Here is a 144179-nt window from a genome sequence, read left to right as displayed (position 1 = left end):
GAAGATATTGGAGAATTACAAAGGAACAAAAGTGATTGTCCAATAACCATATATTCTGTAAGATTACTTTTTGAACTCTATTTATACATTGATAAATATAAATTTTTATAAGTTTGCAACACATTATTATTCCCTTTTTTACATTTATAGGAAGTTCAGGTGAAGCGTTTTGCACTGAGGATGTGCTATCAGATTATTACATGTGGTAAGAACGTATTAAGAGATAGAGTGAAAAAAGATGCACTAGAATGGAGTCGTGTACCGCTGTAAGAACCTTCTTCTTTTAATATTATCATATTTTTCTTGCAGAACCTTTAGTACTTTAGTTGATTAAATAATATTTATATGCTCGTATTGTGGCAGTGGCTCTCGACCACTTCCTTACAGTGACCAGCAATTATTGGATTATGTATGCAGATCAAAATCGGCACAAACTAAATTGTAATGATTTTGCTTTGATTTTACAATATAAAAGTTATATGATTTTGATTTGATTTTACAATATAAAAGTTATATTGTGAGAGATATTGACTAATTGCATTTCCTCATTATTTAAGTGACGCTATGGTGTGCACTCCATGGATGGAAGTCACAAGACAGACTTTACAGACCCTTGGACCACGTGGCTTTGTTATAGATCAGGTAAGTATCATTTTCCTTTCCTTTTTCTTTTCATGTTTCATTTTACTTTTTTTTGTGAATCCTAGAACTTGTTTTGTGAATCCTAGAACTTATTTTGTGAATCCTGAAACTTGTTTTGTGAATCTTGGAACTTATTTTGTGAATCCTGGAACTTGTTTTGTGAATCTTGGACCTTATTTTGTGAATCCTGGACCTTATTTTGTGAATGCTGGAACTTATATTGTGAATCCTTTGCCTATGTTTTGTTAAATTTGATTTTGTAGGTGATTGATATGTTTGGAGTGAAGTCCACACTCGGTAGATCAGATCTCCTCTACTTGCCAACCACAGTATATGTGAGCTTCAAATCCTTTAGATGTTGATATTCAAGTATTTTCTTTCTTAATGTTGTTCCTCTCTGGTTTATTAAAATGGTCCTACTTTTGTCACATGCAGACTGTTCATGAAGAACGCAACCCAGCTATTTGGGGTCAATACATGAACCCTAATTACATTCCATTTGATGGGAGCAATATCCAAAAGGTGAAAGATCCCTCTTCTACTATTTATTTTCTTTTTTATTTATTTTCGTTCATGTGTATTGTTAATTGGTTTGTCTATTGCAGGTTTTTATCCCTATGTTTAACGATAAGTGTCGTCATTGGTGGGCTTGCGTTTGCGATTTAAAGAAAAAAAAAATTTCATCCTCGACTCGAGCACTGATATACATGCGGATCCTGATAACCACACAGCCCACGAGATTGTATGATTTTTCCCAAAATATTTTGGAGTATTTATCTTTAGTTTCTTAAAAATATATCCCTGTCACATTTTTATGTTCTATTGACTTTTTCATGTTCCAGTTGTACCAAGTTTCATCTGTTCTTTGTGGTGGTCATCTACATTTGAACCTTTGCGGTTGATGTACATGAACCCAATTGAAAACCTTCAAGTCCCTCAACAAAAAACATGGTATGTAACCATGTATCTTCGTTTTTTAGGCTATATTATGAGATATATCGTACAAGTTTGAATGGTCCCTCTCTGACCAAAATCATGTACCCAATCCCATATTTGCTGAAATGAATGGTTGAATAGTTGATGTTCACTTGAGATGTTTCTTTTACTCATAAATGTTTATTTATTTGTAGTTTTGATTGTGGAGTGTTTGTGCTGAAATGGTTGGATGCGTTGGACAATCAAAGTTTATGAACCAACAGTGAATATTTTGAAGTATAGATTTACGGGTTTTGCCTCCTACCTTGCCATTGCTACATATTAGATATATACTATACTGTATGAAAATCTCTTTTGCAGAAATTGCCTGACTATCGAAAGAAGATAATGTTGGAACTTCTTAAATGGGATAAAAATACAAAAACGGTACACTTGCTTGACTTAAAATTAATGCAAACTTCATTTCGTCATAACTTTGGTGAACATCTGTTAATTGTTACTTGTTTTTCATGGTATAGGTGTTTCATTGATGGTTATCAGTCTTTTGCAAGCAAATGATCTTTTTTTCGAAGGATATGTGTTCACTGGCGAACATCCCGTGCTTCTGCAGGCCTGCTATATCTATCTTGTGTTGATGTACTCAGTATTCAAAATGGTGAAATTCGGCCATATGACCTTGTTTGTTTGTAATGGTACCATGAATTGATTAGTCTGTAGTCTTGTATTTGAGTAGTCGAGAATGTATTTAGTAGTCGAGAATGTAATGCTACAAGAAATTGTAAAACTTGGATTTGACCATAAGATGAGACGGGTGTACTTCGTATGACGGTCTTTTATTGAGAGACAACGATGTTTAATGCAAGCCACCTTCTCATTTTTTTCGCATCTTTTTCTGTATTATGTACAATTACATCTTTAATGTTATCAACTAAAGGCTTTATTTCATTGGGGAACGATGCTGGATTCAGGCTAAATTGGGGAACGATGACATCGACTAAATTTTGATCAAAATTAAAATCACAAAAATACTTAATACATCGACTAAATTCACTAAGTTTTGTTCATTTCATATTTTGGTTTCATAATTTTATGTTCCAGTTTCACAAGATAAGTTCTAGGATTCACAACATTGAGTGAAACAAACATCTTAAGTGAAGATCAACTATTCAAGACTTAGTTTCACAATTTTCATGCTCCAGTTTCACAATTTCATGCTCTAGTTTCATGTATTCTTAAGTAAAGATCCACGAGGTCTCAATTTCGCAATTTCACAATTTCGCAATTCCGCAATTTCAAATTTCACTAACTGCTCTCTCTTCCATATTCACTAACTGCTCTCTCTTCAAATTCCATATTCACTATTCAGTAACTGCTCTCTCTTCAACTTCCATATTCACTAACTGCTCGTCTTCGCCATTATCCGCCATTATCATTGAGCTTTTCGTCTGCAATTAGCTTTTCTTCGCTATCATCCGCAAATTAGGTAATTTTATATCTACTTTCTCAAGTTTTGATTCATCCTCCTTTTTGTGTATTTTTCACCATAATTTTCAATCAACTTCTTTAATTCGTCAAATTATTGTTTTTATTATGCAGGTTTTTGTTATTGAGGGTTTAGGGTTTTTGCCAGTTTTTGTTAGTGAGGGTTTAGGTTTTTTTAGTATATTTCGATTCTTTTGCGTATGGTTTTGTGATTAATTTATCGTTCTTTGGATGCATGTTCTTTGCCAGTTTTAAAATGTTTTTGTTACTGAGGGTTTAGGGTTTAGTGTTTTTGCCAGTTTTTGTTAGGTACATCTCATTTGCATTTTGTGAATCTAGGATCTAGTTCTGTGAATCTAGGACCTAATTGTGTAAATCTCAGACCCTGTTTTGTGAAATTGGAAGATAATATTGTTATACTTGTTAATAAGTGCATGAAATCACCTTATCTGTTTTCATTATCTTCTACCTTATTTATTGCCAGTTTTTAAATGTATTGTTGGTTAAGTTTGTCACTAGCAACATCTCATTTGCATTTCGTGAATCTAGGACCTAGTTGTGTGAATCTAGGACCTAATTGTGTGAATCTCAGACCCTGTTTTGTGAAACTGGATGATAATATTGTTATACTTTGTTAATAAGTGCATGAAATCACCTTCTCTGTTGTCAAACTTACTTAAAATGTTTGCATTTCGGATTTTAGTTCTGATGTTATTTTGCCTTACTTGGTGCATAATAGGAAGCCATCTAAAATGAAGCGACCTGTTCAACCAGCTGCTGATTCTACTGAAGCAGCTACTGAAGCTAGTGAACCACTCTCTGAGCCACCTACAAAAAAGACAAGAATTTACAAAGACAAACTGCGTGTGTTGAGGACTCGGATGTCTCCTGCTGGGATTTACCACTTTCTAAACAATAAAGAGAATCCACCATCAGATAAGCAGATTGAAGCTATACAAGAAATAGGATTTGGTTCTCTATTTCATCTTAAAAAAAATGTTGTTCCGGGTGACTTGGCGTACTGGCTAGTTTCAAATTATGACCCCTGTACAGGATCGTTGTGTGATGGGAAACTCCTTGTTTTAGAGGAAGATATCCAACAGTGCATAGGATTGCCAATGGGTCCAAACATTGTCGAAGAAGCAAAAATTGGAGATAAGTGCCCTTCTTATGTGTCTCTTTTGGAGGAGTTCAGAAGTCAATACAAAGGTAGTTCCATTGAGCTCAAACACATTATGGAAAAGCTCTCTACACAAAGAGATGGTGGAGATGATTTCAACGTACTTTCATCATTTATATCTTCAATGCTCTTTTAGGCGGTGTTGTAGGCAATAGGGCAAGTTTGAGACTTCTTAAAAGTTTGGTAAACACTGAGTTGATCTCCGAATTCAACTGGTGCAATTTTATCAAACGTAAATTGGCTGACCAAGTTGAGTCTTGGCAAACGGAGGAGTGGAAGACCAAAAAGCTGAAAGAAAATTGGTTTGGTGGACCTATTATGGTCTTGGTTTTTATTTATCTAGACAGATGTGTCTTCAAAGCACGCCTTATTACCCGGCAGTTTCCAACGCTCTCAACTTGGACTAAAGAAGCTATATCCGAGAGAATTAAGCTGGAAGTGAATGACAAAAAATCGGACAATAAAACTTTCGGCAAGGGTTCTATTGAGCCTCCACTGGTCATCACTCAGCATAAGGCACATGCACTTTTGCCTACTATTGAGTTTAGGGAGTCTTCAAAGCCACCGAGCGCACCTTTGCCTACTATTGAGTTTAGGCAGTCTTCAAAGCGAACAAGTGAACAACAACATTCTGAAGATGAAGAACCTTCTGATCCTCCTACTGAGTTTATTAATAAACTTGCGCTTTCCGCTAATGTTGATCCTCTTCTACCTAATAATTCAGGCAGTACTACCGAGTTTGTTGATAAACTTGCAGTTTCCGCAAAGGTCATGGCTCAAGCTTTCATGGAGTATAAATCCCTTGCTAGCCACACTCTGAGCAAACTACCTTCCTCAGCAATAGTTTCTAAACTAGTTACAGCTGTAGATGGTATTGCAGATGGTTTTAGGTTATCTCAAGAAGACAATAATGAGGAGGGTAATGTACAGGAGAGTGTGGAGGGTAATATCCAGGAGAGTGTGGAGGGTAATAGTGGGGATAATCTAGCTGAATCGTTGGAGGCATTGGACGTGATGGGTGAAGCTTTGCAACTAATACAGTCACGCGTTCACCACCAAAACCAGAATGCCAAATCATACCACTTGGTGAACCTTCAACATCTTGTATTCAAGCTGATGAACAACCTGGTCATCTTTTATCTCCCTCTCATAATACTGCTACTGATGATTTCCCTCCCGTCAGTGATGATGCCTCTCCCGTCAATGATGAACAACCTGACCATTCTGAGACCACAGTGGTAGCGGATGATCATCATAATCAAGAACGGTGGGTTGAGTACAATAGGAGGAGAACAAGTGAAAGAGATATGCAAACAAGTTCCAGTGCTATTGATGATGTCCCTTCCGTCAATGAACTCACTCACGCCACTGTGACTGTTCTAGCTACTCCTTCTACTCCTAATCCTCCTCCTCATGTGGTAGGGAACAGTGATCCTCCTTCTTCACCATCTGCCAGTAAGGAGTTGAGGGCGTGCGATCAAATTATTACATGTTCTGAGAACAGTGAGCCCACTCACCTCACCGTTACTGTTCTAGCTACTCCTGCAACTTCTACTCATCCTCTTGTGGTAGGGAACAATGATCCTCCTTCTACACCAATTATTTTCGGGCTCGATAAACCATCTGCCAGTAAGGAGTTGAGGGAGTACAATCAAGAGAACCTATCCAGAGAAATAGTACAAAATGATGCACTAGAATGGCCTCGATACACTGACAATGAATTGCTGAATTTTGTTCGAAAGAAATCAAAGAAAGCTAAACAGTAATGTCATATTTTTGCTTTGATTTTTTGATTTTTTTTATTGTAATAAATATATCTACTAATTGAATTTTATCAATAATGAAGTGATGTTATGGTGTCCACTCCGTGGATGGATGTTACAAGAGAAGCTCTGCATAGCCTTGGACCGACAGGCCTTATTATGGATGAGGTAAGTAATCCCTGAGTATTATTTTCCTTTTCCTCCCCATGTTTTCGATGTGTATGTGATCCTAACAAATTTAATTTTGTAGGTCATTGATATATTTGGCATTAAGTGCACATTCAGTAGAAGAAATTTACTCTACTTGCCAACAACAATATTTGTCAGTCTCAAATCCTTTATATGTTGTTATTCAAGTATTTTGCGTTGTTAAAGTTGGTTTGTTTCTAAAATTGCCTTCTTGTGACTTGTAGAGTCTTCATCGAGAAAACAACCCTGAAATTTGGGGTGCGCACATAAAGGACAGTTACACTCCAAGTGGTGGTAGCCATATCGACAAGGTCAGATATTTGTGACTCCTGGACCTTATTTGTGAATCCTGGACCTTATTTCGTGAATCCTGGAACTTGTTTTGTGAATCCTGGACCTTATTATGTGAATTTATTTTGTGAATCCTTGACCTTATTTTGTGAATCCTGGTCCTTATTTTGTGAACTTATTTTGTGAATCCTGGACCTTATTTTGTGAATCCTTGACCTTATTTTGTGAATCCTGGTCCTTATTTTGTGAACTTATTATGTGAATCCTGGACCTTATTTTGTGAATCCTGGCCTTATTTTGTGAATCTTGGAGCTTATTTTTTGAACTTGTATTGTGAATCTTGGAGCTTATTTTGTGAATCCTGGACCTTATTTCGTGAATCCTGGAACTTGTTTTGTGAATCCTGGACCTTATTTCGTTAATACTGGACCTTATTTTGTGAATCTTGGAGATTATTTTTGTGAACTTATTTGTGAATCCTGGAACTTAATTCGTGAATCCTAGACCTTGTTTTGTGAAACCTGGACCTTGTTTTGTGAACTCCTTGACCTTAGTTTGTGAACCTGTTTTGTGAGTCCTTGACCTTGTTTTGTGAATCCTTGACCTTGTTTTGTAAATCCTTGACCTTATTTTGTGAATCCTTCACCTTATTTTGTGAATCCTGGACATTTACTATCTCAGGTTTTTATCCCTTTGCATAGTAACACGAAGCCGATGCATTGGTGGGCTTGTGTCTGTGATATAAAGCATGCAAAAAATTTCATCCTTGACTCATGCGTGGCTGTTAATGTGGATCCTGACAACAAGCATGCCAAAGAGATTGTATGATTTTTTTTTTTCCAAAATATTATTATTGCCTTTTCTTTTAAAAGTATACTCCAAAATATATTTTGATCTTGTTATTGCCTTTTCTTTTTCAGGTACATCATGTTTCAGCTATTTTGAGAGGGTCATATAATTCTTTGGAGTTCATACACACAAACAAATTTGTCAATCTCAAAGTCCCTCAACAAACAACAAGGTACGTAAGCATGTATCTTTTTCCTTTTGTTAACAGATCAATAGTTATTATTTTGAGCTTGTTGATTTTAAACCATTTACTGTTTTTTTTTGTCTAGTTATGATTGTGGAGTTTTTCTGTTGAAGTGGTTGAGTGCCTTGGACGATCATAGTTTATGGACCAAAAGTGAATATTTTGAGGTAAATTCATTAGTATACGAAAATAAAGTTTTATCTTCTGAATCTCAGACATTGTTCAGTGAATCTTCAGAGCTTTTTTTTTGTGGAACTTGGTCATTATAAGTGGTTTAAAATCATCAAGGTCTGGGATTCGCTGAACAAGCTCTGAGATTCACTGAACAAGGTTTGAGAATCACAAAACAAGGTTTGATATTCACCAAATAAAGATGGGTTCGTTGTCTATATACTTCATTAATATATGTCGCTCTTGGCAGAAATTGGCACAATATCGAAAATCGATCATCTTTGAACTACTTAGATGGGATAAAAATACTATAAAGGTACACTTCATTGTCTTAAAAATGATGTGAAGTTCATTTCTTCATAACTTTCGCGAATATTTCGTAAATAAGTCCATTGTACTTGTTTTTGGTTGTATAGGTGATTAATTAAAGAAGACAATTGTCCGTAAAGTCATAATATGCAAGATAAGGTCGAGGCTCCTGTAAAGATTGTTGCCTTCATCAACTCTTGTAAAGATATCTGATAGTTGTAAAGTCGTAATAATTTTTCAGGGTCACTTATGTGACTTATGTAGCTAATTTGAGCTAATTTGTAAAGATATTTCAACTCTTGTAAAGATATTTGATAGTTGTAAAGATTGTTGCCTTCATCAACTCTTGTAAAGATATTTGAGTTGTAAATTAGATGATTTTAAACGACGACCAAGTTTGACATTGACATTGTCACTGAGTTGAGCAAAAGGTCTAACATTCACAAGATAAGGTCTGAGATTCACAAAGTTAAGAGCAAAATAGATTATTTTAAACCACGACCAAGTTTCACAGAACAAGCCGTAAGATTCACAATATAAGGTCTGACATTCACAAGATAAGGTCTGTGATTCACAAAGTTAAGAGCAAAATAGATTATTTTAAACCACGACCAAGTTTCACAGAACAAGCCGTAAGATTCACTGAACAAGGTCTGAGATTCACAAGATAAGGTCTGAGATTCACAAAATTAAGAGGAAAATAGATGATTTTAAACCACGGCCAAGTTTCACAGAACAAGCCTTAAGATTCACTAAACAAGGTCTGAGATTCACAAGATAAGGTCTGACATTCACAATATAAGGTCTGACATTCACAAGATAAGGTTTGAGATTCACAAAGTTAAGAGTAAAATAGATTATTTGAAACCACGACCAAGTTTCACAGAACAAGCCGTAATATTCACTGAACAAGGTCTGAGATTCACAAGATAAGGTTTGAGATTCACAAAATTAAGAGGAAAATAGATGATTTTAAACCACGACCAAGTTTCACAGAACAAGCCCTAAGATTCACTGAACAAGGTCTGAGATTCACAAGATAAGGTCTGACATTCACAAGATAAGGTCTGAGATTCACAAAGTTAAGAGCAAAATAGATTATTTTAAACCACGCCCAAGTTTCACAAAACAAGACGTAAGATTCACAATATAAGGTCTGACATTCACAAGATAAGGTCTGAGATTCACAAAGTTAAGAGCAAAATAGATTATTTTAAACCACGACCAAGTTTCACAGAACAAGCCGTAAGATTCACTGAACAAGGTCTGAGATTCACAAGATAAGGTCTGAGATTCACAAAATTAAGAAAAAAATAGATGATTTTAAACCACGACCAAGTTTCACAAAACAAGCCCTAAGATTCACTGAACAAGGTCTGAGATTCACAAAATTAAGAGCAAAATAGATGATTTTAAACACGACCAAGTTTCACAGAACAAGCCCTAAAACTCACAGAACAAGGTCTGAGATTCACAAGATTTAGTGAACAAGGTCTTCCTCTTCTTCCTCTTCCTCCTCTTCCTCTTCTTCCTATTCACAAGATAAAAACGCTTGATTACATCATTCTTCATTCTCGACCTCTTCCTCTTCTTCCTCTTCTTCCGATGTGTCTCCCTATGTGAAGAATCAAACATTTATTAGATACTTTTTTTTTAGAAAAAAAAAAGAATTAGTAGACAATATCTTGTGAATTATACATACTTGATTCTCAGGAGGATGCTCTGCAAACTCATTTGGACAATTTCTTTTATCGTGGTGTGACATGCGTTTACACTTAGCACACAACCTTTTTGGTTTTTTTACCTTCATAATTGCCTTATTTTTGCTGCTCACCATCCTTTTACCACTACCTTTGTTTCTAGAGACTTTAGGTGGTAAGATCTTGATTTCTTTTGGAGCCTTGCAGTTGAGAAGGGCCTCCAATTCTTGTTCTTTTGTCAAAGGCTTTGGCTTTGGCTCCAACTTCTCTCGGAATTCTTTTATTAGCTTGGCAAACTCTCTCATATGTGACCCTTCTTCTTTTCTTTTGAGCATACCAACAGTTGCGTAAATCTCGGACCACACCCGAGACATTCCAAACTTACTATTACCAGTAAGATCATTGTTTTCCAGTAGATTTCCATTCAAATCATAAACCGGGTTTCTGAGTGCATTCTTACTCCACCTACGCAAAATGTATTTCTCAGGAATTTCCTTAAACTTCCCCGAGCAAATCCAAATGATGTGGTTGCATAAGATACCTTTCCTTTCAAACAATTTACATGCACAACGGACATCCATTGTTCTCCGATTGTACTCAACTGCATATCTCTTTCGCTTGTTCGCGTCCTCAACAATTGAAACTTCAAAGTTAGTTACTGGATCTGGTGGGGTGTATCCACAAACACTACACGCATTTACCGAAAATTTAACCTCCTCTTGAAAATCAAAAAACACTTCATGTGTATAGACCTTCACTGCATGGGCCTCCCAGTTTGACCCGAATAGGGTTTCAGGCATTAAGTTGTGGCTATGTGCTTCAAGAAGCTTTAGATTGTGCCTTTGTTGGTCCATGGCACTCTCAAATCTCATCCAAAATTCTACAAGAGTCCCATATTTATTTTCAAATCTCTTGAAGAAGCTATTCGAACTCTCTGATCTTTGTGTGGTTTTTAAAATGTTGCCCATTGGCACATTCCTGAAATAAGCGGGTATCCACTGATCTCGTTCCGCAAACTTGTCAGTCAACCATTTATTCTCTTCTAACGAAAAGTCGCTCATGACTTTAGCCCAATTCTCTTCAAATTCCTCAGGCTCCAAGTCCTCGCTCCAGACAACATTGTTCAGACGACTTAAGAAATCAGTCTCTTTGCAAACTGTGCTCCCAACCTTGTCTGTTACTTTCTTCATAATGTGCCACATGCAAAAGCGATGTCTTGCTTTTTTGAACACGGCTGCAAGTCACAAAATCCACATTATCTATTGTCAGAGATCTTTTGTCACAAATCAAGCTCTAACATTCACAAAACAAGGTCTCAGATTCACAAGATAAGAGAAATAACAATATAGGCAATTTCAACAACTTATGACCAAGTTTAAGAATATTAGCTTTGTGTGTCACATAACAAGCCCAAAGATTCACTGAACAAAGTCTGAGATTCACAAGATAAGGTCTGAGATTCACAAAATTAAGAGCAAAATAGATGATTTTAAACCACGGCCAAGTTTCACATAACAAGCCCTAAGATTCACTGAACAAGGTCTGAGATTCACAACATAACGTCTGAGATTCACAAAATTAAGAGGAAAATAGATGATTTTAAACCACAACCAAGTTTCACATAACAAGCCCTAAGATTCACTGAACAAGGTCTGACATTCACAAGATAAGGTATGAGATTCACAAAATTAAGAGACTGATAGATGATTTTAAACCACGACCAAGTTTCACATAACAAGCCCAAAGATTCACTGAACAAGGTCTGAGATTCACAAGATAAGGTTTGAGATTCACAAAATTAAGAGTAAAATAGATGATTTTAAACCACGACCAAGTTTCACATAACAAGGTCTGAGATTCACAAGATAAGGTCTGAGATTGACAAGAGAAGGTCTGAGATTCTCAAGATAAGGTCTGAGATTCACAAAAAAAGGTCTCAGATTCACAAGATAAGAGAAATAACAAAATAGGCAATTTCAACAACTTATGACCAAGTTTAATAATATTAGCTTTGTGTTTTACAAATCAAGGTCTCGGATTCACAAGATAAGAGAAATAACAAAATAGCTCAAAGATTCACTGAACAACGTCTGAGATCCACAAGATAAGAGAAATAACAAAATAGCCCAAAGATTCACTGAACAAGGTCTGAGATTCACAAGATAAGGTTTGAGAATATTAGCTTTGTGTTTTACAAATCAAGATCTAACTTTCACAAAACACGCTCTATGATTCACAAAATAAACTTCAAGATTCACCAAATAAATAACCAGTTTCACAAAAGTAAGATATTCCAAACACACCTGGAACTGCATTTATTATTCCGGCATCTTGGTCACTGATGATGTAATTGGGTTCTTTACCACCCATTGCCTTCAGGAACTGCTGAAATGCCCAAATAAACGAGTCATCGTCTTCATGATCTAAAAGCACGCATCCAAATGTTATTGACTTTTTGTGATTGTCAATGGCAGGGAAAGGTGCAAATTTCATGTTATATTTGTTCGTTCCATAGGTTGGATCGAATGAAATAGCATCACCAAACAATGCGTAACATCTGATGGAATCCGTATTTGTCCAAAAAATTCTTGTCAAGGCACTGTCAGCATCTGTTTCATATGAAAATACCAACCCTTTTGTTTCTCGGAGGGTTTCTAAACGAGAGATGAACATGTGTCCATCCTTGCCACTAAGTAGACACTTTACTTCCTTTTGGAAATTCTTGAACTGCGTAAGGGTAGCTCCAACATTTTCGAAACTCTCTGCTTGTTCCTTGCATAATTTGTATGTTAAACTAGCCCCGACATTCAATCTCGAATTTTGTATAATCAATTGCTTATGATATTTGTTCAGTTGATTTATATTAAGAGCAAGTTTCTAAAATTCCTTATTTTTGACAGGCGTCACTGGGTGATTGTGACCTTCACGGAATTGTTCAATCTTGTACATCTTTTCATGGTACATGAATTTTATCATTGCTTCACAACCCTACCTTTTAATTTTAGTTATTCTTGTACCACTTTGTTTATTGGAACTCTCAGCTTCACCTGCACCTGCAACTCCACCCTTTTTCGTACTGGTTTTAGCAGTTTTTGTTTTTCTATTTGCACTTATTGCACCAGCTTTTGTTTTGTCACCAGTTTCAACAGTTGTTTTTGCATCAGCTTTGGGAGGACGATTTTTCCTGTTATTAAAACCTTGACGATGACAAACCATGCATTTTGTTCGAATAGTACCATCTTTAAACCTCTTAGTTGAAGACTTCTTTGCTTCAAACCCACAAGCAATAGCATAAATTTTATAGAACAACATTGCTGAATCTAAGTCCACAAATGTTTTGCCAAGCACGGGTGTAAACTTCTCTTCAATCCTAGTTATCCATTGCTCAGTGCCACCCGGTGTGTAAGTTACCAAAGTAGTAGGTGTGGAAATAGTTGGCATTGTAGGGGTTGTTAAGACAGCAGTAGAACCCTCACCATCCTGACGAGAACCAACATTAGAGCAAGGAACCTCACCACAACCGACACGAGGCGTCACACTACACTGTGAGTTGTTGTTGACATTTGAATCAATACCTAAGAAGATAAAAGGTTCACAAAGTCACATCTCACATTCACAAAACAAGGCTTAAGATTCACTAAATAAGGTCTGTGATTCACAAATAAAGTCTGAGGATATTATCTGAGCAAGGAAGATAGCAGAATAGGTCATTCCTCTAAAGGGTTCACAAAAAGAGCTCTAGGATTCACAAATACAATGACTGAGATTCACAAGTTCACTTTTTGGTTCAGATTATTAGTTCAATTTTTAATCTTACCCAGGTTGTATATATTAGTTATTAAGTTTCACAAAATAACCTTCTAGTTTCACAAACTAGGATCTCTGATTCACACAATAAGAAATAAATAAATTGCATTAGTAACGTTTAACAACAGAGATTCACAAAATAAGGCCCAAGATTCACTAAATAAAGGCTGAGATTCACCAAATAAAGTCCGAGATTCACTAAATAAAGTATCAGATTATTAGTTTAAATAATTTAAAATTTTTTAGTGAAGATTATAAATTCACTTTTAAGAAAAGGTCAGGTTGTATGTATGAGGATATTTTGTTGATTTGTTAATAACACTTCCATTCCCAAGAAAAGAAAATTGAACAATCAAAAAATTTAATATATGGGTAATGTGAACAGGCACTGTTGACAGTTGTGCCAAATACCAGGCCTATAAATCTCTAATTTCTGAAACATAATAGTATATACCAATAACCTCTCTTCTCTCTTCTGTAAAACATTTCAAAAATCCTTATTGCACACAATGTCTCATTTATTTGTATTTCCATATACTTGTGTTTTGGCGAATGTTCCAAGTTATATGGATAAAAAAGGGAAGTATGTTTGTCCTGACCTCTCTAAATTGGCAGATTGTTTAATGAGCCAAGGTTATGAGATAGAGTCTTTGGTGCCTGTTATGTGCTGGCAGACTTGTCATTTTATGGGATTAGTACTAATTCAATTTGGCATAAATGACACTAGCTGCAAACAGGCTTTTAAGGCTTGATTCAAAATATTTTAACTACACTCCAGTATGTAGAAGAGTCCCATATTCATCTAAACATACAAGAAGATCACTCGCTGATGCAGATGAATGCTGCACCTATAGCTATATCAATATTGCTCTATGTGCATTGCCTTGAACAAATAGGGGTGATTGATAAACTAAACAAATATCATATCTTGCTTAATTTTTCAGCTTTTCATTTTATTTTATTTTTGAATGTTGTTGTTTAGTTAATTCGAAAGCCATGAACCTGCGAAATTTTATGTGATGAAAAATTACAAGATTTTTAAGTTTTCTGAAAATTATGTTTTAATTAATTATCACACTATCATCATTTGCTAAGATTCACTGAGTAAGGTCTGAGATTCACAAAATAAGGTCTAAGATTCACAAAATAAGTAAAAGAGTAGAAAAGGTGATTCTAACCACTTATGATGACCAAGTTTCACAAAACAAGCTCTAAGATTCACTAAACTAGGTCTGAGATTCACAAAATAAGGTCTGAGATTCACCAAACAACAAAATCCACTCAATTGATAACTCTTACAAGAATAATTCAACCAACTCTTACAAATACACAATTAGGTTCTAAGATTCCCAAAATCAACTCAATTCATAAACTAAACCTTGCAAAAAAACTGAGATACAATATCGATCCATATATTGCATAATAATCGAGCAGAAATTTTGACAAATGCAAATTGAATCATAAAACATGAGATTTTACAAAAATTACATAAAAAACGATATACCTGATTCAATAACACTATTATCATCAGTCATTGTGATATCTACAATCTCCATAGCAATTAGAGCTGCAAAATCGTCAAAAACAATTTAGTAAGTAATACGAAATCCACGAACAATCTCCATAGCATAGCAATTAAGAAAAAGGAAATCGCTCAAAATATTGGTCAAATTCGAACGTTTTATTTACAAAATCGTTCAATTTGATCAAATTTGAACCTGATATCATCAATTTATGAGTGAATTGACAGAATTGTATGAATATACTCAATTTTGATGAAAATTATGAAATTACCTGAAAATTATTCGATTTTTCTTCTGAAATTACTTGAATCAACGTTGTTGAATGTTGTTTTGATGAAATCCACGAACAATCGATGAACAAATTGATGAGCTCGCTTGCTGAAGAATTTCCGTTGAACGACGAGTTTGCTTGATGAAGAATTTTCAGAAAACGATTTTGTTTGTTATATTTTAGAGAGATATTGTGTGATTGGGCTATTATATGATATAATATTTTAGTGAGAGAAAGTATTTTGAGCTAAATGAAAAGATTTGGAGTGACCCCTAAATTTTCAGCCCAATGAATAATAGGAAGTTAGTCCATATAATGAAGGATTAATAAAAGAATTTGGTGAGGCCGGCCGCCTCGCCATAATTAACGGCCTCACCGGATTCGGCCTCTATATATATATATAGAGATTGAATCATGTGAGGCACCCTTCTTAGGGTGAGGTAGCTGTACCCATTCTAAATCGTTGGATCTAAAATTACAGACGCACCAGATGTTGACACGTGTCCCCTTATATACCTCCTAACTAACTAGCACATTTCCCCTCATAGAATCATTTACTCCTCTCACTTTCTCCCTCTTCAGATCGTCTTCATCCGAACTGCGTCTTCGCCATTCATTCAGATTTCAACACCATTTTTATCGCTGAGCTTCATCCGCCATTATCACTAAGCTTTTCGACATCCATTTATCATCCGCAAATTAGGTAATTTCGATCACCTAATTTTTATTTCAATTCGTTAAGCTTTTCAACCTCCATTATCATTCCCTATTTTTCACCCTAATTTTCAATCGACTTATATAATTCGTTAAAGTATCGTTGTTCTTATGCAGGTTTTGATCGTTTTCTGAGCATAATCGAGCACAGTAGGAACGCATACAATCTATTGACGTCAATTTCTCCGCTTCTTAGTATGTTCTTTTCCGTTTCTTTACTAGATTTTGATTTTGTTGCTTATTTAGTTAAATTTTTAGCACATTATCTTATAACTTATTTGAGATTTTCTTAGCTTAAGACGACCTCTTCCTGTGCAATGTGGTTTATTTAGTACTATCTAAAATAACTATTGTGTAAGTTTAAGACGATCTTACGAAGTCTAAATTTGTTGGTAGAACTGAGCTAAGGTCTGTTTATGCTGCTTTTCTTTGTTTACGAAGTCTAAATTTGTTGGTAGAACTGAATTAATCCAAATTTACCACTCAAAATCAGTAGAAATGATGTATACCAATAGCAACCATAGATTTGGAATCTTTATTGTGAGAAGTTCGTGATATTGTGAGATGTATACCAAGTACTTGTTGAATTACGGAGTGTCGGAATCGCTCCTTGTTTGAGTGTTTTAGGTGTTGGTAACTTCTTAAGCAGCATTAAGTTACTTGAATGCATAAAGTATATAAAGATTTTTGTGCATAGCCCATTTCTCACCCTCATATGCAACAAGCCCTCTCACAAGTATTTTGGTCAGAGGATTTGTATGGGGCTTCTGAAACTCTTCATACTTCATTAGTACTTCCTTAATCATTTGAGGATCCATGATATTGATGCACGGTACCGGCCCAAACCACACAAAAGACGCCTTACCTGCATTCCATATGAAAGTACAAAATTAAACAGTGGCGGTTCACAAAATTTGGACTATAGGTGATTATAAAGAAAAAAAAAAACATCAAATTTATTTTTCTTGAGCAAAATATATACCATGTGTGTTTATAATTTGTCGAGTGAAAGGCTGAACACGAATTGCAAAGTCACCGGAGAGTGTGATGGGAGTAGACATAGCCTCCTTGGACATCTTAGAATACTCCTTCATGTCTCCGAACAAGAGGCGATAAGGGTTGCCGGAGAATCCTTGGCTCCTCAAGTACTTCTCGAGTTGCCTCGGCCTCAACCACATCCAGTTCAGTATCCGCCATGACAATGTAACAAGTAGCAAAGCTACACAAGTTAAAATTATGATCATTATACTTCCCATTTCCTGTATTTGTTAGTATTTAAGAGTTGTTTTTGTACAATTTCAAAATGTAGAATCCAGTTTTATACCATTGAGTTAGTACTTGAAAAATTCCTAACTCAAGATTTCATGTCAGCGTATCTAAGAATGTGAAAATGTGAAAATGGGATTTTTGTGCTAGTTTGGTGTGAGCTTGAGTTATCTTCCTATAGTCTCTGAGTTCTTAGGACAAGTTGTTGCACCAACTGCTATTACTCGTAAAAGACAAAGGTAGCTAACAATAGGTCAAAAACGAGTTTGATGAGGATGATTCCATTAATGAGAATGAGGATGATAATAGTGTTGAAGAGGATTCTGATGTTGTTGACACAGATGAGGTATATGTTGGTAGATGAGGTATATGTTGGTAGAATCTCAGTTTAATATCTTATATTTTACATGGTGTAGTCAAAGTTAAAGTTCGATTTATACATGAGAAGGCTTGAGGCTCTACTGTGATTTGTAATATGAAGTTACAAATGGTAAACTAGAATAGTAGAACACCTCCACCTAATTTGATTCATGTACTTATCTTGAGAGATTCATTGTATACACATGGTGTTATTATCCTTATTAGTTATAGTGTCGAAGGTTCACAAGAAACATGGTCAGATTCACAAAAATCAGATCCAAGTTTCACAAAATCTAGGTTCAAAAAATCAGGTCTAATGTTCACAAAATCAGGTTGAGGTTTCACAAAAATAAGGTGCAGATTCACAGAATCAGGTCTCGTATATCTTAACGGCTATTAGCTCAAATGGGAGAGCAATGTGCAAATCTTGCACAAAGGTATGAGTTCGAATCTCATATAGCCTAGTTAATTTAAGAATCTAGTGTATTAAACTTAAATACAATAACATTGAGGACGAGTTAGCCAAATCCGTAATCAGATGTGCAAAATTGAGGATGAGTAGAAGAAGCTCAAACTTAGATGTGCACAAACGGCGTGCATAAGCCAAAACGTTGTGCAGAGCCACTAAAGGAGCAAAGGATTACAATTTTGAGTCCTTTGTAAAGTCAATGTTAGAAATTATCTAAATTGGGTGCAATTGGACATGACAGAAAAGGCCAAAACCCAAAAGTCCACTAGAGAAATACCAATTAGGCTTTGAAGTAATAGTAGCAGTCAATAACCAACATGGGAGTCGAACCCACACCTTGTGCATTGCACAACGCTCTGCCCTTTGAGCTAATTGGTTTTAAAATAATTAAATCATTCCACTAGTTTTCATCATGTGAGTTGTTCCCTTATCTCAGCTCCCCCTGCCATTAGAGGAACGACTGAAGAAATTGATTCTCGAGGTGTGCTCTAGTCCTTACCTTGGAACTTTCCATTTTTTGGTTAACTGCTACGCTGAAAAGAAATAGTTGTCACTTTGGTATTTTGCTCTGTACTAGTATAGTTGTGTATATAGCTTCTGATATTTTTCCACGTTCATGTTGAGGAACAAAATAAATTGCGGTTTTTTTGAATATGTGCTGCTTTAGTTCATTCCATCTTGAAAGAATGTGAAAGAAAATCATACCCCCATTTATTTTAACCACTTATGATGACCAAGTTTCACAAAATAAGGTTTGAGATTCACCAAATAAGGAAAAGAGCAAAAAACGTGATTTTAACCACTTATGATGACCGAGTTTCACAAAACAAGCTCTAAGATTCACTGAACAAGGTCTGAGATTCACAAAACAAAATCTGAGATTCACCTAATAAAGAAAAGAGCAAAATAGGTGATTTTAACCACTTATGACGATCAAGTTTCACAAAACAAGCCTTAAGATTCACTGAATAAGGTATGAGATACACAAAATAAGGTTTGAGATTCACCAAATAAGGAAAAGAGCAAAAAACGTGATTTTAACCACTTATGATGACCAAGTTTCACAAAACAAACTCTAAGATTCACTGAACAAGGTCTGAGATTCACAAAACAAAGTCTGAGATTCACCTAATAAAGAAAAGAGCAAAATAGGTGATTTTAACCACTTATGATGATCAAGTTTCACAAAACAAGCCTTAAGATTCACTGAATAAGGTATGAGATTCACAAAATAAGGTTTGATATTCACCAAATAAGGAAAAGAGCAAAAAACGTGATTTTAACCACTTATGATGACCAAGTTTCACAAAACAAGCTCTAAGATTCACTGAACAAGGTCTGAGATTCACAAAACAAAGTCTGAGATTCACCTAATAAAGAAAAGAGCAAAATAGGTGATTTTAACCACTTATGATGATCAAGTTTCACAAAACAAGCCTTAAGATTCACTGAATAAGATATGAGATTCACAAAATAAGGTTTGAGATTCACCAAATAAGGAAAAGAGCAAAAAACGTGATTTTATCCACTTATGATGACCAAGTTTCAAAACAAGTTTTAAGATTCACTGAACAAGGTCTGAGATTCACAAAACAAAGTCTGAGATTCACCTAATAAAGAAAAGAGCAAAATAGGTGATTTTAACCACTTATGATGATCAAGTTTTACAAAACAAGTCTTAAGATTCACTGAATAAGGTATGAGATTCACAAAATAAGGTCTGAGATTCACCAAATAAGGAAAAGAGCAAAAAAGGCGATTTTAACCACTTATGATGAACAAGTTTCACAAAACAAGCTCTCAGATTCACTGAACAAGGTCTGAGATTCACAAAATAAGGTCTGAGATTCACCAAATAAGGAAAAAAGCTAAAAAGTAACAGCAAAAAATTCTACTATAAAGTTCCTGAAATAGAAACTAAGCTGTAAAACATCAAACATAGAATGCCCTCATTCGCATCTATGCATTTCTCAGTTTCGTATTCGTAAACAATTCATCAATAACGAATCCATACTCATTTTCTGTCTACGAAGTTCTGCTTGAATAGGTACACCTTATTTTTTTTCCCTTTTGAATGGGTTTTATGCCTAACTTCAACTATTGTAATGCTCTTAGTTTATTGATTTTGCTTTCGATGGATTCTGACTAAGTTGATTTCTTTTGACTGTTATTGTACATATTGGGTACAAAAAAGAATAATCTGTCAAATTGTTCGGTTGATTAATATGAGTATTATGTTCAGCTACCATGAAATTTATGCTTTTAGGAATTTTATTATGATTACTATTGATGCTTCATAGGATAAATATTGTGGTTACTGGCAATTCGGAGGCTACAATTTACCAAATCAGGATCTCGGTATCTACTCTTAGAATTATCCAAGCCATATGTATTGTTATTTGAAATCAATGTTTAATAATTTGTGACTTTTTTGTAGCCGCTACTTACCAATTAGGCATCTTAAGATAGCATAATTTGATGAAATCTTTTGTAAATCTTTTGCTGAAATTGCTCGAAATCTTATAAAATTACCTCAAAATTGCTCGAAATCGTTTGCTGAAATTGCTTAATTTGATGAAATCTTCTTCTAAAATTGCTTAATTTGATGAAATCTTCTTCTGAAATTGCTTAATTCGATGTTGTTTTGATGAAAATCACTGCTTTGATTCTCCGAAAACGAAAAATTTGGGGAACTTTGCGCGAAATTGTTTTGTTGTTTTTGTAGTGAGAGAATTTGTAATTTGTGTAAACTAAAGAAGATGGTAAAGAATTTGGGCCTGTGTGTGTTTTAGTTTAGAGAGAGGAAGTATTTTGGCCTAAATGAAAAGATTATGAAAGACCCCAAATTTCCAAACAATGAAACAATTGGAAATCGGTCAATGTAACAATTTGGTGAGGCCGGCCGCCTCGCCATAATGAGGTGCCTCACCGGATCCGGCCTCTATATATATATATATATATATATATATATATATATATATATATATATATATATATATATATATGAGTCGGGATCCTATGAGAACTACTAAATATTTGAGGATTGAGTAAAGGATGGAATATCACACCATAAACAAAACAATATCGGAGAAAATTTGACAAACAAAACCCCTAAAACCCCAAAATCGGCGTGATTTTCTCTCTCTAAAAACATTACCAAAATCAGTTGAAAACAATTCAAACAAACAAACTCACAAATCCTCTCTAAAATCTCGCTAAAAATCCGCAAAAACCTAAAAATTCAAAGACGATTTCAACTGCGTTTCAACATTCTACATTTATTCGTTCACTAGATTCAATAATCTTACTAGAATTCTCTCAAAAATCGTTGAGGTACATTCGTTACTCGTTTTCTTTCATTTTTGCGATTTTATTTCAACTTATGTAGTATTAAATTGATTATACTTGTTGATTTTGTTCGAAATTCCTGTATGTATGTTGAATTAGATGAATTTAATAGAATTAAATCAAAATGTCGAAGAATTATTATTTGTATCATCTAGAAATTTAATCAATTTCGAGCTTCATCACTCTCAAATTGTTAATCGAATCGCTTATTTACATTCTCATTTTTCCGATTTGCCTTTAATTTTGCGATTTTTCGACGCATTTTTCAGTGCAAAGCTTACAACAATTGCGATGAAGTACATCGTCGGAGCACTCACCAGATCTTTTGTAATTTCTTATGTCTGTGGTAATCTAATGTCTGCGATAATCTAATGTCTGATCAGAAGAATTTTGGAGGTAAACCATAATTTTATGCAATAGTTTTGACGATTAAATGGAAATGTATGTAGTTGTGATATTTTTATATACTGGTTGTGAAGGTTGTTAGGGAGGTGGTCTTGTTTATGCTTCCACCTGGTGCCCCCTACTCAGGTTTATCCCTCTCTTCTTAATTTTGTGATGTGGAGCCAAGATGTTGGTGTTAGCATTTCATAAATCTGGACAATGCAAAGTTATATTGTCTTTGTGATGCACAAATCATTTGTTGGAACATTCCATCACTTAAAACTGTCTATGAACACAGCTAACGTTGCCTATAATCCACTGAAATTGAGCAATTAATTTCCATTAAATATTGGTACATTCTGAGGGAATTCTGGTTTCGTATCTACAGTTCAGAAAATTATTTCCTTCAACAAATTGGGCTGATGAGTTCAAAAACTTAAGTCTATTAGTTCACTGATAGAGCAATGTGTGATCTTGTACATAGATGTGGGTTCAAGTCCCACATGGCCTCATTTTCGTTGAATCTTTGCAATGAAAATGAAGTAAAATGGGCCGAATAGACGATGTCTGATTCGGTGAATTGTGATTGTGAAGATATGTTAGCTCATGTGAGATGCAAGAGGTATCCATATTAAACATAACGGAAAAGAATTACAATGTGGTGTATGAACTTTACGATGACCCATGGTCTAATTTTAGTTGCTTAGCTCTGATTCTCATACTTGTATTTGTATGTCTGAAGTTGAGGTCATCTGTCTGCCACTCAGAGAGTCAGCAAAGTCAACAGACAGATCCTGGAAGAAGGCATGCCCATAAGTTTTTGAATCTGCGGAATTCTAGTATTTGTTGTGCTTCTTGAAGATTTTGCGATAGGTCCGATGATTGGCAGCAAACTAGTGTTCATAGTATCCTTTCATACAGCCAAAACAAATTTGACTGGTTAAAGCTCCCTTGCTTACTTTGTATTTGTTTGTGATTGTGAAATAAAGATTTCTGCCTTTGGGAAGCAGTGATAATACTCTTGCAGATCCTTTTGTTTTCCGTGGAATGGGAAGCTACGCTTGCTGGAAATAGCCAAATAATTAGCATAGAGGTATGGGTTCAAGTTGTTCGTAAGCGCACATAGCGTAACAAAAATAATTGTTTTAGCCTCATCTCTGTTTTTTTTCTCTAGGTTAACTTATTTTTGGAGTAATATGCAATCTTTACTAAAATGGTTCTTTAAAGGCTATTAGCTCAACGGTAGAGCAATGTGCAATATTGTACATAGATGTAGGTTCAAATCCTACATAGCCTAAGTCATTCTTGGTGATGATTTTGACTTTATTTTCTTCCTCAGATTGTGTTGACAGGAAACTTTAATTGAATATGCATTTGTTGATGTAATTTCGGAAGGATAGTAATCTAATGTAGTTGTCATAAATTAATATTGTTGCTGGTATTTGTGATATTGTTTAGAATCAGCAATGATATTTTATCTTATATGCTGTGATATTGTTTCTCAATATATAGCAAAAAGTTGGAGGGTTTCAAGATTCCTTGTGCATGTGATATTGTTTCTACTGAAGTGTGATACTGTTGTGTGTGAAGTTTGATAGTCTGACGTTGTTGTGTATTTATATTATTTCTTATAACTGTTTGGAAAATGACAAATAAATATAAATCTATGATATTGTTAATAGGAGAGTGTGATATTATTAACACAATAAGTTGATATTGTTTACCAAATTATTTGATATTATTAACACAATAGGTATGATATTGTTTACCATGTGTTGTGATATTATTAAGCCATTAATGTGATATTGTTTACCAAACCATTTGATATTGTTTCTTATAAAGTGTGCAGTGATATTGTTTATCACATCTTGTGATATTGTTAAACTAATAGTGTGATATTATTTTCAAAGTCATTTATTTGATATTGTGCTATGAAAGGTGATATTGTTAGTAATTAAGTGTGGTATTGTTTACTACAACTTGTGAAATTGTTAAAACAATCGTGTGATATTATCTACCGAAAAATGAAATACTTTAGGAAACATATATTGTTTATTTAATAATATAAAAAAAATGGAATCAATACACTATTCGCAAACTCCCAAAAAAAAATCAGCCTTCATAACAACATATACATGTAACATATGCAAACTATTGGTCTTGATCTCGATGTCTTTACGACAATGGGGACTTCACTGGCTCTGTATTTGTGAAGCATTAAACTTTGTTTTCCACAAATGTAACTAGCAACAGTACTTAAAAAGGCCGCTAAGTTGACGCTTCAAAGTCGTCCTTGCTTTCACTGCTTTCAAACTGCAAGTAATTTTTGATGTCTTTAGCATCTGAGCTGATATTTCTCAGAGAAAACCACCTTTTGTGTGGTTGAGGAGGTATGTCGCTGATGGCTATTGAAACGTCGCTAAGGAACAGGTTTCGGGATACAAATGCCTGGAGCAAAGTTGTTACAAGAAGTGAAGTTACAGTGAGTGTAGATATAGCAGATAGAATGATTGCCATGGCTTGAGTGACCTTGCTTGTCACTTCATTTGAGCATCAGGTTTTCGCTATGGCTGCTCCTGTCATAGGTAATGTGTATGACCACCATGCTGATGAGAATCTGCAATTTCATCACAAAAATTAACCTAAGATTTTAAATGTGTACTGTCAGGTTTAACAGAAGATGGAAAACTAAAAAAAAAAAATTGAACTGAGCAACTTAAATAAGAATAGAAGTCAGCACTATTAAAGCATGAATATCATAAATTCAAAGAGGCCAAACTATAAATACACACTCCAATCACCTTACATCTAGCTATAACACCGCCATCTAGTTCAATATTTGGCACAGAATAAAACTTGTAAAAAGTCATTCAATCCTCATCACAAACCAAATTAAACAATATCACATATTATACTAAACAATATCACGGGTTATACTATACAATATCACACCAGTAAACCATTTCGCCCGCTATTATTAACTTCTTTTTCTCATACTTATATTCACACTAATCGATTTTAGTACCGGAGTTCCGACAATCACCACAATCTAATTCCAGATTGAGTGCTCAGAAAAGCATTCAAAGACGGATTGGAAACGTGAGATTGTAATCAGGAAATAATGAAGTTGTTGATTGAAAGTTGGAGGAGATTAAGAGGAGAACAAGAAGACAAAAAATTTCAAGTTGTGCACACATAATTCAGGGAAATGAGAAATAGGAACTGATTGAAGAAAAAATGCAATCAATTAACAACAGGACAATAAGAAACATTCTAATCGAAAATATGAATCGAAAACAAAAAAATCATAGAAACAGGTGCAATTGAACATAAATCAGGCAAAAAATAGTAAAGTTATAACAAATTCGTAACAGATTAGAATTAAACCTAGATTTATAAGCGAGGCGATCAATAAATCACATGAGAACCTAATTAAACCTAGATTTAAGGTAGACAACAGTTAAAACATGAATATCACAATTAGTTGCTATAAAATTGAGAATGACAACAAAATTGCACAAAAAATTCTTACGAGAAAATATTATCATCCTAAACAATCAGTTGTTAACAAAATCAAAAGAGGAAGTAAATTGAAACAAACCTAAGATAATTGCGATTGCAAGACAATAATAAATTTTGTTGATGGAAAATAGAATGAGACGAAGAAGAGAACGGGGAGACGAACATCGATCATGTCAAGTGTGCTTGATTCAGAGAAATCAGAGAGTTTTGGTATGAGAGAAGTTAGAGAGAGAAATGGATGAGAAAAAATGAAGGAGAAAGCTTATGTCGTGTATTATATAATTAGACAAAATTACTAACTTGCTCTTAAAAACACGCGTGAGTCTCTAGCCATTGGATCTCTCTGATCGGACGGCCTACACTAATCCTCAATCCTCAAATATATGAGGTATACTCACATGATCCCATTCCTATATATATATATATATATATATATAGAGAGAGAGAGAGAGAGAGAGAGAGTTGGGATCCGGTGAGAACTCCAAAATATTTGAGGATTGAGGATTTGAATACAATATCACAACTTCTTCAATACAATATCACGAAAAATATGACCTGTCCAAAAAAAAATCTTTTTATAAAAAAAAAGAATTTATAAAACCTTTTTTTTTGCGCATCTATTTTTTTGTGTGATATTTTTTCGGATAACCTGTGATATTGTAACGAAATTCTTAATACTCAAAAAGATAATGTATTCTCACATGATCTCATCCCTATATATATATATATATATATATATATATATATATATATATATAGAGAGAGAGAGAGAGAGAGAGAGAAGGGTTCTCATAAGTCTCTTACATCTTATGAGACCCTAAGTCCTTATAAGGACCATAGGATGGAGGGGATGGAAGGTTGAGATTAGATCTCAATGGATGGTCAGAAATTCATCTCCTTTAATTAGCTCCTCAATCTAATTAAGGTCCTCACTAATCTATTCTTCACTCATTATCAATAACTCCTCCCTCACTAAACATTCATCCCTCATTATTACAAACTTTTCATATCACTCTACATTCTCTCCTCTAATTTTTCTCTCAAAACAAATCCAACCTAATCAAAATAAAAACAAATCAAACAAAAAAAAATCTGAAAAAAAACCTCCCTTCTTCCTTCCTCCCTCCGTCCTACCTGTCGCCCTCCTGCCGCCACCGCCAGCACCCCCCACCACCACCACTCACCCACCCGACACACCACAACCGCCCTAGCCTTACCCCACTAACAACCACCACAACCGTCGCCTTGCTTTCCCCATTTTCCAGATCTCGGCTTCCCACTACCGTCACAGATCTCGCCTTCCCACCATTTTCCAGATACCGCCGGCAACAACAACTACTTGTTTTGTTTTGTTTCTCTGTTTTCAACTTTTTAAAAAAAAAAATTTGTTTCTTGCGTTGTTCTTGTTTTCAATTTTTTTTTAATCAAATGATATTAGGGTACTTATATATAATCACTCAAGTTCCTCCACTCATTATTAGAATATTAGTGTGTTAATTAAATGTAGAGAGTGACGACACGCAGAAAGCAAGCATCAGATGTTAAAAGCATTTTTTTCTTTTTTAATTTCCCCTCTTCCTATCCCTTTCTCCTTGTTTTGTGTTTTATTGTTTAAATTTTTTTTTTTTTTTTTTTTTTTTTTAGATTTTAGATTTGCTTTAAAAATTTTGTATGTTGTTTATTTACTTAGTATGTTTTTATTTACTTATTTATTGTGTGTTGTTATTTTTTTAGATTTGTTTTAATTTTTTCATATCTATTGGTTTTTGATTTGTTGATTTTAAATTTTCAGATTTATTTGGTTTTGTAAAAGTTACTTTATTTACGACTAAAGTTATACCCTTAAAACATTAAAGTTATACTCCCTCCCAGTCACTATAATGTTCCCTCTTTCCCGAAACGGATTATTCAACTAATGTTTCCCTTTCTATTTTTAGAAACTTGTACTCTTATTTTATTCATTCCTCTCTCCTATCACCAAACCCCACACAACTCTTTTACTCCTATTTTATTACTTTCCTTTATGTTTTGGCCCCACAATTTTTTATTTAATTACAAATAATATCCCTCTCTCATATCACCAACCCCACACAACTCTTTTACTCCTATTTTAATACTTTTCCTTAAGTATTGTGCCCATATCAAATGGAAACAATATAGTGACTGGGAGGGAGTACTATTTACGACTAAAGTTATACCCTTGAAACATTAAAGTTACATTATTTACGACTAAAGTTATACCCTTAAAACATTAAAATTATACAATTTACGACTAAAGTTATACCCTTCAAACATTAAAGTTACATAGACTTTGTATTAAAAGTACATAAATTCAACATAATAAATAAAATGGAGTCTATTTTTGTTATTGTTGTTAATTTTTTTCAAATTTGTTATTTTTTTGTTATTTTTAGTTATTCAATGAGATGATTTTATTTGTTAACTTAATCTTAGATCCATAATATGAAGTATATAAAAAATGGACTATATGACTAAAGTTACACTTTTTATGACTGAAGTTATACTATCTACGACTAAAGTTATACCATTGTATAAGTATTTTTTTTTTCAGATCTAGTATTGTTGGTTTAAAGTTAGTATTGGTAGTTTTTAGGATTTCGGTTATATATTGGACTAAAGTTATACGATTTTGGACTAAAGTTATGCGATTTTGTACTAAAGTTACACAATTTTGGACTAAAGTTATACAAATATGGACTAAAGTTATACAAATATGGACTAAAGTTATACAAAAATGGACTAAAGTTATACAAAAATGGAATAAAGTTGTACAAATATTGACTAAAGTTATACAAAAATGGACTAAAGTTATACAAAAATTGACTAGAATTATACAAATATGGACTAAAGTTATACAAATATGGACTAAATTTATAGTGTTGGTTTTTATTTGTTATTTTTTGTTGTTATACTTGTATTTTTTTTCATTTGTCAACAAAGAGAAATGAGAAAACAAAAGTTATACTTTCATTGAAGTTACACACATTTTTACTTAAGTTATACATTCGTTGAGTAGAAGTTATTTATATCGTTACTAGATTATACATTCATTGAGTAGAAGTTCAACACATTCCTAATGTAGATATTTGTAAAACTTTAGTCCATATTTGTATAACTTTAGTCAATTTTTGTATAACTTTAGTCCTTATTTGTATAACTTTAGTCCATATTTGTATAACTTTAGGCAATTTCTGTATAACTTTAGTCCATTTTTGTATAACTTTAGTCCATATTTGTATAACTTTAGTCAATTTTTGTATAACTTTAGTCCTTATTTGTATAACTTTAGTCCATATTTGTATAACTTTAGGCAATTTTTGTATAACTTTAATCCATTTTTGTATAACTTTAGTCCATAACAGTATAACTTTTGCCCATAACTGTGTAACTTTAGTCATTTTATGTCATTTTTATATAAAAATGTGAAATATAAGATTAAAATCAACAAATTATAAGAATTTTTATATAGCTAAGATTAAAACAACAAATTTTATGAAAATGTTTTAGTAGATCTTAGATGAAAAAAAGTATCTCACAAAAAAAAAACGAGATTTAAAACCCGAAATCTTAAAAAAAACGTATAACAAGAAGAGATTTGAAAAGAGTAAATAACAACAAAAATTAAAAAATAAAATAAACCGACCCCAAACAACAAATTTAACACAAAATCTGGAAAAAAAAAGTGACGGAAATAATGAGACGCAAAATCTGAAGGAAAAAAAACCGAATTTATAAAAGTTACCGGTGGCGGCGGGGTGTCGGGTGGGGTAGTGGTGGGTGGTGGTGAATGAAGAAGAAATGAATGAATGATTTATTTGGGTTTTGTATTTTTTTGGGTTTTGATTTTTTTGGGTTTTTAGAGAGGATGAAGAAAGTGAGATGTAGAGAGAGGAGAAAGAGTTGTGATAATGAGATGATGAATGACTAGTGCGGTAGGTTAATTGAATTGATGAGTTAATTAGAGAAAAGGTGGGGGGGATTAATCTGTAGCCACAAATTGACATCAAATCCTAGCCTTTCATTGCCTTTATACAATGGCCCTTAGAAGGACTTATGTACTCAAATATATATGGTTGACTTAGTTGATCCTCTCTCTCTCTCTCTCTCTCTCTCTCTCTCTCTCTCTCTCTCTCTCTCTCTCTCTATATATATATATATATATATATATATATATATATATATATATATATATATATAATTGTTAAACCACCAAAATCAACAGTATACTTCAAATAAATTTCACTATTATAGAGGTAATAATACAAACTCTTATAAGAGCTATCTAAGACAATACTTATGAAGAAACCCAATTTGATTAAGATTGTGTTGATGATGCCTTAAGACAAATTAATCTCATTTGTTATTTAATTGTGTGCCTCTTAAGTTTAACCATGTAGCATGAAGCTCCAATTGTCAATTCAAGGTTATCAAGAATGTCATCATGAAGATCAAAGATGAAGATAGTCATTAGTGCTAATGTCATGTGTTGTAAGGTGATCATTTAACACGAATTTATGTTTAGGTGCAAAAACAACAGTTGAGTCAACAGTTAATTAAGGCTCGTCTTTGAAAGAAATATTTCGAAAATATTTGAATCTTTGTTAAAGTGCTTTTAACTTTCACAAGTGTTTTCTGGAAATACTTTGAAGTCTTTTAAAAAATATAGAGCTTTCAATGACTTGCTAAGGAATTTGCTTGCACAATAAGACACTTACTATAAATGGGTTGTTTGCTTTTGCATTTATGGAAATGTTTATGGTTGTAACACCCCCATTTATTCAGGAACCTTTCGCTAGACATTCCCAAATAAATAGGACTGTTACCATCTCGGTTTCCCGAGGTAGTGAATAACAAAGTACAACAAACCAAAGTACTTTAAATTAAAACTTTAGTGAATACATGTTTATTACAACTTTAACCAAGTAAAACTTAATATAAATTACAATACATCTCGCAGCGGAAATAAATAAAGTGATGTAATTATTCTATGTGATCTAGACTTCAGCTATGGTCCAAGTCAAGCTCTCATCCCAATGCTCACAAGTCAGCTAATCTTTGGTACCTGTCAAATCTGCTCCCCATAAAACGGTTCACCGCAGGTGTTCACGAATACACTGTCAACCGAGTAGGAATAACCAACAACAAGTCAAGGTGAAATGATATGATATATAATGCCAAAACAACTGAGCTCATCACCCGAAACACCCATTCATCCCGCCAATCCCTGGCCCGGGGTATTCATCATTCCAACCGAAGTTGAAGTATTCACCATCCCAACCGAAGTTGAGGTATTCACCATCCCAACTGAAGTTGAGGTATTCAATTATACGTCATGCCAATTATCAAAATCATCTCAGACACGAGCTGAGGTATTCAATCTAAACGAAATTCCAATATAAATAATTAAACGATAAACAATCCAACAACCTATAATCCACATCCATTAATTCACCCAATTTCACAACACTTTTATAATTTCCACAAACCAACAAAAATAAGACGAGTTGAGTAGTTATCCTACCTGATCAGCAATCCAATAAAAGCAATCAATTGAAATTATTACTCTTCAATAAATCCGTTCAACCAATTCCGTCACCTATACAAAATATTATAATTTCCAAGTATTAATTATTATCTTCCATTATTATTATTAAATTATATTCTTTATTCAAATTAATTAATTATTATTATTAGAGGTCTACGATATTAAAACTCGATTCAAATTCAATCCCGAGTCATTCAAGTAAAACCCGTCTTAAAACAAATAAGTCAACCTAAACCCAACCACCAAAGAACACGTGATAAGTGATAACAATACAAACCACCCATGATTAAAACACGTTAAACAACCCATATACACACGGCAAAACCCGTGTCCAACACCTTCTCCAACCACCTATTTAAACTCACCCAACCACCGCCACCAAGACCGCCACCCTCGCTCACCAGGTGCCTCCACTGCCAGCCACCAACCCACGCCGTAAACACCAGCTATAACCGACTCCAACCACCATAAACCCACGCCCTAGCACCTATGGCCACGAACTCCATTAAAACCGAAAACCCGACACCATCCTCTCACTCAACGTTTAAACAATTACCTAAGACTACCACCAATCCCACCGCTGCTCTTTGGTGGTTCCAGGGGTGGTCGTCCCTTAACCTTGACCCAACGACACCTCCATAGCAACTCCCAAACCCGACAGCAACAACAACAAGCAATCACCCCCTGTTTTCGCGTTTTTTCCGGCCAAACACCACACGAACCGCCACCTAGATCCACCACGACACCTCCCCCATGGACGACCCAACCCCCAGGTCACAAAACCACCATGCCCAGATTAAGTTGAGTCCAAATAAGGGTCGAATATGGGTCGAAGTCCCCTGTTTTAAACCCGCATAACCCTCCCCGTCTAGCTTCGAAAATCCGGCCCTAACCACCACCACGATGGTCAATAACGGTCAAAGAAAGGTCATAGTCACTCCCTGGTGGTCCATGGTCACAACGATGGTCACGGCTTGTCCTACGGTGGTCTAGTTTACGAGTTATAGCATGGCAAAGAGTATACATGAGACGGTCTTACCTTGAGTTAATTAGCGATGTAGATTACGTCTTAATTCCTTCTACGTATCTCCTCTTCTTCTCTCAAATTTTCAGTTTGCATATATAAACTAGGTCAAGGTATTTATCTCTATTTATAGGGTAAGTTTAGATCTATAAGGGAACAATTAGGAAACTACGTAATTACCTTATTACTATTATTATTATGAAATACGATTACTATTATTATTAGTATTACTAGTATTATTATTATAACATAATTATCAAGTATTATTATTATTTTATGAATTATCGTATATTCTTATTACCCAATTTTCCATCTCGACTCATTATTATTTTATTAGTTATTTCCGTCTAACCACTTAACCGCGATTATTATAATTAATAAATATAACTAATCACTATTAATTTTAAAGTATGATTTATGAAATATAATTAAAATACGGGGTATTACAGTCTTCCCCTCTTAAAATGAACTTCGTCCCGAAGTTCACCCAAAAATGCTACAAAAAGCTTATGAAACTATAATACATTTAAATTCCATTTCAACTAATTATTATTGCAACATGATCAACTTACTTAATCATTATCAAACCATTTCATACTTATCAAAATATATCCCAAAATTAACTCAAAACACGAAAATGTGTCACAAAATAAACTTAAAACATGAGTTGTCACATTCTACCTCCCTAAAAATAAACTTCGTCCCGAAGTTTCGGAACTACTATTACTTTATTAAAACTACTAACAACTTAATACTTATATAAATAACAAGAGTCTAATCCTCTCAAATAAATACTAGTTACCCTTCTCCCCATTCCCTTGCACCGTACTAGCTGTTCCAAATGTTTTTCCCCCATTACTCTGATCACCTCCATTGCCTTGTCTATTGTTAAAACTTCTTTGGTTACTCCACTGTCCCGAATTCCTATTACTTCCAAAACTTGGCATTGGGGTTTGATAAAGCCTTTGGTTTCCCACTCCATAACCTCTATTTTCGTTTCCATAACTGTTATTTTGATTACCCTTAAATACCCTACAAGACACGGCCTTATGACCCATCTTTCCACACCTGAAACATTCACCTCCACTCAGCCCACTGAAATAAGATTGGTCTCCTCTACCACTGAAATTTCCCCCAAACGACGCTCCTCCTGATACATAGGACCGAAACTGGTTTGTATTCTGCTTCTTACTTTCTCCTACACTCCCACCCGTAGTCTCTGTCTTTCTTTTCTCACCCTTCTCTTTCTTCTCCTTCTTGTCTTCCTGTAACATATCTGCAATCCTCTCCGCATGCCCACTCGATAAACATCATCCATGGTACTTGGTGACCACCAAGCCTCTTCTTAATAGTGGTTGTTAATCCTTTTTCAAATCTGAGTGCCAACATCTCATCACTAAAATTCAAATCAGCTACATATTCTGACAATTCCATAAACCTGTTATAATAAGTTTTTACTGTCATCTCATCAGTCATCTTGAAAGAATCAAATTCAACTCTCATCTTACTCCTAATATGTTCTGGCACAAATACAGCTCTCATAGTCTCCTTAAAACCCTTCCAAGTGATAAAAGGTTCATCACTCTCCCTCCAAGCTTCCCTTAAGACCTCCTTACTACGATTCCACCACAAACCCGCTTTTCCCCTCAAATAGTAAGCATCTTGGTCTACTTGCAGCTCTGCAGGACATCCTAACAACTCAAAAAGGTTATCAAACTCCCTATGCCAATCTCCTAGTAAGGATGGTTCACCTAATCCATCGTACTTCGTCGGGTTATGTCTTGCAATATTAGCACTCATCTTTGCTGGATCCTGAACTGACCCCTTAGCCTTCAGTGCCGCAGTCAAAGCCTCATTCATAGCTATCAAACGGTCAATCTCCTCTTGGGACATGGTAGAGGGTGTAGGTGTAGATCTCTTTGGAGGCATGGTTCTATAAAAGCAAAACAAGACGACATAAGTTTCTACCCGAGGAAAGATGACTTAACATTTTAAAAATTCTATAGTTACAAAGATAAGGTGTGATCAATTCTATCCTTTATTACCCCTCCTTAGGTCCTCCTATAATCACTCGTACCTCCCAAACATCATAGATTAAAAATTGATAAAACATTTATATTATACTTTTGGTAAAACTTGTGCTTTCAGAAATCAAAGTCAAACTGTAACTTTCAAAAATCACCATTAAACAACCATTACATTCCACGTTGAGTCTTTATATTTTCCAGAGAATATAAAGAGTTTTTAAAGCATGAGAAAAAGAATCAAGTCCAAATCTCGAATAATCAATTTATAAAGATTTTTACAATTCAGTGGATCGAAACAAAACCGATCAGCAAAAAGTTAAAAATTTTAGGTCAACTTGTAAAAACCACTATTAATTGTCAAAAATTCACCTTACAACGTGGCTTATCAATTTGAAAACATATTTCAATCATTTAAACAGTGGAGTTGGAATTAGGCAAAAATCTTAAGTACAAAGTAAATGAGAGATTTTACAAAATCGTTTGTCGAAGACTTAACTGTACACGAATATTCCGACCACTGTCCACTAAAATATTTATTCCTCCCAACGCATAAAACTTTTAAACATGAGACCAACGGCATTGGTAAGATAACTCACTGGGTTATCACTCATAAAAATATCAACCTTGTATGATAAACGGAGGTGAAATGGAAACTAAATCAAATATGGGTAAAATTTGACGAAATAAAGTTCAGCTCTAGGTTCCTTTTTACTAGGTCACAAGCCCTTATTAACACCCTCCTACTTCTATATCAACACAATTTGGTCAATAAACTTTCACACACAACTATTATCTATTCTAAAGCATTCATATCACAAATTAAATCATTCAATAATATTGTAAATAGCATGGTTTCGGGCTTCACATAACCGCATATCGCTAGACATGATACTACTATAATCATCCAATCAAATAATCAATACAAATTCGACAATTACTTTTATGCTCATGATCAAAACAATTCAATATCAAATCCTTATTTCATCAATCCCACTCTCCTTTTAAAGTAAGGTTACGTCCCGTAACCTCTGTCATCAACGAAAACAATACCCATCCAAGGCAACAATAACTCCTAATACAATAAATAACATTCATTTTAAATTTACCCCACTCTTCAATATCTCTCAAGGTAACCGGTTCAAAACTGGAAGGGCCGGGGTTCGGAGTGAGGGTACCTTCTCATCCTAAACCAAAAGGGGCAACTAACAGTTTCTACCCGGGTTCATTTTATTAGACACATCCTAAATTCATTATTAGGTTCATTGGTTAGGCCTGAGGATCGTTTTGCTCTGATACCACTTTGTAACACCCCCATTTATTCAGAAGCCTTTCGCTAGACATTCCCAAATAAATAGGACTGTTACCATCTCGGTTTCCCGAGGTAGTGAATAACAAAGTACAACAAACCAAAGTACTTTAAATTAAAACTTTAGTGAATACATGTTTATTACAACTTTAACCAAGTAAAACTTAATATAAATTACAATACATCTCGCAGCGGAAATAAATAAAGTGATGTAATTATTCTATGTGATCTAGACTTCAGCTATGGTCCAAGTCAAGCTCTAATCCCAATGCTCCCAAGTCAGCTAATCTTTGGTACTTGTCAAATCTGCTCCCCATAAAACGGTTCACCGCAGGTGTTCACGAATACACTGTCAACCACGAGGTTGAGTAGGAATAACCAACAACAAGTCAAGGTGAAATGATATGATATATAATGCCAAAACAACTGAGCTCATCACCCGAAACACCCATTCATCCCGCCAATCCCTGGCCCGGGGTATTCATCATTCCACCCGAAGTTGAAGTATTCACCATCCCAACCGAAGTTAAGGTATTCACCATCCCAACAGAAGTTGAGGTATTCAATTATACGCCATGCCAATTATCAAAATCATCTCAGACACGAGTTGAGGTATTCAATCCAAACGAAATTCCAATATAAATAATTAAACGATAAACAATCCAACAACCTATAATCCACATCCATTAATTCACCCAATTTCACAACACTTTTATAATTTCCACAAACCAACAAAAATAAGACGAGTTGAGTAGTTATCCTACCTGATCAGCAATCCAATAAAAGCAATCAATTGAAATTATTACTCTTCAATAAATCCGTTCAACCAATTCCGTCACCTATACAAAATATTATAATTTCCAAGTATTAATTATTATCTTCCATTATTATTATTAAATTATATTCTTTATTCAAATTAATTAATTATTATTATTAGAGGTCTACGATATTAAAACTCGATTCAAATTCAATCCCGAGTCATTCAAGTAAAACCCGTCTTAAAACAAATAAGTCAACCTAAACCCAACCACCAAAGAACACGTGATAAGTGATAACAATACAAACCACCCATGATTAAAACACGTTAAACAACCCATATACACACGGCAAAACCCGTGTCCAACACCTTCTCCAACCACCTATTTAAACTCACCCAACCACCGCCACCAAGACCGCCACCCTCGCTCACCAGGTGCCTCCACTGCCAGCCACCAACCCACGCCGTAAACACCAGCTATAACCGACTCCAACCACCATAAACCCACGCCCTAGCACCTATGGCCACGAACTCCATTAAAACCGAAAACCCGACACCATCCTCTCACTCAACGTTTAAACAATTACCTAAGACTACCACCAATCCCACCGCTGCTCTTTGGTGGTTCCAGGGGTGGTCGTCCCTTAACCTTGACCCAACGAAACCTCCATAGCAACTCCCAAACCCGACAGCAACAACAACAAGCAATCACCCCATGTTTTCGCGTTTTTCCGGCCAAACACCACACGAACCGCCACCTAGATCCACCACGACACCTCCCCTATGGACGACCCAACCCCCAGGTCACAAAACCACCATGCCCAGATTAAGTTGAGTTCAAATAAGGGTCGAATATGGGTCGAAGTCCCCTGTTTTAAACCCGCATAACCCTCTCCGTCTAGCTTCGAAAATCCGGCCCTAACCACCACCACGGTGGTCAATAACGGTCAAAGAAAGGTCATAGTCACTCCCTGGTGGTCCATGGTCACAACGATGGTCACGGCTTGTCCTACGGTGGTCTAGTTTACGAGTTATAGCATGGCAAAGAGTATACATGAGACGGTCTTACCTTGAGTTAATTAGCGATGTAGATTACGTCTTAATTCCTTCTACGTATCTCCTCTTCTTCTCTCAAATTTTCAGTTTGCATATATAAACTAGGTCAAGGTATTTATCTCTATTTATAGGGTAAGTTTAGATCTATAAGGGAACAATTAGGAAACTACGTAATTACGTTATTACTATTATTATTATGAAATACGATTACTATTATTATTAGTATTACTAGTATTATTATTATAACATAATTATCAAGTATTATTATTATTTTATGAATTATCGTATATTCTTATTACCCAATTTTCCATCTCGACTCATTATTATTTTATTAGTTATTTCCGTCTAACCACTTAACCGCGATTATTATAATTAATAAATATAACTAATCACTATTAATTTTAAAGTATGATTTATGAAATATAATTAAAATACGGGGTATTACAATGGTTCCCATAAACACAACCATTTATGCTTGTTTCTTGTTGAAAAACCCAGCCTATTTTTGTGTGTGTGCACAATCTGATTTCTTGCAATCTTAGGCACCGATTTCTTGAGGAAGAATACTCGGTTTCTTGGTGAGGAATTCGGTTGGCTTTGCATGTTGCCCAAGCAAACTACTTACATTATTTTAATCACTTGTGCTTATGAGCGTAAGATATTTTAATGTAAAGTATACTACTTAAACATTATAAATAGCTTGCTTTATTCATTTTTACAAGTGTGCAACAAACTAGTTTTAAACTGAAAAAGACTTAAGCTTTCAATCGAGTAAATTAACTTTGCAAAACCGTTTATCATTTTCAAATCTTTGAATCTTTTGCAAGTTTGTTTATTTATCTTTTGAGTCTTTTACTTGAAGTTTGTTGTTGCACCTAGTCGTTTTAGTCGTGTTCAAGGATCCCGTGTTTTGTACTTAAACTTTATCTCCTCCGTTCAATTGAGTGAACAACATTGAGATAAGTGGTCTTGTAACAAACCGGTAGAACCGAACAAAGTCTTAGGATAGAGTTGTCCTTAAGCATGAAGTCTTCGAAGCGGAGTAGCTTTTGAGCGTGAAGTCTTTCGGTGGAGTAGCCCAAAGCAAAAGTCTTATTGCGGAGTAGCTTTAAGCAAGGAGTCTTTCGGCGGAGTAGCCCAAAGCAAAAGTCTTGGAAGCGGAGTAGCTTTTAAGCATTAGCAACCGGAGTAGGTTGGGGAGTTGTTTTATTATTTGGGGCGGTCTTAGTTTGTATGAGTTTACTTCTGAGACGTTTAATAAAATAGCGCTGGACGTAGGTCGCGGAGTAGTGACCGAACCAGTTTTTAAAAACATCGTTAGTCGTGTCTATTTCGTTTTATTTCCGCCGCACACTCTACTCACGTTTTTATTTACAGAATCAACTGTTGAGTGCACTGTAACTTCTGCTTGTTGAATCGTTGTTGAATACTTCTAACTCTCTAGTTCTAAGTATCGACTTCTCCTTTCATCTAAGAATTGTTTAAAGTGTTTAAGAGTTTTTTAAAGAAGCTTTCATTAAGCTTAAATTTTAAATAGACACCTAATTCACCCCCTCCCCCTCTTAGGTGCCCTCGTCCTCGACTCTTCAATTGGTATCAGAGCCTTGTGCTCTTGATAACTGGTTAACTACCAGTGAGTTGATCCTATAGTCATGGACGGGAAACATACTAAGTACCCTATCTTCAAAGGGGATAACTACTCCTGGTGGAAGCACCGTATGGAACACTACGTCAAAACTACGGATTATGAGTGTTGGGTCATTATTCAAAAGGGTCCCCTTGCTATAACGGTTACTGACTCTGATGGGAAAAGTGCTGTGAAAAGCGAGGAAAGTTATGTCGAGGCTGACTATCGTAAAGTCGAGAAAAATTCTAAAGCCATGTCCATTCTTCAATATGGCATCGGTGAACAAGATATCAATCGCATCTCCGGATGTACCTCGGCTAAAGAGATTTGGGACACGTTAAACCTTGCTTATGAAGGAACGTCCCAAGACAAGAAGCATCGTATTGATCTTCTCACGCAGCAATATGGGATGTTCAATATGATGAAAGATGAGTCAATCAATTGTCTTTCTTCTCGCTTTTCTAGTATTGTTAATGAACTTAAAGGTCTAGGTAGAGAGTTTGATTCCGAGGATATAGTCCGAAAGATCCTTCGTAGCCTAAGTGATAAATGGCAACCGAAGGTGACGGCTATTGAGGAGGCTAAAGATCTGTCCAAATTGTCTCTTAATGAGCTAATCGGCTCACTCATGGCACACGAGTTAAGTCTCGCACAGCGTTCGGGTGAAAGTTCCAAAGCTAGAGGTTTCGCTCTCAAATCAACCTCAAGTGATGAGGAAGATGATGGAGATGACGAGCAAGCCATGTACTCATGTAACATGGCGGATATGATCAATAGTCACAATCCTAAGAAGTTCAACAATACTAACAAAAAACGTTTTCAAAAGAAGAGATCTTATTCCACGGTGGCTTGTTTCAAATCTGGTGAGAAAGGTCACCTTATCAAAGATTGCCCCAAGTGGAATGAGTTCAAATCTAGAGAAAAACGAGATTTTGCAAAGAAAGATTTTAAGCATAAAGTCATGTCTGCAATATGGGGTGTATCTGATTCCGATGAGGATGAAGTCCTTGAGGAAGAATTAGATGCCAAAGTTTGTATGACAACTCGTCTTGATCTTGACGGACCCAAGTTTTCAAAGAAATAATCCGCACTCTGTCTTATGGCACACTCCGACGACTCCAGCGATGACTCCGACACCGAGGTAATGAATCTCAAGAACAAGGTGAGAACTCTTTCTAAGGATAAGCTTTGTTTGATGTTTGATGATGTACTTGACAAGAGTCTTGCTAAAAATGATAAACTCTATGACTTGCAAACTCAAATTGAGGAAATTGCTGAAGAAAATGTTGGTCTTAGAGAGTGTCTAGACGAGATAAAAGAAAGTAACATCATTCCATCACTCAGAAAAGAAATTAAGAAATTGAGGAAAGAAAACCTTGTTCTCACGAACATAGCTAGCTCGTCAAAATCAACAGTTGCCTCAACTGTTGTTTCTGATGTTGAAAAAGAAAACGAGTCTTTAATTATTCAAGTTGATATTTTGATTAAAGAACGAGACTCACTGCTAGCTGACCTTACCTCGTGTCGACATGATAATAAGCAACTTGAAGAAATTGCAATGTTGCTTAGTGATGAATGTAGTCATGCTAAATCCGCTTTCGATAAAGTAGGCAAACTAAATCTTGACCATCTTGCTAAAATTGAAACATTGACCAAAGAGGTGCATGATGCTAAAGAGTTTTACAGGAAATGGGAAGGTAGCCAAAACATTTTAGACTCCCTCATAAATCAGTCCTAAAAATCTGAAGAAAAAGCTGGACTTGGTTTCCAGAGTAACATTCGATGAACTCGTAACTTTGAAAGCCGAGAACCAAGCAAGACCGATTTTGAAGGAGAAAATATGCAGGCCTTCCCGAGTATATTGTTTGCAACTTTTGTGGTAAGACTGGTCATGACTTTAATGGTTGTCCTAATCGACTAAACGACTTAAATAAGAACATCAAGGTTGCTAAAAAGGAGTGGGTTCGCAAAGATTTGATTAACAATGCAACTCACAAAAAGGGATCCAAATTCGTTTGGATTCCTAAACTAACCTCTTAATTTCTTATAGACATTAGTGAGAGGCAGCAGCAATTGGTACTTGGACAGTGGATGTTCACGTCGTATGACGGGAAGTAGAAACCAATTTCTCTCACTAGAAGCCTACAATGGTGGCACCGTGACGTTTGGTGACAATAAGAAAGGTGAAATTATTGCAATCGGGAAGGTTGGTAAGTCATCGTCACAATGTGTCGACAAAGTGTTGCTTGTCAAAGGTTTGAAGCATAATCTCCTTAGCATATCTCAAATGTGTGATAATGGTAATATCGTTGAATTTTGTGCTAGTGAATGTCGTGTCTTAGATGGTAATACAAGGGAAGTTGTTCTTGAAGGAAAACGTGTTAAAGATGTTTACTTAACTAATCTTTTTGCATTGTCTAGTCGTACCATGTCTTGTATGAGTGCTTTGAAAAAGAACGACCCATGGCTTTGGCTTAAGAGATTAGGTCACGTAAATGCTAGAACATTGAACACCCTTAAGCGACTTGACTTAGTCGACGGCATTCCTAATATGAAATTTGACTTTAATAGTTTGTGTGATGATTGTGCTAAGGGTAAGCAAGTAAGAAGCTCTTTTAAATCCAAAAAGTTCGTTAGTACATCCAAACCTCTTGAGTTACATCATATTGATTTATGTGGTCCTATGCGTGTTAGAAGTAAAGGAGGTAGTCGTTTCTTATGTGTGATTGTTAACGATTTTTCACGATTCGTTTGGCTTCTCTATTTGAGTTCTAAATATGAAGTATTTGATGAATTTTTAATTTGGTTGAAAAAGGTCAAAAACAAGTTTGATAAAAAGCTCATATCTTTGAGATCCGACCATGGAACCGAATTTGAAAATTCCTCATTTATTACTTATTGTGATGAGCACGGTATTAGCCATAACTTTTCCGCGCGTGCTACACCTCAACAAAACGGGGTTGTAGAGCGTATGAACCGTACACTTGAAAACATGGCTAGGACTATGCTCATTAGTAGTAAGTTGCCAAAGAATTTTTGGGCCGAAGCCGTCAACACATCATGTCACATTTATAACCGTGTTATGATCCGAAAAATGCTTAAAAAAACACCCTACGAGTTGCTTAAAGGAAGAAAGCCTAATTTATCCTATTTGAAATGCTTTGGAAGCAAATGTTTTGTTCACAACAATGGAAAGGATAATTTGGGTAAATTCGATGCTCGTAGTGATGAGGCCGTATTTGTCGGTTATTCGGATCGTAGCAAGGCTAATAAAGTGTATAATAAATGAACCATGAAAATCGAAGAAAGTGTGCATGTCATATTTGATGAGTCTAGTCTTTTTCATTCTAATACACAGGAAGAGGATGATGAAGATGATGAGGACTATGAGCTTGGAATGATTCGACATGACATGGATGATGTACACGAGGAGAACGAACAAGAGGAGCAGAATCAACAATGGATCAATCAAGCTGATCAAGGAACTGCCAAGAGACAGGGGGAACAGAACCACTTGAACCACAAAATGAGGCTACGAAATCCAGGGGGAATGAGGGTACACTTGAACAAAATGAACAAACAGAAACAAACCCTCAAACACAAAATGAACCAGAACCAACGTTGAGCGAATCCGTTGAGTCGAACCCCAAGAAGCCTCACCATCCTTAATCGTACCAAAGAAGTGGAAACACCAAAAATCTCACCCCCTTTCTAACTTGACCAGTGACTTGAATTCGGGAAGGAAAACAAGATCATCCCTCAATGATTTCTTTGCATCTCATGCGTTCCTCTCACAAATTGAACCAACGAACATCACCATGGCACTTGAAGATCCGAGTTGGGTGATGGAAATGCAAGAGGAAGTAAATCAATTCAGAAGGAATGAGGTATGGCATCTTGTCCCTAGACCTACTGGTTGTATCGTGATTGGTACCAAATGGGTCTTTCGCAATAAGCTAGATGATTCGGGCAATATCGTAAGGAATAAAGCTAGACTAGTGGTGCAAGGATTTAAACAACAAGAAGGCATTGATTATAATGAAACCTTCGCACCAGTAGATAGGCTTAAAGCCATACATATGCTCATAGCTTTTGCTGCTCACAAAGGCATCAAACTGTTTCAAATGGATGTCAAAACGGCTTTTCTAAATGGTTATTTAGAAGAAGAGGTATTTGTGGAGCAACCACCGGGTTTTATGAACAATGAATTTCCAAACCATGTTTTTAAATTGGACAAGGCGCTTTATGGTTTAAAACAGGCTCCAAGAGCTTGGTATGATCGCTTGTCAAAATTTCTTTTGGAAAATGGTTTTGTGCGTGGATCGGTTGATAAGACATTGTTCATAAACTCACAGTGTGGTGAACTGTTGATTGTACAGATTTATGTCGATGACATAATATTTGGTGCAACGAATGAACTCCTTTACTTGTACTTTTCGGAACTAATGAAATCTGAGTTTGATATGAGTATGATGGGAGAACTAGGTTTCTTCCTTGGGCTTCAAATCAAGCAAACTCAAGATGGTGTGATGATTCATCAACAAAAGTACATAAAGGAGATGCTATGTCAGTTCGGTATGACTAATTCTAAACCTTTCTCTACACCTATGGTTTCGTCCACAAAGCTTGACAAAGATGAGAATGGTAAGAAAGTTAATGAAACGATGTATCGAGGTATGATCGGTTCATTACTTTATTTGACCGCTAGTCGACCGGATATTTTATATAGTGTATGTCTATGTGCTCGTTTCCAAGCTAGTCCTAGAGAATCGCATTTCATTGCCGTAAAACGTATTCTTAGGTATTTAGTTGGAACGTCTAATTTGTATCTTTGGTATCCCTCACATTGTTTTTTTGAGCTTTTAGGATACTCGGATGCAGATTATGCCGGAAGCGTCGTTGATCGAAAGAGTACATCCGGGATGGCTACTTTCTTAGGTCCGTGTTTGATCTCATGGGCGTCAAAGAAACAAAACACTGTTGCTCTTTCCACCGCTGAAAGCGAGTACGTAAGTGCCGCATTGTGTTGCGCGCAAGTTCTTTGGGTTCGACAACAACTAAGGGACTATGGTATTATCTTTGATTCAACTCCTATCTTTTGTGATAATACTAGTGCCATTAACATTTCAAAGAACCCTATACAACACTCAAGGACTAAGCATATTGACATAAGACATCATTTTTTACGTGATCATGTGGAAAAGGGTCAAATTCGTCTTAAATTTTGTAGAATGGAAGATCAAATAGCCGACATTTTTACAAAACCGCTTGAAAGAGAACAATTCGTAAAACTTCGGTTGGAAATTGGTTTGTTGAATTCCGCGTAAAATTTTATGACGACTTGCCCTCGATGATTGACTAGAGTAGATGTTACACTTGTCTTTTTAAGTGATTATGTGTTAGTATTACTCAATGAAATAAATGATTAATTTGCATGTAAATCCAATGGGTAAAGATATTGTTCACATGCAGCCACTCAACCATCATCTAACCATCAAATCTCCTTTCCCCATTACCCATGTCCTAGCCGCCTAAACCCCACCTAACCGGCTACACCCACCTTCCTCTCAACCAATCAAATAAAAAAGCCTAAAACACTATTCACCTCATTTACTACATGTCCAAATTTTCTACTCTTAAATCATGACCTCCTTACTCACTTTCAAAATATTCAAAAAATTACATCTTCCCCAAATATTCTCCAAAACCGTCCTCCACATCCCCCTACCAACTGTCACTTTTACTTTCACTATAAGAATCATGCCTCCAAAATCAACTAAGAAAACTTTGAAGGAAATCCGAGACTCCTACAAGCCGAAAATACCATCGGTTGAACCACAAATCGAAAGTCTTGGATCAAAAACTGCCCAAAATCAAAAACCACCAAAGAAACCTAGAGTTTTTGTGTCTAATACCCCAATGACAAGAAAGAAATCAGTTGCTAATCGTCCTAAAACAGCCGCCGAGGCTAGGAGATTCTCAAGTCGGGTGTTCAATCAAAAATTCGATTTGAATATGCTGCATGCAACCGAAACCGAGGGTGAAGAAGGAAGCTCACGGGTTATTGGTGAAGTTGATGATGATGGAAATCCAATCATTCAAGATGTTGAGGATGTTGATGTTGGTGTTGGTAAGGAAAGTGAAAAAGATGAAGATATTGTTGATGAGGATGCCGAGAAGGAAGGAGAGAAAAACAGTGACGAAAAGAAAAATGAAAGTGAAGAGGAGAATGAGGAAAACATTGAAAAAGAAAAAGAAAATAGTGTTGAAAAATCAATTGAAAAAAGTGAAGAAAAAGAAAAGAGTGTTGAGAATGTTGTTGAGGAATCCGGTGAGAAGAGTAATGGGAAATCGAAATCGAAATCAAAATCGAAATCGAAGGGAAGTGTTGGTGATGATGAGATGTTGAAGGATTTGGTTGGAAACAAAAGGCGAAAAAGGAAAGGCAAAACCGTGAGTGAGGCAACGGTTGTGGAAACGGAACTTGACACGGAGAAATTGAATTCCGTCTTCAATGATGACGAGTTATTCAAGGAGGAAACCGTTCCCAAACCGAAAGGCAAAGCTAAGAGAGTGTCCACTCGGTCATTTTCGAGAAATTGGATATTGTGGACTCGACTAGTTTCAGTGTGGATCACATGTGTGACACTATGACCTCGGGAGTTTTATCACAAATGTACTTGAAAATTGATGGTGATAAAATTGCTCGTATTTGGTCGGGTATGAAGGCTAAGGATGTCGCCTCCTCCTCTATGCAATCGTCTTCTATGACATGTCTCACTAAGGATGTTAAAGCCTTGTTGGATCTCCAACATGCTCAAATGAGTGAGATTGCGGGTCTTCGTTTGGAAGGGTCGGGTTTGCGTAAGGAACTCAAGGAGGTTAAGGGTCAAAATGAAGAGCTTATGGAGATGGTTCATGGGTTGGTTGGAGAAGATGAAACCGAAGAAGTCGATGATTGATCTCTTGCTCTATGTCGTGCCTAGACTATGCCTAATGCCGTACCAAGCCTTTTGCCATAACCATGCCTAATGCCTAATCAAAACAAAAGCCTCTCTAATCCTTTTTTACCTTGGCTTTGTGTTTTTGATTTCTTTTAATAATATTGGTTATGTTGTTAGTTGTTGAACAATTTGTTTTGTATAACTCTAATCCTTATTTAGACTTGTGTTCTTCCTACTTGATGATGTCAAGAGGGGGAAGTTGTTTAAAATTGCAGGTGGTGATTCAATGACTCTTAGGCTTGCGTACACCGTAACTATGTTTACTTGGCGATAATATGTTCTACCTAGGCTAACGAAAAATTTGACTAATTTTCAATGACCATGTATTTATGCATCTTATTTTGATCATGTTTTGACTTGTTAACCTTGACCATGGATTAAGGGGGAATTTTTGTATAACTTTAGTCCTTATTTGTATAACTTTAGGCAATTTTTGTATAACTTTAATCCATTTTTGTATAACTTTAGTCCATAACAGTATAACTTTTGCCCATAACTGTGTAACTTTAGTCATTTTATGTCATTTTTATATAAAAATGTGAAATATAAGATTTAAATCAAAAAATTATAAGAATTTTTATATAGCTAAGATTAAAACAACAAATTTTATGAAAATGTTTTAGTAGATCTTAGATGAAAAAAAAGTATCTCACAAAAAAAAGAGATTTAAAACCCGAAATCTTAAAAAAAACGTATAACAAGAAGAGATTTGAAAAGAATAAATAACAACAAAAATTAAAAAATAAAATAAACCGACCCCAAACAACAAATTTAACACAAAATCTGGAAAAAAAAGTGACGGAAATAATGAGACGCAAAATCTGAAGGAAAAAAAAACCGAATTTATAAAAGTTACCGATGGCGGCGGGGTGTCGGGTGGGGTAGTGATGGGTGGTGGTGAATGAAGAAGAAATGAATGAATGATTTATTTGGGTTTTGTATTTTTTTGGGTTTTGATTTTTTTTTTTTAGGTTTTTAGAGAGGAAGAAGAAAGTGAGATGTAGAGAGAGGAGAAAGAGTTGTGATAATGAGATGATGAATGACTAGTGCGGTAGGTTAATTGAATTGATGAGTTAATTAGAGAAAAGGTGGGGGGGATTAATCTGTAGCCACAAATTGACATCAAATCCTAGCCTTCCATTGCCTTTATACAATGGCTCTTAGAAGGACTTATGTACTCAAATATATATGGTGGACTTAGTTGATCCTCTCTCTCTCTCTCTATATATATATATATATATATATATATATATATATGTATATATATATATATATATGTATATATATATATATATATATATATGTATATATATATATGTATATATATATATATATATGTATATATATATATATGTATATATATGTATATATATATATATATATATATATATATATATATATATATATAATTGTTAAACCACCAAAATCAACAAAGATACTTCAAATAAATTTCACTATTATAGAGGTAATAATACAAACTCTTATAAGAGCTATCTAAGACAATACTTATGAAGAAACCCAATTTGATTAAGATTGTGTTGATGATACCTTAAGACAAATTAATCTCATTTGTTATTTAATTGTGTGCCTCTTAAGTTTAACCATGTAGCATGAAGCTCCAATTGTCAATTCAAGGTTATCAAGAATGTCATCATGAAGATCAAAGATGAAGATAGTCATTAGTGCTAATGTCATGTGTTGTAAGGTGATCATTTAACACGAATTTACGTTTAGGTGCAAAAACACAGTTGAGTCAACAGTTAATTAAGGCTCGTCTTTGAAAGAAATATTTCGAAAATATTTGAATCTTTGTTAAAGTGCTTTTAACTTTCACAAATGTTTTCTGAAAATACTTTGAAGTCTTTTAAAGAATATAGAGCTTTCAATGACTTGCTAAGGAGTTTGCTTGCACAATAAGACACTTACTATAAATGGGTTGTTTGCTTTTACATTTATGAAAATGTTTATGGTTCCCATAAACACAACCATTTATGCTTGTTTCTTGTTGAAAAACCCAGCCTATTTTTGTGTGTGTGCACAATCTGATTTCTTGCAATCTTAGGCACCGATTTCTTGAGGAAGAATACTCGGTTTCTTGGTGAGGAATTCGGTTGGCTTTGCATGTTGCCCAAACAAACTACTTACATTATTTTAATCACTTGTGCTTATGAGTGTAATTTATTTTAATGTAAAGTATACTACTTGAACATTATAAATAGCTTGCTTAATTCATTTTTACAAGTGTGCAACAAACTAGTTTTAAACTGAAAAAGACTTAAGCTTTCAATCGAGTAAATTAACTTTGCAAAACCGTTTATCATTTTCAAATCTTTGAATCTTTTGCAAGTTTGTTTATTTATCTTTTGAGTCTTTTACTTGAAGTTTGTTGTTGTACCTAGTCGTTTTAGTCGTGTTCAAGGATCCCGTGTTTTGTACTTAAACTTTATCTCCTCCGTTCAATTGAGTGAACAACATTGAGATAAGTGGTCTTGTAACAAACGGGTAGAACCGAACAAAGTCTTTCGGCGGAGTAGCCCAAAGAAAAAGTCTTATTGCGGAGTAACTTTAAGCAAGGAGTCTTTCGGCGGAGTAGCCCAAAGCAAAAGTCTTGGAAGCGGAGTAGCTTTTAAGCATTAGCAACCGGAGTAGGTTGGGGAGTTGTTTTATTATTCGGGGTGGTCTTGGTTTGTATGAGTTTACTTCTGAGACGTTTAATAAAATAGCGCTGGACGAGGTCGCGGAGTAGTGACCGAACCAGTTTTTAAAAACATCGTTAGTCGTGTCTATTTCGTTTTATTTCCGCTGCACACTCTACTCACGTTTTTATTTACAGAATCAACTGTTGAGTGCACTGTAACTTCTGCTTGTTGAATCGTTGTTGAATACTTCTAACTCTCTAGTTCTAAGTATCGACTTCTCCTTTCATCTAAGCATTGTTTAAAGTGTTTAAGAGTTTTTTAAAGAAGCTTTCATTAAGCTTAAATTTTAAATAGACACCTAATTCACCCCCTCCCCCTCTTAGGTGCCCTTGTCCTCGACTCTTCAACTTAAGAGACTCAAAAGATTTTAGGTTGATATTTAAGCTACAATGATGACTAATATTTATAATCATAGGATTACCCCACATTACGTCAATCTTTCGATGTGAGACAAGTCTACTATTTATAATAATAGGATCAACACACCTTATGTTAATCTTTCGATGTGGGATAATTATACTATTTGTAATAGGATGACCCAACAATTTCTCCTATTTATACGTAGTATGTTCACCACATCTACATTAGTTTTCAATGTGTGAGATATAACATACTAAGAAGTACATCATCTTTTTCGCACCTAGTTCGACATCCAACTCAGTTTAATAACGATATGTTCTTTAGAGCCAGGTCTCCTAATCTCCCTTAATTGATGTATGAACTCTGTTTATAAGTCTTTAATTTAAGTATCTATTTAAAAAAAGAAGATTGAAGACGGATAATTCCGTCTCAAATAAAAAATCGTAATAGTAAAATACAAATAAATTTGGTATTAAGACTACATAAGCCGTTATGGTCTATGGGTCTTTTGGGAAAATGTTTTGTAACATTTTATTATGAGTGTGTTGGCAGTTCCTATGGCTAAGATGGTAGCTGACCCATGGGTTCTTTGCTATACTTGGATTTTTTCACCTATTGTCCGCTTAATTGTTTGACTAATATTCAGTGAGTTGGTCTCATTGTAATTAAATCATACATAACTCATTTTTATATTCTCATTCTCATTAAATTAAATAATTAAAACATTATAATCCATTTTAATGTAGGAAATATTATTAAATTAAAAATTCTCTACATTATTTTTTATATCAAATTGTGAAGATAATGATACAAACTCTTAAGAACTCTTTAAAACAATACTTGAGAGACTCAAAAGATTTTGGGTTGATAAATAAATTTCAATGATGCCTTATATTTATAACCATAGGATCGCCCCACCTTGTATTAATCTTTCGATGTGGGACAATTTTATTATTTATATATGTTCAATGTGAAACATATAAAATACTAAGAAATATATCATCTTTAATATGTGCAAATAATATGAAATCTATACTTTAATGATAACATTTTTTTATCACGAATCTAATTATACTATTTTCATAATTTTTTGAACGATACTTTTTTCTTCAAATGAAATGTAAAAAGTTCTTATATAAAAATTAGAAAAATCACTTGAATACAATTTAGGAAATATATATTATAATAATTAAAAGATTTTTACTTTAATTTTTATATCAAAAAAATATTATTTATGATACTTTCCTAAATTGATTTTTGATGATGTGGACAGCTTAAAATCGCTCGAAAAAAGTCTCTTTTAAAATAGATATAGATATAGATTTGTGACAGACGAAATAAGTTATTTAATTTTGAGCTTTTGAATCAGTTTTAGGTAAAAATGTGACTAACGGGATTAATTTTAGGAAAAAATTTCGAAAAGGAGTAATTTCAAAAAAGTGGGTTTTAAAAGGGAGTAAAACTAATTAACTCTTTTTTTTGTTTTTTGAATTCTACCCATGTCATCCTACTCAAATACTTGTGTGTGTAATACACTTTATTACAAATTTATAAAAAAAATGGGGGTCTTTTGGTAATCATTTTTAACCCACTTATACAATTGGGTTTTAATCCATTTTAAACTTATATTAGAGTAAAATCGCCTACCTCATCATCCCATTTAAACTTCTAATTTGTTTGGATTTGTCTTTTCCTCTAAATTATAAATAAAATACTCATCTATTCATGTAAAGTTATCTATTGCCGTATAGGGCAAAGGTCGCATTGTGTGCGCAAAAAGAAAAAGATTGATAAACAATTTATTTCATTATTCACACGAAGAGTAAGTTTAGAAATTAGTCATTCAATTAATTTCTTCACACAAAGAGGACCCACCCTTGTTCAAGAATTTAATAAACGACTCTAAGATTGATCTTTTTTTTTTTTCTTAAAAAAGGGCCTTCGAATTGTACCATCCTCCAAGGCCAAACTACTTTGCCAGAAATTGTACATGTGATCCGATGTTCAGTGTCTCAAATCTCAATATATACTATCTAATTCGTTATCAGTTCTATCAAACATTTTATATTTACATATAATTTAAATGAGTTTAACGTCTTAAATTTCAAACCCTGAATCCTTTTATTGTCTAGTATGAAATTATTGCACAACAAATATAGATTTGAATGTTTGAGCACAAAATTTTTAAAAAAAATGGACAAAAAGTATAACTTACTGTCCAAAATAAGGCTCATTATGTCCCGCTTATTACTACCTAGTATAATCAGTATTTTTCAAAATACTACATATTATAACTTTTTATTCAAAGTACTACCTTCAAACTTACAACTTTTCCTGAATTGCTATCTAATAAGCTTAATTAGCTCTTAATTAAGGCAAATTAATAAAAACTCATAAATTAATATTGGAAGCCCATTTTACCCTCTTTAAACACTCATTCCTTATCATATTCTTAACTTTTTTTTACCACCACCAGAATTCAGCCCCCACATCACCAAAAGCACTGCAACCACCGCCAATAGTATCACGTCGGCCCAATCCCACCATCTTCAATATTCACCACACCTAACATCATCTCCCACCTAACCACACATTAATAATCCACCACCATAGCGCCACCCAAGTCCCACCTTTACCTTACAACTACCACGTCTAAACCACCACCACCACACCTAAAGCCCCAACTAGCGAAAATCTTAGATCTAAGGAGTAAGATTCCTGAAGGTGCAATTACATCCTAAGGTAGTGTTGTAGTGATGTGGACGACAAGTGGGAATCACAGTCGTGGTGGGTTAATGGTGATTTCTGAAGGTGGTGACAGTTGATAGTGGTGTTCTGTGGAGGAAGAGAATGCAAAAGAAAGGATTGATTAGTGAGGGGTAGTATTAGTAAGGGTATAATGGGTAGTTCATTTAGGATTAAATTAAAAGAGGGTAAAAATCCATGAAAGTCACCTTATAATGTCAATTAAGTGCTAAATCAAATTATTAGGTAGCAACTTAAGAAGAGTTGTAGTTTTATAGGTAGTAATGTGAATAAACAGATATAATATGTAGTATTTTGCAAAATTTCAACTATAATAGGTAGTATTTTGCAATTGGGCCTTATAAATAAAATACCCATCTATTCATGTAAAAGTTATCTATTGTCGTATAGGGCAAAGGTCGCATTGTGTGCGCAAAAAGAAAAAGATTGATAAACAATTTATTTTCTTTATTCACACGAAGAGTAAGTTTACAAATTAGTCATTCAATTAATTTCTTCACACAAAGAGGACCCACCCTTATTCAAGAATTTAATAAACGACTCTAACATTGATCTATTTTTTTTTTCTTAAAAAGGGCCTTCGAATTGTACCATCCTCCAAGGCCAAACTACTTTGTCAGAAATTGTACAGGTGATCTGATGTTCAGTGTCTCAAATCTCAATATATACTATCTAATTCGTTATCAGTTCTATCAAACATTTTATATTTACATAAAATTTAAATGAGTTTAACGTCTTAAATTTCAAACCCTGAATCCTTTTGTTGTCTGGTATGAAATTATTGCACAACAAATATAGATTTGAATGTTTGAGCACAAAATTTATAAAAAAAAATGGACAAAAAGTATAACTTACTGTCCAAAATAAGGCTCATTATGTCCCCCTTATTACGGCGTACGGGAGTAGCGTACTACAATATGATGTGTTAATGTTATCCTTTATCTAGGTTCCACTTCACTTACCGAAACATCATTCATAGAAATTGGTCTTGGGTTGCTCCCTGACGATTCAAGTGATGAGACCATCCTCATGCCAACAATCGACTCTCCTCCAGTCTTGCGGAAGAAACCCGGTTCTCCTGGATTTGGAAGAGTGACAGTGAAGCTCTCTAATGACAAAACTGCCATGTCAATTGATGGCCTCGCTTCGACTGACTCCTGGACACACAGCAAGCCAAGGTGGATGCATCTCATCACTTCATGGTTTGAGCACGATTCTCGTGTGGCCGGATTAACTAATGTCATAGGCTTACCTTCTTCCCATAGCTTCCAAGCCTGTTATTAATCAAGTTAGCAAGTAGAGTAGAGGAGTTATGTTTGTTTTAACTTGTAGAGTATCAATTAAGTAGCATATATAATTATTGATGTCAACTAATCTACATTATATAAAAGCCAAGTCTTTTTAAGACTTTTGATTGGCCGATTAAATTAAGGAGATAAAAAAAACTTTTGACCCCACCACTACTTACACCATCACTCACATAAATTTTGATCAATTAATTTCTTACTTCACTAATTTTTGATGCATCATTAACTAGGTAAATTTAATAACTAAGAAATTAACCAGCATAACAAATATAGGTCTAAAAGAACTCGCAAAAAATTACTGAAATGAAAAATTTTAAAAATCGAAAAAAATACTATAATAATTACACTGATTAAATCATTATGATTATTTTTTTAACATCGAAAAAATCATCATATTAATACATAACAAATACTTATATTGATAAAAATAAAAATATTTAAAATCCAAAAAAAATCACCATAATATTTAAAAACCAATCCGTGCATTTTATGCACGGGTCTAAAACTAGTTTGACATGTATAGTCATCAAGGGTCCTGATATGTACTCATAACCTGAGTTTTATATTTTTTTAAGAGTAAATTAGATTTTACTCCCTTTTGAAATAAGTTTTGCTAAAATTACTCCCTTTTAAAACAATTTGCTAAAATTACTCCCATAACTTCACCTCGGGCAAGAAATTGCTCCCAAAACCCAACTCGCGCCAAATATTTCGTCTTTTTTTGAATTTTTCCGCCTTTTTTCTATTTTCATGACCAATTTTCCCCTGAAATCCCTTCAACTTTATGTATCGATTTCGCCTCCGTGGTTGTTGTGCTGCCTTACAGCCGTCATCCACCTCGTGCCCTGGACAATCCAACCGCCATCTCTTTTCCGCCAGTCACCCTCCCTCCTTCCTCACTCATTCTATTGACTTTTGATAAGGCCGCTACAATCATACCTTCATTGAATTTCTGAAACTCGAAAGCAATCTTTATAGCACTAAGAGACTGATCTTTTGGGCAAAACCCATCAACAATGTCCCCAAATTTGACGGAAAATTTCAGATTTTGTGACTCATTCCATTTCTGAAAATAACATCATCCATTCGTTTTCTGAGAGTGGGAAATCGCTGCAGTTCATTAACTAGACAACGATGGTGGGTGACGCTGAGCGGCGTGCGTGGTGGGTGACAGACTGACAGCAAGCCTTTCGGTGGGTGATGATGAGCGGCGTGCGTGGTGGGTGACAGCAAGCCTTTCGGCGGGTGACGATGAGTGGCGTAGTGGGTGATGTGAGGATGAGAAAGGAATATAACATGAAGGGATTTCAAGGGCAAACTGGTCATAAATTCAAAAAAAGACGGAATATTAGGCCTGAGTTGGCTTTTGGGAGCAATTTCTTGCCTGAGGTAAAGATATGGGAGTAATTTTAGCAAATCTAGAGAGTCCTTACATAGCTTATGAGATCTTCAGCGTATCCTGATTCATAAAATGAAGTATTTCTCTGGCCGCTTATAATCTCTAAGATCAACACTCCGAAGCTGTACATATCTGATTTTGTTGAGAATCGCCCCTGTGTCACGTATTCTGGAGACATATAGCCACTAAACAACAAACACTACTTTAGTTATTTGTTGAACACTCAATTAAAATTTCACAAATCTTTGTAGAAGACAACTAATATATAGTAATATGAACGTAAAACTAACCTAAACAGTCGTTTAATGAGCTTATCATAGAATGTAATGATATTTCCAATGAACACTCCTAATATTGAAAATAAGCGTGACCCAAAAGAAGAGTTGGTACTCACAATGTGCCAACAACCCGACTTGTGCTGCTTTGGGTTTGATCACCACCAAAGATTCTTGCCATACCAAAATCTGAAATTTTGGGATTCATATTTGCATCCAATAGTATGTTGCTTGCCTTCAAATCTCGATGTATAATTCTTAAGCGGGAATCTTGGTGAAGATAAAGCATTCCTCTTGCTATTCCTTGTATGATGTTATACCTCACTCTCCAATTTATTTGGTCTTGTGTTATTGGATCTGTAAAATATAAAGAACCATATAGTCCAATATATCAAACTAAATAGGTAAAACTAGATGGCAGGGAAAAAATAAATTTTAGTGAAACATGTAATCAATATAGTAGTACATCCTTACATCCTTAAAATTAGAACTTTGGACGAAACAAATATTAACGTCAATATATTAGTTATGTATCAGCTTATGTTTCTCTAACGAAATAAGTTTAGTGGGTGTATATTGCCGAAAATTAGTAGGCGGGGTAGAACCAATATGCCAAATAATATTTGTAGTTTATTTTTCAATCCTTTCATAATAGTGGTTTGGAGTAACTCAGTGTACCAGATTGGCTTGTCCTTGATCAATTATGCATAAATGGACTCGGCATGTTCATATTTAACATAATTCAAGATAAAGTTCATAGAATACTATACCGAATAGCAAATTGTCAAGGCTTTTGTTAGGCGCAAACTCATAGACTAAGAGTTTTTCTTCTCCGGACAAGCAAAACCCTAGTAGCCTAGCCAAATTCCGGTGTTGAAGCTTTGCTAGTAATAATAGCTCATTTTTAAACTCATTTGCACCTTGACCTGAGCTTCTAGACAATCTTTTCACTGCTACAACTTCTCCATTTGGCAATATACCCTATTATTATGACATGAAACATCAAACATGTATACAATTTTATTAACACATGCAAGTCGACTTTAAACATTGGTATAAAATTTATTCTATTGTACATTATACAATATTGAATGGACCTTTTCATTGGGACCCTATATTTAGGCCTCATGTAACTTTTTGTACGATGCAACATTCTGATTAGGTCATAATCAATATCAACTTTGTAGGCAAGGACGTCTTAAGTAATATAGCTATCCTTGTTCTCCCGTGTTGTTCGTTGCATAAAAATTTACATCAACTTTATTTTATATGAGACTGGATTATTACCTTGTAAACACTACCAAATCCGCCTTCACCCAACTTATTCTCAATTCCAAAATTATTGGTTGCGGATTTAAGAATCTCTAAGTCATATTGCAAGGAGTCTATAGTTGTAAAGTTCTCACCTGTACCAAAACAAGGAAACAACAAAACAATGATTAAATAATCAAATACTACCTGGCCTCCAATTACGAAAAAAATGTCTTTGTCAGTGGTCAATTTAGTAAAGATACTAAATTTATTAATTTAAAGGTATTAGACTCTGTCAAACATTTGGAGTATAAAGTGGAACATGCGTGCCCATAATTCAAGCGTTAATGAAGAATATGCGCGAGCTCTTTGAAGAGAGGAGAAGTGTATCAAAAGCGCTTATTTAACCAAGAAGGCAATTATAAAGCAAAAAGTCAGATGGGGATGTCTATATAAGGAAGAACTCTTCATCAAGCAAGGCAGACACACAAGGGTGGATCCAGGAATCAAATCTATAGTGGGCTAATAAAAAAAATGCTGGCCTGTATAAATATCGGAGAAATTATACGGATCGAAAAAAAGGGGAAAAATTTAGACATTTTGTTGAAAAGAGCACTTAAAAAGTATTGAACCATAACGTTAAATATCATGAACCATTTTATTTTTTATGGTAGATATATTATAAACCTTTCTAATTATAATCTAGTTAACCAATTATGACAAATATTTCGGATACTCATCTCATAATTAAACATATACTCCCTGCGTCTTCATTATTTATAACTTTGATTAAATAATATGATTGAGACTGAGAATACAAAATAAAGATTACTTTAAATAGTGGTAGTCGTAAATAATAAACAAATAATTGAGACGGAGGAGTACTCGTATAAACAAATAAGTATTTAAATAGAGGTAGTTGTAAACAAAAAAAGGGGGGGCGGGGGACACAAAGAATGCTAATGTAGACTTGATTAAAAAGTGTATTAAAATTTAGCTAACCAACTCCGACCCATATTTTGAATATCCATCGCATAATTAAACATAACTCCCTCCGCCCCGTTATTTATACTAGATAGTATCCCGCGCTTCGCGCGGCCTGTTTTAAAATTTAGTTATTATAATTGAAGAAAAATAACATAATTTATATATGACCTTTAATATTTTTACTTATAAATAAAAATAAACTAATTTTTCTCAAATTTAATTTTTTTAGGTTTATTTTCAATATTTTAAAATAAAATACATACAATTTTAACTAAAACTAATAAGTGATAATTTATTATGCTGATCAACGTTTTATAAATTATTTTGTGACTAATTCAAATATCATATTAATTAAAATAAAATTTATTCGAATAATGCAACAATCAACATTAAGTTCTCAAATTATATCATTTCACAATACGTTAGGTTCCAAATCAATCAATATTTGTTCAAAATGATGTGAATAAAATTTTATGTAATTTTTTATTTTTTTTATGTATAGCGTGTGATATTTATTCGGGGATGTAGCAAATTACCCCCATAACTTATGTATTATGTGCAATTTAACCCTCTAAGTTTCACTTGTACCAAATTACCCCTATAAGTTTTCAAAAATGTGCAATTAAGCCCAAATCAATTTTTCTACCATTTTTTAAACTAAAATCTATTATTTTCTATTATAAAAATCATTTTAAATATATCTATAAAAAATTAAATAAAATACTTACATATTCAACAAAAAATGTAAACCAAATTTAAGATAAAAAAAATTGGACATGTAACTTTTCATTGTAACTTCACTAAAGAATAAAAATTCTCATATTATGAATACTTTTTCACCAAAAAAAAAATATTTAAACATGCTTTATAATAATTAGGAATTTTAGGATTAATATTTGATCAATATTTTTGACTTTTAATAAAAGTAATTATATTTAATTTAGTAAATTTCAATACTAAAAATAAGAAATGTGGCAAATTACACATTAAGAGAAACTTATGGGGCCTATTTGCTACATTTATAAGTTAAGGGGTTTAATTGCACATCGTATCAAACTTATTGAGGTGATTTGCTATATTTCCCGATATCCTCTTATGTATTACACATATAGAGTTCAAAATCAACTTATTCAAATGTTTTGATTGTGTTTTGCATCTGTTATATGTCAAACATATCTATTAAAATTGCACCTTCTGTATTTTTAAACAACTATATATAAATAATGTTTAAGAGTTTACCTATAAATAAAATAGGTTAAACTTTCTCAAATAATATTTTTGAGGTTTAACTTCAAAGTATTTAAAATATAACATATAAAATATTTAACTAAAAGTAATATTTATCTAGTCATAATCAATATTTATACTTGACGTATACGTATTTTAATTGAAGATATTAAAGAAAAATGTAACGTTTTTTTTCTACTTTTTTTATGTCTTTTATAATACTATAATATTTAATAATCATTACTTTTGTTTTGTTTATTCCAATGCATTCGTGATCACTGTGTACATACATACTCGTACACATACTCGGTATCACACTATTTAAACCTATCAAAATCTTAGATGTATTAATTTCTCGCAATATAATTTTTTCATTCCCATATAAAAACTTACCTTTAGTAGTTTTCTTTTAAGTTATGTTTTTAAGAAGTACAATGACTCTTCCAAATATATTTTTGTTAGGATTTAATGGTCTAAGTTTTATAACTTTATCAAAATGTCTTTTTACGTAAATATAAAATATTATGAGACACTCACTTTAATCATCTCTACAAATCAAAATATTTCAATAAATATAATGAAAATTATACTGAATTTGAAGCATTTTTCGCAATAAACGTAATTATTTACATTTTAGGATTTTTATCAAAATAATTTTTTAATAAATTTAGAATCAAATCACCGTAATTATTTAATGTAATTTTATAATAAAATTTATTAAGCTGTAATTAATATTTTGCTGAGATTTATACAGCATTTATTATGTTTATATTTAATGTTCAGTGTAATTAATACTTGTATTTAAAGCTGGGTTGACACGTGGCGCATCCACAGCGCTTCAACCCAGTTTTATATATATATATATAAGATACCTTTATTAATTAAATAATACCTTACAAAAAATAAAAGAGGTAAATTTTAAAAGTGATAGTCGTAAATAATGAACAAACAATTGAGACGGAGGGTCGAGGGAGTATAAACTAAGGAGTACGTAAATAGTGGTAGTCGACTAGTCATAATTCGTAAACACTAAACAAGGAAAAAGTTTGGGGAAAAAATGGCCATATAGGACTCGATCCTACAACCTCCTGCAGCAAAACACCATCACCCATCAACTATTACCAATTGTTCTACTAAGAGTCATTGAATTTGGTTATAACTAAAACTATTTTATCAAAAGTTTACATTGGGCTTGAGCCCATATAGCCCTAGGTGTAGATCCGCCCTTGCACACAACTCAATAACTATGACTTAAGAGGTTGTTTAGTTACCCATTAAATAACAGGAATTCTAATTCATGTGAATTGCAAAATGAGTAACTTGTTTGGTTACCCCAATTCACATGAAATAGAATATACCTAGGAACTCTAATTCCTCCATAATGGAGGAAGTTGCTTACCTAGGTCCCCCTAGGTAAGTGGGAATGCCTACATGAATTGCATTTCCTTTATGCAACCAAACAACTTTTCCTAATTCACATGAATTCTAAAAATCATGTGATTTATCACTTCCTAGGCAATGCAACTTCCTACATGCAACCAAACGACCCCTTAGTCTATCTTAATTTAGATTAGGAAGGTGAAACTTTCCTTTAATAAAGTTAATGTCATATATCCCTTAGTTTGTAATTTACCATGCACATGTAATCTTGTGAAGACTCTATTAATGTTGTGTAATCGATTTTTCATGATATACAAGTATATTTGAATATTCCAGTATTTAGAGTATAAGCATCATATTATTCATCCTTAGCGCTAAATTGCACGCTCGTTATTGACCAAAATTCAACATTCGTGACTCGAGGCCTTTATACTTATGACAGATCACAAAGTGTACGAGGGTAGTTACGACTTCTAAAGTTGTTTTGATACTCTGCTTGTTTCCACACAAATAGGTTTTTGACAACTATATTGGGAGAATTAATTAGTTCTTCTAATATTAAAAATCTCAATATACTCTATTAGATCAAGGTTTAGATTGAGAGAAGTGAACGATCAAGGTAAACATCACAAGACTTTATCAATGTTGAGATTGCACCCTTGCAAAAATATATCTAGTAGTGATTCATTGAAGATTACGCATGAAATGAACCAAGACAACATTTGTTCTAGCTCTACTTCAAATGATAAACATGTTAACACACACGGGAAGACTGCGTACATAAGAAATGTGAGAGATGATGTAGATAAATGTAAATAAATGTTATCTACATAAACTACATAAGGTTAAAGAGGTTTTGAGATATGATTTTCATCATGAGCATTGTAGACTCCTAACCCAAAAAAATGTATGTGAGATTATTGTTGACAACCTTAAGGATGATCAAAAGACTACAAACTTTTCTCCATTGCACGATTGAAAAAAGAGAAGAAACTTGTATGAAATAAGAGTCGTCAAGAAGCTTTCGATCACATAAAGAAGTAATTGACTAATCCACTGGTGTTAATTTCACCAAAACCTAGCAAAGTCCGTGTTGTATTTGTGAGCCGCTAATCAATCTATTGGTTGTAATTTGTCACAAGAGAATTATCGATGATTTGACCAAGTGGTGTTGTACTTAAGTAGATAGTTACAGGATACAAAAATAAGGTACATGTACCTACAAAAGGCATGTTTAAGATAATATGATGGCTCTTTAAAGTTGAGATAATTGTTTACGGTTCGTGTTAACGAAATAGTGTCTATGCTAGAGATGATGAAGCCTATCTTATCACAACCTTGGTTAAAAGGACGGTTGAGTAAATGAAGTGTCAATTTACTTCAATTTAATTTGGTGTATTTCTTAAAGAATCATGAAAGGGCGAGTATTGGCGTATTTTCTTATTAAGCACGCTTGTTTTAACTCTGAGATTGATCAAAACAAGAATTTTGTGCCTTGGAATATGTAGTTTGATTGTCCCTTTACAACGAATGGATTAGGTGCTGGTGTGTTAGAACACATTGTGTTGATGATGTCAAGTCCCCTTGTTATTTGATTGTTTGCTTTTAGTTAAATGATTAGTGATTGAAGCAATCAAATGGACTTTCAACAATGATTTAAGATGATCAAGATAATCAAGAAAGTCAAGACAATGATATTTTCTAAGCCTTAGTCGAAAAATGTAAGAGTAAGTGTAACATTCTCATTTAAGTCAAGTTATGGCAAAACCATGCAACAGTACATTGTACTGTAGTTTCTGGTACTACCGTATGGAGGATGTCTTTCGACAAAATGTTTTAAGTGTTAAAACTTTGCAAATTTCAAACCTTAAACATTTGAATTTTCAAAAGCCTGAAAACAATCTGAAATTTTTGAGTCACAAATCCACTTGACTAAGCCTCTAGATTTGTACAAACACCTTTTACTTAAATGGTAAGTAAGACTTTTCTTTCAAAAAAAAAATGGTAAGTAAGACTTGTCAAACTTCTACGGTAAGAAAAGTTTTTTACCATTTTGGTAAAAGGTCACATGTTGAGTGTAGTAGCTTAAGTTTTCTGATTTCTTAAGCTCCAAGCTTATAGTCTAATACTTATCATCACTCAAGGCTACTATTTTTATATTGGATTTAATTTCTCCAAGTTATACTCACCTAAGACTAAATCCACTATAAATAGAGTGTCTTTGACTCATTTATTTCTCAAGACTTCCAACGCATTTATTGTAAAACATTGCAAATTATTTGTGCATTTAAAGCTTTGTTCTTTAAGTGTTTGCAAAACGTTTTTCAGATTTTTAAAGTCTTCATTTGTTTTCGAAAAAGCTGTAAAACCTTCAATTATCAGTTCGCTGTACTGTGACATAATGAGTTTGTTCCATGATTCTCGTGTTATATCTTAATTGTGATCTCCATGTTCATTTAGTGAACTCTTGAGATTTCTGTAACACCTTGAGATAGAACCCATAAACTCTTGAAGCGGTGTAGATTTAAGTTTGAGTGCAACTAGAGTAGGTTGGCGAGTTATTTTCATTGTAAGGGGTTTACTAAGTTTGAGTAAATTTCTAAACAAACAATAAAATAACGGTTGGACGTAGGCCTCAGAATAGAGGCTGAACCAATTTTTAAAATGTCGTTTGTTTGTTCATTTACTTTTACGTTCTTTCACTTTGCTATTTCTCGCATGTACTTAATCAAGTTCTGTGTCACAGTCACCTATACTGTGACATAGAACAGTTGTACCTTCTTGTGAACTTACATTCAATTAAGTCTCTCAAGTTTTGTACTTCAATATTCTTTACTTAAGTTAATCAATTAACCAAGTTAAGAATAAAATTTTTAAAAAGTACACCTAATTCACCCCCTCCCCCTCTTAGGTGTTTATCGTTCTTAACTCTTCAATTGGTATCAGAGCCTCGTGCTCTTGATGATAACGCTTTATTTTATGTCTTTTTAGCCCACGTTTTATCTCTTATATAGTCGAATTAATAACCCGAGTTGAATTTATTTACTCATTTTAGTATAAAATAGAGTATTAGTAAATTAGTTTTAAATAGTGTAATTCTATATTATTTTTGGATTTTGGTAGTGCTTTTGTCTTTTTATTTTATAGGTACAAAGTTCGAGTATAAAAACCGGTTCAAGACAGATAAAAGAAAGACGGAAAGAAAATGAGCCAAGTCATTATCTACCATGGCCCGTTTACATTTGACCTGGGCTATTTTGTATTTCTAAAGTGGGCTGACATTAGGAGACAAAAAGATGTACAACGAAAAGAAGACAGCTACACATTTTCGATGAGGCCTCCACTTGTTTACGTTTTTGGGGTGTGCGGGGCACGTGAGGGGAGCAGCCTTCATTTTTTGGTCGGAAGGCAGAGAAACAACAGAGAGCCCCCAATTTCAGATTTTTTTTAAGGTTCTTAGAATAATTTTTCTCCCAAATTTCCTCCCTAAAATTAGTTTAGATTAGATTAATTATACTTCAAGATTCAATCTTTTGGATTTGTAAGACAATTTCTTAGCTTTCTTATGCAATTTCCTTTAAGTTGGTATGAATTATTTCCCCCCCTTCTCTTTTTCGTTGTCATTTCTATTATTATTGTATTTTAATTAATTTAGTCACTTTAATTAGCCAAGTTTTAGTCTTTATTACTCTTAACATGTTTAGTGTTAATTTATTCATGTTTAGTCATTAGATTAGTTAAAGTTTTAATCTTTATTACTTTATTTTGTTTAATTTCATGATTAGAGTAATTATAAATTTGTTTAGTGCTAAATTAGTAATGATTAGTGAGTAGTATTTTCACTAGGATTTGATTTAACCCCGACATGTCTAAGTTACTTTATTAAATCTTATTTTAATTAGTTGTTGAGGAAATAAGTAAGGGTTGACTCGAGGATTGATTATTTTTTATGGTTTATTTGTGGGTAATATTAATTCTTAACCCTTGTCCATCGGTGAGAATCAATTAGGTTGGGGATTTGGTTACCTTGTTTTAGCCTAATTGTCAACTTTGGTTGAGACCGAGAGGTAGAGCAAAAGGAGGGCACCTCTAGTCTTGGGTTTGAAATCGACCTTCGAGAGAAGGAGTGGGATGACCGGAATTTGATGTGGGCCTAATGACCTTAGTTAATGTTAGGCTACCTTGGGAATATGCATGTTTTTGGGGTAGTCGGGTGTTAAATTAAGGATACCGACCTTCGAACCCGAGAGGGGGGTTGGTAGGGAGTTTGTAACACCCCGTAATTTTGAATACCCTTATTATATTTTAAAAGTAATATTTTAATCTATTTTAATTTTATATTAATTTATTTGAAATAAAATTTATTTGATAAAATATAATCTTATTTTATTTTGAAGAAATGTAATTATTTTTGATAGTTTAGAAATGTTTAAAAGTGATTTAAACTATATTTAAACCTTTTCCTTTGATAAAATAGATTTCGGATAAAAGTCGTAAAATTGGGATTTTCCCGTTTCTTACGGTCGTTGGGTAAACGAGTTTGGATATTGGGCATATGAGTACTTAATCTTTTAGTAAAATCGTGTTTAAAAACTTTAATATTCTCGGAAATTGCGTTCGACGAATATTTCTAATTACCGTCGAAGCAAACCCCAAAACGTAAACAAATGACCTATCTCCCCATGCCTTTTGGCTGGCCACCTACCCTCCATTGTCCCCTCTTTCAATTCTCATTTCCTCCATAATTCACTCTCTCTCTTCCTTTCATCAAACACAAATTCATCTCAAAAATCCTCCTTACAATCCCTAAATCCACCATAAATCCTTCATTTCTCCACCAAATCTCATAAAAATTATATATTTGGAATCCTCTCTTCAATCCTCGTCTACTAGTAAGCTTTATTTTCATTTCCCCCAATTTTGTTTTAAGGCTCATCGAATTTAAGCTCAATAATTGTGTTTTTGTTGTTCTTATAGGTGAAGAATTTGAAGATGAGTTAGGTGACTCATATGTGGTTGAAGATGAAGAGTAATTTTGGGTTTTAGAAGCTTTCTCAAGTTATTACTTGTCTCTTTGCTAGCTTAAGGTAACTATTCCGAGTCACTCGACGAATTAATGTCACATTAGTAGTTGTATTTGTTGTTTGTTGTTGTTTGAGATGATCTCGTTGATAAATTAATGAATGGAGTAAAATGAGTATGCTTATGTTTAATTTATGTTACCCATTTATATATTATTGTTTTGAACAAATTTGGATGAGGAATTATGTGTTGTGACAAGTCCGTGTTTTGGCTGGAACGCGTCGATCTTAGGACCAAGACGGTTTCCAATGTTTCCAAAAATATGACAGATTGAACGACATCGAAAAATTAGGTGGTTTAGCCAATTGAATCACTCAATTCGGAGTCCGTATGAGTAAATGGCGTCGTTTTATCGATTAAAATTTATAGAAAAGTTTACCCTTGTGTGAGACGGTTATTTATGCTATTTTATTATGCGAGAATCTTGTGGAATTAGTTATTTTGTAAGTTGGAATATATTTCCTTATGTTGATAGTTTTTCATATGATAGAAATTGGAAATGGCATGAGAATGATATTGTGATGAATTTTGTGAATTGGGCCAAAGTAGGCCAAGACTCTAAGCTGGGCTAGATTGACTGAATGAGTTTGGTCAAACTAGGTTTAAAGCGGTCAGCCTCGATTTGACCGATGACCCGTCGCGGGACTCGGGTCGAGGGTTTGTCTTTGAGGTGAGATTGATTGTTATTGGATGTTTTATGTTGATGCCTCGATATTTGTGATTATCATTTCACATGTTGGTTGTTGGATGCTTTGGATGTCTTATGCTTGAGTCTTGTTGCCTCTTTGCCATTTTAGCTTTTTCTCATGGATTATGGTACTGTTGATTAGCTGGAACTTGGATTATTATTGATATTGGAGATATTGTTGGTTTGTCAGCTGAATATGCTCTTGCGTAGCCTTTCATATGCTAGGGTGTGTATGATCATTTGTGTGTGCAAGTTTGGACTCTTTGCCCCTCTTATGGTTAAGTTGGTGTCCTACTTGTCTTGTGTGGTGTGGGCTAAAGTATTCAAGCTGGGGCTAGGTCCTAGGTGAGTATTTCGGCCTTCGCCATAGATAGGCCATTATAGTCTTTGACGAGTATATGTTCATCGCTTAGTAGCCTTTGTGTCTTAGCTTGGTGGGTTTATATCCAAGTTAGGGCATGACCTTCTGACGTACTCTTAGAAGTATGTGGTCAGCTTAAGTACTAGCCAACCCTTTGGTGGACTCCTTAGGGGTACTCATGTGGTGTTATCATGGGTCTTGGATGCGGTAGTTTTCCGCATGTCGCTAGGTCTGCGCAGGTTTAGGACTAGGGTGTTTACCTTACCTCGTGGTATAGACTCGAGTTACAGAGTGCTATTGACGGTACTAGGAACTTATGCCTGTCTCTAGATATATTGTCCTTTCTTGTTTGATGATTCTATGAATCATAGAAGGTGAGATGCAAGCCGGCTATGGTTGATAGAGTTTGGATTCCCGGATGTTATGTGATTCACATGATAGTGTAGTATGAGTCGGTCTAGTATTCACATGCTAGGACTATGTGTTATTATACTGTTGTTCACATGATAAGCACGATTGTTTAGCATATATATGCTAAGGCTATGTGTTATTCATATTCATATTCTTATGTTTACATGTTATATTAATTATGACATTTCGTGGCTGGGAGAACTCGGAGTTACTCCCAACTAACTGTGGCTTTCGTATTTGTATAAAATGCGATTGACAGGTAGGTGATGCATATATGGGGTACATGGACGAGCTAGCGAGAAAAGTAACCTTGGGACCTAGATTGGCTTTATTTTATAGTGACCCTTAAACACTTTTTATGTCATATACTTTCTAGGGACATATGTCTCTCTTTTTCATATTTTGGTTGTATAACTTTGTTCCGCGACTTTAGCGATATTTTTTTTATGAGATTTATTTTAGACTTTGCATGTTTGACACCTTCCCATTTGGATATCTTTATAACAGGTTCAAGTTTTAAAAATTACAGGTTTTTACCCAAATGAACCTATTACAAACATATCCATGCAGTTTGTTTTCTAGAATTATGTGTTTACTTTTCCGCAATGAATGAGGGTGTCACAGTTGGTATCAGAGCATATTTGCTCCCGATGCACGTTTGTGCACCCCCCCAATATAAATAACTTGACCTTAAAATAATAAACTTGAGAGATGGGTAGGATGGGTAGACTTAGGACCTTATGTTGTAGCCTCTTTGTGATTGCTATTTGTTAGGTGCTAACCAATGTTCTGTTTTGCAAGATGGCCCCTCCAAGAAACGTAGATAATGCAATCTTACAAGCTAGGTTTGTTAATTGTTAGTTATTAATTTTCGTGTCGTTGAAGCTATGACCGTGATCTTACTCGTTGGTGACCAAGATTGATTGGCCGTTGCCGAATGTTGAAGATTGGTTATGCCAAATGAAGAATGCTTCCACTTTCTCGATATTTCTTTTCGTATTCAGTGTACCTTACCTTAATCTTTCAACCTCGTTGTTTATTCGTCTTTCTAATTCCTCTTCTCTCGCCTTGGTAACTACTCTTCTATTCTTTCTCCCGATTCATCCTTGGTTCGTTTTCTTCTTATAATAAGATTCCTTGTGGACACCTTCCTTTTATTCCACGGGATAGTCCCCTTGTTCAAGAGAACCCGGTTTTGAGAGAATGTTTTTAACCGAGCCTCGTACCTTGGGGTGAGTGAATGTATCATTGGAGGGCGTGAACGAGTTGAGAAATTGATTGTTTAAGGTTTGAGTTGTATATGAGAAGATAACTTGGGATCCTTTGGTTAGTCTTGTTAGTTGTGCTTGTTGTGAAAGCCTAGTGAGTTGAGAAACACCTTGGGATTTATGTCTATTGAGAGCTTGTTTGTTATAGGTGATTGAGCATGGATACTACCTTAGAACATAAGTTGGAATGAACCTAAGCTACTTCATTTGAGAGTCTCGATGTTTATTGTGGAGAATTAAAGTAATGATAGTTAGCCCCAATCTTTGTAGGCCTTGAAAGAAATACAATAGGACATTGACGTTGCTTAATGAATTGGTATCGTACTTTGGAATTAGTTAGTTTGTTAAACCTTTTGAGTTGACCAAATCTAGTATAGAGTAGCCCTTGTTGACCTTTTGAAATTTGAGAACACGTGGTTGACCTTATTAACCATATCTGAATTTGGGAATTTTGGTAGAAAGTTGTTCGAAGTAGTTCGTGAGTTCAAAGATGCGATTCTAATTTATGGTATCGGAGACTAGAAGTACGAAGTGGTGAGACGATAGTGTAAACAAGCCATGGTACTTGGGGATGACATAGCAAGTGAAGTTCGATGACGAGAATTGTAAAGGAGATACTTTGGGACTTGGATGGTAACAAATGAATTTATGTGGTGAATTGATTTTGGCTCTTGGAACCAATTGAGTTGAGTAATACCTACCATTGTGGAGTCCTTGTTAGTCCTATGATTTGGTAGACTTTTGAGGCTTTGTTGAGCACCTTAGTGATGTAACCTTATCATAGTGATCATAAGCTTTGAGGAGTGTTTGGTTAAGCGGTAACCCTTTCATTATGCCGCTTCTGTTCTCCTCTCCTTCTCTTTAGCGTTCGTTGAACCCTGTTTTTATGCCGAAGTTTACGTATCTTCTTCTTGCCCGAGATATCTTCTTATCTCGAGTACCTCTTATTTAAATCACAACCGTTATCTTTACGGTCCGACTCCTTAGTTTCCTAACTTGTCATGCTCATGCACCCTTTGAAAATATTTTACCGTTTCTCTATCCCGTTATCACTCCTTATCTCCTTAGTATAGTTGGTACCTTGTTGACCATGTTTACAGAGTTAGTGGGATGTGATTTGAGGATTTTTGTATTTTGATTTTTGTCGGGAATTGGTGTAGGAGTTTGTGTCTGTATTTGACCATGTGATATGAGAGTTAGATTTTTGATGGAATTCTTATGATGGCAATGTTGTAGTCTCCTTGCGATTTGAGGTTCGCGTGATTTGGTGGTATAAGACTCACTTTGGTTTCGATTTGATGATGTGACTAATGGGATTAGTCTACCTTGGTGGAGTATTTCTATGGTTATTTTGGATTTGTTTTGGGCATTGTTCGTTCGGGGATTGTTCGTTTGTCATTTGAGCCTTACTTTACGGTATTGGGGATCGATAACTAAGTTTGTGGAATGTTATTGTAAGTTTGGACCTTATATTTAATCCTTTGAGGAATCTTTCTTTTGGAATTGGAATATTGTTGGGAAGTAGGATAGTGAATCTTGAGTAAACCGATCAGATGATTTGTGTGATGAACCCATTTATCTTATATTTAGTGCTAATTATAGATTGGATAGTGCAACTTGTTGCTTGTGGGTTGGTTTCGAGCATGAATGCGTTTGGGAATATTGAATCTTGGTAAGGGTATAATATTGTTACTAGTTTCGACTTTGGATTTTGATTTTGTTCGGTGGAGGATATTGGTGGAAACATTTTGATTGGGAAATTGTTAAGTTATAATTGTAGAGGATAGGATTGTCTCAAGGATTAGCTTATAAGTAGACTGGTCGATGAGTGGTTCATATGGCTCTTTGGATTAGTGTGGCCTCTGGTTGTTGCCCTGTTGATGTTCGGAGGACCTAGTAGGATGACTCTGTGGTTGGAAACTTGAGTGAGTAACCTCTCTCGATGTACCGATCTTCCTAATTCCGATCTCCGACAATTGTCATTCTTGCTATTCTGGCTTGTTCCGTTGAGTTCGCCTTTTTGGAACTCATTTGACCTTTTGAGTAAAGCTTCTTGTTCGTTGACATCTTTATTGACTTCATCCCAAAATTCCACCTTTAAGAGTTCAATTCCTTCTTGCCTGTTGGGTGTGAGTTCCCTATCGCGACTTGCACTTCTCGTTTCCGAGTTGTTTTCCATCGTGCATAGATTCTATCTAGTTTGAGTAAACTTTTGGTTCATTATTTTAAATTTGGAGTTAAATCTACAAATTGACCTCTTTCTATAACATTTTAAAATGATTTCTCACTCTCTTTCAACTTTAGTGTTCGATTTGATACCTAAGTTATTTCTAGTTTTGTGTAATTTCGGACCAATGTGAGTTAACTTTTCGATTCATTGTTAAAATTTGTATTATATTTGGAAAACTTGACTTCTGGTAAAGTTTGAAAAATGATTTAACATTTTTCTATAACAATTGCATTTGACCTTTCGCTTTCATTTTGTTTTGGCGTTAATTCGTTGTCAGGATTCGTTATTAGAGACGTCTGATAGCTAGTTCTGCACTTATCGGCGAATGATTTCGTATTTTGATTTGTCCTTGATTCGGAATGATAGCGCGCTTGCATGCATCAAGAGTTCTCTCATTTCCTTGATATGGACATCGTGCTTTTGAAAGTTTTCTTAAGCCCTTTTGAAGGATCATCTTTTGAAACTCCAATTTGTTTTGAATGTTTTGATTTTTGCCCTTGGAAAATTGAGTTCGTCCTTATTATATTTTCGTTTTCTACTTGCAAGTTTCGAGGACGAAACTTCTTAAAAGGAGGGATGATTGTAACACCCCGTAATTTTGAATACCCTTATTATATTTTAAAAGTAATATTTTAATCTATTTTAATTTTATATTAATTTATTTGAAATAAAATTTATTTGATGAAATATAATCTTATTTTATTTTGAAGAAATGTAATTATTTTTGATAGTTTAGAAATGTTTAAAAGTGATTCAAACTATATTTAAACCTTTTCCTTTGATAAAATAGATTTCGGATAAAAGTCGTAAAATTGGGATATTCCCATTTCTTACGGTCGTTGGGTAAACGAGTTTGGATATTGGGCATATGAGTACTTAATCTTTTAGTAAAATCGTGTTTAGGAACTTTAATATTCTCGGAAATCGCGTTCGACGAATATTTCTAATTACCGTCGAAGCAAACCCCAAAACGTAAACAAATGACATATCTTCCCATGCTTTTTGGCTGGCCACCTACCCTCCATTGTCCCCTCTTTCAATTCTCATTTCCTCCATAATTCACTCTCTCTCTTCCTTTCATCAAACACAAATTCATCTCAAAAATCCTCCTTACAATCCCTAAATCCACCATAAATCCTTCATTTGTCCACCAAATCTCATAAAAATTATATATTTGGAATCCTCTCTTCAATCATCATCTACTAGTAAGCTTTATTTTCATTTCCCCCAATTTTGTTTTAAGGCTCATCTTTTAGGGTTTTCGAATTTAAGCTTAATAATTGTGTTTTTGTTGTTCTTATAGGTGAAAAATTTAAAGATGAGTTAGGTGACTCATATGTGGTTGAAGATGAAGAGTAATTTTGGGTTTTAGAAGCTTTCTCAAGTTATTACTTGTCTCTTTGCTAGCTTAAGGTAACTATTCCGAGTCACTCGACGAATTAATGTCACATTAGTAGTTGTATTTGTTGTTTGTTGTTGTTTGTTGTTGTTTGAGATGATCTCGTTGATAAATTAATGAATGGAGTAAGATGAGTATGCTTATGTTTAATTTATGTTACCCATTTATATATTATTGTTTGGAACAAATTTGGATGAGGAATTATGTGTTGTGACAAGTCCGTGTTTTGGCTGGAAAGCGTCAGTACCAGACCAAGACGGTTTCCAATGTTTCCAAAAATATGACAGATTGAACGACATCGAAAAATTAGGTGGTTTAGCCAATTGAATCACTCAATTCGGAGTCCGTATGAGTAAATGGCGTCGTTTTATCGATTAAAATTTATAGAAAAGTTTACCCTTGTGTGAGATGGTTATTTATGCTATTTTATTATGCGAGAATCTTGTGGAATTAGTTATTTTGTAAGTTGGAATATATTTCCTTATGTTGATAGTTTTTCATATGATAGAAATTGGAAATGGCATGAGAATGATATTGTGATGAATTTTGTGAATTGGGCCAAAGTAGGCCAAGACTCTGAGCTGGGCCAGATTGACCAAATGAGTTTGGTCAAACTAGGTTTAAAGCGGTCAGCCTCGATTTGACCGATAACCCGTCGCGGGACTCGGGTCGAGGGTTTGTCTTTGAGGTAAGATTGGTTGTTATTGGATGTTTTATGTTGATGCCTTGATATTTGTGATTATCATTTCACATGTTGGTTGTTGGATGCTTTGGATGTCTTATGTTTGAGTCTTGTTGCCTCTTTGCCATTTTAGCTTGTTCTCATGGATTATGGTACTGTTGGTTAGCTGGAACTTGGATTACTATTGATATTGGAGATATTGTTGGTTTGTCAGCTGAATATGTTCTTGCGTAGCCTTTCATATGCTAGGGTATGTATGATCATTTGTGTGTGCAAGTTTGGACTCTTTGCCCCTTTTATAGTTAGGTGGGTGTCCTACTTGTCTTGTGTGGTGTGGGCTAAAGTATTCAAGTTGGGACTAGGTCCTAGGTGAGTATTTCGGCCTTCGCCATAGATAGGCCATTATAGTCTTTGACGAGTATATGTTCATCGCTTAATAGCCTTTGTGTCTTAACTTGGTGGGTTTATATCCAAGTTAGGGCATGACCTTCTGACGTACTCTTAGAAGTATGTGGTCAGCTTAAATACTAGCCAACCCTTTGGTGGACTTCTTAGGGGTACTCATGTGGTGTTATCATGGGTCTTGGATGCGGTAGTTTTCCGCATGTCGCTAGGTATGCGCAGGTTTAGGACTAGTGTGTTTACCTTACCTCGTGGTATAGACTCGAGTTACAGAGTGACTATTGACGGTACTAGAAACTTATGCCTGTCTCTAGATATATTGTCCTTTCTTGTTTGATGATTCTATGAATCATAGAAGGTGAGATGCAAGCCGGCTATGGTTGATAGAGTTTGGATTCCCGGATGTTATGTGATTCACATGATAGTGTAGTATGAGTCGGTCTAGTATTCACATGCTAGGACTATGTGTTGTTATACTGTTGTTCACATGATAAGCACGATTGTTTAGCATATATATGCTAAGGCTATGTGTTATTCATATTCATATTCTTATGTTTACATGTTATATTAATTATGACATTTCGTGGCTGGGAGAACTCGGAGTTACTCCCAACTAACTGTGGCTTTCGTATTTGTATAAAATACGATTGACAGGTAGGTGATGCATATATGGGGTACATGGACGAGCTAGCGAGAAAAGTAACCTTGGGACCTAGATTGGCTTTATTTTATAGTGACCCTTAAACACTTTTTATGTCATATACTTTCTAGGGACATATGTCTCCGTTTTTCATATTTGGGTTGTATAACTTTGTTCCGCGACTTTAGCGATTTTTTATTTATGAGATTTATTTTAGAATTTGCATGTTTGACACCTTCCCATTTGGATATCTTTATAACAGGTTCAAGTTTTAAAAATTACAGGTTTTTACCCAAATGAACCTATTACAAACATATCCATGCAGTTTGTTTTCTAGAATTATGTGTTTACTTTTCCGCAATGAATGAGGGTGTCACATAGTTGGTGTCCAAGTGCGAACCCGAGAGGGGGGTGCTTGACGAATTAGAGACGTCTCCTCCTTACACATTACCTCAATAACTAAATAACGGGATTATGATAGTAAATGAACATGTCGGAGGTGAGATTGGACCCTAAGCTTTCTTTTATTGTTTAAATCACTTTTCATTACTTGTTTACTTTGTTTAGAAGTCTTAGTTAGTTAATTTAGTTTAGTCATTTAGTTTACTACATCTACCAATTTCATGATTGGCGTAGCTAACTCATAATCTAAGATAAAACTAGTACTCAAACTTGATCTCCTTGTGGTTCGACCTCGACTACCCTTACTAGTTGAGTTAAATTGTTTGATCGGGTACGACGACCTCTACCTCACATATCAAAATGGCGCCGTTGCCGGGGAGATCAACGGATTGATATTTGTTGAGTCTTAGATTTGTTAGACTACGTATTTGTTACGTGTTACTTGTGATAAGATGACTAGTTTTCATTTCCCACAATTTGAGCATGAGCCATTTTTTTGTTATTTTGATAGGCTTGGTGAATATGTTGGTCAATTTGATAATTGTATTGAAACATGGGAACTTTGCCTTGTTGTATATTATGGCATGAATCAAGAGACTTGGACCATAGTGAACTATATGTGTGGTGGGCAATTCATTGATACAAATTATTTAGAGAATTGGGAACTTTTTAGAAGGTTGGCTAATGACACATACCAATGGGATTTGAATACTCCGCCTCCTAAATCTAACCTTGAGATCATGATGGAACAATTCATTGAAACAACAAACCAATACATAGACACTCTTACTCATAGTTCAAGTGATTTGGAAAATGTTGAGAATTTTAAGAATGATGTCTTGAGTGATAATGATAATGGTTTTGTAGAGTCTTGTGAATTTGTTCCTAATGATAATGTGATTGTGTCTCTTGATTCTCCCACCTTTGAACATGAATTGAATGAATTTTCAATATCTCCGTTGGAAAATGATAACATGTTTAATGGTGATAATTTTGTGTAGTCTTATGTGGTTTCTCATGATGATAATATGTCACCTCTTGATGATTTTAATGTGCTTAATGAATCTCCTTCTTTGGTCCAAGATATGGTTGAGCAATTTGGTGTATGTGAGTTTGAGACCATGTTATTTCATGATGATTATGAGTTGGGTGAGCCGAGTGATACACTTGTTATGGATGAGGTTGAGCAATTTGGCATATGTGAGTATGAGAGTATGTCATTTGAGGTAGATCATGAGATGGTGAAGGAGTTGAGTAAAGAGTATTTTGAGGAGAGTGGTATTTTCAATGAGTCTTGGGAAAAAGAGAGTCTAAACATGTTTGATGATAGTCTTGAGGTGAAGTGGGATGATATTGTGGATATTGATTCTTTTGGAGAACCCACCTTCGAGAGATTCTTCCAAGAACCCTCGATGTCTATCCCTTTTATTGAGGTTGATTCTCTTATTTTCGTTGATTTCCTTCCTCTTGACCTTTTTACCCCATCTTATAAGTACATGATTGAGAAGGATGAGTGTGACCATCCTTTCAAGGAGGTTTTTTTGGCTCCTCGTTTGACTTTTGATGATTATTTGAGTGAGAATTTTGAGGATAAGAGTGAAGAGGAAGTGAGGGGCAAGGAGACTAGTGAAGTCTCCAATGTTGTTGATTGTCCCTTACTGGTTGGTTTTGATCATTCTCCTCCAATGAAGGAGGAAATGTATTACATTGTTAAATTTGAATTTAATGAGGAGAATGATCAAGACCGAGAAATTTGGAAGAAGCTCAAAGATGTGAGCTTGGTCGATAATGGGAAGGCGATGGATGGCCTTGCCCATAGGTTGTGAGATCCCGGTTAGTTTTGGGACCAAGCTTAGGTTTGGCGGTTTCCTTAAAACCGCGCTTCTTGGGAGGCAACCCAAGCTTTTTTTACATTCTTTTTTTTTTTGATAAAATTTTCTAAAACCCAAAAACTTGTTCTTTTCTTTGAAAAAAATTGAAAAACCAAAAACATGCATTTAATTTCAATTTCCTCCACACATTTGTTTCTTTTTGAAACATAGTAAATAAATAAGTGTGGGGAGGAAATTTTATATTTCAAAAATCTTCAAAAAAATGTATTTTATTTCCAAATCTCCTCCACACATTTATTTCCATAGGAAATCATGTAAATAAATAAGTGTGGGGAGGAAATTCTATTATTTAAAAATACAAAAACATGTATTTTATTTTTCCTATTTCTTCCCTACATTTCGTTCCATCGAGGACAATGTAAATTTTAAGTGTGGGGAGGAAAATATCCATCTTATGTATATTGTTTATATTCGTATATATTTACTTGTAAATTTGAGAAAATTGCAAAAAATGCCTAAAAATTGAAAATTTTCGAAAAAATCAAAATTTTTGCATTGTTTATATTATATATATTGCTTGTCCTAACAATTTTGATAGGCAACACATGTGAGCATCGGAGAAGACGCTTGATAAAATTCTTCCAATCCTTTCTCCTTTTTCCTTCCTTTTCTTTTTGTATATATAAGCATGGAGGAGGACGGGATATGTGATATGGGTGTTCCCTTTGGGAACCGATTTGGATATGCTTGTGTTGTTGGTGTGCTGTTAGGACTAGATATTGTGTGCATTTAGAGTAGATATGTATATATGTGTCCATTCTTGCATTCACGTAGCTTGTTCATATGTTTAGTTGCATTTCATACACTTTGCATCGTGTTTGTAAATAACTGCATAGAGGGTCTAAATGTGGAGGGTATATGTCGTTAATGATGATAATTGTTTTGCCCGTGTCATTTCCTTCTTGATAGCTTGTGCCTCTTGACGACGCATGGTTAGGATTTTTGCTTGCAAAATCCCGGAAGTCTAGCTTAACAACCAAGTTGCGACCACCTTGTGAGACCGTATTAGACCCGAGACTCGACCTAGGACCGACATAGGTACTCAAATGTGGGGATAGAGCCTCCATATGGCCGGTTCATCAAACCGGTCCCATTAGATATTTGTGAGTAGTTCTCCTTACGTGGTGTCTCATGTCAAAACGCATAAGTATGGAGCTCATTCCTTGATTCCGTATAAGTGTTGATGTGCATATTAAGACAATTTTGTTCAAATAAAGTAACCTCACAATTGCCAAATAAGCATTTGTTATGCCCTTGAGTCAATTGTTTCCTTTTGTTAACCCATTTTGAGCCTAAGCCTTGTCGTTTCTATTGCCAACAAAACAACTACATCCCATAAACAACTCACCTTGGTTGAGTAGTTCGTCATTGTGGTTCTTTTGTGGGTATATTTGGTTTGAAATTCTGACTCTCCTTGAGGCGTATGATCTTATTACAACATGAGTGAAATGTAACTTTGACTACTTTTGCTTAATAAGAGGTGAACAAGTCATGAAAAATGCAATAAAGAAAATCAAATAAAAATGAGAAAAATGAAATGAAAAAAAAAAATGTTATATTTGTGTTCAATAAAGGGTGAATGGATTTGCAATTGAGTCTTATTTTGAAAAGAATGAAATGAATGATTTTTGGAAATGACAATCTTTGCCAAATTTTGTGGAAGAATTCTTTTGCATGGGTACGGTTTAGTGAATTGGTTAGATGTGGCGACTACTCGATCCTTAGCCCCACATGTCCTAAAATGGTGCTTGCACCAACCCCTTTTCACCTAACCCAAGCCCCATTACAACCCGGTTGTGTCTCTTGTGTGTGCATCAATTTGACATTTCTCTTGCGGATATTGGATGGAGTACCATATTAGATTGCGGGCATGCTTCGCAAGTCGAGTTAGGGGAGTGATTTTGGTTAAATTTTGTCACAAAAATCACCCGGTTCTTCAATGAGTGTCTAGTGAAACCCGTGAGAGTCAGTCTTGTGCCTCCTTTTGGTCAAGGGTTTTATATGGAGTCGAATCTTGCGTGTGTCGTGTTAATTTTGGGAGTATTGGTACATACTTCCCCTTTCCCGCCTAGAATTTGTTTCTTAGGCACCCCGTGTTGTCAATGTTAGCTACTTGAGCTAGAATTAGAGAGTCGGCACCTTGGTAAGACCCGGAGACGACATCCTACACTAATGACTCTCTTTGTTCAATTTTTGAAAGAAAAACGGCCGCTTAGATGAGGAAAGCGGCTCGACTTTTTGTAGATGCATCTTATTTGTTGACTTGTGCTTAAATGTTGGATGTGTTGAATTTTTCCGCAAGCTCCCACTTGCCTTGCAAGGAAACACATACCTCATTGTGTTTCGTTGTGAGTTGAAGGGACGAAGGAGGCCCGTTAATTGCCTTTCATCGGATATTAGTAGCTTAGATAGTCTTTTATATTAAGGGTCTTAGTTTATTTAATGAGCTTACTCGAGGACGAGTAAGAGATAAGTGTGGGGAGGTTTGATAAAGCTTATTTTATGTCTTTTTAACCCACGTTTTATCTCTTATTTAGTCCAATTAATAACCCGAGTTGAATTTATTTACTCATTTTAGTATAAAATAGATTATTAGTAAATTAGTTTTAAATAGTGTAATTCTATATTATTTTTGGATGTTGGTAGTGCTTTTGTCTTTTTATTTTATAGGTACAAATAGAGCTGGCAAGTCTGACCCGACCCGAGTGACCCGACCCGAACCCGAGCAAACCCGACCCGACCCGAACCCGAAAATATTGTGACCCGAAACCGACCCAACCTGACCCGATGACGACCCGTAACCCGACACGACCCGATTACAAGTGACCCGAACCCGACCCAGACCCGACCCGATATTGACCCGACCCGATACTGACCCGATTAAATTGATGACCCGACAATTATTAAGCTTAATTTTGATCAAAATGAAAGTGATTTTGTGTTTAGATTGATATGTTTGACTTAGTAATGGATTAATTAAACCAAATAATAGGTTAAAAACTAAATTTAATGGCAAAAAATTATAATAATGCGATTAAGTTACCGGACCCGATAATGACCCGACCCAAACCCGACCCGACCCGATACATCATTTGACCCGAAATGACCCGAACCCGACCGACTCGACCCGAAAGGGTATGCTGACCCGATATGACCCGAACCCGATATGACCCGACCCAAACCCGACCCGACTGACTCGATTGCCACCTCTAGGTACAAAGTACGAGTATAAAAACCGGTTCAAGACAGATAAAAGAAAGACGGAAAGAAAATGAGCCAAGTCATTATCTACCGTTTACATTTGACCTGGGCTATTTAGTCATTAGATTAGTTAAGTTTCAATCTTTATTACTTTATTTTGTTTAATTTCATGATTAGAGTAATTATAAATTTGATTAGTGCTAAATTAGTAATGATTAGTGAGTAGTATTTTCACTAGAATTCCATTTAACCCCGACATGTGTCAGTTACTTTATTAAATCCTATTTTAATTAGTTTTTGAGGAAATAAGTAAGGGTTGACTAGAGGATTGATTATTTTTGATGGTTTATTTGTGGGTAATATTAATTCTTAACCCTTGTCCATTGGTGAGAACCAATTAGGTTGGGGATTTGTCTACCTTGTTTTAGCCTAATTGTCAACTTTGGTTGAGACCGAGAGGTAGAGCCAAAGGAGGGCACCTCTAGTCTTGGGTTTGAAATCGACCTTCGAGAGAAGGAGTGGGATGACCGGAATTTGATGTGGACCTAATGACCTTAGTTAATGTTAGGCTACCTTGGGAATATGCATGTTTTTGGGGAAGTCGGGTGTTAAATTAAGGATACCGACCTTCGAACCCGAGAGGGAGGTTGGTAGGGATAGCTAGTGTCCAAGTGCGAACCCAAGAGGGGGGTGCTTGGCGAATTAGAGACGTCTCCTCCTTACACATTACCTCAATAACTAAATAACGGGATTATGATAGTAAATGAACATGTCGGAGGTGAGATTGGACCCTAGGCTTTCTTTTATTGTTTAAATCACTTTTCATTACTTGTTTACTTTGTTTAGTAGTCTTAGTTAGTTAATTTAATTTAGCTATTTAGTTTACTATATCTACCAATTTCATGATTCGCGTAGCTAACTCATAATCTAAGACAAAACTAGTACTCAAACTTGATCTCCTTGTGCTTCGACCTCGACTACCCTTACTAGTTGAGTTAAATTGTTTGATCGGGTACGACGACCTCTACCTCGCATATCACTTGATATTGGTTAAATCCAAAGAGTTGATCCTATAGTTATGGACGATTCAAAACACACTAAGTATCCCATTTTCAAGGGAGAAAACTATGCTTGGTGGAAACATCGCATGGAGCATTATGTTAAAAGTGCGGACTATGAATGTTGGTTGATCATTCAAAAGGGTCCCCTCAAAATCGAAGTGACTAATGCTGATGACACTAGTACCTTGAAAAGTGAGGATAAATATGTTGAGGCCGATTATAAGAAAATCGAGAAAAACTCTAAGGCCATGTCCATTCTTCAATATGGGATCGGTGACCAAGAGATTAATCGTATATCTGGATGTGCTTCGGCCAAAGAGATTTGGGACACCCTAAGCCTTGCTTATGAGGGAACGTCATAAGTCAAGAAATACCGTATTGATATTCTCATGCAACAGTATGAGATGTTTAATATGGAACAAGATGAGTCAATTAATAGTTTGTCTTCACGTTTTTCTTGTATTGTCAATGACCTTAAGAGTTTAGGTAGAAGTTTTCAATCCGATGATTTAGTCCGTAAAATTCTTCGTAGCTTAACTGAAAAGTGGCAACCGAAGGTTACGGCTATTGAGGAAGCTAAGGACGTTTCATTGATCACCCTTGATGAACTTATGGGCTCACTTATAGCTCATGAGTTAACACCCATGAAACATTCTAGTGAAAGCTCTAAAGGGAAAGGACTCGCTCTTAATGCTCTCTCAAGTGATGAGGAGAATGAAGATGACGAGTTTGCAATGTTCACTAAAAACATTGTTGGCATGATAAATGGTCGAAACTCTCAAAGGTATAACAATAATTCTAGCAAACGTCGTTTTCCTAGGAGAAAGTCTAATTCCACTGTTGGTTGCTTTAAATGTGGTGACAAAGGTCACCAAATCAAAGAATGCCCAAAGTGGAACGATATCAAATCCAAAGAAAAACGTGATTCCGCTAAACGTGAGTACAAAAACAAAGTAATGACTGCTATTTGGGACATGTCTGATTCTGAAGAGGACGATGTCCTTGAGGATGAATTAGACGCCAAACTTTGCATCTCGTCTAGTTCCTCAAAAGGTGATTCCAAATCCTCAAAGAAAGAAGACATCAAGTGTCTTATGGCTCAATCCGCGGATTCAGACTCTGATTCAGACCATGAGGTAATTAAGCTCAAGAAAAAGCTTTGATCTTTCTTTAAAGACAAAGTTTATCTCCTCCTTGATCAATTTATTGATAAATGTCGTGCCCAAACTAATAAGTTGGAAGCTATGCAAATCAAAATTGAGGACATAGCTGAGTAAAATGTCGTCTTAAAAGAAAGTCTAAATGAGAATAATCAACCTAGTTCCATATTGAGTCTTGAGAAAGAAATCAAAAAGCTTTGAAAACAAAATTTGTTTTTAGCCAACAAGGTCGATGAAACGGGTGCAACAGATCCCTGTACTGTTGCATCCAGTTCTAACAAAGGAAATGAGTTGTCACTAACTCAAGAACGTGACAAACTTTTGATTGACTTAGCTACTCGTAACAATGAAAAAGATGATCTTGTTAAGATTGCTGAAATGTTGAATGACGAGTCCAGTCATGTCAAAAGTGCCTTAGAACGAGCTCAAAAATCAAATGATGACCTTCTTGCTCAAATTGAGATGTTAAAAAGGGCTGAACAGACTCATGCCACAGAGGTCTCTACTGTGGCATCCGAGTCAAGAAAAGAAATAGATACTCTCACTAAATTAATGTCTTCCTTGACTAAAGAACGTGACTCTCTTCTAGCTGACATCACATTGTGTCAAAGGGATAATAAACAATTGGAACAAATTGGTATGTTACTTAGTGATGAAGTAAGACTTGCAAAACAAGCTTTCGACAATTTAGGTAAATTGAATCTTACTCATCTTGCTAAAATTGAAACATTGACTAAAGAGCTAGATAAGGCTAAGATGTTCTACTTAAAATGGGAAGGAAGTCAGAATGTTTTGGAGTTTCTCTTGAAACAATCACAAGAATATGAAAAATTTGCAAAGAAAGCTGGACTTGGTTTTAAATGCAACAGTAGCACACACTGTTGCACTCAAAACCAGGATCCAAGCAAAATTGACTTCCGATGAAGAAAGTATGCTGGTCTTTCTGAGTACATCATCTGTAACTATTGTGGCAAAACAGGTCATGAGTTTAATAGTTGTGAGAAAAGAGTCCGTGACTTAGAAAGAAACACTAAAAATGCTAAACAAGTGTGGATCAAGAAAGAGGAAGTCAAAAAGGTCGTTGTCAAGAAGGAACCCAAACTTGTTTGGGTTCCTAAACTAAATTTTTGATTTCTTATAGGCATTAGTGAGGGGCAACAGCAATTGGTAATTAGACAGTGAATGCTCTCGTCACATGACGGGAGATGAAAGCCAATTCCTCTCGCTAGAAGCCTACGATGGTGGCATGGTGACTTTTGGCGATAACAAGAAAGGTGAAATCATTGGTATTGGAAAAGTTGGTAAGTCAAAGTCATTATGCGTGGACAAAGTGTTGCTTGTCAAAGGTTTGAAACACAATATCTTGAGCATTTCACAACTATGTGGTCGAGGTAATATCGTTGAATTTCCTGCTAGTGAATGTAGAATCATCAATGGAAAAACTAGAGAACTCATACTTGAAGGTAAACGTGTCAAAGATGTCTACATGACTAATTTATATTCATTGTCGGGTCAATCACTATCATGCATGAGTGTTCAAAAGAACGACCCTGCTTTGGCACAAACGACATGGTCATGTAAATGCTAAGACACTTAACACCCTCAAGAAACTTGATTTAGTTGACGGCATTCCTAACATTAAGTTTGAGTTTAAATCACTTTGTGATGATTGTGTTAAAGGAAAACAAGTTAAATGCTCTTTTAAATCCAAAAAGGTTGTTAGCACCTCCTTACCTCTTGAACTCATTCATATTGATCTATGTGGTCCCATGCGTATTGTGAGTAGAGGTGGAAGTCGCTGTATTTGTGTCATTGTAGATGACTTCACAAGATTTGTTTGGCTTCTCTTTTTAAGTTCTAAAGACCAAACATTTGATGAGTTCTTAATTTGGATCAAAAAGGTTCAAAACAAATTTGGTTATAAACTTGTCTCATTGAGATCCGACCATGGAACCGAATTTGAGAACTTGTCATTTGAGTCTTATTGCAATGAGAATGGTGTTAGTCATACCTTTTCGGCCACAAAAACCCCATAACAAAATGGGGTTGTGGAACGAATGAATGGAACTCTTGAAAATATGGCTAGGACCATGCTCAATAGCTCTAAAGTTCCTAAGAATTTTTGGGCCGAAGCCGTAAACACATCTTGTTATATTTACAACCGTGTCATGATTAAAAAAAATCATTGAGAAAACTCCCTATGAATTATTACGAGGAAGAAAACCTAATCTCTCACATTTAAAATGTTTTGGTAGTAAATGCTTTGTGCACAATAATGGAAAAGACAACCTTGGCAAATTTGATGCTCGTAATGATGAAGGAGTTTTTGTTGGTTATTCCGATCATAGTAAAGCCTATAAGGTTTATAACAAAAGGACTATGAAAATGGAAGAAAGCGTTCATGTAATATTTGACGAATCTAGTCTTTTTGTGTCAAACACACAGGTTGATGATGAGGATGATGAATATGATGATAATTTTGAGATTGGTATGACACGACATGATATGGATCAAGTGGTGGAAGAGGCTGAGCAACAGTTGAAGCCACTGTTGCCTGAGGAGGACGTCCAAAATTCAAGGGGAACTAATCGCCCTCCCACCCAAGATGATGATAGCTCATCCAGGAGGAACAAGGATGTTGAAGAACAGCCAAATCAAATTATAAACGAACCAAAATCACCTCCTTCAAACAATCCTCATGCAACAGTCCCCTCTACTGTTACAGACGAACAAACCGAATCCTCTAACTCACTTATTTCCAAAAAATGGAAACATCAAAGCTCACATCCTCTATCAAACCTAACCAGTGACCTAACCTCTGGAATAAAAACCAGATCATCGCTCCAAAATTTATGTGCACATAATGCTTTCATCTCACAAATTGAACCAGACCATGTCACAGTAGCCCTGACTGATGAATGCTGGGTGATAGCAATGCAAGAGGAATTGGAGCAATTCGAAAGGAACAAGGTATGACATCTTGTCCCTAGGTCCTCTCAACGTACTGTAATTGGTACACGGTGGGTCTTCGCAACAAGCTAGATGATGTTGGAGAAATCGTAAGGAATAAAGCTAGACTAGTGGTGCAAGGTTTTAACCAACAAGAAGGAATCGATTATGATGAAACCTTTGCGCCGGTACCTAGGCTTGAAGCCATACGGATGCTTGTAGCTTTTGCATCTTATCAAGGTATAAAGCTTTTTCAAATGGATGTCAAAACCGCATTTTTAAATGGATACGTTGATGAAGAAGTGTTTGTTGAACAACCTCCGGGATTTGTAAACAACGAGTTTTCCAACCACGTTTTTAAACTTGATAAAGCACTTTATGGTGTTTAAAACAGGCTCCTAGGGCCTGGTATGATAGGCTTTCAAAGTTTCTATTGGAAAATAGTTTCTTACGTGGGTCCGTGGATAAAACGTTGTTTATCAAGTCACAAGGAGATGAGCTGTTGCTTGTGCAAGTATATGTCGATGACATTATTTTTGGAGCAACTAATAATGTTCTTTATAACTACTTTTCTGATTTAATGACTTCCGAATTTAAAATGAGTATGATGGGAGAACTTGTATTTTTTCTTGGCCTTCAAATCAAACAAAATAAAAATACAACAATGATTCATCAACAAAAGTACTTAAAAGAAATGCTAAGTAAGTTTAGGTTGACTAATTCTAATCCTATGCCTACACCAATGGTTCCTAAATTCAAGCTTGACAAGGACGAAAATGGTAAGAGCATTAGTGAAAAGGTATATCGAGGTATGATCGGTTCCTTACTCTATTTAACCGCTAGTCGACCCGACATACAATTTAGTGTGTGTGCTTGTGCCCGTTTCCAAGCAAATCCTAAGGAATCACATTGCAAAGCCGTCAAACGGATTTTTAGGTATTTGATTGGAACACAAGGGCTATATCTTTGGTACCCAGGCTCACTACTAACTTGATCTTGTAGGATTTTCGGATGAGGATTATGCCGGTGATACATTGGATAGGAAAAGCACTTCGGGCATTGCTACATTCTTAGGACCGTGTCTCATTTCATGGGCTTCTAAGAAGCAAAACACCGTTGCATTATCCACAGCCGAAAGTGAATATGTGAGTGCCGCTCTATGTTGTGCACAAATTCTGTGGGTACGTCAACAATTGCATGATTATGGCCTTATTTTCGAGACTACCCCTATATTTTGTGACAATACTAGTGCAATCAATATATCATAGAATCCTATACAACACTCACGAACTAAACACATCGACATACGACATCATTTTTTACGTGATCAAGTTGAAAAGGGTAATATATGTCTAAACTTTTGTAAAACGGAAATCAAATTGCGGACATTTTTACAAAACCGTTGGAAAGAGAACAATTCGTAAGACTTCGGTCAGAAATTGGTTTACTAGGTGACATGTAACTAAAATAAATTATTTTCTCCAATAATTGACTAGGGGTTGGATTTACGTGTTAACAAATTTGGCTTATCTGTTTAATGCATGCTAATTGGTCGAGAAAAATAAACATCAAAATTTCCTTGTGCATTTGAGTTAATAGCATTGAGCCACTAAACCACTTTATGTCAAATCACTCCTAAAGCCTACAACCTAGACTTAACCTCTCAACACTCCACCCACTTCCCTTGTTAACCACACCAACTCCACATTTATTTTCCATACTAAAATCCATATTACCCATTAAACAAATAACCTCCCATCACCTTTTTCGAATTCCCAAACCGTCAAAATCCTTCTTTTGCCAATAATTCAAAATGTCCTCAAAACAAATATTTTCTAAAGAAGTCCTTCAACTTAGAAATTTATTTAATCCAAAATACATTGCCAAAAAGAAAATGTCTCCTAAAACCGCTGCCAAGAATGATTAGGCCATCTCTGCCACTGCCAAACCCACCGTTGCACGAAAGAAAACAGCCGCCAAAAGAGGTGGTGGTCGGGGCAGAGGAGGTCGTGGTAGAAGACCTCCAATCTCGCTTCACTTGGATGAAGAGGTGGACTTTGACACCGATGAGGAAGAATCCGGTTCTAAGGGAACCGAGAAAGATGAAGAAATTGAAAAGTGAGTGATGTTGTAAAGTCAAGTGAAAAGGAAGGTCAATCAAGTGAGATAAGATAGGGGGAACTTGAAGATGAAAAATCAAAAGAGAGTAAAGAAAAATCAGAGGAAGATGATGAAAAATCAAAAGGGAGTGAGGAAAAATTAGATGGAAATGAGGAAAAATCAAAACAAAATGAGGAGATTCAAAAGAAAGTCCGAAAAAATCAAATGGAAGAAGGAAAGTTTCGAAAGAAAAGAGGGAGCAAGGTGGTAAAGCTAATGAGAGCGAGAAAGAGAAGAGTGTTGACGTAAATACAGAAAAAGATGATAATGATGGTGATGTACTTTTAAAAGACTTGGTAAATGAACAATTAGAAGATGATGTGCCGGACAAAGCAGATGCAACAAACACTCCTACTGTTGAAGAGGAAATCAATCCTAACATTGTGAAAACTGATGAAAACCCAAAAATTGATCCAAAAAAGACCGTGCATGTTGAAGAAGTTGTTGATGTTGAGGATCATGGTGATGCCGAGCAAGTGTTCGATGATGGGCTTGACCCATTATTCTCAAAACCCGCATCAAGAACCCGGTCTAAGCGAAAGATGATTGAGATCTTTGGTGATGATGATGATGTGACACTGGAGGCATCCCACAAAAACCCAAAGCCACTCGAAGAAAAAGGGTATCCAGTTCAAAGACCAAGGCAACCAAAAGACCTCAGTATCATCAAGATTTGCCAAGTGTGTGAATGAAGATGAGATTATTGAGGAGAAGGTTCCACTCAACACTTGCATGGACCTTGTTATTGCTCCTTTTGGCGAATCATTCAAGAATGACGTGCTCAACCATCTCAATTCACTCGATCTCCCAGATGAGATTCTAAAGCTATGCCACGGTATGCTGATCTGTTGCTTTCACAGTAGAAGGAGATACAAAAAATCTTGGTATGATACTTCTCTTGGCTTCAAATACTTCAAGAAAGCTATGTATGCACAGGGTTGGGTGAATCTGTTGGACAAGTATAGTCCCATGTACTTGTCCGAGATCATTCAATTCTATGCAACAGTTAAGGTAGATGTTGCATCTGGAACTCTTTCCGCCTATATAAATCAGAAACCCTCTGTCCTTACAATTGACCAACTTGCTGCCCACCTTGATGTGTGTGATGTCGGGCTTACCTCCTTTCCCAAACGTGATTGGGGAGAAATTGACGAGGTAACATCCACCCAAGTCATGAAGGTTCTTCGACCTCATGATGACAATGACCCAATCAACATCTATGCCCTCGAACTAACCGCTTCCATTAGGTTCATCTTTAACCTTGTTTTCCGCAGCCTCGTCCCTAGCAACAATAGCCGTGGGAGATGCTCCCTCCTTGATATGTTCCTTATCCATCATATTGTCAAACACAAACCCATAAAACTCCCTCGCCTTATGTTTCACCGAATTCATGAGATATCCACTAAATTTCAAAGCGGCAATTTCGACAAAAATGTCGTAGTGCCTTATGGTATGTGGCTCTCCATTATCTTTATGAGGGAGGGGTTAGTGTTGAAGGGAAGTCCCGCAATTGAGAAGTTGAGTGATGAAATGACACCGGGTCTTCTATCTCGGATGAATTTCGAGATTAAGAATGAGAAATTGGAGCGGAAAAATTAGTCGGGAAGTGGTTCTACAATGGGGTCTACTATTGAATTGGGTGTGGTGCTAGCAAAGTTGGATGAACTTCTTGGAATTGTCAATGGATTGGTCAAGGAACATGGCAAGTTACGGGATGAGGTGGGTGATCTTCGTACCATGAATGAAGATCTATTGGAACATCTTGATGCTAAGAAGCCGAATTCCTCAACTTAAGCTCATGCCTTCATAACCCATTTATATCTTATTGAACTTTGGCTCTTTGTTGTTTCACGACTCTCTTGCACTCTTTGGATGCTTGTTTGTTTATTTTGCTTGAACATTTTGTGTGTGTTTTTAAATCGTGTTGCTAAACCTTGAACATGTTTTATCCTCCCTTGATGATGTCAAGAGAGGGAAGTAGTTCAAACTATGCATGTCCGTGATCTTTTAACTCTTAGGTTAACGTTCACCGTAATTATGTCTTAGCTTCCATGATTAGATGTTTTACTTTGGCCAAGCATGTTGCACCCTTCGATTACCTTGATCATGTTTATGAATTATGTTTATGTTGAAATGACCAAAGACCGACTAACCATGGGCTAAGGGGGAATATCACACATGTTTGGACTTGTCATCATCAATGGGGGAATTTGTTACAACACATTGTGTTGATAATGCCAAGTCCCCTTGTTATTTGATTGTTTGTTTTTAGTTGAATGATTAGTGATTGAAACAATCAAATTGACTTTCAACAATGATTCAAGATGATCAAGATAATCAAAAAGTTAAAACAATGATATTTTCTAAGCTTTAGTCGAAAAATGTAAGAGTAAGTGTAACATTCTCATTTAAGTCAAGTTATGGCAAAACCACGCAACAGTACGTTGTACTGTGGTTTCTGGTACTACCGTATGGAGGATGTCTTTCGACAAAATGTTTTAAGTGTTAAAACTTTGCAAATTTCAAACCTTAAACATTTGACTTTTCAAAAGTTTGAAAACAATCTGAAATTTGTGAGTCACAAATCCACTTGACTAAGCCTCTAGATTTGTGCAAACACCTTTTACTTAAATGGTAAGTAAGACTTGTCAAACTTTTAAAGTGAGAAAAGTTTTTTGCCATTTTGGTAAAATGTCATATGTTGAGTGTATTAGTTTAAGTTTTTTGATTTCTTAAGCTCTAAGCCTATAGTCTAACACTTACCATCACTCAAAGCTACTATTTTTATATTGGATTTAATTTTCCTAAGTTATATTTACCTAAGATTAAATCCACTATAAATAGAGTGTCTTAATCTCATTTATTTCTCAAGACTTTCCAAAGTATTTATTGTAAAACATTTCAAATCATTTGTGCATTTAAAGCTTTGTTCTTCAAGTGTTTGCAAAACGTTTTTCAGATTTTAAAGTCTTCATTTGTTTTCGAAAAAGCTGTAAAACCTCCAAGTATCAGTTCGCTGTAGTATGACATAATGAGTTTGTTACATGATTCTCGTGTTAGATCTTAATTGTGATCTCCATGTTCATTTAGTGAACTCTTGAGATTCAAGATTCTGTAACACCTTGAGATAGAACCCATAAACTCTTGAAGCGGAGTAGCTTTAAGTTTGAGTGCAACCGGAGTAGGTTGGCGAGTTATTTTCATTGTAAGGGGTTTAGTAAGTTTGAGTAAATTTCTAAACAAACAATAAAATAACGGTTGGATGTAGGCCTCGGAGTAGAGGCTGAACCAAGTTTTAAAATGTCGTTTGTTTGTTCATTTACTTTTACGTTCTTTCACTTTGCTATTTCTCGCATGTACCTAATCAACTTCTGTGTCACAGTCACCTATACTGTGACATAAAACTGCTGTACCTTCTTGTGAACTTACATTCAATTAAGTCTCTCAAGTTTTGTACTTCAATATTCTTTACTTAATTAATCAATTAACCAAGTTAAGGATAAAATTTTTAAAAGGTAAACCTAATTCACCCCTCCTCCTTGTTTATCATTCTTAACTCTTCATTGTGTTTTCATTAATTCTCCTAAGAGTAGAGATTGATGGAGAATTGTTGTTGCCTTAAAGATAGTTGGATAATAAAGTTGTGTATGAAGCTTTACTTAGTGCTTTAGAGTAATTGATTAAACAAGGGGCGTTGAACAATAAGATTTTAAGGGATTCCCAACTTATGATCAATCGGTTAGTTTTTATTAAATGCAATTTGTACCACTTTCTAACTATCTTCATGAGGCAAAATATTTGTCGAAATATCTTTGCAAAATTGAAATTGTGCATGCACAAAGGAAGCACAAAGAGTTAGCAAATCAATTAGCTCAGTTTGCTTCGGGATATGATCAGTTATTCAGCGCTTGTGGATGTAGTTGTCCTGAAAAAAAGTACTCCCTCCTATTCTAAATAACAGTCTTATTGTCCATTTCCATCTATTTACAATAATGTCCTATTGTCCATTTTTGGCAAGTGTTGTGTGGTCTAAATTCAGTTCCATTTCCATCTATTCACATAACTATCTCATTGTCCGTTTTGTGTGGTCTAAACTCACTTTCTTAATTATTGTGCTATATTCACAATGAGACACTTATCTAAAATAGGAGGAAGTACTTTTTAATATAAAATGGGGTATTGTCACCTCAAATTTATAACGTGGGTATAATGGAAACACTTATATATTGAAGGGAGGATCTTACTGTTCTCTTAAAAATTCTGTCAAAAAGGGTATTAATCCTAGACTATAAAACAAGCTTATGAATACTTCTTGTTGGATGATATACTCCCTTCGTATCACACTAAAGGTAACGTGGGGAAAAGTGGAGTATTTAAGAAAATGTGGAAAAAGTAAGGGTAAAGAGGAAAAAAATTGGTGGGATATGTAATTGTTGGTTTAATTGTGGGTTAGTAGGTGGGGTATGTAATGACATTTTGTGTAAATATCAAATGAGTATAAGGATAATTTGGTAATATTGTGGGCCAAATATGGAATGTTATCTTTGGTGTGGTACGTCCGTTTATAGTAAGTGTTACCTTTGGTAATACCATTTTCTTTCACAAATGACCCAAATAGAGGAGAGAGGAAAGCACATGGGGGTGCCCCACCTTATCCCCCTATCCGTTTTGTGAGTGACATTACCCGTCACTTGCTCCGACCCGTATTCAGCAAGACTAACTGAGAAAAGATATGCAAGGAGTATTGTTAAAATATTTAGGTACTGATGATGCATTATTAATAATGGCATAAGTACATGAAGGGGGGACAAGGAGCTCATCAAGTGGCCCAAAGATGAGATGGTTAATTCATTGCTCTTTCTGTCTCTTCTATTTTTTTTTACTGAGTTTATCCACTTAACGCTCATATTGATGTTCAATGTTATAAGCTGAGGACAATTGCTGGCAAAGATGTTGGACTTTGGGACTATAAAAATAGAGTTGATCATTCACAGTTTCCAACTTAGCAAAGTCACTCAAAGTTCAGGCCTAAGAGTTACACATTTCGTCAACAAGACTTTGGATTTGAACATGAATTGGAGACGAATCTTCTGGCGGCTGACAAGGGTTATGAATTTGTTGAATTATTTCCTCGTTGGTTGGAGGTAGTGCCAAGAACTTTCGTTAGGATATGATTGGTAGTCCTGATGGAGATGTTGTCGTAGCGCTTACTAATGGAGATTTATCCAACCATGATAGTGCCAAGGGTGTAATTTATATAAGACCAGTCTCTTAAGGAGTACCCTTGGATGGGGTGGGAGTTAGAGTTACTCCCTGGATTAATTTTCAGCATTAAATGAGACGATGATCAAGGTCTCTAGTACTTAATGGGACGCTCGTTCATTGATGTTTTCTTGAGGAATATACTTATTATTTTCCTTCGGTTTAGGGGAGTAGACTAACCTCGCGTTCTCTTCAATCAAGTGAGATGTAAATTCAATAACCTCAGATGAAGACGCATCATAAGTATGGGATATACTTTATGTTGAGAGGATTCATCTTGTTGACAGATTGGAGAACCACACGTTGACTCTTGAATTGTGAGAACCTCTTCAACGAGGACGGTTCTGTTGGGAGTGGATATTGAATTTTTTAGTTGAGTTTGATCAACGAGGACGGTTCTGCTTAAAATTAAGGGAGTCTTAACAACTATAGTCTATTGAGGGATTGCAGCCTTAGTTGACGTGCTCGGTTGTTCTTTAGACAGTGACATTGTGATCCTTAACCTTTTTGGGCTCACTTTGGAGGAAGAAGTGTTGGCACAGTTTTTGATGATGGGTTTAGAGTCAATAGTCTCCTCAAAATGATCAGAAAATTCTTCTTCGTCGAACTCTTAATGACTAGGAGTTGAAGAGTCGAAGTTAGGAGTGGAAGTAGAAGGAGGCGCGTTGAACATCCCTTGAATATTCAACGGGACGGTAAGATCAGAGAGAATTTGAGCCTTAGGTCTTCAGCAAACAACGACGTCTGGTAATTCTAATTGTTGGGTTCCTTATGTTGATGATAACATGCCCATTTGATTTGTGTCATCTTAGTTTACCTTTTCAGGATATATGATCATATCAAGCATGGATTAAGAAGTGTTGAAGTTGTTAATCATCCCATCGTATTAAGTCAAGTGTCATCTAATGTACAAGTGAGAAAGTAGAGTATATTAGAGTAATAGAAACAGTCCAGACGACTGTTACTTTTACAAGTAAACAGCTGCTTGGATTGATTGCCACAACTCGTAAAACTTGAAGTCCCTTTTTATCTTTCAAATGCTCTCACGTGACTCTTATTTTTCAAAGATAAAAATCAGATTTTTATTAAGGAGATGGTCTTCAATAAAGAGTGGTTTGAATTATTATTTTCAAAATGTTTCCTCTTTATGCAAATTCAACTCTTTGGCTCTTTAAGAAAACAAAGAATGCTTTTTGCCATTTTAGTGTTAACTTGTCATCATGTGACTTGTCTTTTCTCCCTTTGTTTTCTGAATTTGCATGAGTTTTTAAGGATATCTTTCAAACTATCTTTCCCCATTCTTACCTTTGCAAAAGAGGCCTTTTTGGTGCAAGTTTTGGGTGGTTGCAAATACCCTTCACATGTGTGGTCTTTGACCCTTCAAAACCCTAGCAACCCTTTCACTCACCTCCTCTATATAAGACGTGCCATCCTCCTCATAAAACTTAAGACTTTTCTGAATTAATTCTTCCATCTTTGCAAATTATTTTTAAAACTTAAAAATCGTGTTTATTTGCAAAAACCTTTAAAAGTCTTCAAGTGTCTTCAAGTTGTTACAGTCGTGGGTACTGTTGCTTTTCTATACTAAACTCTCTTGCTTATGAATTGTTGATCTTGTAAAAGTTGTCCATTTCTATTCTTTGTTAAGAATGTGTTAGTGGAAACTTGATCCTATAACATTCTAAGTGTGTTAGTAGAGTTTAGGACGGAGTAGTCTTTAACTCTTGACAACCGGAGTAGGTTGTGAGTTGGCAACCGGAGTAGGTTGCAAGTTAGCTTGTCATAAGAACGGAGTAGTTCTTATACTAGCTTTACAACCGGAGTAGGTTGGTGTCTTTTATTGTAAGGGTCTTTCAGTTGTCGGAGTAGATCACTAAAAGAAAAGCAATGAAAAGGTAGATTGGACGTAGGCACTTGAGTATTTGCCGAACCAATTCAAAAATCTCGTGTTCATTGCTTTTACTTTATTTCCGCTGCAATTTACTTTGTTTGTTTGTTTTGCTTTGCTTAACCTTAGAAGTAATTCATCATACTTTGTCGCATTTGGTTTGCGTCATATTCCACAAATCGAGACAAATAGATACGATCGAAACGATTGTTGCTTTCATACTTCAGCAAACATTCATCGTGATACTTGTTCAATCTTTCAATATCATTCAAAGTATCTTCTCATCTCTTTTGTCCTCGTAACTCACTTTAATTCAATAAAGTTGGAGTTATAAATTTTTAAATAGTACCTAATTCACCCCCTCCCCCTCTTAGGTACTTGAATCCATAAACTCAACAATTGGTATCAGAGCCTCGTGCTCTTGATCGAGGCTAACCGCCTTAGAGTTTGATTCGTGGGTAATGGATTCCGAGAAACACTCCAAGATCCCGGTCTTTACCGGTTCGAATTTTGGATGGTGGAAACTCAAAATGGAACATTACATCAAAAGTATCGATTATAAATGTTGGAACATCATCCAAAATGGACCTCTTGCCATTGAGTAAACCGATATTCTTAACGGTTTCACCAAGACAAAAGAGGAAAGAAATTACAATGAGAACGACTTCAAGCTTGCCGAAAAGAATTCCAAAGCAATGTCGATTCTTCAACGTTGTGTTGGTGAGGGGGAAGTTAGTCGAATCTCCGGGTGTCCTACGGCAAAATCTATTTGGGATTACCTTGTACTTGCATATGAAGGGACGTCCCAAGTAAGAAAACACCGTATTGACCTTCTCATGCAACAATATGAGATGTTTAGAATGTCAAAGGACGAGTCTTTAAATAGTTTCTCTTCACGTTTTTCTTGTATTATTAATGAGCTTAAAAGTCTAGGAAGGAATTTCGAGTCTGAGGACATCATTCGAAAAATCCTCCGTAGTCTAACCCCTAAATGGCAACCTAAAGTCACCGCCATAGAGGAAGCTAAAGACTTGTCAACCCTATCTCTTCATGAACTAATGGGATCACTAATGGCTCACGAGTTTAACCTCGATAAGCATTCTAGTGAGTCATCAAAGGGAAAGAGTCTCGCCCTCACATCTTCTCCAAGTGATGAAGAAGATGAGGAGGAAGACGAGTTTGCTATGTTCACAAGGAACTTAGCCGGGTTGGTCAATGGACAAGGTAACAAAAGGTTCACTAATAATTACTCGAAAAAACGCTTTCCTAAGAAATGACCTACCTCCACCGTGGGATGCTTTAAATGTGGTGATAAAACTCATCAAATTAAAGAATGTCCCAAGTGGGAAGAAATCAAATCTAAGGAAAGATGAGAAAAGGTTAAAAAGGACTATAAACATAGAGTCATGAGTGCTATATGGGTAATGTCCGACTCCGAGGAAGACGAGGAACTCATCGAGGAGGAACTTGAGGCTAAAATGTGTTTTGCAAATCATGGTAAAGAAAAAGTCTCAAAAACCTCAAAACTTGAACACTTAAGATGCCTCATGGCTAACCCCGACGATTCCGACTCTGATTCCGACAACGAGGTAAATCATCTAAAGGCCAAGGCTAGAACTTACTCCAAAGAGAAAGTATGTAAGCTTCTTGACCAACTTTTTGATAAGTGTCGGTTTCAAAATGATAAACTCGAGGTAATGCAAAATGAGATTGAGGAAATTGCTCAAGAAAACTTTAATCTGAAAAATGAACTAAAAGCAACAGACTGCGTCACTGTCACTTCTGAGGCATATAATGAAGTTAAAAGAGTCAACAAGATAAACAAACATTTGACTAAAGAACTTGAGCGTCTTAGGTTGACCCCCACTGATGTCTCTGACCTTGAAAATGTCAACACTACCTTGGTGATGCAAGTTTCCTCTCTAACCAAGGAACGTGATGACATCTTGAAGGACAAAGATGCTCTTGAAAATGAGATCTATGACCTTGTAGTTGAAGTTGTAGACTTAAGAGAAACAGTGTCTAAGACTGTTGCTTCTGACCACGATTTGGACAAGTCTAAAAGAAAGAGTGAATGGTTGGAAAATGAAAATGAGTGTCTTAAGAGTGAGGTTGTTTGTCTCAAGAATGAAATAGAAGATCTCCATGATAGGCTTACTTTCTTTCAAAAAGGTATGCCCGAATGTAGCACTTCTAGGTCTTCTCCTCACCATAGATCTGATGAAGTCGTTGATCTAAACAAAAGACTTGACGAGATGACATCTAAATATGAAGAGTCCAAAGAAAGAATCATATATCTCGTGTCTAAACTCAACAACCACACCCATGACTTCATTGTTGAGAAAATATTGTCCATAGAAAGTGTTAACAATGATGAACTTAAAAGAGAAAAGGAAAAGAATTTGCATCCAGAAGCCTAAAAACGATTTTAGAGGAAGGAAGTATGTAGGTCTTCCCGAATACATCATTTGCAATTATTGTGGTGACAATGGTCATGTTTTTAATGGATGTACAAAACGATTTGATGACATTGACAAGAACACCAAAACATTAAAAGAAATGAACATTAAGAAAGACACCACAAGTTATGTTGATCACAAAAAGGGACCCAAATTCATTTGGGTTCCTAAACTCAAAAAATAATCTTGTGTAGGGCTTGGTGAGAGGCGGCCACAATTGGTACTTGGATAGTGGATGCTCTCGTCACATGACGGGTGATAGAAGCCAATTCCTCTCACTTAAAGCATATGATGGTGGCACGGTAAGGTTTGACGACAACAAGAAAGGTGAAGTAATTGGTATTGGAAAGGTTGGTAAGTCATCCTTACTTTGTGTCGACAATGTGCGGCTTGTCAAAGGTTTGAAACATAATCTCCTTAGCATTTCTCAACTTTGTGATAAGGGTAATTTTGTTGAATTTCGTGCCAATATGTGTCGAATTTTTGATGCCACTACTAATGAACTAATACTCGAAGGAAGACGTGTCAAAGATGTTTACTTAACTAATTTGAACTCTCTATCTGGTCACACCATGTCTTGCATGAGTGTAATGAACAATGATCCTTGGTTATGGCATAAAAGGTTTGGTCATGTTAGTACAAAAACTCTTAATACCCTTAAAAGACTTGACTTAGTTGAAGGTATTCCTAATATAAAGTTTGATTTTGATAAAGTATGTGATGAATGTGCTAGAGGTAAACATGTTAGAAGTTCCTTTAAATCCAAAAGAATTATGAGTACATCTCAACCTTTGCAACTTTTACATATCGACTTGTGTGGACCAATGAGAATTAGAAGTAGAGGTGGTAGTCGTTATGTGTGTGTCATTGTTGATGATTACTCTAGGTTCGTTTGGGCACTCTTCCTAAGCTCTAAGGATGAGACATTTGATGAGTTTCTAATTTGGTTAAGAAAAATTCAAAATAAACTTGGTTTAAAACTTGTTTCAATGAGAACCGATCACGGAACCGAATTCGAAAACTCATCATTTGGTGCTTATTGTGATGACAATGGTGTAGACCATAACTTCTCGGCTCCTAGAACCCCACAACAAAATGGTGTGGTTGAAAGAATGAATAGAACCCTTGAAGGAATGGCTAGAACAATGTTATTATCTAGTAAGTTGCCTAAGAACTTTTGGGCCGAAGCGGTAAATACCGCTTGCTACATTCATAATCGTGTCATGATAAGGAGTATATTAAATAAAACTCTCTATGAATCATTACGTGGAAGAAAACCCAACATTTCATATTTTAGATGTTTTGGAAGCAAATGTTTTGTTCATAACAATGGTAAAAACAATTTGGGTAAGTTCGATCCACGTAGTGATGAAGGAGTATTTATTGGGTACTTCGATCATAGCAAGGCCTATAAAGTTTACAATAAACGAACCTTGTTAATTGAAGAAAGCATCCATGTCATTTTTGATGAATCTAGTGTGCTTGGACAGGTACAAAACATGGATGATGATGATGATGAGGATGAGGATGATGAGTTTGAGATTGGTCTTGTTCGAAAAGACTTCATGTTCACGGATGAAGAAGCTCCCAAAGATCAATTGCAACGAGACACGAGACTGTCACCTTCAAAGGAGATCAAGAACTCGGGGGAACACGTAGCACCTCTCTCTCGATTCTTCTCTGGAAGCAACGAGACCAACGATCGTTGCATCCACCTCCGAATCAAGTAACCCAAAACAAAGAGGATGAAGAACCTTCCAGGCCAATAGAAACAATCCACGTGGATCGATCTTTGTTGAGGGGAACAAGAAACCATTGTTCCAAAGAAGTGGAAACATCAAAGCTCTCATCCACTCACTAATCTCACAAGTGATCTCAACTCGGGAATTCGAACAAGATCATCCGTCAACAATCTCGCTCATCTCAATGAGTATTGTGCCCATAATGCCTTCCTTTCTCAAATTGAACCTTCAAATGTAACGATCGCCTTGATCGATGCAGATTGGTTGCTTGCTATGCACGAAGAGCTCAATCAATTCAAAAGAAACGAGGTATGGCACTTAGTCCCTAGACCGCCTAATCGTACCGTCATTGGTACTAGGTGGGTCTTTCGCAACAAGCTTGATGACTCGGGAGAAATCGTAAGGAACAAGGCTAGACTAGTGGTGCAAGGTTATAACCAACAAGAGGGTATTGATTACGATGAAACCTATGCACCGGTAGCTAGACTTGAGGCCATACGATTACTTATAGCTTTTGCGGCTCACAAAGGCATTAAACTCTTCAAAATGGATGTCAAAACCGCTTTCTTAAATGGATATTTGGAAGAAGATGTCTTTGTAGAGCAACCACCGGGTTTTGAGAACAATGACTTGCCTAACCATGTTTTCAAATTAGACAAAGCTCTTTATGGTTTAAAACAAGCACCAAGATGTTGGTATGATAGATTGTCTAAATTTCTTATTGAAAATGGTTTTAAAAGAGGCTCCGTTGACAAAACATTCTTCTTAAAGCAACAGTCCAGTGAACTGTTGGTTGTACAAGTATATGTTGATGACATTATATTTGGTGCAACAAATGAACTCCTTTACTTATATTTTTCGAACTAATGAAATCGGAGTTTGAAATGAGCATGATGGGTGAGCTAGGATTCTTCCTTGGGCTCCAAATTAAGCAATCAAAGGATGGAATCATGATCCATCAACAAAAGTATATTAAGGAAATGCTTAAGAAATTTGGGATGACTAATGGTAAGCCTCATGATACACCTATGGTAGCCGGGTCCAAATTGGACAAAGATGAACTCGGTAAGAATGTTAGTGATAAGGTGTATAGAGGTATGATAGGCTCACTTCTCTACTTGACCGCAAGTCGTCCCGACATTCTCTTTAGTGTTTGTTTATGTGCTAGGTTCCAAGCAAATCCGAAAGAATCACATTTCAAAGCCGTTAAACGAATTCTTCGGTATTTGATTGGAACACAAAATCTTTACTTATGGTACCCTTTACATTGTCCTTTTGATCTTATAGGCTTTTCGGATGCGGACTATGCGGGGTGCACGGTGGATAGAAAGAGTAACTCCGGAATTGCAACGTTCTTGGGTCCTTGCTTGACTTCTTGGGCCTCAAAGAAACAAAACACGGTAGCTCTTTCTACGGCTGAAAGTGAGTACGTTAGTGCGGCACATTGTTGTTCTCAACTCCTTTGGGTAATACAACAACTCTTGGATTTTGGTATTATTTTTGACTCCATTCCCTTAATGTGTGATAATACGAGTGCAATAAATATTTCCAAAAATCCTATTCAACACTCTAAAACCAAACATATTGATATTCGTCACCATTTTATTCGTGATCATGTGGAAAAAGGACATATTAAACTTATCTTTTGCAAAACCGAAAATCAAATTGCCGATATTTTCACTAAGCCACTTGCAAGAGAACATTTTGAGAAATTTAGACTAGAAATTGGGTTAATTAATAGCTTATGATTTTTAATGTGAGTTTTACAAATTTCCTTAATTGATTAAATTAAAATTGGATATATGTTATTAAGTGTTCTAAGTGCATTGACATCATGTTTAGACCAAAAATTGACACCGTATTTGTGAGTCGGTAATCACTCAACCTCATATCTAAATTTACGTTTATTATATGCTACCTTGCGTTTTTATTTCGAGTGATTAAATATGTTTAGTTGGGCCAACCACCTCACTTACCACATTTAATGGGCCATTAACTACCTCAACCCAAAACCTATGCCTACCCGTCCAACCATCCTAATCCACTAAACCTTTCATCTCCAAATCCACAAAACTCCCTCATCTCACCTACCTATTAACCCACCATGGTCAAGACATCTTTCAATACCCACATACCCATCAAACCAACAAACTTGACCTCACCACCTGTCACGTCACACCCACCGACATCAACAACTCCAACAATGACCTCAACCAAAATCTCCTACGCATTCCCTCCTCAAACCTCAAACACGACTCCTTCAACAAACCCAGATCCACCAAACCCACAACCATCACCGAACCCCACTGACCCACCATCATCCGACGACATCCCCATCTCCACAATGGTAGGACGGCGCACACGAGGTGGTCGGAAGAAAAGCTCTACTGTTCCGAGCTCTTCCTCTGAACCGGTTACAGTGGTTGTTGAAGATGTTGAAGAAGAAACCGATTTTGATTTGAATGAGAATCCCACCAAGTCCGGTGAGTCTGACTCGACTCCGGCGAAAAAGAACAACAAAAGGAAAGAAAAAGCCTCTTCATCCCATTTACCCCCGATTTCAGAAAATGTCGAACAAAGTAACATCGAAAACCCCATTGTTGATACTCCAACTGAAACTCTCAATGAACCTCCCCAGAAAAAATCAAAACCACTGAAGAAAAAGCTTGTGTACCTTTCTCCCTCTGATCCGGTCTCCCTAACCTCGAAATGGGACTTGGCCATTGTCTGGGATCATCTTGAGAGTATAGACCTCCCCACCTCCATTTACAAAACCACTTGAGTATTTGCCGAACCAATTCAAAAATCTCGTGTTCATTGCTTTTACTTTATTTCCGTTGCAATTTACTTTGTTTGTTTGTTTTGCTTTGCTTAACCTTAGAAGTAACAGTTCATCATACTGTCGCATTTGGTCTGCAGTCATATTCCACAAACTGAGACAAATAGATACAGTCAGAACGATTGTTGCTTTCATATTTCAGCAAACATTCATCGTGATACTTGTTCAATCTTTCAATATCATTCAAAGTATCTTCTCATCTCTTTTGTCCTCGTAACTCACTTTAATTCAATAAAGTTGGAGTTATAAATTTTTAAATAGTACCTAATTCACCCCCTCCCCCTCTTAGGTACTTGAATCCATAAACTCAACACTAATTGAAGGGTCAGAGCTAAAATAGATTTGCCTTGATGTATGATATTGAAACATAAAAAGGTACATACGAAAGAAGGGTAATTACTTAGTAATATGCTGTCAAAGCAGTTAGTGATTGCATCATGGTGATAGCGCCATGACCTTTCAACTATTCCAGATACCACCTTGGTAAAAAGGTTTTAAACTTATCTGGGGTCATTTTAGTTTGGGGTGCTGTAGATACTCGTATCTGTCGATATTGACATTTATAGAATTCCTGTCAACCACCCAATGATGATAGGACATTTATATTCAAATGACGCTGCTCGTGAAATGGATGCATCATATGGATGTAAAACAAGGTTGTGCACCTGTTTCGAGATTGTAGTGTCGCAAAACGTGTTTGGGCATGCTTGGATTTGGGTATTCGAGTGAATTGTGATCCCTCTATGGATGTGGCGACTTGGATTATTAATTGGGTTTCGTATATTTGTAAGTTGGAGGGAGCTGAGATTAAATTGATTAAATTTGTGGGTATTTTGTGGTGCTTATGGGTGGTCCGAAATAGGGTGATCTTCAGGGGGGAGTCTTTTCACCCACAGATGCTTTATGGCATTTGGAGAACCATGGTGGATACTGTGGTGAAGGCTAGGGAGGAGGGTGAGAAATCACGGGTTGAGAGTAAGGAGGGAGGAGGGGGCATGCTCTGTGTGCCTAATGAATTACGGGATGGTAATTCATTGTATGTGGTTGGGGAAACTCACTCGTGTACTCCTGTCAAGGTCAGGGTAGACGTAGGGTGGAAGTCGGTTAAGGAAGCTGCAATTGGATGGGTTGCGTATGCGGCTGATGGCTCTACAATCTGCAGTAGAGGTAACAAGGTCAAAGGCTCAGTCGGCGATGCAAGCTAAAGCAATTGGCCTCAGAGATGTGCTGATTTGGGCCTCTGCCCAAGGGATTCGACATCTTAATGTGTCCTCGGATTGTCTGAAGTTATTGCTTCAAATATCTGGTGGGGAAATGATCCATCATCTTATGCGAGGGTTACTGGATGATATGGGTGTTTTATTTCCGTCGTTTCATTGTTTGAGTTTTTCTTTTATTCCTAGGTGTTTCAATAAGATCGCTCATGACCTTGCTCAAAAGGCCATGAGAGGATCGTAAGTTGTTTACCTTTATGTATTGCTGCCAAAAAAAAAAAAAAAATTTAAATAGTTGTTTTAATTGGCATTTTGAAATAAATAGTTAATTGTTTCTTGACATTTATGTTTTGAATAATTTATGAAATAAAGGTTTTTATTTCATTTAATTATATGTTTTGAATGATTCAAATGAAATTTATTTCGTTCGGTTTTGATTTTCGAGTTTTATTTAAAATTAAGCTTTAATTAATTTGGAAAATTAATTTATAAAATTTTATTTGAATTTAATTTGAATATTTGAATTTTTATATTTGATTTGAAAAATCAAAATGTGTTTGTTACGATTTTATTTATCGCTTTATTTTAATTCAAAAGTTCGAGGTTTTAAAGCGGTTTTTGAACCCGTTTTTGATGCGATTTGAAGCACAGTCTGGGCCAAGTCTTGGCATGATTTTCGTGGAGCTTTCAACCCATCTTCCACCTCCCATAGCCCAGTGTTCGAGTACTCCTATAGGCCAGCCAAATCCCCTCTAAAACTCAGCTCAAAATCACGTACAAAAAGTCCAAACCCGCGTTCAAGCTTGACCACGTCCCCAACCCACGTACTAACCCTTCTCTACTCTGTTTTTCCAAGCACACACACCGACTCTCTCCTTGCCTATTAAGAAAACTATCTTTCCGAGCCTTTGCCACCTATAGTAGATCATAAAAGATAGAGAAACCGAGTGACAAGATCGTTTCCAAAACCAAATTGTATTAGTACGAGAGATGCGAGGGAAATAAGAGCATATATAATAGAGAGTTCATTTTCATCCTCTTATTTTTTCTTTTACCCTCTTATTTTTTGACAAATCATTTTCACTATGACCACATTCATTTCCATTATGTTCATTATCTCTTATATATTTTTGTTCACAATATAGAGTATCCTCTTATCCATCTTTTACCAATTTAATTATATTTTAACTTCTATTAAATGGAAAAAATAAAATGTAAATATTAAAAATGAAAAAATATAATTGGCGCAAAGGTCAATGTTGCACTTCCATTAATTTTAGAGAAAGTGGAGAACATCCTCTTTCTCAACAATAGAGAGGAGCTCCTCTTAGATGTGAGAGGGTGCTAAGAGGAGACTACATCCTCTCTATTGCACATGGTTTTAGGTCAATACATGTAGATGTCTTAGTGAGCAGTAGAAAAACACCACGGCCACATCCAGCGCTATTAGGTATTAAAATTCTGGAAGCAACATGTTATGCGCGGAAGCGTGTTGAGACGATGCAATAATAATAACAAAATAAAGAACACAAGAATTTACGTGGTTCACTATCAATATGATAGCTACGTCCACAAGGGTCAGGGAAATATTTCACTATGTAGGGAGAGAATTATAGGTTACAAAAGACGAGCTCTCAAACTTTGCCTCACCAAGTTTTCTACCTTTCTCTCTTAATTAATCTAGAATATAGTTGGGTCTTTATATAGTATTATTCCACCCATAACTATATACTTAAACTAATTAGGAAACTAATTAAACTAAGAAAATCTTAGTCTTAAATCAAAGACTAATCTAAAGCTAGGAAATTCTCAAGGATCTCCACTAACTTTCCAATACTAAAATAAACAATATAGCAAAGCCACTTCACGTAGAAAAGCCCTGAATTCATACGTGATACAAACTGATCATCAACGCATGTGATCTGCACACAATTACACACGACCCGCATGAATTACTCCTCTTCCACGGACATTACTTGCCATTTTATCCTTAGTTTATTTTCATCTTTAAATCTCACTCTCACATACCCAAAACCGAATACGACTCGGACGAGTCATATTCTAACAATCTCCACCTTGACTCGGACAGTCGGATCTACGAACAACTTCCAGTCAACTGAGCCCTCCATCATAGTCACACTATGATTGCCGATACCAGTCTCAAGCCATGAGACACCGTGCTAGCTCCACCTTAGCCAAGATGAGCTAAACTCTAGCTAGAACATGACCCACGCCGGAGTCAAATGCCTATGCCGAGGCATGTACGCCCCCGTCGGGGCTCCTTACCCGTGCTCGCGCTGGAGCACTCACACCCTCGCCACGGTGATCCCGCGCCCTCACCGGGACGCGCTAGCAAACTGGTGACTCCATATAAAATCACCACTCAACCCAACATCCTCTGGCTTAGACGTGTTGCTCGAGACAAAATAGCTACCTTTTAGTATACAAGGCTCAAAATTTCCAACCTTATCATACCACTCCTCAACTGAAAGATTCTTTGTTGTTCTTCTTGACGATCTGTTTTATCAAACCGGACTTTAGGAGTATCCCCTAACTCCACCTTCCCGTTGACACAATCATCCTCAACACAAGACGAACTCTTCAGTCCGGTTGTTGAACTTCTTCTTGTTGATCCTGATCCATCGACCACTAGAGCCTCGGCAAGCTCTACCTCACCTTCGACTTCATCAACTATCAACCCAGAAGCAGGATTCAACCCCTCTAGACCAATATGCCTAGTATGATTCACCTCTACATTACCACAATGATTAGATGGTGATATCCCCCTAGCCAATGCCTTACCTGGTAAAAGATACAAGTTACCTGCACTTGACTTCACACCACGAAGCAACTCCTATGGACCCTTCCACACACTCAATACTCCACCTTTTCCTTGAAATCTAAAACCCCTCCGGTTTAACATTTCAAGAGAAATAAGATTACTCTTAAGTTGTGGAACATGTCTTACACCCTTGAGATATCTAACCTTTCCATCATGCATTAAAAACTTCACAGAGCCTACTCCAACAGCCTCACAAACTGCTCCATCACCCATGGTAACAGTGCTCCTATGATGACTATATGTTAGAAACATCTCCCGTTTAGAACACATGTGAGATGTGCATCCACTATCAAGAACCCATCTATCACCTAGATGCTTATTTTCTTGGACCACCAATGCTAGATCATCCTCAGAGTCGTAATTACTTTTTGATTGTTGTGCAGCTGCAAAAGAAGCAAAATTTTCCTTCTTTAGCTTAGGACATTCTAATTTCCAATGACCCTTTTCCTCACAGTTATGGCAATAATCACTAGAACTTGGTCCCTTTGACTTAGGCCTATAAGACTTCTTTTTTTTCCCTCCAGTCTGAATCGTTTCCTTTTCAGCTTTAGCAACCAATCCCAAAGCCTGATTATCTACCACAACATTAGTTACCTTCTGGCGTAACTCCCTAGTGTGAAGCGACGACTTCACTTCCTCTAGGGTCAAAGTTTCCTTACCCACCACAAGTGACTCTACAAAGTTCTCATATGATAACGGTAAAGAAACCAACAAAATAAGCGCAGCATCCTTATCTTCTATCTTAACATCTAAATTACGTAGATCTAGTAAAATAGAGTTAAACTTATCTAGATGATTCCGAAGTGACATACCTTCTTGCGTTCTGAGGCTAAACAAACGCTGTTTCAATAATAATTTATTGGTGAGTGTTTTAGTCATATAAACACTCTCTAATTTTGCTCACAAGCCAGCTGCAGTTTCCTCACTTGCAACTTCTGTAGTAACGTCGTCTGCCAGACATAGCAAGATTTTAGCATGATCCCTTTCCTCCATAGTTACCAACTCAGGATCCTCAGTCACTGTGACTGACGACTCAGCACCTGCCACCGCCCCTGTGGTAGTCTTTGTCACCTTTGTGGAGAAACCCAGCGTCAACGGTCTCCAGATACACTGCTGCTTAAGCAAAGCCCTCATCTTTATCTGCCATAGTCCGAAATTATTCCTTCCCGTAAATCTGTCGATCTTTGTATTTAACTGTTGTGCCATCATCTCTCCCAGATCAAATAACCTAGCTCAGATGACAATTGTTATGCGCGGAAGCGTGTTGAGACGATGCAATAACAATAGCAAAATAAAGAACACAAGAATTTACGTGGTTCACTGTCAATACGATAGCTATGTCCACAAGGGCCAGGGAAATATTTCACTATGTAGGGAGAGAATTACAGATTACAAAAGACGAGCTCTCAAACTTGCCTCACCAAGTTTTCTACCTTTCTCTCTTAATTAACCTAGAATATAATTGGGTCTTTATATAGTATTATTCCACACATAACTATATACCTAAACTAATTAGGAAACTAATTAAACTAAGGAAATCTTAGGGGGTGTTTGGTTGAGGGGTTTGGAATGGATAGGAATGGATTTGGACAAATCTAGTGTTTGGTTGGCTTGTTTTGGAATGGAGTTAGATACTTGATGGATTCTAACTCCATTCCAACCCCCTAGAATCTCATACCTAAGTTTTCACCCAAGTTTCCAACTCCATTCCCCCATAATGTAAAAATAAACATACCAAACAAGTTTAGAGTGGTATGGGGATCTCAATCCATACCTCCATGGTATGAGATTCTAATCCATTCCATTCCACCTTCTTGAACCAAACGACCCCTTAGTCTTAATCAAAGACTAATCTAAAGCTAGGAAATTCCCAAGGATCTGCACTAACTTTCCAATACTAAAATAAACAATATAGCAAGCCCACTTCACGTAGAAAAGCCCTGAATTCATACGTGATACAAACTGATCATCAACGCATGTGACCTGCACACAATTACACACGACCCGTATAAATTACTGCTCTTCCACGGACATTACTTGCCATTTTATCCTTAGTTTATTTTCATTTTTAAATTTCACTCTCACATACCCAAAACCGAATACGACTCGGACGAGTCATATTCTAACACAACGTATGCAAGGAAGATAACTTCCGCGTACTTTCAATGACGAAGCTATGCTTTGGCCAGGCGGGCCATGGCCCAGGTAGAATTAGGAACAAATAAGAATTAAGTAACTAATGCAACAATAAATAGAAATGACCTAGTGGTTAGTTCATCGTTCAAACTTTGGTTGGGTCTCCTGTGGTCTTGTGTTCAAGGCATGGTAAGGCCAATTTTTTGCTTTTGTTTTTCTTAATTATTTTACTTGTTTCATATTCTTTTTACCTTGTTTTAGTTTATAAAGCATATGTAAACAATTCATAGAGACATGAAGCATATAGTAAGGGAAAACATGTTTTACCACCGAGAATAATCCTTATATCAACAATGATATTGGTGGTGATTAAAAATTTATCAGAAAATCACCTTATGATACATATTAAATGTTTATTTATTTTTAACATGGTATAGACTATCGTTAGAAAATAATTACGGAGTATATAATATGGAGTCAATTATTTGGAAAAATCAATGATGAAGTCATTTAAAAGTATATTTTAATTATTGGTACATTTTATATAAAATTTAAAAGTCGTATTTAATATCGGGAGTGTTATACTAGTTGTGTGAGGTCTAGATAAATTGGTATACATCGGCGAAATTAAAATCCCCCTGTTTTTATTTTGTCCGAGCTTCGTCCCTGCGTAATTTTGTTGTGAAATTAATTTAAAACATTCTGAAAGCCTGTTTTTGGGCGTGTTACAAAAATTATCAAGGCAAAGTTGATTGGAGTGGTCTTAATCAACATTGCCATACTTATAAAAGTTGGCTCTCACTTAATGGAATGTAACTCTTTTAAGAGCCAATAGGGGAAAAGCCAATCAGATAGGTGACGTCAGCTAAGGTGATGGTCGTATGACCAAGAGTGATTGTATTCGTACCATAGCTCCAACCTTTAGGGGAGTGTTTGGTTTAAAATTTTGGAATTGATTATAATGAATTCAATCTATTCTAGTATTTGGTTAGTCCAATTTGGATAGGAGTTAGAATGCGGATAAATTATAAATTCATTACAACTACCTCCAATCTCACGCCCAACCCTTACCCCAAGATTCGCCTCGGGAGATGGATCCTGACTGTAGTTGATCAGGCATGCCGCCTCATTGTTACCTTTTAAGAACCCGCTCTTTGAGGATTGTGCAGATTCAGAACTGGGATGATATTTTTGAGATATGATGTTGATAAAGATACTGTTGTTATGATATTGAGATTTGGTTTAATTTAGAATAATGGTTATTGTCGTAGTTGGTTGATCGGCCGTTGTTTAATTTATATGATGTTGTTAATGTTGTTCCGGGTGTAATTCCGGAGCAGGATTTGTGACCACGTGAGCTTGTAGAGTGACGTCTTTGCTTGTCTCTTCCTTTCGCTCTCTCCTGCAACAATGAACAAACTGAGGGCTCGGCTTGGTACCGAGCGAACTCACTCCGACGCTCAAGTCAGTAAACTTAAAGAGATAAGTTGTGTGTTACTTGGCAAAGTATATTGTAGAGAGATAAGGGAGCTTATACCAGTTTAATAGGTGTTTTTCAGATAGTTCTGGGATCCTTTTCTCAATGAGAGAAGTGGAGTATTTATAGACTTTCACCTTTTGTCACGTAGTGGCCAAGTGGCCAAGTGGCTAGCAGGTGGAAAGACTGTCTTACCCTCGGCCGAGGGACCCATGGCAGGCCGGCGGGCCTGGTTGACTCCATGCCGAGGGGACTTGGATGTGAGTACGCGGATATGCTTCTCGGCCGGCTAGTTGCGAGACCGAGACCCAGTGACGACAGCCGACAGTGTCAAAGGCTGCGTCGGTTAGGTTGTCTAATACGTTGACTTGTTGTCTTTTGGCTTTGACCTTGCTCAATGTGTTGACTCGGTCAGCGGGTGCAGAATATGCCCCATCAATTTGCCCCCAGCGTAGTCTATGCCGTGGTATGGACCTTCGATGAGTGTTGAGCGTATTCTGCGCATGTTGAGCTTCTTCCTCGGCTTCTTCTGTTCAGGCCGTACCATATCCCCCCTCCACATGGTTGTGTAATGGACATCCAATGTGGAAAAGGAAAATGGCGCTGGCCGAGACTAAGGTTGAGAGTGCCGGAGCTTTTGATTGCCCCCGGCCGGTGCTGCCAAGCTTGGTTGATCAGCTGGCCGTTAGCAAGTAGATACCAAGGAGCGTGTCGAAGAAGATTTGTTACTGTATGTCGATTGACATTCCGTGGCTGCATGCTTGACACGTGGCTTGGTGCTGATTGGTGGACGCTTCATGGGCTTTGCTCTGATTGGTCCACTGAGTGGGTTTTGCTCTATAAATAGAGCAGTTATCCCCTCATTTTGGCCATCAAACTTCGTTTTCTCAAAAAATTTCCTCTCTCTTAGCTTTTTCGAAGAAATTTCTCTCTAGTCTCCAAAGCGTTACTCGGCGTAACACTTTCTTCCAAGGTAAACAAACAAATTTTTCCCAACTTTTTACTTGTTTAAATAATTGTTGTCACCATGTCTTATGCCGATGCTATGCCTAGTACCTCTGCGCCGGGGGGCGAACCGTCGCATCCTGATGAGCAGGAGCCACTGGTTGTCACCCCGATAGGGTTCGGGGGCCCCAAGTCTCCTTCTCCTGAAATTGATGAGAAATTTTTGGAGGGTATTGATGATGACGACGACGAAGAGAGGCCGCGTTATTCGTGGCACGGCGATGCCTGCTCGATCAATCCTGATCGTGTTTGGACGAATAAGTTTGCTAGTTGTTCCGGTCCTGATGTTTTTGAAGACCATTATTCCTTCGGCAGGGGGTATAAAATTGTTGTCCCTGAGGACGATCAGGCAGTCTCTTGCCCTCCCGAAGGCTGTATCGGCGTGTACATCAGACATCTGGAGTATGGGCTCCGATTTCCTCTTAATGAACACGTTGCCGCCATAATCAAAGCTATGAACGTCGTTGTGGCACAACTGCATCCGTTGGCCATTAGGACTATTATTGGCTTCGTGTGGCTTTGTATCTTTAAGGGGGAGGCCCCAACGGTTAACCTGTTCCGCCGGCTTCATCATCTTCGGCAGACTACCCTAGGCGGCTCGGGGTGGTACAGTATACAGACCGAGCCGGGGTTACGTCACCGTTTCCAAGCTGACATCTTGTAAGGACTGGAAGGGGCGGTGGGTATATGTTGAGGTGCCGGAGGACTATCCACTGCCCCGGTCCTTTCAGAGCAGCGTCAACTTGCGGTGTGAGAATCAGGGAGAGCATGATAGATATGTCTCCCAGAATAAGCTTAAGATGGACGCCAAGAAGGTCTATCTTAAGGAGGACGAAGAGCGGGCAATGAGGCTGTTCGAGGCTGAGAAGGATGGCACGCCGAAGGGATGGATGCCCCCGACGCAGATCGTCCTTCAAGACGAGCTGCTTTGCCACGTCGGCCTCATACCGGCCCTCGGCCAGGGTGAGTAGGGTCGGTGTGAGGCCCACTTTTGCTTTTTAAGCTTCTGTATTTGCCCTGGTTTACTTCTTTTACTTAACTCTTACTTTGCTTCTTGCAGATCGATTCGGCCAGGATCTCTCCGTCTCTATCCTAAAAAGGTTGGGACTCGACCAGGGCGGGAGAGTTGTTAAGCTGCATCCTAAGGCCGCGCCACGTGATCGCAGACCGGCCCCGCACGAGCTTATAGAGCAGGCGATAAAGGCAATGGATGTGGCGGCGGCTAAAGCGGAGATTGGCGGCAACGTGCCGCGCCGGAGACCAAAAACAATGTCTATGGCGGCAACGGCGTCAACTCCAGCTCAATCTTCAATCCCCGCAGTCCAAAAGGAGCAGGTGGTCGTCGATGTTGAAGAGGAGGTCACCGTTGTGGAGGGTCCTCCTCCTTCAAATAAGAGAAAGGAAAAGACGCCTGTTGCTGCTGTTACCGAGGCAGGGCTAGAGAAGGGGTCAGCCGGCCCTCTGTCCAAGAAGGCCAGAACTGGTACGGATCTAACCCATGGCTCGGATTTAGCAGGTTCTTTAGGCGTCCCTGATGACAGGCTCTCTGACATGTCAATGAATGTTGACATGGATGCTTTGTCTGGGTTTTTTGTAGATCAGCCGCCACCAGCTGTCGTTCTCACCGAACGGCAATTGGAGAAGCAGCCTGTGCAGACGGGCAATAAAAATGTCACCGTCGACTCCTCATCCCAGAAGGTTTCCCCCGCTCAGCTTACGGCGGAAGGCATAAGGTTGTCCAAGAGGCTGGTGAAGTGGGCTGAACTAGCCGATGCTCATATTATGGAGTAAGAAAAGGTCATGGCTCAAGCTTCCCCTGCGCTTGAACGGCTTAGGCTCGAGCTTGCCGCTGCTAAGAAGGAGGCCGAGAGGTCGAAGGAGGACTTCCAGGCCGCCAAAAAGGACTTCCTTGCTGAGCGAAAGCTTAGGGAGGACGCTGAGAAGGCGGTCCTAGCCGAGAGAGCCAAGGTTGAGGCTGCGGAGGCTGACGCTGCTAAGCTGCGGGAGGAGAAAGACAAATTTGAGGGCGGCTATAAGGTCGTGGTTGAGCAGAAGGAGAGATGGAAGACTCTGCATTCGGCTGAGGCGAAGGAGCATAAGAACACCAAGGCTATCTTTGTTCAGAGGGAGAAGGACATCGAGACGCTGAAGACCGTCATCATCCCTGACATGTGTGCCCAGTACCGGGACCAAGCTGAAGATGCTACCAGGGATGCAATTGAAGAGCTCGTTCCTGAAGGCTCCTTCCCGTGGCAAGAATTTGACCGGCTTCTGGATGAGAAGGCCGCTGCTGCGGAGGCCAAGGCCGCGGATGAGGCGAAGGCGGCGAAGGCCACTCAGGAGGCTGCGGAGAAGGCGGCCCGGGATGCTAAGGTGAAGGAGGCCAGAGAAGAGGTTGAGAGGGTCAAGGCAAGTGAAGCTGCCAAGCCTTCCTCTGGGCCGCCCACCGTTGGTGATGCTTTGCTGCTGCTGCGGTGGCGGCAAGAATAAAGCATAGGGAGACGGGCGGTCGTCACCAGATTCACTCGGTCCCTCGGACAGCTTCAGCTGTTCGGGGGCCAACTATTGAGCCTTTTCTCCCTGCCATCCTTGTGGCGCTTTCAAGTCTTATGTTTGTAACCTTTTGCTGTACCTTTTGTTTTTGTTAAACTTTGGTAGGTTGTGTTTAGGCTATCCCTATGGGGACGGCCGTCGACTTTTTCTTGTCTTACTTGTAAACATTTTTAATAAAGTCTGTTTACTTGCCCTCGGCTTGGCCGGGGCTTTGATCTCAATCCTCCATTCAGTTGTCTCCTTACGTTTTTAAACATATTGAGCGCTTTTTTTTTTCATTTTTACCTTCGGCTTGGCCGAGGCAGTTAGAACGCGTATCTCAACTGTATTTAAACGTTTTTTTTAAACATGTTGGCATGTTGGTCGCTTCCTCCTCCACTCCCGGTCTTAGCCGAGGCGGTCAGATTTGCGCTTCCCAACCGCTGTTGTAGACATGTTTTTAAACATGTTGGCATGTCGGTCGCTTCCTCCTCCACTCCCGGTCTTAGCCGAGGCGGTCAGATTTGCGCTTCCCAACTGCCGTTGTGAACATGTTAGCGTATCGGTCGTTGTTTCCCCGTCACTCCCGGCTTTGGCCGAGGCAATCGAGGTTACGGCTCGACAGCGTTTGTATCTATAGACATATTGATCGCTTCCTCTGCCACTCCTGGATTGGCCGGGGCAGTCATATTTGCATTCTCAACTGTACTCATACGTTCTTAAGCATGTTGGTCGCTTTCGCGAGTATCAACTGCATTGGTAGTGACTGCCCGGTTGGCGTCTACTAAGCATGTTGGTCGCTTTCGCGAGTATCAACTGCCGTTGCGATGTTGCCGGTTTGGCCGTGGCGTCTACCTTGGTACGACTACGGAGGGGACTCTTCATTTTGATGGAAAACTTGGATCACTCTTCATTAGATATAATCACGCGTTGGGGTGGCCACAACGGTCTCGGACACTTCCGCCGCTATATGAAGTATTTTCTAAGGTTGTCTGTGTTCTAGTGGCTCATTAGAGGCACTCCCTCCATGTCTGTCAGCCGGTACGTCCCCGGCCTCATTTCTTCAACCACTTTGTAGGGTCCTTCCCAGTTGGCCGTCATTTTACCATGGATGTTTCCTTTGTTTGTTGTGGCCGACTTTCTTAGGACTAGATCTCCTACTCTTAAGTCCCTTTTGTGGACCCTACGGTTGTATGCTCTTCTCATTCGGTTTTGATACACTTCCAAGTTGAGTCGTGCCGTATCTCGACTTTCTTCGACCAGGTCTAGGGAGGCTCTCAGGCCTTCCTCATTTTCGACTGGGTCAAAGGTTTGCGTTCTAAATGTCGGACCGCCGCCCAATTAGCGGGACGGCCTCAAACCCATAGACTAGGTGGAATGGATCACCACTGTTGCTTCTTTTTCCGTGGTTCGAAGTGACCACAGGACGCCGGGTAGTTCATCGGCCCATCTTCCCTTTAGATCTTCAACCTTCTTTTTCAACCCGTTCAATATTGTTTTATTAGCCGCCTCCGCCTTGCCCGTTGCTCGAGGGTGGCGGACGGAGGAGTATGCGAATTTGATACCGAGCTCTTCCAGCCAGTTCATCACCATGTCACTCCAAAACTCTCGGCCGTGGTCAAATACCATGACTTGGGGTAACCTAAAACGAGTTATGATGTTCTCCCAAATCACCTTCTTACGGCCGTCGTGGTCTTGGCAGGTACCGCGACAGCCTCGACCCATTTGGTGAAGTAGTCAACGGCGACGATCAGGTACTTCCTTCCTCCGGAGGCCGTCGGAAATGGTCCTAGTAAATCCATCCCCCATTGTGCAAATGGTAGGGGACTAAGTACCGGTTGCAGGTCTCGGGAAGGTGCATGTATTACCGGAGCATGCATCTGACAATTATTGCATTTCTTGGTCTTTGTTCTGGAATCTTTCAGCATGGTCGGCCAGAAGTAGCCGGCTCGGAGAGCTTTGTGGGCTAACGTTCTCGCCCCCATGTGGTGTCCACAGATGCCTTCGTGAATCTCTGTCAGTATAAGCTCCGCGTCGGCTGGGGCGACACATTTCAAAAGTGGTCTTATTACGGACCTTCTGTATAACTCTCCTTCGAACACCAAGTACCTTGCGGCGATCCTTCTTATCTTCTGAGAGAGACTGCGGATCTCCGGTAACTCATTTGTCAGTTTGTATTTCATTATCGGAGTCATCCACGTCGTCTCGGATTCGATGTCGCCCACCATGCCGACGGTCTCAGTGATGCTTTTAGCATTTCTGATGTCCACCAGCATGGTTCGACTGACATTCTTGATGCTTGAACTGGCAAGTTTTGAGAGAGCGTCGGCTCGGTTGTTCTCAGACTTGGGGATGCACTGTATTTGGAAAGATTTCAATTTTGCGGTGTCAGCTTTTACCCTTTCCAGGTACCTTACCATCCCGTCGTCTCGAGCCTCATACTCTCCTCTGATTTGATTAGTCACTAGGAGTGAATCTGTCTTCAACACAATATGCTCCGCCCCGGCAGCTCTAGCTTACTCGACTCTAGTTATCACCGCCTCATATTCGGATTCGTTGTTTGAGGCCGAGAAGGTAAACTTCAAGGCGTACTCAAACTCGTCCCCGTTAGGGCTGGTGATAAGGATGCCGGCTCCTGAGCTGTTCGCCGTGGAGGACCCGTCGGTATACACTTCCCATACGCCGGGATGTGATTCTTCTTGATATGTGCACTCGGCCAGAAAGTCTGCAAGTTCTTGCCCCTTTATCGAAGGTCTCGGCTTGTACTGAATGCCAAAGCCGGAAAGCTCCACTGCCCATTTGATAAGTCTGCCGGATTTTTCGAATTTTTCCAACGCTTTCTCCAATCGCTGGTCGGTTAAGACCGTCACGGGATGTGCGTCGAAGTAGGGTTTTAACTTCCTTGCGGCAACGATGACGGCGAGGGCTGCTTTTTCGATAAGTGGATAATTTCTTTCGGCGACCAGCAGTGTATGGCTGATAAAGTACATTGGGTGTTGCTGCTTGTTTTCTTCCGTGACGATTACGGCACTGACCGTGGCCGAGGTAACTGCTAAGTATAGATATAGCGTCTCCCCCAGCGTCGGCCTGGACAGGGTCGGGAGAGTTAGAAGGTGGGCTTTCAGTTGCTTGAAAGCCGCGCTCTGTTCCTCCCCCCAGTTAAAGTCTTTATTCCCCTTTAGCACTTTGAAGAATGGGGTGCTCTTGTCGGCCGACCGAGAGATGAAGCGGGCGAGAGCCGCCATCCTCTCGGTCAGCATCATAACCTTTTTTCGATTCCTCGGCTCCGGCAGGTCTAGTATTGCTTGGACTTTCTCTGGATTGGCATCAATTCCCCTGGCGCTGACAAGCACGCCGAGGAACTTGCCGGCCCGGACACCGAAGTTGCATTTCATTGGGTTAAGCTTCATCTTATATTTCCTTAGTGAACAAAATGTTTCGCTCAAATCGGCCAAGTGCTCGCTGTCGGACTTGTTTTTTACAATAGCATCGTCGACGTAAGCCTCGATGTTTCGCCCTTTTTGATCTTGAAACACTTTGTCCACCAGCCTAGTGTAAGTTGCGCCAGCGTTCTTCAAACCGAACGGCATCATTTTATACATGTATGTGCCGTTACCGGTGATGAATGCGCACTTAGGCATGTCTTCTTCGGCCATGAACACCTGATGATACCCTGAGAAGGCGTCTAGCAGGTTTAGCATAGTGTAGCCTGCCGTTGCGTCAATTAAACTATCTATTCGAGGCAAGGGATAACAATCTTTAGGGCACGCTTTATTAAGATTGGTAAAATCTACACACATCCTCCACGCCCCTGACGACTTCCTCACCATTACAACATTTACTAGCCACTCAGGGTAAGTACAAGGCATGATAAAGCCCGCCTCTAATAACTTGTCTACCTCGGCTTTGATGGCCTCATCTTTCTCGGCCGAGGAGTTCCTCATCTTCTGTTTGACAGGGCGAGCGGTGGAGAGTACGTTCAGCTTGTGAACGATCACCTCCCGGCTCACGCCTGGCATTTCGGCGGCTGAGTATGCGAAGACATCTTTGTTCTTCCTCAGTAGGTTTACGAGATCGGCTCTGAATTTTGGCTCCAAGCCGACACCGATAGTTACAGTGCGTCCTGGGTCAATTTCCACTTCCTCGGTCTCGGCTCCCTCGACCATGCCGACATTGGTGTGCATCGGATCACCCTCCTGCTGCAAGGATGGGCTCTTCCCCTTCTCCGACTTTTTCGCCACTTTGAGTGATTGCATGTTGCACCCTCTGGCAGATACTTGGACATTGACTATTTCGTCTCTTTCGTCCTTTGAGACGAGCTTTTGTGCTTCCCCCCGGTCCGAGACATACATCAATGTCAGGGCCCGGATGGACATCACTGCATCGGCCTCGCTCAAAGTGACCCGGCCTATGAGAACATTGTAGGCGGACGAACCATCAATAACCACGAACTAAGATAAAACATTTTTAGCCGCATCGGCTTGGCCAAACATCGCCGTGATCCCCATTGACCCCGGGGTACCAGTGCCGGCCCGGAGAAGTCAGATAGCGGGTGGGTGCAGGGGCTTAGGTCTTCAATCTTCAGGCCGAGATTGAGATAGCACTCCCTGAACATGATGTTTGTGTAGGCGCCTGTGTCACTCAGGCACCTTTTCACCAAGTGGTTGGCTATGTCTAGGTGGACTACGAGCGGGTCGCTGTGCGGGGCAACGACTCCTTCGTAGTCCCTCTTTCCGATGGTTATATCGGGGATTGTGGAAGCGGGGATCGCTGTTTTGGGCACAAAGTTGATGGCTTGGTATAGCTCATTCAGGCGCCGTTTGTGCCCATTAGTTGACCCACCATTCTCGTTCCCCCCGATGACAACCTGGATCACTCCCATTCGCTGGAATACTGATTTTCTATTCGCCCCGTCGGAGCTTGTTTCTGGGCCACCAGCTACATACTTGCTGAGGGCCCCCTTTCGGATTATCTCCTCGATGGCGTTCCTCAGATGCCGACAGTTGTCGGTCTTATGGCCGGCTTGGCCGTGGTAATCGCAAAACTGGCTAAGGTCGCCGTCCCCCCTCTCCTTGGCGGGCCTTGCCCATTTCTGCCCTTCATTCTTGCTTAGGGCAAAGACCTCGGCCGGTGATTTGACCAGGGGGGTGAGACTGCTGTACCGGTTCTGGGTGTATGGTCCCGAACTCCCCCCGGCGCCCGCCGAGTTCTGTTTCCTATTAAATCTCTCAGGCCGTGACCGATTCCCGTCACGGCGCCCTTCATCTACGTTGTCCCGGCGACTCCTCCTTTCTGGGTGCCCAGCTTCGTTGTGGCCTACCCAGGTCTTGTGATAGTCCTCCACCTTTACGGCTCGATCGGCCATATTTCTGGCGGTGTCTAGGTTGAGGTCCTCGCACTTGATCAGCTCGTTTTTGAACTCGCCTTTCGGTAGGCCTTTCATCAGTGCGAAGGCCGCCAGTTCGGTGTTCAACTCACGGATCTGCTGAACTTTTGCGTCGAACCTCTTCACATAGCTTCGGAGGGACTCGTCCTCCCCCTGTCGGATAGTGAGTAGGTCCGATGTCTCCACGGCCCTTCTCTTGTTGCAAGCATACTGGGCTATGAAGTTATCTCTCGGGTCGGCATAGCAGTATACCGAACCATTGGGTAGCCCCTTGTACCAACTCTGGGCCATCCCATGCAGGGTCGTTGGGAAGACTCGGCACCACACCTCGTCAGGCTGCTCCCATACCGACATGTACGACTCGAAAGCCTCGGCATGGTCGGTTGGGTCGCTATCCCCTTTGTATGATAGGGACGGCAGCTTCAGTTTCGTCAGCACAAAGACATCGAGGACATAGGCACTGAGGGGCTGTCTGACCACGTGTCGAATGACACGCGGCGATCGGCTTCTCGCAACCTTAGTCCGGCTTCCCTCCCTCTGGCGGGAAGGGCTTCTTGTTGTCCGACTTTGGAGAGTCGTACTTCTTTCATTTCTTCGGGGCAGGCCTCGTTGTTGCTGCGGCGACGCTGTCCTCCCGCGAGTAGGGGAAGGACTTAGGTCTGCCACTGGCACCATGGGCTCCGCCGGTGTCCTAGCATGCCCAGCTCCTTGTATTGCTCCGGTCAAGTTGTTCGGAGTCACTTTATGGGCCCTGGTCACCTGTGGGGGCGCTGCCGCCCCTGTTGCTTGAACAGGGGTAACCGGCGTACCACCCATCAGGTCCAGGAATAGCTTCAATTTGGCCGCATCGACCACATGTCCCATGACAGTGACTTGGCCGGTCGACGGCGGTGTTTCTGGCTCTCTTGGCATCCCGTACTTCACCGGCTCAATGACTCGGCCGGTGGGGGACTGCCCGATCTCAGAATTAGGGAACGTGTCATCCTGGTAGAATGTGGTTTCGTCACTCACAATTATTTCTTGATGTTTTGACATCTTCTTAGCTCTTTGAATGGTTTTTTTTTTTTTTTGTAAGGGAGGTGACTAGCTTTTAGTATCTTTTCCCACAGACGGCGCCAATTGTTCCGGGTGTAATTCCGGAGCAGGATTTGTGACCACGTGAGCTTGTAGTGTGACGTCTTTGCTTGTCTCTTCCTTTCGCTCTCTCCTGCAACAATGAACAAACTGAGGGCTCAGCTTGGTACCGAGCGAACTCACTCCGACGCTCAAGTCAGTAAACTTAAAGAGATAAGTTGTGTATTACTTGGCAAAGTATATTGTAGAGAGATAAGGGAGCTTATACCAGTTTAATAGGTGTTTTTCAGATAGTTCTGGGATCCTTTTCTCAATGAGAGAAGTGGAGTATTTATAGACTTTCATCTTTTGTCACGTAGTGGCCAAGTGGCTAGCAGGTGAAAAGACTGTCTTACCCTCGGCCGAAGGACCCATGGCAGGCCGACGGGCCTGGTTGACTCCATGCCGAGGGGACTTGGATGTGAGTACGCGGATATGCTTCTCGGCCGGCTAGTTGCCAAGACCGAGACCCAAGTGACAGGCCGACAGGCTGCGTCGGTTAGGCTGTCTAATACGTTGACTTGCTGTCTTTTGGCTTTGACCTTGCTCAATGTGTTGACTCGGTCAGCGGGTGCAGAATATGCCCCGTCAAATGTGGTTACCACTTCTGAGGTTGCTTGTTTTTGTCGTTGTCTACTGCAGTATTGATTATCCCTACTCAACCTTTGATTAACGTGATTGTTGTCTGTCCGTCTCGTTATCCAGCTCTTTTAAAATTGGTGGCTTGTTATGACCCATTTGTTATTTCCGTTCAAATAAGGAGGAGTGCTTCTTGAATATAATTGAAATTCATTCTTTTAGCTATTGTATGAATGATCGGGATGGGTTATTCGAGAATCGTCATATTTAGTAGATGACTTTTGATTTTCTAGTATTAAATCGATCAACTAGTATAAAGACTATTAAATTGCAAGAGTCAAGGGAAGACTTGAAAAGGTTCACTCTATTAAGCTTAATGCCTGGGCCCCCAATTTTATCGGCACTACAGGTGACTTCATTGAAATCGTCTAAACAGACCCAAGGGAGGTCGTGGTTAACAGAAACATTTTTTTTTTGGTCAAAACCATCCGGTAATCCGAACTACATTGGGCCGACTAATCCGGATTTCGGGGCGTGTACAAGGATTACGGTATTTAAACCCCTCCCAATCGCAGTTGTGGGGGATCGATCCGCAGACCTCCCTACCAAGCGCAACCCCATGCTACCAATGCATCAACCAACGATTGGTTGGTTAACAGAAACATTGACAAGGTCATTCCTCAAGTTTTTTCGAACCCTAAATTTTGGACTCGCATAAACCGCAGAAAGCAAGAAGAGAAAGGAAGTAATAGGTACCTGGACCACCACATTAATCAGTTGTTCGTTTTGTTCAGAAGGGAGATGGCTGCCTTTCCCGCATTCCAAAGGATGATGATGCCACCAGTGAATCCCACCGGGTCCAATATCTCGAAGGAGTCAAAAGGGAGCTTACGCATGATGGCCAGGGAGTTGGGGGGATCGAACTCTAGTCTCGGAAAGGATTACAATAGTGGGGTTGTAGGCGTTGATGAGGTAGGAAAGATGGGTTCGGAAGGAGGGTCTAGCAATGCCTCTACAGTTCTAGTACATAATATTCATGTTAGCGGGTAGGAAAAACGGGTTGGAGGGTTCGGCGAGGGAAGACAGATTAACCCCATCCTCTGCCACGTCTTGCACGTGGCTTTGGAAATCGCTGAGAGGGTTGTGGTTCAACCCGGAAAGAGTCAAGAGGAGCTCTCGATGGTCCGAGCCCAGGACTTGATCCCAACTGACCCACACATCCAAAGCTTTCAGCAGGGTTGCTATTCGAAAGATCAGTACTGAGTTTGAGAAGCTCGCAGTTCGGAGGTCCTTGGATGTCAAACTCAATATATGGACTCTCCTCAATCGAGGCAAGATAGGCGTAGGGTCCAATAGAAACTGGACTTGGACTAATAGGCGGCGTCTTAATCCTATTTTAGAACGGCTGGACCGTGTCTGGGTTAACAAAACTTGGATGGACCATTACCCGAACTCCCACAACTACCACCTGACCCGTCTCTCCTCTGACCATTGCCCAATTATTCTCAAGACTTCCCTCCCCCATCACCTTGCTCCAAAGTCCTTTAAGTTTGAAACCTTTTGGACTTGCGAACCATCCTTTTACCCTCTTGTGGCCCACACTTGGCCATCTCTTAACGATTGTATCCCGACTAGACTCGCTAACCTGAGCTTGACCATTACCGACAGGGCTAATGTGATCTTTGGAAATCTCCCCAAAAGGAAAAATAGACTCTCCTCTCGCTTACTTGGTGTCCAACGCAACTTGTGCACTAACCCCAACTCTGATTTCCTCCTGACCCTCAATGACTCCCTCACCCATGAACTTAACTGCATTCTGGATTTCGAACATTTTTATTGGAAAGACCGTTCCCACATCAGTTGGCTTACTGACGGTGACCGTAACACCTCCTTCTTCCAAAAATCTGTCACTCTCCGTAGAAGCTTCAACCGCATCCTCTCCTTAACCAACAATGTTGGTCTTGTGATCACTGGCCATGATGTCTTGAACACCCACATTACTCACTACTTCACCAATCTTTTCACCTCTGGAAAGGACGTTGCCTACCTTGTCCCCCCGCTACCTTCTCCCATTCTGGGCCCCCCTTCACCACGACCTTCCTGATTCCCTCTGCCGATGAAATCTGTGCTGCCCTTTTCTCTCTTGGCTCCAACAAGGCTCCGGAACCGAATGGTTTCCATGCGGGTTTTTTCAAGAGATGCTGGGACATCATCAAACCCGACTTTATCCCCTTTATTCAAAATATCTTCCTCTCAAAAACCGTCCCCGCGTCCATCAATATGACTTATATCTCTCTCATTCCTAAAATCCCCTCTCCTCAATCCATCAGTAACTTTCGACCCATCAGTCTTTGTAACACCACTTATAAGATGGTCACTAAGATCATTGTTAACCGTCTCAAGCCCTTCATCCAGTCTTTGATTTCCCCTAAGCAAAGGAGCTCTATCCTGGAAGGGGAACCGACACTAACTTCATCATCGCTTCTGAGATCCTCCACTCTATGCACACCTCAAAAAGTAAACTCGGCTGGTTCGCCCTTAAACTTGATCTTGAGAAGGCCTTCGATGGACTTGAATGGGACTTCATCAGATCCTGCCTAATCTCGGTCAGCATCGACCCCGAAACTATCTCTCTCATTATGAGCTGCATCTTCACGGCCTCTGCTTATGTGACCGTCAATGGTACTCCTCTTGACAATTTCCTCCCCTCCCGTGGAATTAGGCAAGGTGATCCCCTCTCTGCTTACCTCTTCATTATCTGCTTGGAAGCCCTCTCCCGCCTCATTCACCAAGCCTGTCATGACACCGAGTGGACCCCTTTTCCCCTTGGAAAAGGTGGGGTGTCTTTCTCCCATCTTCTCTCCGCCGATGACATCCTAGTCTTTGGCAGAACCTCGGACAAGAACTTGTGTGCTCTTCAAGACACCATTCTCTCATTCTGTTCTAACTCAGGACAAAAGATCAACTGCTCCAAAAGCAAAATCACCTTCTCTAAACACACTCCCCCTCCCGAGGCCACCGTCTTCAAAGACGCCCTTGGCATCAAGAGAACCAACAACCTTGGTACTTATTTAGGTTTCCCCCTCATGGGAAAAAAACCTAAGCGAGATGACTTGCATTTCATCGTGGATAACATTAAGTCCAAATTAGCCACTTGGAAGTCCCGATTTCTTTCTAGAGCCGACAGAATCTGCCTTATCAAATCTACCATCAATGTTATTCCTAATCATGCAATGCAATGTATCCGCCTCCCCTCCTCTATTCTTCGCGACATTGACAAGACCATGAGGAGTTTCCTCTGGTCTAGCCAGTCCGCGAATAAACTTCACCTGGCTAATTGGAGTCTTGTCACCCTCCCCCTCTCTTTTGGCGGCCTTGGAATTAAGGCCGCTGAGCCTCTTAATGATGCCCTCTCAACTAAACTCAGTTCCAACGTCCTTCTCAACAATTCTTCCATTGCCGCCAAGGCCCTCCACAGTAAATATTGTACTCCCTCCCGTCGTTCCTTCTCTTGTGGATCCCACATTTGGAAGAACGTTGGTGTTAAAACACGTTAAGTTGATGATGCCAAGTCCCTTTTGTTATTTGATTGTTTGCTTTTAGTTGAATGATTAGTGATTGAAGCAATCAAATGGACTTTCAACAATGATTCAAGATGATCAAGATAATCAAGAAAGTCAAGACAATGATTGTAGATACCCGTATCCGTCGATATTGGAATTTATAGAGAACCCGACAAACACCCGATGATGATAGGACACATGTATTCTTTAGTTGTCACTGTCATTTATTTGGAGCTCGTTTTACGATGTAGAATGGGCGTCGTCGATGAAGTATTTTATTAATTTAAATGATATTTAAATTAATGTTTTTTTTAGTGAGTTCATTTTTATTAATTTAAATGATATTTAAATTAAAGCTTTTTTTTAAAGTGATTTCAATTTAATTTATTTTATTTTGAATTTTATTTTCCTAAGTTTATTTTATTGAAAATAAAATAAATATTTGATTTGAAAAATCATTTTATGAGTATATTTGATTTGAAAAGTCATTTATTTTAATGTATTAATTGATTTGAAAAATCGATTTTAAAAAGCGAAGAAAACTCGTTTTAAAGCATGTTTTTGAGCTCGATTTTAGCTCGGTTTTTGAGCCCGTTTCCTTTACGAATTGGCACGAATCTCGAGTACATTAACCAACCCAAGCCTCTACCCATCCACCCTTGTTCGAACCCCCTATCCACGGCCCAATTTTCATCCCCAAACACCCCCCAACAGCCCGCGCATAACCAATGCAGCCCCCTTGTTTTGGCAGCTCAATCTCGAGCCCAAAACCCGCTCCAAACACTACCAAGACCCGTACCCATTAACCCTAACCCATACCCTAGTATCCTACCCATATTATCCTAGCTTAATCACCAAGAAAACCCCCCTCAAACCCTCACAAAAGCTGCTGGACAGCAGCCATACGGGATGAAGCCCGATTGCCTCTCCCTCTCTTTTAACCTACTTTAACTCCTTATAAATACCACACCATACATTCATTCCTCTAAGTTCTATCCACATCCTACCATCACTCACAAGCTTTAAACCTCAGAAACAAACCCTAATTGCCTCTCAAAATCCCTCCACAAAACCGACATACAAACTGAAACTGTTTGTGTGTCCTCCTCGAAAAACAATTCGTTCCTCCCTCAAACCTCCATCAAAACTCGAATTTCTTGTTCCTAATTAACCACATAACATCCATCTACACATTAGACAAATATTTACGAGCCAAATTGCCCTTGAGAGTACACGAAATCCCTCGAAAAACAGAGTGTTATACACTCTGTTTTCGGGGTTTGTTCCTGTCTGTCCAGTTCTGTTTGTGCTCGTTTTTCGTTCCCAATAACTCAAAACGAGCAGGGGTTGCTTTAAGATCTCTGTTCTCCTCTCTTTCTAGTTTTCAAAACATCTTTTAAATCGAATTTTCATCGTGAAACGAGGGAGAAATCATCGTTTGAAAGTTGCTGTCCAGATTTGCCAAAAACGCGTGTTTGCTTTGTTTCTTCGTCGACGACGGCCTCTCGAGATAAAATATACCATCGATTACGACCCAAGACGGTGTCAACGATACATGTAGGTTGAGGGTGCATCAAATCCTCTTCTTTCTCTTCTTTTTATTTCGTTTTTATGTTTGTTTTTCTTATAGTTTGTTTTGTTTGTTTATCGTTCTTTATTTATCGTTTAAACTAACTATGAAACTAGTTTAGTCCGAGTATGAGTTAAAGTACCACCATGAACACCCGCGTTGACTTGAGATGGGAAAATAAACCGCTACTTCAGTCGGTCGTACACCCCCGTCTCACTTACATATCCTCGTGTTCAAGGTAGGGCATAAATAAAACGAATTTCTAACTTTCGCTCTTCGCTTTTGACCCCTTTGTTATTTCGGCCAATTCGACACACCCTAGGATCCGTTGTATGTTAGTTTAACCTCTGATTTTTAACATATGACGTATTTAGACGACATTCGATCGTTTTAATAACCTAATTAGACATGTTAGGTGGCATCGACATAGCTTTTAAAATCAATTAACAATTCTATAACCTAATTGAATACATCTTTCTTATCACTTGATTTCTCGCTAGCATAGGAGTGCGTGATTAGCACCTTCCTATTAACACTCGACGAGTAAGCCTTAATCTTATGATATTGTGACCTAATTGGACCCTTTAGGCCGTGTAGAATACACACTCGCGCGTTTCTTCTCAATCGATCCACCTGTTTTATAACTTGTTTTCTAACTCGTTTTCTAATCCGTTTCGCAATCATTCGATCTAACCAATGAACCTAACCTAGGAGCTAGGATGGCCTTGTCTTGGCCGTGAGGGTGGTCGTGGTTTGGGCCGTGAGCTTGGCCGTCTTCTTTGTCTTTCTTGCTTCGTTTTTTTATACCTTTTGTTCTTTGTTGTTTTGTAGCTTGTAATTTATAGTTTGTTTATCGAGTTGTAATTTTCGAGTTAGTTTTCTTTTATCGAGTCAAAACCTCTTTCAAAAAACCTTAGTCTTGTTTGGTTAGACGGTTGTTCCCCAATGCATGTAAGAGCGTAGTAAATCGCATGTTGTTTAAAGCAACATGGCCCGGTTTATGCTAATGCATGCTTTGGTGCGTAGCCCTATGTCTAATTCGATGAGATTAAGTGAAAGCACGCATCCCGAGGAATGACCCAAGGCCGTGGGTCATGTTAGCCGTGGGCCACCCCTCTTGTGCACGTTTTTCTAGGCCGGTTGGCCGTGTGTGTTATCGTGTACGGTTTTGTATGTAGCAATTGTATTTAGATCGAGTTGTATTTCTAATTTCTCGTTGTGTCGGCATGAAATGCCCGGGTTGTAATAGGTAGATCCCAACGGCTCCCCCATTCCCTCTTTAAGCCTTGTTTGCTTTGTATGTTGTTAGATTAATCAACCCACATGCTAAATTACAACTTTGACAAGGTTAGTTTAGTTGCATCTAAAACGACATAGAAATTGTTGTCACATGTTAGGGTTTAAAACGATGTTTGCATTTCATATATCGTAGTAGCTATGACCTTGTTTGAAATCCATACTTGACTTAGTAGAGGCCGTTATCGACGGGCGGGGTTGGGTGTCCTTATGGGCTTCCCAACACGTACCCTCACCCCTTACTCAAGATCTATGGTTTGTGGATCCGTCTAAATACCATTGGATTACGAGAGTCATTCAAATCGAGTGATATAGGGTACAAGTCTTTATCTTTAATCACTCGTAGTCGATTGGCTTTATGCTTTTCGATGAAAGGTGTAAAGTTGACTTGAACGGTTCCAAGTTCCCAAAAAACTTGGTGGCGACTCTAATTTGTCTTAATTCGATTCGAAAGAACCTCGAGTCGATTATGCCTAGTGTGGATCCCGCGGACGCAGTTCCCGAGGGCCTTGTCCACAATGATATTTTCTAAGCCTTAGTCGAAAAATGTAAGAGTAAGTGTAACATTCTCATTTAAGTCAAGTTATGGCAAAACCATGCAACAGTACGTTGTACTGTGGTTTCTGGTACTACCGTATGGAGGAGGTCTTTCGACAAAATGTTTTAAATGTTAAAATTTTGCAAATTTCAAACCTTAAACATTTGAATTTTCAAAAGCTTGAAAACAATCTGAAATTTTTGGGTCACAAATCCACTTGACTAAGCCTCTAGATTTGTGCAAACACCTTTTACTAAAATGGTAAGGAAGATTCATCAAACTTCTACAGTAAGAAAAGTTTTTTGCCATTTTGGTAAAAGGTCACATGTTGAGTGTAGTAGCTTAAGTTTTCTGATTTCTTAAGCCCCAAGCCTATAGTCTAATACTTACCATCACTCAAGGCTACTATTTTTATATTGTATTTAATTTCTCCAAGTTATACTCACCTAAGACTAAATCCACTATAAATAGAGTGTCTTAGTCTCATTTATTTCTCAAGACATCCAAAGCATTTATTGTAAAACATTGCAAATTATTTGTGCATTTAAAGCTTTGTTTTTTAAGTGTTTGCAAAACGTTTTTCAGATTTTTAAAGTCTTCATTTGTTTTCGAAAAAGCTGTAAAACCTCCAAGTATCAGTTCGCTGTACTGTGACATAATGAGTTTGTTCCGTGATTTTCGTGTTAGATCTTAATTGTGATTTCCATATTCATTTAGTGAACTCTTGAGATTCAAGATTCTGTAACACCTTGAGATAGAACCAATAAACTCTTGAAGTAGAGTAGCTTTAAGTTTGAGTGCAACCGGAGTAGGTTGGCGAGTTATTTTCATTGTAAAGGGTTTAGTAAGTTTGAGTAAATTTCTAAACAAGCAATAAAATAACGGTTGGACGTAGGCCTCGGAGTAGAGGCTGAACCAATTTTTAAAATGTCTTTTGTTTGTTCATTTACTTTTACGTTCTTCCACTTTGCTATTTCTCGCATATACCTAATCAAGTTCTGTGTTATAGTCACATATACTGTGACATAGAACCGATGTACCTTCTTGTGAACTTACATTCAATTAAGCCTCTCAAGTTTTGTACCTCGATATTCCTTACTTAAGTTAATCAATTAACCAAGTTAAAGATAATTTTTTTAAAACGTACACGTAATTCACCCCTCCTCCTCTTAGGTGTTTATCGTTCTTAACTCTTCAGTTGGAAGAGGTTGGAGCATCCTAAAAGACCACCTCTCTTGGTCCATTGGGGATGGCTCCACCATTAGCCTTTGGGATGACCCTTGGTTTTGCCTTGGTCCCCTCATAAATGTCATTCTTGGCCCCTTAAATCATTCTTCCTCTACTGCCAGATTATGCTCCATTATCTCTAATGGAGTTTGGGCCCTCGATTCCCTCGACTTCGTCCTCCCTGATCATGTTATTACCAACATTCTCTCCATCCCCATCCCGTCTGCACCGAGACCTGATACCCTTACCACCTCCCTTTCCCCCAGAGGCAAATTCTCTATTAGTGAGGCCTATTCTTCCCTGTGTCGTCCCACCCTCACCCAAACCCCTTCTCCTTTTTCACCCGATCTGAGCTGGCTTTGGAACCTTCCAACTCAACCTCTGATCAAAGTCTTCCTTTGGCTTGTGTGGTGGAATAAACTACCACACAAAGCTTCCCTCTTTGGGAAGAACATCTTGCCCAGTCCGTCTTGCTCCATGTGCCCCAATCCCTCTATTCCCGAGACCTCTCTTCATGCCCTCCGTGACTGCAGCTTTGCCTCTCATTTTTGGACTATCCTTAATGTCCTTGACTCTTTTTTCACTGCTGCCCTCCAGCAGTGGATTTTTGACAACTGCACCTCCCACCCCCCTAGCTGGATTACCCTCTTCACCTTCGTCCTTTGGCACCATTGGCTTAGGCGCTGTGATTTAACCTTCTCCACACCCACCTCTCACTCTCCTTCCACCTTCTGTGCTTTGGTCACCTCCCAAACCTCTGCCTGAATCCGTGCCTCTGACTGCCCCCGCACTGCCCCGCTTACGATTACCACCCACCATGATGCCTTTTGCTACCCTTTGAGCTGGGCCCTTCCGCCGCTTGGCTAAAAGCCAACGTTGACGCGGCCTCTTCCCCCTCTTCTTCCATAGCTAGCTTGGGGTGTGTCATTAGAGACGGTTTTGGTTCCTGGGTTTTAGGTTGGTCCACCCGCATCCTTGGTCCTAACCCTTACCTTTGTGAGGTCCTTGCCATTCGTGATGGGATTTTACGCTCTAGAGTCCATGTGAATAATGTTCTGATTGCCTCTGACTGTCTTGATACGGTGATCTCCATTTTACGTCCCTCTGCCCCCTGTGGACCGTTTACTAATATTATTCTTGAGTGTAGGGCCCTCTTGCAGGACTCCCCCCCCCCCCATTTGAAGCTTGTATTTGAGAAAAGAACAGCCAACCGTGTCGCGGATGCCATTGCCCATCACTCCATTCGGGACACCAGCTCTTCTTTAGGTTGCTTTGAATGGGATCATCCCCCTCCTTTTGTTGTAGACCTTTGTACTTTGGACTCTGTTTTGGCCTGTGCGCCGCTTTCCCCCGACCCGCCCCCATTATGTAATCTTAACTCTTCTCCTTTTATTTATATATTGTTCCTTTCTTCCAAACAAAAAAGTATAAAGACTATTTATTTTCTATTACTATTATTATTACTATTACTATTACTATTACTATTACTATTATTATTATGTTATAGTCTGGTTAAATTTTTTAAAACTCGCATTTATAATGTTGAACAATTTAATTAAAAAAGCATAATTATTTGGAATCTCTTTTTAGAAGATTTCTTACCAGTGCCGTCGACGGGAACATGCTCCTTCTTTGATTTTGCAATGATAATATAGAGGATTATGACTATTGCTAACAATAGAATGACTACTGCTGCCAAAATATCAGCGATCAACTTTGCTGATGTGTTACGTTTCCCTGCGCAAATTCAGTGTATATTTGCCATGTTAAAACATACGAAGTACTACGGTGTACCTTCAAATTTTGATATATTCTACTTGTATCTTTAAATTTTTCGGTTTACTATATTATACTCTTCTATTTTTTATATTCTACATTATACTACTAAACCTCTTACTTATTTCTCTATCATAACCTCTTTTAACTTTCCGTTAATTTTATCATTTTAAACAACCGTATTTTGACCTTTATTTTAACTCATTAATGTTGTATCACCATCCCATGTAAAAAGCATCACAAATCACTTTTCATAAGCACAAATTACGATTAAAAACTTCAGGTATGATTCATGAAAAGATAAAGGAGATTTGATGAATATTTAGTTAGATTCGTTTATTATTTGGTAGATTGACGGGTAATTTGGCGAATTCATAAGTAAATGGGTAGGTAATTGAGTAATTGAAATAGTAAATAAACGATTTAATACATCAATTAAGAAATTAACATATCAAAGACAATAAGTAACGTCATGGTATAACCTAATATATATAGTTTGGGGGTACACTATAGAATTTCAAAAATTTATTGGTACACAATGAAAAGATTAACTTTAATGAAAAGATAATAATTTAGTAAAATAAAATATTATAATTAATAGTTTCCTTATTTAGTCAATGGACTTTAATTATAATTAGTTTTCGTATTTAAGAAGATGTTTTTTTGGAGAGAAAAGTTTTAGATCCACCTATTCTTTTATTAGATAGGGGATTTCATTTTTTGAAATTTTATTTATAACTTCCTATTTTGTGAAAGTTTTTTATTATAATGATTTGATCATTTACATAACATATAGTCCATTTGTCACTCAATAACGGTTCTTACAAATGACCACCTCTTTGCTTAAGGCTTTCTGCTAAAAAAAACGTAAATTAAACAACTTGGGACTATATGTTGATAATTTCCGTTGATTACCAAACCATTGATTATTTCTAAAACTGGGGGCAGTTGCATAGTTACCGAGTTTAGCTGTGTGACTTACCATTACTAGAACTTGTGGACGATGGCAATGATGGTGGGGGAGGTGATAGTGTCAAATTAGCAGCGTCGTTGAAAAATGGATAGGCTTCAAATCTAACATAGCAACTTGAAAAAAGTAATGTGCCCCCCTTACTAACTGGTAGCAACTCCATTCCATTTAGCAAACATTGGTCACAATAACTAGCGCTAAGATCAGGCGTACATTGCTGCAACCCATAAACTCCCACCAGACTCGAAAAACGCGCATAACCCGTCGCGTATTTTTTATAAGGGCCGCCATTGATAGCCCGAATAGCAATATTATTCATCATAGTACCCATTATATCCATATATTGCGAGACATTACCTGTAACATTTTGTACATTCGCTCGGTTTGTGACAATTTGAGTATCCAACACTCCGAAAAATGACTCATTCGAGTAGCGCACCATACACTCGTCGTACCATATAATTGCGTCTTTTCTATTAGGACAATATGTCTTTGGTAGATCCGTTGTGGTTGCCGTAGTCACACATTCATGGCACGAGCTTGGGACTTGATCTCCACGGCAAAGGAAGTGGCCGTACACAAAGTCTTGAGTCCCATTTCCTGCTTGTGCTGCGTGGAAGCCGAAAGGGTTGGATGTGTTGGCGGAAAGATACCGAAAAACGGTGTCTAGATTGGTTTGGTATTGGCTGTTGGTGGTAAACCTAGTGGTGTTTGAGCAGATGTGGTCCACATAAGTTGGTGCTAATGAAAATAGTGGAATTATCATCATGAAGATAATTAGGAAATAGAGAAACATATTAATTTTAGCCATATTTTTTCCTTTGTTAAGTTCCCTATTAATTTTAGATAATTTATGGACATGAATCGGTACACACTAGAGGTCCCCGGGTTCAACATTTATCATTTTGGGATTAAGACCCTATGTTGTTGTTGTTGTTGTTGTTGTTGTTGGGTTCCCTATTCTTGATTGAGGGAGTGTTATGTACGGTGAACTGAACGTATGGGGCAGAAATTTGACTGAATGTTGATGTTGATAACCTTAACCATATAGAACGTTGGAAATTTGGAATAGTCTGTGGCCTAAAATTGTCTTGCGACTTTGCTACTTTATTTTGTTACGTAGTAGAGTATGCGTTTTACCATATCATCCAACACATATATTTATTTTAGGCAGTTTTACACAAATTTATCAAAAAAAAAAAGTCTTTCTGTAATTAGCTTTACCCACTAAATAGATCAGTAAGTCTCATGAAAGACCGCCTCTCACTAATTTACTAGGAGACATAATAGGGGAAAAGGAAATTCAATGGGTCCCTCACCCCATCACAGGAGAGGTCTCTCAATAACGCTATCGAGAGATCGTTTCTCTGGAGTTTTTGTGCTAATTGAGTTATGTTTGATTTATTTTACAACTATATTAGTGTAAATCGGTTTAACAAGCTTAGAATCTACTTATTTTCCTTTTGGTAGGCTTTTGAGGGCAATTTTCTTTGTACAAGTAATTGTGCTGGGCTCGTACAAGAGGGTTGTCACAGACCAGGCACCGCACTAAATGAGGTGCAGACTAGGCCGGACCAGTTTTGTCTAGCCCAAGCCCGGCCCATTGAATAGTAGGCCGGACTGGACCTTTATATTTTTCTTATTAATGGTTGGATCAGGCCAGGCCGAGGAAATTGCAACATTAGCTCAGCCCCAAAGATTGACAATAGTATTAGCCGAGCTATTGGAAATCAGCCCACGAGGCCGGGCTAGGCCAAATTGGCGCTCTACGATGCACAACTCTGTTTACATGTTGAGTTTATGTGATCCAAATAGATCTGCCACTTTTTTCCGTTGATTTCCGTGTCAAAAAAATTAATCCAGATGGAAAGAGCAGCTTACGTACACTAATAGCCAGTTAGCCACCCTGATTAGGAAACAAGTAATATTAATATTAATAAAAAATAATATTACTCCTTTCCTTAAACATGCGTGCAACTACGGACTGCCATATACTCCGATCCGTAACAATGTCGTATACTTCACTTTGGCGTTCATAATCAATTCTACCCGTTCGAATGTATTATTTCTGGGTATCCAAGGGAAGATTGGCTCAACCTGATTCTACCTCCTTTTCCCAGCTAGCCCTTCGAATTACACTACTACCAAATACAACAAACCGTCCCATGACAAAACTTCATTGCATCAATACAATATTGCTTTATCATTTATTTGTGTTTGGATTCAATGGCAACATAACTCAACCCCATAGAGTTTACGTAAGATAGTATATAGAACATTCAATTTTTAATTATCTATGCTCATACTTAGACATTACGGATGTGGCTGCTCCTCATAAATCTACCTCATGGAGTTTGCATCAAAACAATAGTGTAAAAGTATAAAGAATACTAACATCAATTTGTAATCTGTTTATTTGAAACTTGATTTAATTATATGAGCGGAAGCGTAACTATTGATTGAAAACGATGAAAACATGGATAAGAAAAGAAAAACTAACTGGTAACTGATATCATATTAGAATGATGAACTCAATAGTAAAAACATATTGTGAACAAGAATTTTAAATTATCATATACTCCCTCCCATCCAAACCAAAGGTAACACTTACCTTATTCGGACCATCCAAACCAAACTACCCATTCCTTTTTTAGTAAAAAACATTACTAAAAAACCCTCATAGACCCTTATTATTTACATACAATGCCATTATGTTTGTGGTCCTCTTTCAATTAAAGTGCAAGTGGGCCTACTATATTTCCAATATTACCCTTACTTTTTTCATTTTTTCTTAAAACAAGTGCCCCCTCCCATGTTACCTTTGGTTTGGATGGGAGGGAGTATATTATTATTGATTCATGTAAAAAGTGATTAAAATTTTCAATGTGATCATCTATTTATACACGTGTACCAACATACTTAACTAATCATGACCGAGTTCTTAAGTAACGTGACTCCATGAGTCATATAAGTAACTAACCAATCTTATAAATAACTTATTAGTTTTTTTTTTGAGTTAAAGACGTGGGTAGGGCATTATATTAAATCAAGATCCGCAAGAGCCATAATAACTTATTAGTTAGTTAACAACTTTTGTCCAATATATTATTTACTAGTTTGAATGCCCGTGCGTTGCAACGGGGTAATTAGCTTATTTATAATGCAAAAAAACAAAAAAATGTTGTAAGCGTTTAATGTTTACATTATATGTCTAATGATTTGTTTACATATTATTAAAATATCTCTTTCAAAAAAAATAAAAGATTAATATATACGTGGGTTAACTCTTATTTATAATCATATAATCACCCCACCTTATACTAATCTTTCGATGTGGGACAATTCTACTATTTATAAGTAATATATTCACAAAAATTTGATTTTTTTTTCTGATGTGGGACAATTCTAATATTTATACGTAATATATATTTATCAAACCTGCATTATTTTTCAATGTGTGACAAATAACATACTCAGAATTACTCCATCTTTTTTGTACGTAGTTCGACATCCAACCAGATCTCGAATACCGAATATAGATAATTGCTGCTCATTATATCTAATAGTTATATTTATATTTAATAATATGATCAAGTACTCTCCATTAATATTTGTGCGTTGTTTTTCTTCAAAAAAAATTTAACATAATTGAGATACGGAAATTTTCCGTGGTACCCCTTAATTTTGTTAGATTTTGCATGTTACCCCTACTTTTAAAAATATGCCTATAGTACCCTTAAGGTTCAATTTTTTTGTCCATGGTACCCCCTAATGTAAAGTCTGTTAAATGGACGTTAAGTTTGATGGCGTGGCAATAAAATAACAATTAAAAAATAATACCCCCTTTATTGTTTTATTGGTACGGATATCTCTCTTTTAAATGCAAATTTTATTAACTATATCATTATAATATTGGAAATTTCTCATGGTAACCTTGAACTTTGATAGTGATGGGGCATATTCTGCACCGCTGACCAAGTCAACATATTGAACAAGGTCAAAGATATCCACAGCAAGTCAACAACTCAGACTGCTTAGCCGATGCAGCCCATCGGCCTGTTAGCCTGGGTCTCGGCGTGACAACCTGCCAGCCGGGACACATACCCGCGTACTCATATCCAAGACCCCTCGGCGGTGAGTTAACAGGGCCCGCCGGCCTGCCATGGGTCCCTCGGCCGAGGGTAGATCAGTCTTTCCACCTGCTAGCCACTTGGCCACTTGGCCACTACGTGACAAAATGTGAAAGCCTATAAATACTCCTCAACCTTCATTGAAGAAAGGATCCCACAACTTAACCTAAATACACTATTCATCTGGTAATATCTTCCTTATCTCTCTACAATACATACCTAGCCAAGTAACACAACTTAATCCTTTAGGTTTACTGACTTGAGCGTCGGAGTGAGTACGCTTGGCACAAAGCCAAGCCCTCAGTTCGTTCATTGTTGCAGGAGAGGCCGAGAGGAACGATAAGGGCAAGAAGGGTTCAGCTCAAGACATTATTCTACAAGCCACGGGTGGTAACGATACTTGCTCTGGAATTACACCCGGAACAATTGGCGCCGTCTGTGGGGAAAGACACTAGAAGCTAGTCACACTCATTCCCAAACAAAAAAAAAACAACAAAAACCCACCCAAAAAGCTAAGAAAATGTCGAAACAACAAGACGCAGTCGTGACCGACGAAACCGCATTCTACCAAGATGATACTTTCAACAATTCTGGAGTCGTGCGGCCCTCCACCGGCGAGTAATCCAACCGAGTTCGGGATGCCAATAATACCCGACACGCCGCGCGCCCGAACCAGTCACCATCATGGGACATGTGGTTGACGTAGCAAAACCGAAAATGCTCCCGGACCTAATCGCATGTCGCCGACTCACACCGTCACGCCGACAAGAGCGGTGGAAATCGTCCGAGACCCGGGGGCCCAAAACGTGACTCCGAGGAATTTGAACGGAGCACTAGGAGAAGCCGACGCGATCCAAGACGCCGGGAGCCCAAAGTGGGCGCGGTAGACCTAAGTCCTTCCCACACTCGTGGGAGGACAGCGTCCCCGCCGCACGAACGAGGCTTACCCCAAAGGAGCCAGAGGAGTCCGACTCAACAGAGTTGGAGGAGAAGTCCAAGCCGAAGAAGGAGTCCTTCCCGCTACGAGGAGAGGAGCCGGATTAGGAATGCGAGGAGCCGATCGCCGCGTGTCGTTCGGCACGTGGTCAGACAGCCCCTCAGCGCCTACGTCCTAGAAGTCCAGGTGCCAACTAAGCTCAAGTTGCCACCTCTATCATACAAGGGAGATAGCGATCCAGCCGACCACGCTGAGGCTTTCGAGTCTTACATGTCGGTATGGGAGCAGCCCGATGAGGTCTGGTGCCGAGTTTTCCCAACAACTCTGCATGGAATGGCTCAAAGTTGGTACAAGGGGCTTCCCGACGGCTCGGTATACTATTACGCCGACCTAAGGGACGCCTTTCTAGCCCAGTACTCTTGCAACAAGAGAAGGGCCGTGGAGACATCGGACCTCCTAACTATCAAACAGGAGGGAGGCGAGTCTCTACGGAGCTATGTGAAGAGGTTCGACGGAAAGGTCCAACAGATTCGGGAAATCAATCCCGAACTGGCGGCCTTCGCACTGATGAAGGGCCTCCCGAGGGGAGATTTAAAAAATGAGCTCATCAAGTGCGGAGGCCTGGGCTTGGACGCCGCCAGAAAGTTGGCCGACCAAGCCATCAAGGTAGAGGACTATCACAAGACCTGGGTAGGCCCCAGTGAGGCCGAGCACTCAGAAAAGAAGAGCCGCCGGGAGGACAACCCGGATGAAAGACGCCGTGACAACAATGGGTCACGGTCCGATGAAAGACGCCGTGAGAATAATAGGTCACGGTCAGACAAGTCTGCCTGGAAACAAAGCTCGGCGGATGCCGGGGGGAGCTCGGGAACGTACTACAAAAAACGGTACGATGATCACATCCCCCTAGTCGTATCGGCCGCCGAGGTCTTCGCTTTGAGCAAGAACGAGGGCCAGAGATGGGAAAGACCCCCTAGGCCGAGGAGTGACGGTGACACGAGCCAATACTGTGAGTACCACGGCCACACCGGACACTTAACCAACGATTGCCGACATCTGAAGGATGCCATTGAAGAACTGATCCGGAAAGGGAGCCTCGGCAAATATGTTGTTAGAGGCCAAAAACCAGATGTCGGCGGATCAAATAGCAAGTCCGTTTCTGAGCGAGTAGGAGTAGTCAATGTCGTCATCAGGGGCAACGAGAGCGGTGGGTCCGCTCATGGGCACAAACGGCACCTGGATGGACCTCATCAGGCCATCAACTTTGTGCCCAACACAGCCACCCCCGCTCCCAACATCCCCGATATGACCATCGGACAGGAGGACTACGAGGGAGTCATCGCTCTTCATAGCGACCCACTTACAGTCCGCCTGAACATAGCCAACCACTTGGTGAAGAGGTGCCTGATTGACACAGGCGCCTACACGAACGTTATGTACAGAGAATGCTTTCTCAGCCTCGGTCTGAAGGTTGAAGATTTGAGCCCCTGCACCAACCCGCCGTACGACTTCTCTCCGGGCGGCCTCGTACCCCCGGGTCGGTCAGGGATGCCGGTGAGGTTCGGCGAGGGAGGTGCAGCCAAGAATGTTATGTCTGAATTCGTAGTCATCGACGGCACGTCTGCCTACGACGTTCTCATAGGTCGGGTCACCTTGAGCGAAATCGACGCCGTGATATCCATCCGGGCCATGACATTGATATATGTCTCGGACCGGGGGGAGGCGCATAAGCTCGTCTCGAAGAACGAGGAGGATCCCGGTTTTTGGGAGGTTTACGCTAATGGCCCCTCCACGACGAATAGCTCGAAGGCCGACATCGTTATTATCAGCCCAAACGGAGACGTGTTTGAGCACGCCTTGAAGCTTACCTCATTGGCCTCACACAATGAATCCAAGTACGAGGCGGTAATAACCGGAGTTGAGCTAGCTAAAACCGCCGGGGCAGAGCGTATCATGGTGAAGACAGATTCACTCTTAGTGACCAACCAGATCCGAGGAGAGTGCGAAGCCCAGGACTACGAGACGATAAGATATCTAGTAAGGGTGAGAGCTGTCGCTACAGAACTAAAATCCTTCCGGATACAGTACACCCCCAGATCTGGAAACGACCGGACCATCGGTATGGTCGAAGGAGCAGGGACCGAGGAGGTAGAGATTGATCCGGGCGTGAGTCGGGAGGTGATTGTTCACAAGCTGAACGTACTCTCCACCGCTCGCCCAGTCAAGCAGAGAATGAGGAACTCCTCGGCCGAGAAGGACGAGGCCATCAAAGCCGAAGTAGATAAATTACTAACGGCGGGTTTCATCACGCCTTGTACTTACCCTGAATGGTTAGCCAATGTTGTAATGGTGAAGAAGTCATCGGGGGCATGGAGAATGTGTGTAGACTTTACCAACCTTAATAAAGCATGCCCCAAAGATTGTTATCCCTTGCCTCGAATAGATAGTTTAATCGACGCCACGGCGGGCTACACCATGCTGAGCCTGTTGGACGCCTTCTCAGGGTATCACCAAGTGTTTATGGCCAAAGAAGACATGCCTAAATGCGCATTTATCACCGCCAACGGCACATACATGTACAAAATGATGCCGTTCGGTTTGAAGAACGCCGGAGCAACGTACACGAGGCTGGTGGACAAAGTGTTCCAAAACCAAAAAGGACGAAACATTGAGGCTTACGTCGACGATGCTATTGTAAAAAGCAAGTCCGACAAATGAGCATCCGCCGATTTACACGAGACATTTTGTTCACTAAGAAAATACAAGATGAAGCTCAACCCAATGAAATGCAACTTCGGTGTCCGGGCAGGTAAATTTCTAGGTGTACTTGTCAGCGCCAGAGGCATAGATGCCAATCCGGACAAAGTCCGAGCAATCCTAGACCTGCCGGAACCAAGGAATCGAAAAGAGGTTATGATGCTGACCGGGAGAATGGCGGCTCTCGCCCGTTTTATCACTCGGTCAGCCGACAAGAGCACCCCATTTTTCAAAGTGTTGAAAGGAAATAAAGACTTCAGCTGGGGGGAAGAACAGAGCACGGCTTTCAAGCAACTGAAAGCTCATCTTCAGACTCTCCCAACTCTGTCCAGGCCGATCTTCGGGGGAGACGCTATACATACATAGCAGTAACCTCGGCCACGGTCAGCGCCGTGATCATCAGGGAAGAAGACAAACAGCAACACCCAATCTTCTTTGTCAGCCATACGCTGTTGCCCGCCGAGAGAAATTACCCACTGATCGAAAAAGCAGCCTTCGCCGTCGTCGTTGCCACAAGGAAGTTAAAACCCTACTTCGACGCACACCCCGTGACGGTCCTAACCGATCAGCCGTTGGAGAAAGCTTTGGAAAAATTCGAACAATCCGGCAGGCTCATCAAATGGGCAGTGGAACTCTCTGGTTTCGGTATTCAGTACAAACCAAGGCCTTCGATAAAGGGGCAAGCACTTGTAGATTTCCTGGCCGAATGTACGTATCAGGAAGAGCCAAACCCAGGCATATGGGAGGTCTACACCGACGGCTCCTCCACGACGAACAGCTCGGGAGCCGGCGTCCTTATCATCAGCCCAAACGGGGACGAGTTTGAGTATGCCTTGAAATTCACCTTCTCGGCCTCGAACAACGAATCCGAATACGAGGCGGTGATAACCGGAGTCGAGCTAGCTAGGGCTGCCGGAGCAGAACACATTGTGTTGAAGACAGAATCGCTATTGAAGCCGCAACCCCGATTACCTCGGTCAAAGCCGAGAGCGACGGGGAACACGCCGGTCGATACGCTAAAAAAGAAACGTATACTCAGCGCAATTGAGACGCCAATCTAGCGGTCAATATGCCTACACAGTTACGAATGCTATCGAAGCCGCAACCCCGATTACCTCGATCAAAGCCGAGAGCGACTGGGAACACGCCGGTCGATACGCTAAAAAAGAAACGTATACTCAGCGCAATTGAGACGCCAATCTAGCGGTCAATATGCCTACACAGTTACGAATGCTATCGAAGCCGCAACCCCGATTACCTCGGTCAAAGCCGAGAGCGACGAGGAACACGCCGGTCGATACGCTAAAAAAGAAACGTATGCTCAGTGCAATTGAGACGCCAATCTAGCGGTCAATATGCCTACACAGTTACGAACGCTAAAGACGTTAAACACAGTTGAGACATGCATTCAAACTGCCTCGGTCATGCCGAGTGTAAAAACGAAGGCACTCAATTAATAACGCAAAAAGACAAACGAGGAATTGTGATCGAAGCCCCGGCCAAGCCAAAGGCCGATAAGATAACTTTATTAAAGATGGTTGCAAGGAGAGTACAAACGACGGCCGTCCCCATAAGGATAGCCTAAACTCTACCTACCAAAGCTTTACAAAAAGTGAAGAAATTTGTCTGTTTACCTTGAAGAAAAACACTCGCCGGAGTAACAAGTCTGAAAATTAGAAGACAAGGAAGCCCTTAAGAGTTTAGAGAAGAAAAATTTTGGAGAATGAAATTGGTGGCCAATTTCACGGAATAACTGCCCTATTTATAGGGCAAAGCCCATAAAGAAGGACCAATCAGCGAACAACCCATGAAGCGTCATCCAATCAACGTGCAGACACGTGTCGGACATGCAACCACGGGATGTCAATCGTTGCAACAGTTAGACGTCAATCAATGCAACAGTGACCAAGCGTCTTCAACACGCCCATTCATATCTCTCCGCCTATTCACCTTCGTCAACAAATTCCCAAGCATCTGTTCTCCGCCGGCCACTCGATCGACCAAGCTAGGTAGCGCCGGCCGGGGGCAATCAAAAGCAACCGGCACTCTCAACCCTGGTCTCGGCCAGCGTCACTTTCTTTTCCACATCGGATACCCTTTGCGCATCCATGTGGAGGTGGGATATGGTACGGCCTAGGATAGACCAGGCCGAGGAAAAAGAAGCCGCCGCAGAAGAAGCCGATGCAGAACATTTGTTACAAATTACTTGCGCAGAATATACGCTCAAACGTACATCGGGCCCATGCCACGCATAGACTACGCTGGGGCAAATTGATGGGGCATATTCTGCACCGCTGACCAAGTCAACATATTGAACAAGGTCAAAGATATCCACAAAGAAGTCAACAACTCGATCGCTTAGCCGATGCAGCCCATCGGCCTGTTAGCCTGGGTCTCGGCGTGACAACCTGCCAGCCGGGACACATACCCGCGTACTCATATCCAAGACCCCTCGGCGGTGAGTCAACAGGGCCCGCCGGCCTGCCATGGGTCCCTCGGCCGAGGGTAGATCAGTCTTTCCACCTGCTAGCCACTTGGCCACTTGGCCACTACGTGACAAAAGGTGAAAGCCTATAAATACTCCTCAACCTTCATTGAAGAAATGATCCCACAACTTAACCTAAATACACTATTCATCTGGTAATATCTTCCTTATCTCTCTACAATACATACCTAGCCAAGTAACACAACTTAATCCTTTAGGTTTACTGACTTGAGCGTCGGAGTGAGTACGCTTGGCACAAAGCCAAGCCCTCAGTTCGTTCATTGTTGCAGGAGAGGCCGAGAGGAACGATAAGGGCAAGAAGGGTTCAGCTCAAGACATTATTCTACAAGCCACGGGTGGTAACGATACTTGCTCTGGAATTACACCCGGAACAGATAGATTACACATGCTACCATGGACGTTTGTTTTCTATTTTTTTTTATCATAATTAAAATATGTGCAAATGATAAGAACCTATACTCTAATGATAGAATATTTTTTAACACAATTCTAATTATATTATTTAAACATAGTATATTTACCACACCTACATTATTTTTCAATATGGGACATATCAAATCTATAGGTAGAAAATATAATGATATAAACTTTTAAGAGCTCTCCAAGACAATACTTAAGCGACTCAAAAGATTTTGGGTTGATGCCTAAGTTCCAAGGATGCTCATAGAATCACCCACCATATGCTATATTTCGATATGGAAAATTCTATTTTTTATATGTAGTATTTTTATCACACCTATATTATTTTTCAATGTGGGAGATATAACATACTATGAAATACACCATCTTTAATATGTGCAAATTATATAAAATCTGTATATACTTTAATGATAGCATTTCTTACCATGAATCTAATAATATTATTTTCATAATTTTTTTTACCTACATTATTTTTTCAAATGAAATTTAAAAGTTTTTATATAAAAATTAGAAACATTAATTGAATATAAAATAAGAAATACATAGTATATATTATAGTAATTAAAAGATTTTCCAAACATTAACTTAGGTTAGAAACCATTATTGTAGAGACAGTAATACAAACTCTTTTAAGAGTTATCCCTGATAATACTTAAGGGAATCAAAAGATTTTGGGTTATGACTTCTATTTATAATCATAAGATCACCATGCCTTATGATAATCTTTCGATGTGGGACAATTCTAATATTTATACATAGTATATTCACCACACTTACGTTACTTTTCAATGTAGGACAAATAACATACTAAGTACACCATTTTTTTTTGCACCTACTTTGACATCAACCCGATTTAATAATGAGAAAATATAATACAATACAATATACACTCTAATGAAAGCATTTTTTGTCACAATCTAATTATATAATTTTCATACGATACTTTTTTTCAAATGAAATATAAAGTTTTTATATCAAAATTATAAACATCACTTTAATATAATATAGAAAATGTATATATATGGGACATATCTATTATTTGTACATAATATATTCACAACACCTACATTATTTTTCAATGTGGGACATATAACATGCTAAAAAGTCTATATCTTTTATATCAAAAAATTTTGGATTAATACATAAGTTTCAAGGATGCCTCCTATTTATATTTATAGAATCACCCTACCGTATACTATTATTTCAATGTGAGATACATAATTTAATTATTTAGACGTAGTATGTTCATAATGCCTACATTATTTTTCAATGTGAAAGATATAACATACCAAGAAATACATGTCTCTTCTTAAAAAATCACTATTGTATACATATTATTTTTCTTTGAAAGTAAAATCACTTAGTTTCAATCATTAGATATGGATCTGTACATCGTACATATAACGACTCATTAACACTCTATTACTGCATTCAGAAGAAAACCATTAGTAAAATCTTTAGTTTTGTATTGTGTCAGGAGATTACCATTAGTAAAACCTTTAGTTATTTTTTGATTTTCTTGTTCATGTTCTTAACTCTTTCCCGGGTAGTTCCCAACGATTTTCACTTTATTTTTTATATCATATCGTAGATAATGATAAAAAATCTTAAGAGCTCTTTAAAACAATATTTATGAGACTCAACAAATTTTGGGTGGATACATAAGTTCCAAATATGCATCCTATTTATAATCATAGGATCACATCACCTTATACTAATCTTTCGGTGTGGGACAATTCTACTATTTATATGTAGTATATTCACCACACCTACTTATTTTCCAATGTGGGACAAAACATACTAAAAAGTACACAATTTTACTTATTAAGAAGTACACCATCTTTAATGTGTGCAAATAATATGAAATTTATACTCTAATGATAGCATTTTTTAACACAAAGCTAATTATATTATTTTCATAATTTTTTTAACGATATTTTTTTACCAAATGAAATGTAAAATTTTACGTATTAAGAAGTACACCATCTTTAATATGTGCAAATAATATGAAATTTATACTCTAATGATAGCATTTTTTAACGATATTTTTTTGCCAAATGAAATGTAAAAGTTTGATATAAAAATTGGAAATATCACTTGAATATAATTTAGGAAATAAACATATTATAATAATTAAAAGATTTTCCACTTTATTTTTTACATCAAAAATTATACTTTCCTAAATTGATTTTTAATGATGTGGACGCTCTCAGATCGCTCGAAAAAACTCTCTTATATATATATATAGGATGAATTGATGAAAACCTCCTTAAATGTTGCACTTTTTAAAACTTAACCCCTTATGAATTTTTTTTTAAAAATTAATACCTTAATGTGAACTCCGTTCATATTTTGGTACCTTAAGTGAAATCCGGTCAAAAAAAAGGGAATATTCCGGCCACTTTTTAAATTTCCCTCCAAATTCAAGATTACATGCCCATTATACCCTTATTCATGGCTTTTACTGCTTCTTCCCTTCCTTCTTATACTTCATCATCTTACCTCCTTCATTTATAACCCTTACTCATTTTATTTTCAATCTCTCACTCACCATTTCAACTACAAGCCATTCCTTTATATCTTACCTCCTTCAGATTTGCGTGCCTTGTTTCTGAGACGCCGTGTCTCAGCCTGACGAGCTCTCTTAACTGCAGAATCAGCCTTCTTTTGGGTAGCAACCTCACAAACAAACAAAAAACGGATTAGCCTTCTTTTGGGTAAGCGACTGGTGTCCTAGAATTAGCCAACAACCAAACAAAACGGATTATATTAAGAATCTAATTACTAAAAAACTAATACAGCCATGGTTACAAGCTCCATCCGAGAGAAAGATAGGAATTTCGTGCAGCATATCATGGAGATCTGAGGTCATTTGAGGTAGAGAAGAAGATGAAGCTGATCCCCTTTGTTCCTCGTGTATTTGGGGGAATTTGTTTTGTTGTTTGTATTTGTTTTCGGGTGTTAAGGGATACTCCCCCACCTACTCGTCTTTTTTGTTCCTCGTGTATTTGGTTCGTTGGGTAACATTGGGCTGTCTAAGATGATAGCCCAATTAACTCATGTATGGTTGACTTAATTTTTGATATACATCTTACCTTTCATCAAAAAAAATAAAAAACTAATACAAGAACACAAATTGGTGCAGCAATTATAAACTATACTCCCTCCAATCCTCTATTTTCTTCCTCTTTAGTTTGGGCACAAGGATTAAGAAATGGAGTATTATATTGATAAAAAGTTGGGTGGGGTTTGATAATAGGAGAGAGGGATGAATAATTAAGAGTTAAATAATGAATTGTGGGCCACCAATATTAAAGTAATGAATAAAATAGGATTAAAAGAGTTGGGTGGGTGGGGTAATAGGAGAGAGGTATGAATAAAATAAGAGTAAAAAGTTACCAAAAATAGAAAGGGGAAGAAAACCTGAATAACCGTTTTAGGAAATAGGGAAGAATATGGCGAATTGGAGGGAGTATCTTGCAGCAATTCCCAGCGTTTCAGTTTTTAAAAACATTTGCCCATGGCTAGGTAAAGGGTGCTTGGATGTTCAAAACCTTAAGCTTGCAAATTTTATAACCCGGAAACAAATTTTCGTGGTTGTAACTTTTTTAGTTGGAGATAGAAAATTTGAAGAATGGCAAAGATGAAATAGTTGGAGTTTGGCAAAGAATGGCAAAGATGAAATAGTTGAAAATTTGAAGAGAGGAAAAAAGGGAAGTTGGAGATAGAAAATATGTTAAAGAAGAGTGCTAGGTGAGTTGGGCTGAGTGAGAGTGTATATAAAGTCAGGGGTAAAATGGGTATTTCACCTTTTTTTTGACCGGATTTTACTTAAGGTACCAAAATATGAACGGAGTTCACATTAAGGTATTAATTTTTTAAAAAAATTTCATAAGGGGTTAAGTTTTAAAAAGTGCAACATTTAAGGGGGTTTTCATCAATTCATCCATATATATATATATATATATATATATATATATATATATATATATATATATATATATATATATTTTTTGTGCCCGTACGTTGTACGGGTCATAATATTGACTCGCCTCTAATTATATCTTCTCAATTAAGAAGTTATGGTTACTTTCTTAACATTAGCTTTGTTTCTAATTGTATCTTCTCAATGGAGAAGTTATGGTTACTTTCTTAACATTAGCTTTGTTGTGAGAATGCGAGTATATACAAATAAATTGACTTTTTTTTGGAATATGTGTATATACAAATAAATTAGCTTTTTTATGATTTGTGTATATAGAAATTTTCTTTTGAAAATGTCTTTTTTTTAAGAGTAAAAGTAAAGGGTTTAAATAGTAAACAAGCCTAATGGATTGGTCCACGAGATTTTCTTGTTGTCCATACCCGCCCATTTAACTTGGCGGGCTGGACTTGGCCCGCACTCTTAATTTTTCGGGTAAAAAAAATACTTGTCCAAGCCCACGTAATAAGCGGGCTGGACGGACGGGCCTAATAGGCAGGATGACCCATGAACATGTATACTTTTAAGGAATAAGTACCGTGATCTAATATTGAATAAGTCATGCATATCATTGCAATCAGCTCCAGCCCCCTTTGAGCTCTCTTTACTATTATAGAATATGTGTTTCGAAAACATAGTATTCAAATTGACTCAACCATATTAGATT

The 144179-nt window shown here is 37.8% G+C and overlaps 2 protein-coding genes across 3 annotated transcripts; both read right to left on the bottom strand.

The window, feature by feature from the left end:
• Window positions 1-9476: 9476 nt before the first annotated feature.
• On the bottom strand, window positions 9477-12189 carry LOC141639519 (protein FAR1-RELATED SEQUENCE 2-like). The gene is made up of 4 exons (XM_074448623.1): window positions 12000-12189; window positions 10714-10930; window positions 10272-10536; window positions 9477-9527 (listed from the first exon to the last, which is right to left on the bottom strand). The coding sequence occupies exons 1-4, from the start codon at window positions 12187-12189 to the stop codon at window positions 9477-9479; spliced, it is 723 nt and encodes a 240-aa protein (XP_074304724.1).
• A 40113-nt stretch (window positions 12190-52302) lies between these two features.
• Window positions 52303-129764, bottom strand: LOC141642610 (cysteine-rich receptor-like protein kinase 15). Of its 2 annotated transcripts, XM_074451454.1 has the most exons (7): window positions 128793-129763; window positions 127637-127771; window positions 55821-55939; window positions 55304-55514; window positions 54653-54890; window positions 54293-54443; window positions 52303-52826 (listed from the first exon to the last, which is right to left on the bottom strand). In XM_074451454.1, the coding sequence occupies exons 1-7, from the start codon at window positions 129589-129591 to the stop codon at window positions 52491-52493; spliced, it is 1989 nt and encodes a 662-aa protein (XP_074307555.1). In that variant the 5' UTR covers window positions 129592-129763; the 3' UTR covers window positions 52303-52490. The 2 variants fall into 2 exon arrangements, with proteins under 2 accessions (XP_074307555.1, XP_074307556.1); XM_074451455.1 differs by lacking the exon at window positions 54293-54443 and having other exon boundaries at window positions 52708-52826; window positions 128793-129764.
• Window positions 129765-144179: the final 14415 nt, after the last annotated feature.

The sequence above is a fragment of the Silene latifolia genome, chromosome 2, assembly GCF_048544455.1.
Source record: "Silene latifolia isolate original U9 population chromosome 2, ASM4854445v1, whole genome shotgun sequence".
Classification (NCBI taxonomy): domain Eukaryota; kingdom Viridiplantae; phylum Streptophyta; class Magnoliopsida; order Caryophyllales; family Caryophyllaceae; genus Silene; species Silene latifolia.
This window is presented reverse-complemented; position numbering and strand designations above follow the sequence as displayed.

Excerpts from the sequence above, each read along its gene's own strand:
- LOC141642610 (XM_074451454.1), bottom strand. The coding sequence starts at position 129,591 with ATGGCTAAAATTAATATGTTTCTCTATTTCCTAATTATCTTCATGATG. Across the intron at positions 127,772-128,792 it reads GTCCACAAGTTCTAGTAATG|GGAAACGTAACACATCAGCA; the intron begins GTAAGTCACACA and ends GAATTTGCGCAG. Across the intron at positions 55,940-127,636 it reads TGTTCCCGTCGACGGCACTG|GTGAGAACTTTACAACTATA; the intron begins GTAAGAAATCTT and ends GTTTTGGTACAG.
- LOC141639519 (XM_074448623.1), bottom strand. The coding sequence starts at position 12,189 with ATGAAATTTGCACCTTTCCCTGCCATTGACAATCACAAAAAGTCAATA. Across the intron at positions 10,931-11,999 it reads AATAATAAATGCAGTTCCAG|CCGTGTTCAAAAAAGCAAGA; the intron begins GTGTGTTTGGAA and ends TGTGACTTGCAG. Across the intron at positions 9,528-10,271 it reads ACAATCGGAGAACAATGGAT|GAAGAAGAGGAAGAGGAGGA; the intron begins GTCCGTTGTGCA and ends TCTTGTGAATAG.